Source organism: Lytechinus variegatus, chromosome 4 (genome assembly GCF_018143015.1).
Source record: "Lytechinus variegatus isolate NC3 chromosome 4, Lvar_3.0, whole genome shotgun sequence".
NCBI lineage: Eukaryota > Metazoa > Echinodermata > Echinoidea > Temnopleuroida > Toxopneustidae > Lytechinus > Lytechinus variegatus.
Window position 1 is genome coordinate 9,908,816 of NC_054743.1, and position 144,179 is coordinate 10,052,994.

The window sequence follows — 144,179 nt, forward strand, 5'->3', positions numbered from 1 at the left end:
CATCTGAGTAGGCTCTGTCGTCGTAGGCAAATTCTATATTTTACTTTTAAAAATAAGATCTGAAAATTAAGTGAATATACTCACCCATTTTTGTTACCACTAGCCTTCGATAGCTTTATGCATTATTCCTTTGAAATAAACTCTGCTTGAAGAAGTTCAAGATCAGCTGATGGTAAAATGCTCGATTTAAAATATAACAACAAAAAAATAAAATAACTATGGATGACTTAAATATTTGTTATGTAAAAAAAATATCTGAATAAGTAGTTAACACTTAATGTACATAAGTAGAATTTATTATTTGTAATTATTCTCGATTTTTTTCAGTAGATTTACAGTCTTTTAATTTATTTGATTTTCTTGATTTATCTAGGTTCAATATGCATTTGCGAAAATCCACGTATTGCAAAATATTTTATTCTTCTGTTGAATCAAAGCATGAGCAAGATTGAATAATCACTCATCAGAAAATTTCAGATCACTGTTTTATAAATTTAATTGTTAGGACGAACCAGTCGCGTATAAATGTCAGTACGTACCTATATAATGTACTAAAAACTCCTATGACGCAGGCTAACTAGATCATTGATCTGTAGGCGTCATAGGCCTAAAACATTTCCCATAGACTTGTGTGCTAAAAAATTAATGTGAAATAAGGATAAAATTCGGGGGTCGAATGTTTACTCAGTGGATGTGATATAGATCTTACCATGATGACTATCCAAATCTGACCTGCTCATTTTTAAGATAAATCGGCATTCATTACGAATCCCCTGAGGTATCAAGTTCATCACCTGAAACAGTAAAATAACCCTTATCCTTCCGAGTCAAATAGTTTCAAAGTTCGTGATATTTCTTCCCGATTTGTGAATAGAAAGTTCAGTAATTACCAAAAATAGAATCAGTGTTAGATAGACAGTCATTATTCGTACACTTTGTCAATCAACCATATCAAAATTTAAAAAAAATTGAATAGGTTGGCTCGAATGAGTATCTGCTGCCTTTCCGATGTTAATAGGCCCGTGCGACCTGTATTTTAGTATTCAGATCAGTAGCTGTGCATGGCAGATACCTAATGACACTATACACTCTAAAAAATGAAGTGCTAATTCAGCTCTTAAAGAGCATGTGCAGTCACTATACACGCTCTTTAAGAGCTGAATTAGCACTTCATTTTTTAGAGTGTAGCGTGTAGAATATGTTCGAACTCTGGACTCCTGGTTATACCATCGCTATATACCAAATTCTACGTTTTCCGGCATCCTAACAGAAATCAATATGGGAAACAGCCATCAGGTCATTATAAACTGGGTGAAAAAAAATAAATAAAAACAGACCATATCAACCTTGGCCCACGAAGAGAAACACAGTTATTTCTAGGTGTGCCCCTTCGTGAATATGATTTTAAATGTTAATAAGTGATAAAATGCCGTTCTTATGTAACGCATATTAGATTATCTGATTATGATATAACGCTTAATCTTTGAAAAAAATATTTTTGTCACTTAACAAACAGTTGTTTTACTTAACTGAAATTAATACTGAATGTCATTTTTCATTACAATGTGTCTACCTGTCTCCACCTAAGGCATAAATGTGCTTTTCTAGTTCTAGAATTTCTAGTTAAATATAAAAGGTTATGTGTCTCTTTTGCTTCTATATAAGCCTTCGCCTTGTTTCATAACCAGTGGTCCTTACCAGCCGCGAATATAGGGGCGGGGCTTGGGGACTATGCCCCCCCCAAAAAAAAAAAAAAAAAAAAACTAAGAAAAAAAAATGAAAAGGTGTGAATTATGATACTATTTTCAGAATATTATATCAAAATTTATCCAAGAATTAGATTTTTGTTTAAAATAGGTTTAAAAATCACTCCGTTTTCACTCGAATGATAATGACTTGAAGTTAGAGTAAATTTAAAGTTGACATCGAATACTTCACAAAAATTTGATTTAAAGACTGAATTTCACTCGTAATCTTATAAGTTGTATTCCCTTTGTCAGAGAAGTTTATTATTCTCTCTATTTTTTAAGAGAGTATCCCAATAATAGATGAAAAGTGTAAACAAACTATCATAAAGAGTAGTTCTTACCTTATATGCCGAGTTAAGTTACATGAAATTCAGAAAGGTAGTCGCTTTATTAGTAGAAAATCATATTCCGCAGCTTTAAACAAAAGTCGTACTTTCAAAAAAGTGGTACCAGTCGATCACCAAGAAAAGATGAAAATGTTTATACCTTTTTTTGCCTATAGGCCTACAAGTCGATGAGCAGTCACGATGCCTTCATTAGAATGATGGTGAAAATAATGCGTCCACGTTGATATCTTTAAAATGTTATATAGCGTGACACTGTATACACAGCGCGGTTACAGGAGGTAACTGGTTCAACCTGCAGGTGCTTTTTTTTTTTTGTTTGTTTGGCGTTTTTGGTCAAAAACCCGTCTGAAACGGTCCATACACACGCCCTATTGATACACGTAGTATAATAGGTGGATAAAGTCGATAAAATGATATAAATATTTCTCTGTTATATAGAGTTTATTCCATCGGAACGACGCGTCTCTAGATAAATCATTCCCATGATTACCGTAGTCATCGGACCCTGACATACCCGCACACAATTATGTATGCAATTTCTGCACTCACTGAGTATTCCAGACCAACAGGAGTTCCAAGATTTAATTAAGGAATACTACGTATGCCTTTTTCGCTTCCTTCAAAGAACCCATTTAACTCCTGGGTGGAGAGTGGCAAAGTGTGGATTAATGCCTTGCCAACGGACGCTGGGCTTTGGTGGGATTCGAACACAGGACCCTCCTATTACAGGGAAAGCATCAGATCGATACACACTGACGCGTCCAAGGATTATTCAAACAGGGGCACATAAATCAAATTTTATTAAAAATAAATGACATGCAGTCATTTTCAAGCCCCGTTTAACAGTAATATGTTCAAGTTTGCTTTTAGCGTGTTTTCGGTTTAATAATGATTGTTTTGGAATCATATTAATTTTTCCCACATACGACTACTTTTTTATTCGATAAAATGTAGAATGTTATAATTGACTAGAATATTGTTTTTCATTTCATAAGGTGCCACGTCCACCCCCTGATACACCATTGATCACCTAACTACGGACCTTCCGGAAATATGTTAAATCACTCTATTTTATGTAATAATATAGGACAGGAAATTATTCAAATTCAGCCAAAAAAATTGATTGGTTGAAGTTTGCCCAGCACCGACCTTGCTATGTACAAAAACCAACTATTATTTATCACTATATCTATACAGGTTAATCAATTATTACAGTCTATATTTTTTTAAATGGAATGATTAAATATAAGAGACGCTCATATACCTAAATCTCCTGAGAAATATAATTTTTATCATGATAATGATAATAATTCAATATTTATATAGCGCCTATCAAATTTCTCTTAGCGCTTTACATCACAAAACCTAACTAACTTAATAAACTAAATTAATCGATCAAATTAACTTAACTACGGACATATTAATTGTAAAAAATATAATAATAACGGAAGAGATATATCTTAAGTGCTACTTTAAAGGAACTTATAGAAGAATGGGATCTTAAGCTAAGCGGAAGTGAGTTCCAGAGTGTAAAGTGTTCGGACCTGTTTATAATCCCATAAATTATAGTCTTTTCAACTGGAAACTGTATTTTCTACCTCATTTCATATTCAAACTTGAATTAAATTTCATTTAATCGTAATCATTATCATCATCGTGATCATCATCATCGTCATCATATTAATCCAGTTAACGCAGTCATCTTATGGTCTATTTCCAAAATGTCATATTTTGTCCTCCAAAAGCGGGACATTGGAAAAACGCCCCTGGGGGCTAAAATATTCATATTTTGGGGGTAAAATAGAAAAAATATCAATAGGAGTGTGATAACCTTTTGGGAGACTTTACGTGTCAATCCGTTATCAGTCGCTGCTACCACCACCTCACCATCAACATCATTATCATCATCCTCATCATCATCATTATCACCATCATCAACATGATCACCATCAACATCACCATCATCATCATCATCAACAACATCATCACCATCGTCATCATAAACATCACCATTATCATCATCACCATCATCATTATCATCATCATCATTATCATCATCATTATCACCATCATCATCAACATCACCATCGTCATCATCACCATCATCAACATCACCATCGTCATCATCACCATCATCAACATCACCATTATCATCATCATCATCATTATCATCATTATTATCATCATCATCATCACCATTATCATCATCATCACCATCATCATCAACATCATCATCAACATCACCATCATCATCACCATCATCAACATCACCATTATCATCATCACCATCATCACCATCATCATTAACATCACCATTATCATCATCATCATTATCATCATTATCAACATCAACATCATCAACATGATCACCATCATTATCATCATCATCATCATCACTAAAACATCACTAACATAATCACAATGAAATCCAATCTCACATAGCCTAATTCAATCACAACCATTACCATTCTCCTTTATATCACCCGCAGACCAAACATCATCTTAACTTGTGATGCTGCAAAAATAATGGAAAGATAGCATGAGTATTTCTTTAAAAATATTATGTTCAGAGACATGTTTATTTGAAATAATGTGGCATAGATCTTCTCTTTATCTGATACTGGGTAAAGTCCAAAATTATATAGAGTTCAGAACAAATATTTTTATCATTATTGCTAGAAAGTAACCGGTCATTTCAGTTCGTAATGTCGATAGGCGTCAGGAGTGTCAGAACCTGTCTAATATTCTTCGCCTTCCTCCTCCTCTCCCTCTGCATCGACGGAGTCGGTTCCGACTTCTTCGTAGTCCTTCTCGAGAGCGGCCAAATCCTCACGAGCCTCGGAGAATTCTCCTTCCTCCATACCCTCTCCGACGTACCAATGGACGAAAGCACGCTTGGCGTACATCAGATCGAACTTGTGGTCAAGACGAGCCCATGCCTCGGCGATGGCGGTGGTGTTGCTCAACATGCAGACGGCACGCTGGACCTTGGCAAGATCACCACCGGGAACGACGGTGGGTGGTTGGTAGTTGATACCGACCTTGAAACCAGTTGGACACCAGTCGACGAACTGGATGGTACGCTTGGTCTTGATGGTAGCGATGGCAGCGTTGACATCCTTGGGGACGACATCACCACGGTAAAGGAGACAGCAGGCCATGTACTTGCCGTGACGGGGATCGCACTTCACCATCTGGTTGGCAGGCTCGAAGCAAGCGTTGGTGATCTCGGCAACAGTCAGCTGCTCATGGTAGGCCTTCTCGGCAGAGATGACTGGGGCATAGACTGCAAGAGGGAAATGGATACGTGGGTAGGGCACCAAGTTGGTCTGGAACTCGGTAAGATCGACGTTGAGGGCACCATCGAATCGGAGAGATGCGGTGATGGAGGAGACAATCTGTCCGATGAGACGGTTCAAGTTGGTGTAGGTGGGACGCTCGATGTCAAGGTTGCGACGGCAGATATCGTAGATGGCTTCGTTGTCGACCATGAAGGCACAGTCGGAATGCTCGAGGGTGGTATGGGTGGTCAGGATGGAGTTGTAGGGCTCGACGACAGCGGTGGAGATCTGAGGAGCGGGGTAGATGGCGAACTCGAGCTTGGACTTCTTTCCGTAATCAACAGACAAACGCTCCATGAGAAGGGAGGTGAATCCAGAGCCGGTGCCACCACCGAAGCTGTGGAAGATGAGGAATCCCTGAAGACCTGTGCACTGGTCAGCCAACTTCCTGATCCTGTCGAGGACGATATCGATGAGTTCCTTTCCAACGGTGTAGTGACCACGGGCGTAGTTGTTGGCAGCATCCTCCTTGCCGGTGATCAGCTGCTCGGGGTGGAAGAGCTGACGGTAGGTACCGGTACGGACCTCATCTAAAGTAGAGAAAATATAATAGAAAACAAATCATTATTAAGATGAACTAAAATGCGAACGAGAATTGTACTTTATGTCGTTAAACAATAAACTGAAAAGTAACAGATACAGTTTGAAATATTTTCCTGCTACCATGGTTACTGACGATGAATTAGTCAATATGAGTTTTGTTAACAATATATTTCCATGATAAGCATAATGATAACATGGAAATCTAAAATACTTTACTGAATTGGATCAATACATAAGATCACTACATTTTTTTATATATTAGCATCTTCATCATGTTCATTCTTTTGACGAATGAAAGTTTAATGCTTACCGACTACGGTTGGCTCGAGATCGACGAAGACGGCACGGGGGACGTGCTTGCCAGCCCCAGTCTCACTGAAGAAGGTGTTGAAGGAGTCATCACCACCTCCGATGGTCTTGTCTGAGGGCATCTGACCATCAGGCTGGATGCCGTGCTCAAGGCAGTACAACTCCCAGCAGGCATTACCGATCTGGACTCCGGCTTGGCCGACGTGGATAGAGATACATTCACGCTATAATAATGAGAGAAAGTGAGATTAATTTAGACGTAAGATGATGAAGATTTTTATATTTAAAATTTTATAAAGTATTCTATTATAGACGTTATACAATGTCAAAGATATCAAAGGTGGTTGATAACTGTAAGGCAATAGTTTTTGCCAAAGATAGTAGGCCGCTTTTTGAATATACAATGTCACTATTTTTTTCAAATTCCGTACGGTTTGGGGTATTTCCTTACCAAAGTTGACAAGTTGTTTATACTGATTAAAAAATTTACAAAAAATAGTATCTAGTATTCACATCTATTTAAATTTTGTAGAATAGTAACCAGAACCAGTAAAAAAATATTCATCTAAAAAGAGCAACAGGTTGGCACAATGATCACAATCATTAACCGACGTTAAAAACATAAATGAAATACACATACCATATTGAAGTTCTTGAGTTATGAAGTATTTAACGAAGAAAAAATATTGACTTAAAAGTCGCAAATTCACGAAATGCCTTCGACGTGCGATGTGTCTTGAGCAAAATCTGAATATGGCGGCTTCACTCCCCGACGTTCATTTATACACCTTAGCCGTTGCTATGCGGCTTGACCATAAACAAATAATTGACCAATGGCGATGAGTCGATGAGCTCGAGCGAACACTTTATAACCGTCGGTATTGCCTATAAAGTTCGCATCGTTAGGTTGCCGTTAGTGGTTGCGAATCTAATATCGATGATTGTTTTGTTGTTACCTTGTCTTGTTTGAATAATGGTGCATGGGGGGGGGTCGTCTGTGTTCATATAACCCCCTAGATACTGTTGCCGGGAGCAACATCTAGAGCAAATGAAACCGAACTAATATTGCAAAGACATGCAGTGCTTAATTGATACATTCATAGTCGTGCATTTCTGCGTGATTATGCTAAATTGCTGACTTCAGTGTTTAAAAAGTATAAAACTATTCCTGTTCTTTCTTTTGATAAGACATTTCTATTACAGTCCGCTATCTTGTTTGGAATCAGGTTAAGTTTATTTTGTGTTCTTACATGCATGCGTATATGATATTTCATTATATGGGTACTATTACACTTTCAAAATGGATGATAGGAACAATGATGACGAATTTCATTTACAGGCGTAAAGCGACTTTTAATAAGATACAAAGTGCATTAGATAAAGGGAAAACATCATATCGTGGTTCTATATCAAGATTGTATGAAATATTACACGCTGTTGCATATCTGTGGTCTATATTCTGGTTGTTCCACTTTATATGTTTGTCATTTTGCCTCCAACGAAGATTCTGCTAGGATCAAAAGCTTAGGCCCCTTTTGACTCCATCGGCTCTCTTTTATTAGATAAGCAGTCCTTAGCAGCTTCTTTCTGCCAAATATTATATACATACTACAAACATAGATTGTTTTTTGAGACACTCGCATAGATGAACTTTAGGGAATTATTTTGATGTCGAAGGCACGGTGTTTTATGTATGGCATGTACCACATAATCATTCTGTCCTTTATTTTAAATATCTTTTAAAAACACCTCGTGATCAATTAATTTGATTGACATTCCCCCTCCCATCCAGCTATGTGTACCACCACAGAGTAACAGACTGCTCGTAGTTAAGAAGTGTAAACAGAATTTTCTTGTTGCTACCTGAGATGTTCATTGTTTGATACAATAGGCCTTTTCAAGAATACTTTCCCTCATATCCTCAAAATCGATACTGAACAATATACCTGTAATACCCACTGCTATAATGCAGGGTATAGCCTGATAGGTTTCTTTTTAAAAAAGTACACAACTGATGATTATTACCTGAATCTTATAATGTATATCATTTTGAAACGTTTATGAGCAGTTCTTTAGTACATTGAAGGGTGAAATTCAATGGCGTTAAAGGGAAAGTTCACGCTGACAAAAAATATTGTAGAAATAGCAGAAAAATAATAAAAGATATTGCCGAAGGTTTGAGAAAAATCCATCAAAGAATTAAAAAGTCATTAGAATTTCAATTAGTTACGTCATAATTATGCGAGCAGCATTCCTACATAACGAATGGTAGAAAATCATTGAAATGTGATTTTCTCAGAATATTGAAAATGTTTTTTTTACTGTACAGGTACATACCTTTTACCTATATATCAATAGACAAATCATTTCTCAACCGATCATGAAAATAAAACAAAAAATACTAGTCATCAGGAACCATTAAAAAAATGAAATTCATGCATTTTATATTATGGGGGCAGCCTGCTCGTTTATGACGTTACAAATCCAAAAATTAAAATTCTAATTATTTTCTCAATCTTTAACGGATTTTTCTTAAACCTTCACCAATATTTCTTATTATTTATTTCTGCTATATTATATACAACAAACTTTTCTTCAGCGTGAGCTTCCCCTTTAATATAGCATTTCCCCCATTTCTCTTTATTATGTACCCCCCTATAAAGTTTATCTATATCGATCAACCAATATATCTATCTATCCATCTATCTATCTTTCTATCTATCTATTTATTTATTTATTTATTCATCTATCTATCTATATATCTATCTATTTATCTATCTATCTATTTATTTATCTATTTATGTATCTATCTATCTTTTTTCCTTCGATCTATTTAAAATGTTCAGATGATCATTTATTGTCTCTTTTTCCCCAAATAAATACTTTTTTTAGAGAAAAAAGAGAAAAATTCAACAAGCATAACGCTGAAAATGTCATCAATATCGGATGTAAAATAAAAAAAGTTATGACATTTTTAAGTTTCACTTAATTTCTTAAAAAAGTTATGCACATATCGGTTGGTATGAGGCAACTGATGACATCACTCACTCACTGAAATATTCTATTTTTCCCCATTGTCCTGTGAAATAAAGTTTTATTTCTCACTGATCATGTGGGATTACCATTGTTTAACATTTTATGTTTCAGTCAAGTTGGTTCTTGTTGTCAAATCTGTAAAAATTGAAATATTGTATAATTCAAACAATAAAAAAAAAAAGAAATAGAGAGTGAGGGACATCATTGATTCTCTCATTTGTAAGTGACTAAATTGTGCATATAACTATTTTTTTAAAATAAGGGAAACTTCAAAATGTCATAACTTTCTTATTTTACATTTGATTTTAATGACATTTTTAGCATTATGCTTGTCTGATTTTCTCTATTAATTCAAACCAACATTTCTCTGAGGTGGACATTATTTCGACATGTTATTTAAAATCTAGGAGTGCATAACTTGATTTTTTTTTAATATTACATCGGGTGACTCACAGAAATGACAAAATGCAAATTATGCATAACTTAAGAAAATCAGTTTTCTAAACAGTGCGTATCAAAAAAGTTTACACTTTGAAAAAGCCCTGGGAATTAAAAAATATGCAACATGTGGGTATTTTTTTTAACGTATAATCTTGGGCTTGGGTCACATCTATCCAATGAAAGTAACAATTTTGACAGAATGTTACACTTGAGTGAGCACTGTCCATTTTTGTAAAGCTCGCAGAAATCTGTTTGTGCAGAAATGCTCGTTTTCACGCTGTGTCACGGGCAAAGGACGAAATCAAATTAAACTTACCCTGCGAAAAAAATTCTCATACATTTCCTTTGCACTTTTAGTCTATTGAAATAAAACGGATAAATTCAAGCATTTTGTAACAATTTTGCCAACCACATTGAAATGTCAACACTTAGTAAGCACAACTTTTACCCTTTTTTGTGCCAGCTGGATCTGAGGACTAACAGAACCTGAACAAAAATTTATATCAGACATCTCCAGCATTTTTTTTTCATTTTTCAAGTTTTTATCATTTAAAATGGGTTTACATTTCATTTTCAGTTAATACTTGTTTCTTCACACTTTTTCCAAGCTTGACAATGGTTAACAAAATGAAAATCAAGCCTAAGCCATTTTATGTAAATCACAGCTCAGCGTTACAGCAAATATTGTCACGATGGCCTCGGTGTGTGGGGGAGTGACACTTCGAAGTGTTTTAGGCAAGGAAACAAGTTGAAAAAGGTAAAAATATCTTTAAATCAATTTTACTAGCTAAATTCCATGTGTTCTTCATGATTGGAGGTCTACTTTTATTCGCATAACTATTTCAAAAGTTCTGCGCAAATCATTTTTCACTAACTTTTCAAAAGTAAGTGGTGCTCACTCAAGAGGAAATATTTTTCGAGAGTTATATCGTCATTTGCTTAAATGGATCTGTACCAATGTTAAAATGTGGAAAAATCTTAAGGATATTACAAATGTATAATTTTACAGGATTTTTTATGGGTGTAAACTGTTTTTTGATACACACTGTATAGTGTAATGGGTCTGAGGTGGGGGGCGGTAGGTTGCATGAATGTCATTTTGGGGCCTGATTTTACTTTTATTAATCCCCTTAAAAACTTTACATTAGACGCGGTTTAGCGATCTCGGATATACCCCCTCCCCCACGGAAATCCCTTTATTTCCGTGAACCCCCCCCCCACACACACACACACCCCGCCCTACGCCCTAAACTCCTTGGAGTGTATATTTAGGGACAGAGATCACAAATTTTAAATATTATTTAAGGGCAATCAATGTCATTGTTTTTAATTAATTTAGTTCGTAATAATAACAGATTCTAGATTGATTTTTAATTAAGAGTGATGGGAGCAGGTGATAAGACATGCATGGAAAAGGTGAAATAGGGAAAAAATATAAATAATATTCTTGAAGCTATTATGAGTCGATGACGTCCATGAAATTGATACTGTGAAAAGCCTTTATTATTTTTCAGACGTTTTCTCGATCAATCCGTTCAAGATTTTACAGCTTTTATGAAGCTAATTAACAATCTAATGATTATTTCAAATATGCATTGCTTTTTTTCAAGAATGTAATAAGGTTGCATCAGATCCTTGGGTATAAACATTAAGCTTTTTATGGGAGAGTAATAAAATCATTACAGAAGTTAAAATATCTTCTTCCCCTTTTCGCAGTGCTTCAATGTAGCAGTTCACTGGCAGAAAAAAGTAGACTGCAAAAAGCAATAACAGAATCATTCTGTAAATTCATAAAACAGGATTTTTTTTCTGCAATTTAAAAGAACAAGGGCCCGTTGCAGAAAGAGTTGCAATCATTCGTAGTTCTAAAAATCAAGCGCAACTTGATTTTCAACCATTCAACAGCGCGCATTTGGGACTTGCGATCGATTTTTTGACTTAAAGGACAAGTCCACCCCAACAAAAACTTGATTTGAATAAAAAGAGAAAAATTCAACAAGCATAACACTGAAAATTTCATCAAACTCGGATGTAAAATAAGAAAGTTATGGCATTTTAAAATTTTGCTTATTTTCAACAAAATATTTATATGAACGAGCCAGTTACATCCAAATGAGAGAGTTGATGACATCACTCACCATGCTCACTCACTAGTTTCTTTGTAATTTATTATATGAAATATTTTTATTTTCTCGTCATTGTCATGTGAAATGAAGTTTCATTCCTCCCTGAACACATGGAATTCCATTATTTTAACATTTTGTGCTTCAGGCAAGGAGGTCCTAATCGTCAAATTCGTAAAAATTGAAATATTGTATAATTCAAACAATAAAAAACAAAAGAAATAGTGAGTGAGTGACATCATCGACTCTCTCATTTGGATGTAACTGGCTCGTTCATATTACTATTTTGTTGAAAATAAGCGAAATTTATAACTGTCATAACTTTCTTATTTTACATCAGATTTTGATGAAATTTTCAGCATTGTGCTTGCCTGATTTTTCTCTATTTATTCAAATCAACATTTTTCTGGGGTGGACTTGAACGCAACTCTTTCTGCGACGGATCCCAGGTCTGTTTAAAAAGGGAAAATAAGGAAAATAATGTTTTATTTTAGGAAATTTGTAAGATTCCTCACCAAATACCAATGTCCTGTAAGATTACGCAATCTGGTAAGATTACAGGTGTTCTCGAGACTCTCCTGCTGGAACTTCTTTTATTTTAAGGATACATTTTCTAACAGTGTAGCCCTATATCTTTTCCCTGTGCCAATATTTACGTTTTCAAAAACTGTGGTATCCATTTTCATCAGAGGTAATCAAATACTGAGATCCTTCCATGTACTGGCGAAAGTTGGACCTAGCTGTCCGTTCTGTACTTTGCTTTTATAGTGACTTAAGTTAACCCTAGGCCCTACATTTCTTTTTACAAAATCTCAAACTTTTTTTCCAATTCAGTTCATTTCACTGGACAAAAAATAACTGGCGCATCATTATCTCGTACCGTAAGTGGCGCTACATACGACTTCGTCACTCGCGATCTCAAGAATAATATTCCCGATCCGGCATCATATTTGGAATTAGAAATGGCTTCAAACATGATGAGGGCTTTGCCTCGGAAGCTGGTAAGCTTTTAAAATATTCGTATCGAATAACATCCGATCATTTTTTTTATAACAATGTTTAGAGGGAGTGAGAGAGAGCTGAGATAAATGAGAGGATGGCTGTGGACTTTAATCGCGTGAGCGGTAAGTGCCCAAGAACAGTGCCTGCTGAATGGTGTACCGCTCTGATTCGCGGTCGGGGTTTGAACCAGGGCCGTTATGGTCAAGGGGCGGGGGGGGGGGGGGTCCGCGATCTATTGAAGTTGAGGACCCCATGATGATATGTTTTTATATTTTGACATAATACTTCTTCATCATGGAGCCTTAAACCGCCACCCATGTAACTTATTATAAGAGACATGTGGCATTATCGTGATATTGGGAACCACCGTTCACTTCACTGAACTCTTGACTTCACACAGCAGCGCTTTATTAGGCACGGCCGTAGTCACTAGATGGCGCTGTCGCGGAAGTGCTCAAAATTTGTACGTAAGTTTCGTCCGCTTGTCAATGAGTGAAATCGCATAGCGATGCGATATCGTCAAAATTAAGCCCCTGTCAGCGCGGATGAATATGATATTTTCTCTTTGTGATTGTCCTCCCGTGCGATGAAAAATATGTCATCGTAATGCATAGGACTTTAGCGAGCTACCGAAGTCATTTTCGTGCCCCAAATTCTATGAAATCTTCAAAAAATAACCATGAAAGTGTCGGTAAGTCAAAAGTGTCGTGAGTTGCTCTCAATTCTTACCTTATTTAGTTGTATTTCTTGCAAAATGGGTCTCGAAGTGTTCTGGATTTTCCGTTGATTGTGAAACTTGAATTGATTTCCTTTCTGTGTCTTGCAGTTAAATTGCAGCGCGGGGAATCGCAAGGGCTGTGGAAGCCCTTCTCAGTGAGGTTTACAAGCTGAGCTGCCCTTGAATTTGGTCGAATTTCGAGCCATTTTAATCGCGCGCACGGGATGATTAATTAACATAACAATTAGCAGATTAGAGATCAAGATTACGTCACGTACGTGCGTACGTGTGATACACAGAAATGAAATAGAACTTGAATCACACGGAATCACAGTCAAGAAATGCTTTGTTTTCTTTGTTTGCTAAATGATTTCCTGAATTTAAAATCATGAATAAACACCAGAGTAATGACATGAAGGAGATAATCATGGTCATATGAGGAATAACTAAATATTTTCTGAAAACGAGTGAATATGATGGGGCAATAATGTGCATGCACTGGAAAATGAACATTCACCTCACTGTCAGTGCCGTAGTGTCAGTCACTCAGACACAGTTCTTTACTGCTTTTTACTGGCCTTTTCTTGCACTGCCGCCGCCACTGGTTTTTCTTTTGCCAACTAGATTAAAACTCATTTATTAATATGTTTATTGCAATTTTTGAATAAATGGTAATACAAAGTGGAAAAAAAATGAAGATAAAAATAATTTGGACTAAAAACTTGTCATGCCATCACCCCCCCCCCCCCCCTCTAAAAAATACACACTATCTTGAATGACTCGTTAATTTAATTTGCATTGAAAAAATAAATAATTGTATTTATGCACTTTTTTATTTCTCATTCTTTCTGCCAGAATATCAGATGCCATCATGAATAACCTCACCACCAGATTGAACTCCTAAACATCTTGACAATGACTATCTACTGAGATATCTTGCCTGATTTTACTCTTAATGTGTAGTGTGTATGTGAGACACTGTGTTTGTGTTTATTTTGAGGAGGACCTCCTGTCTCTGTTTTTATTATTTTATTGACTGAATGAATGATCAATACCTAAAAGTGAGAACTGATTTTTGAGGAGAGTACATTAGTGTATGGTTTTGAGTGAATTTGATTTGAGTAACTGTTTTTCTTTATTATTTTTCTCATAATTATTATTTTGCCTTTTATTATATATTTTCAGTTATATATTGTCAGTTTATTTAAAGGGGAATGAAACCTTTGGAACAAATAGGCTTGTGTAGAAACAGAAAAATCAAAGAATAAGAATAAAGAAAGTTTGAGAAAAATCAGACAAATAATGAGAAAGATATGAGCATTTGAATATTGCAATCACTAATGCTATGGATATCCTCCCATTGGCAATGCGACAAGGATGTGTGATGTCACTGATGAACAACTTTCCCTTTGGTGGACTAAAAAATACCCTCAAAATATCTCTTTTTGCTTTTTCTTATGATGATACAAACTCTTTATCCATGATGTATTCTTAAAAAATATGTATTACATGCCCTCGTGTAGAAAGAACACATGATCTATGGATAGATGTGATAAAAGAGGCAATTCAAGTAAAATATATACTAAAGTAATGGGGAGAGTTGTTCACAAGTGACATCACACATCTTTGTCGCTTTGCCAATTTGCTATCTCCATAGCAATAGTGATCGCAATATTCAAATGCTCATAACTTTCTCATTATTTGTCTGATTTTTCTCAAACTTTTGTTGATCTCTTTCTTTGATTTTTCTGTTTTCACACAAGCTATCTTGTTCCAATGGTTTCATTCTCCTTTAACATTAAGTTGAACTTCCAAATTTGATCAAAGTGTTCAATTCTTGGGATAGAATTTTATCAGGTAATAAAACTGAGTTTGATAAATCTAAAAAAAGGACACTGAAAAAATATGAACACTTGGAGATGCTCACTAAGAAGAGGAAAAAACATGAAAGGAAATGGAACTTAAGTGGATGTTATAGCATGCCTTTCGCAGATCTCCAAGCACCAGGAATCATAGGCGGCGGAAGTGGGGGGGGGAAGTATCCCCCTAAATTTGAGGTGGGGAGGGGACGATTCCATCCCCCTCAATTTTTTGTTGATAACCTTATTTTTTAATTTTTTTGGCTTGTCAATTTTCAATTTTGTTTCCTGTGTCCCCCCAAGATATTATTTGGTCACTATCTTTTTTTTGGGGGGGGGGGGTCAAAAGATTTTGGCGGTTCCCCCTAAAATTTTTGGCTTCCCCCACCAATGCCAGGAATGTTGATGTTCAACTGAGAGTTGCTGAAGTGGAATCTCCGTTTGTCTGTGAACTTGTTATAGAGAATGATTATTCCAGGACAAGTTAGATGATATTACCCAGCCCATAGCATACATCCCAACAATGGAATGGAGGCAATATACCCCTGTAATACATGAAGTATATTATCTTTAGGTTGGTTTGGAAAGTAAGTCCTCTAGTCAATATTAATGTCTGCCCAACAAAATGGTACTATCTGGCAATTTGGTGGTTCAATCACAAGCAGAAAAAGTTTAGTAAATTGACACTAGTAAGACAATTAAACAAATATAATACAGCCAAACTGTCTGACCCCTTACTTGACTACTGACTTAACTAATTATTGAAAAATGACAAGGGATGCTTAGGCCCTTTGTAACCATTTCATTGGGCAGACTGAAGCAGATGACTAGAATTCATACTTTCATGAAGATGAAGGAACATCAAAATGATTATTACAATTTAGCAAATATGAATTTATAACACTGTCATGGTTATAAAAAATAATGAATTTCTATCAAGTAAAATGACAATACAATGTAAGACATAAATGCAATAAAGTAATTTCATTTCCAAAAGATATCTTCCATAATTTAATAACCAAATTTCTCAAGATAATATTTCTTCTGCACAAAGTGTATGAAATGCTCAGTGTAAATCATGCTGTTTATAAATCTCTAGGAATTTTTTTTTTTTCAAAATGAAAATACATGTAAACTTAATCAAAACCAGAGGTGGTGGATCCAGGATTTATCCTGGGGGGGGGGCACATTTTCAGGATGAAAATTTGTCAAGCAAAAAAGGGCCTTACGGGGGGGGGGCATTCTTTGATGAAAATTGCATATTTTCATTACATCTTGACTGTAGCTCTCAAAGGGGGGGGGGGGGGTTGAGCTAGATGTGCCCTCCCCCAGATCCACCAGTGATAAAAATCAACATTTATGAAAGATTGCATACCTTATATTCTGAATTGGTAAATTCAATGCATATGTCTACAAAATGAAACTGACATGTTTGGATAAATTGCTTATTTTTGTTTCAAGAAAGAATTCATCAATAACAGCTTAGAGTTATTGAGAAAACATCAAGAAAAAATAATATTCTGATATGCAATAACTATATCTATTGTATATATGCTTTTTTTCCAAAAATTTAATCCTTGACATGGGGGGGGGGGCTGGTTTAGTAGTCAATTTTACCCCCCCCCCCCCCCCCGTTAAGTAAAATGCTTTATCAAAATAAGATTATGCTATCATTTATAAATTACTGCATTTTGGAGCCCATTAAAATTCAAAATGAATCATAGAGGGCAGTGCCACACCTTATTCACTGAAATTAAGGAGGGGCATGCACAGCTGAAAAACTATCAGCAGGGGCAATAATTTTCACTGCAATGTTAGATATCCTAAAAAAATCCTGAAAACACATAATTAAAATGAAATTAAACTCCCAGGAAGTGCCCCTGTATACTATTACAGCCCTTGACCTGTATATTCTCAAGGGGTTCAATAATTCCTTCTCTTCCCTTGTAGAGTCGGTTCGGGTGCGAATGTGTCTGAAAAAAATAAGTAAAAAAAGGATCATTAGTAAAAATTGTAGAGAGAACAGAACATATCATTTTTAAAAAATTTAGCAAGCAAAAACAAAGATTGATCTGGCATTGGAAAATAAAAGGAAATTAATTAACACCGCCCCCCCCCCCCCCCGCTTCAACATTTTTTTGTTGTTTGCTTCTGCTTACAACTTTATAAATTTACCCGATACACGTACCTTTCAAAACTTTTGGCTCCATTATCATGATTATGCCACTGTTCAAGTATTATTTATTTGGAAACCAATGCTAAAACTATAAGGTGAAATGAAATTAATGTATATAAAGAAAAAAATATATATTTCACAAAGTATAAAATCATAATGATGTAGGTCATGTTGAAATTAGACCCTGGACTGGACTCAAAATTAGATCAAGTGTAGTGTAGACCAAATGTAAATTAGACAAAGTGTAGACCAAATGGCAATTAGAATTTTTTTTAAACCAAATGGGTCAAGCCCATTTGGTATATGTATAAAGACTAAAATATATGTATATAAGTTAAAAAAATATAATTAAGTAGCCTAGGTTGTGCTGAAATTAGACCAACTGGACATTTCACAAAATGAGAATTAGACCAAGTGTAGACCAAATGGGTTTAGCCCATTCGGCATTAGACTAAATGAGAAGTGGGCAAATTGCATGTGAACCAAATGAATATACATATTTACAATGTGGAACTGCGTGATATAAAGCCAACTTTATGTACCAGTATTTGACAAAGTAAAAAAATATATAGGCCTAATTATGTAGGTTATGCTGAAATTAGACCAACTGGACATTTCACTAAATGAGAATTAGACCAAGTGTAGACCAAATGGCAATTTAGTAGACCAAATGGGTTTAGCCCATTTGGCATTAGACCAAATGACAAGTGGGCAAACTGCATGTAGACCAAATGAAAATACACCAGAAAACACATTTCACAAGTTGGGACTGATATAGAGAGCCGTAGCAGACGACGGAGATGGGTACATGATCTGCGTCCGCAAAAAACGCGCACGCATCTATGTACTAACATGAAAAACAGCATATGGGACGATCTGACTAAAAATCGCACATGCGGGGCTATTTGAGAGTCACAGCAGAGGACGGCTAGCAGACGCCGACGGGCGCGCGCATTTAGCGAGCACATCGTGATCGTTTAAACTATCGATAGTAAGGACAGTGCATTAACAGTGACCGCGATGTCTATGACTTTTTCGACCCATGTTGGTGCTATGAAATTGCTCTTTTTTGCAGTTTAAATGAATTTTACGTAAGTTTTAAGTGGTTTCACATGACAAATTAGATATTAAGAAATTTTTTGATATCATTCTTGGGGACAACAAACACATTTTGAAATTCTTGTTGTCCTGCCTAGCTTTATTCAGTCACACGCATGGTTCCCTATTTCCACCTCCATTCACTTTGTACACAAGTGCGCGTACACAAATCTACAAGTGGTTCCCGAAACCACGATTTGGCCAGACATGTACACAAAGAAGATGGATTTCCCTAGGAAATCCATCTTTGAAGATAGAAATCAGTTTAACAGGGTGACCAGATTTCACAAAATGAAATACGGGACAATTGACAAACAAAGATCAACAAAGAAGCCGACACAAAGTGTTAGACTTGTGAAAATATCAAGAATTGGAAGGGAAGGTGAACGAAAGAATGAAGGAGAGAAAGAAAAGATATGATTGAGAAGGAAAGAAAATAAAGGAAAACAGAAAAAAATAACAGAAAGTTAGAATAACAGAAGATGAAAGTAATAATAAAAGAGTTTTCAAAAAGTTTTCCTTCATTTGAAATGAATATAGAGAAAAAGAAAGGAAGGAAGGGAAGATGAATAAATGTGTGAAAGAAAAAATAAAGGAGAGAATCAAAGGATAAAAAGGTAAAAAAAAGGAGGAAAGAAATAATGAAGGAAACAAACATGTTTCCTTCATTCTTTGAAAGAAAGAAAGAAGAAAACAGGAATGAAGGAAGGAAGACAAAGAAACAAAAGAAAGAAAGAATAAGAGAAAAAATAAAGAAAGGAAGAAAGAGCGGGAGGGAAGAATGAAGGGAGGAGAGAACGAAAAAAGATAAAAAATTGGAAGGAGATAGTGAAAAGAAACTGGAGAGAAGGAAGCCAAGGTAATTATAAGGAAAGAAAGAATGAAGGAAATTAAAAAGGATACTTGATAAAGAAGCAAAGTAAGAAAAAGAAGGGAAGAAAGAAAAAGGAACAGAGAGAGAAAAAAGAAAATGTTTAGGAAAGAAAGATAGGAAATAAAGATAGATGGAACAAAAAAGGGCAAGCAGAAAGGATATGGTATATAGAAAAAAAAGAAAAAGGGAAAAAGTTCAAACTTCAAGTAAACAAAAAAAATCCAATCATCTACTAAAAATTATAATTTTATTTGGTGTTTTTTTAAATGTACATGTATTTTTAAAATTTAAAAAATAAAATGTTTTAGAAATTTATGAATAAAATTTCAAAGTGAAACATATTGTCAAACTTAAAAGTTAGATGAAACATGGCAGCATCGTACACACCAAGACTCAAAATGAAACAACTATGAAAAGTCAATAACTTGTTCCTCAGATTACATCTCCAAATCATTAATCTAATAATAATCCATAGACAGTACAATTAGAAGAATTTCCCACTGTTTTTTTTTTAATATTTGTGAGATTGTTTGCACCATTGAGAATTTGCTTCGATCCTACATGCCTAGCTAGTAGCCTGCCACACACAGGGAGAAGGCCAGTTTGTTTGCAATGTATTGGGTTAGCAAGAAATCACCGCAGAACTTGCAAAAGTTTACAGTCATCCATTTATTTGTTGTCCCTGCTTCGTCATCTGTTGGTTATTCAATGAAAAGTCGTCACTTTTAAATGTATTAAGTACATTTGTTCAATATTCTGAAATACGGGACAAATGGGTGTCCCGGTAAGGTTTGTCGGGACACTGGGACACAGGAGCAAAATATGGGACAATCCCGGGAAATACAGAACATCTGGTCACCCTGCACGTTAGTGATTTTATACACCTTCATACGCCTAATAATGCGTATAAAGGTTTCAAAAATTGGTCAATAAAAAGGTGAACAATTGAAGGTTTCTTACCAGACTGATCTCCTGTAGATCCCTCGATCTGTTTGTCAACAAAGCAAATACAATAGGTCTGACCCCACTCACACGTATTGCGAGGTTAGTAGTATACTAACCTCGCACCATGAACTGCGTTTGGCAGTGGATATCTAACTAGTGGGTCGCGCGTGCTGGGATCTCACTTCTGGTGTCCACAACACACGGCTTCTAGGGCTTGATTTTTCTGTGCGCGGCGGCATGTAATGAACCCTTAGGTGGTCTGACCCTTGAACCGCTTCGCTATGACGTACCTTCGATTAGCGATGTTACAAAATTTTGAAAAAAGGCTTTTCATTGCCTTTCTCCGGCCTCACGATCATTACGTCATGTTTGTTAGAATCGTGATTCCATCCACGCTTTACTCTGAAAAAAGGGGTTATTTTTTATGCTTTTCAGATTCTGAATTTGATTCTTTTTCAATTGCAGAAAAAAATGACAATGACAATTATTCAGTGCTCAAATAGATGGAAACCTACAACTCGTCTCTAGATTTGTTGCTACATGTATTTCTTTTCTTAGTTCTTCTTGGGCCTAAATTGATATGTCAGGAAAACTTGTTACACATACTCTGAAAGTAGATATAATTCAAAAGCTGTGCCAAATAAGCAAGAAATAAAACATGGTGTAAACTAGTACATGTAATAAGCCTTAAAATTTCATTAATTGAAGCTTGGATAAAAATATATTTATGATATCTGCATGATAGAAGTGAAGAAAATAAAAGGCGTAATAAGAAAGGGGGGAAATCACCCACTTTTTCTGTGTACAATTTTATGGAATTACACTGCTTTTAACACATGATGCCACAGTCTTAAGGCCGGTGAAAACATTTACAAGAAAGTCTTTTTACAAAGCTCAATAATTTAGCTATTCTTAAGCAAAATACTTGGCTGTTTGCGGTAAAAATTCATAAAGCTTGCATTTCTGTATATAAGTATTTTATTAGCTTTCAATTGGTACATGATTTGTCAATTTGATTTTGGGGTCCAGTCTGGGTCTTTAAACTGTGTGACTAATTTCTTCAAAAGTACATCATGAGGCATAGCATCGGATGCCTTGGCAAAGTCTAAAAAAAATCTGCTTTATTGGTAAATAAGTGTAATTTATACAGTAAATCTGCATTAAACCATGGGTACAACCGATGGTTTTAAAAACCACCTTTGTGAATTCGGGCCTATAGGTTCAACTGGGAGTTCACCTGCAGCACTGTGTACAGATGCTAAGTGTGGACCAAACAAAAGTCACCAACCAAAAATGAAATATAATTTTGAATTTTTTTATTCATGTTATACATGCAGGTAAGACAGAGTTGCAGCTTTCGTCACTTTTCAACAGTGAAGGGCCTGAATGTAAGTACTTTATTACTGAAATTCAAATTAACAAAAAATTTCCCTCAAAACCTTGTAACTTAGAAATTGCTATGATACAACTTAGCGGGCCTGAAAACCATTTTTTAAGAAGGGGGGGGGGGGGTTTCAGCACCCCATTATCCCAGGGCCATGACTTAGCTCTAGATAGATTCTCTGTGTATAATAGTTCAGTGTTCTGTATTTAGAAGCACAATTCAGAATGCCTTATTGTGAAGCTCCGACACCCAATGTTGGTTTACAAAAAAATTATTCAATCGTTATTGATCATTCAAACCTCAGTGAAATTCATCTTAGAACCACCTCAAATTTAATTTTGGTTTTGTGGTTAAAGCGCTGGCTCAGATTCAATATCGGAAGTCAACACCAAATCTAAGGAGCATTTCATCAAACAACAAAACATCAAGCAGTAAGTTATTTTCACAGGCCAGTTGTTATAAGCTACTGAAATCCTTGCATCTGATTGGTTCAGAGCAAATTAATCAGTGAAAATAACTGACAGAATGCTTCTTGAAACATTCCTCTGAAATGTGATTTCATTTTCAAGCCTGTGTAATCAGTGTTTAACAAATAAATTAATTCATTCAAAACTCTAAACCAGACCATACCAAATACCCAAATAATAGATATTCAATGTTGTCTTTAAGATTTTGTTTGGTCAAATTTTATTGGGGAATCTGGGTGATGATTACTACTCCATTTAAGTACTTGGGAATGATGAAAAAGAGCCAAAAGGAAATAAACAAGAAGGTCCTATTGTACATTTTACATGTATACATCATTTGTGCGTTTGTTGTTGAAGCTGAGTTATCTTAGATCCTGTGACAAGGTCTCTCAATATTTTCTTTTCTTTTACTATTATTTCTTGACAGGATGTAGTTATTGTAAGCTCAGTGAGGACTCCCATTGGTTCATTCAGGAGTTCACTAGCCTCCCTTCCAGCCCACAGAATGGGTAGCATGGTCATTCAGGCAGCTGTCGAAAAAGCAGGTAAAAATGTACTGTATGTGCACCGGTCGTGTCCAATTTTTTCTTTTCTTTAAAACATGGTTTTATTTAGATTGCACATGCTGTAATCAATGATATATCTGTGGACTTCAGTATAGGTCATTGTTCAGTCTTCTTCTGATTATTCTTCCTCCGCTGAGGTCGGAGACCATCAGCAATTGTGCTGCAGTGCTGGAATGCCAGTTGTACAGTAGTAAGTCAGGAGCACAGGGGGTTTAGGAGTTGGATATTGCTGCATGGCATAAGTGGATTTGAAGAATAAAGTGGAGGTAGAGGAAGCCCGGGGGGGCCACTTCCATTGACGAGTCGATACCATGCGCAATAAAAAAAAACATGTAAAAAGGGTGTCTTTTTCAAGATAGGGCACATTGTGTACGTAACGTGATAAGGGTGTCAAAAACACAATATTCGGGGATGATAAAACAAAAAATGTTTTATAAAGGATGTCCTTTTCGCCCCAACACTGTGTTTAGAGTCCGATTTTCGCGAGGTGTGTAAGGTGGGGCCGTACTAAACATGCTAAATCAAATGATGTGTAACTTAAGGGTAAAACCGACGACCGACGGACCCGTGACATAAAAATAAAATATCGCTGTACTTGTTTAGGGGTATTTTCAGGGAATACTTGCCAAGAGTATCGTTTTGTTTCCAATACTTGTTTAACCCTATATAGCCCGGGGGGGGGCCTAAAAGGCCCCCCCTCGACATTTTTCGCGATAATTTCTAAATGCAAAAAAATAATACGCTGAAATTTCATGACTTTTTTCTTTCACATCTCCCGCACATTTTGAGACCCTGTTTGCGAATATTGGGGGTGTACTTGCGGAGATATAGCACATATTCGTGACCAATGTCACCGAAAATGGCAATTTCCATTGACTTTTGTGTGTACAATGTATGGGTTTTACAAGAAATGTTGTCAGATGAATGTTTTTTCTGTTTTTTTCCTCACATAACTTTCTTTTGGGCTATCACCAACTATTCTAGATTAAAAAAAAACAATAAAAAATAGAGATTTCAGAACAAAGAAATACATAATAAATTAAAAACAAAGAAATACATAAGAATTTGGAAACACGGAAGGAAACAAGAATATTATCGCGAAAAAATTAGCATATGCACATAATTAATTACTATTATAATCTAATAATTATACAATTCCAATACAGTTGAGTGAGCTGTTTTTAGATTACATGACTGGCTACTAACATGCTTGATTCCATTGCATTTTCCCCAAAAATGGGGGGAAAACTACAAAAACTGAAAATTCCTTGAAAAAATTTGAATATTTTCATAATTAATTAGATAAATAAAAAATGATAATAAATATCACAAATTTGACAATGCATTCTTGTAAAATACATAATGAGACACCCACACACCAAATTTGGTCGCAATCGGTCGATCAACGGCCGAGATCTGAGGGGCCCCCCCCCATCCCGGTCTATGCAATTTCAAAATAGCCCGGGCTATATAGGGTTAAGGGTATGGTTTCACACACTAATACTTTTTAAGGGGTGCATTTTCAGAATATGGAAAATATGTGTTTAGGGTGCTTTTTGAGACCCCATGGTCGCGCATGGTATCCACTTGTCAATGTTTGATTATAGTGTATCAGAAATTTTATGAATTATTTTCTCATGCTTTGATTAGGCATCACTCCTGAAGATGTGAATGAAGTCTACATGGGCAATGTCCTTCAGGCTGGTCAAGGTCAAGCACCAACAAGACAAGCAGCTCTAGGAGCAGGTATGTTAATGATAATGAATATTCATTTTAACTAGAGCATTACTCAGGAGAGATCAGTTTAAAGAATTACTGTCAGTTGTGATGATTTTGGATGAACGGTACCTTTTGGAAATGACATTCTTTATCTTGTTTAACTACCTTTTCCTACCAATGATAGTCTAGTGTGATATGAATATTATGAGGCAGAACTTGAGTAATTGAAGGGAGGTCAAATAGGATTGGAGGAAATAGCTATTGAGGCCATATGATATACAGTCTATTTTCTGAAGTGTTTCCAAAGCCACACTAGTTGAATGCAATGTGATAAGATGCATGGTGTGGTTTGTAATACACATTGACTTCAGCTTGCTTAACCCTTTGAACCCGGAATTATTAGGGGCGGCCGTGACTTATACCCTGAATTATTTGCACATAAATGACATATCGACCACATTCACAATCCCCCATGATTTGAGACCCAACGGCATCTTCCCCCCACTAGTACCCGGACCGAGCCGGCTGAAGTTGTTTAGCTTCTCGTAGACCTAGTCTACAAACAGAAATATCAAATTCAGTGCCCGTTTTGGGCTCAAAAAATCACTGTTTTCACCAAAGACAGATATACCAATTGCTTCCCAATAGAAGGCACGATACTCGCCGTGTTTCACACCATATGTTACCGCACATACGACATGAGCAACCACAAAAAAAGTGGCATATTTTGGCCATTTTTGAAGCTGAATCTTTCCCAAATCATCGCCAACTGTGACTGAAATTATCAACTAAATATTCCTACACGTACTAGGAAGATGACGTCATTTTAAAAGATCACCTGACATTTAGAACCCATGTTTTTTAAGTCACACCGGCCTATCGGGTATTTGCGCGTTTACTGGCAGGCCGGTATTCTGGCCTCTCGGGTTCAAAGGGTTAACATGCCTTGGGTCTAAGAAAATGAAGTATGAGAGAAGAAAGTATTGATTCTTGGTAAAGACAAAATGGGAGTTGAGTTAAAGCCTTTTTATCAAACCATGATCATTGTAAAGAAGATATCGATTTACCATATTTGATCAAAGATTAAATTCCTCCGGATGCAGGTCTACCTCTTGGCACACCCTGTACTACTGTCAATAAGGTCTGTGCATCGGGCATGAAAAGTCTTATGTGTGATTATAAAATCCCATTATTATTATCTGATCAAAGTTTTAAATTCCTCCTGTTCAGGTCTACCTCTTGGAACACCCTGTACTACTGTCAATAAGGTCTGTGCGTCAGGAATGAAGAGTATTATGATGGCAGCACAAAGCCTTATGTGTGATCATTAATCCATTTATCTGATCAAAGTTTTAAATTCCTCCTATTTCAGGTCTTCCACTTGGCACACCCTGTACCACCGTCAATAAAGTCTGTGCATCGGGAATGAAAAGCCTTATGTGTGATTATAAAATCCCATTATTATTATCTGATCAAAGTTTTAAATTCCTCCTGTTCAGGTCTTCCTCTTGGCACACCCTGTACTACTGTCAACAAGGTCTGTGCGTCAGGAATGAAGAGTATTATGATGGCAGCACAAATCCTTATGTGTGATCATTAATCCATTTATCTGATCAAAGTTTTAAATTCCTCCTATTTCAGGTCTTCCACTTGGCACACCCTGTACCACCGTCAATAAAGTCTGTGCATCGGGAATGAAAAGCCTTATGTGTGATTATAAAATCCCATTATTATTGTCTGATCAAAGTTTTAAATTCCTCCTGTTCAGGTCTACCTCTTGGCACACCCTGTACTACTGTCAACAAGGTCTGTGCATCGGGAATGAAGAGTATTATGATGGCAGCACAAAGCCTTATGTGTGGACATCAGGTAAGATTTTAGTGATATTTTTTTCACAGCACATACATGTACCTTGCACTCTTCAGAATACTAAGAATAACATAAAATGCGATTTTCTTTGAATATTACGAAACATTTCTTTAAGTCCTTTTTTCACAGACAAAGGGCACCCCTTTATTGGTATGCTTGAAGTAATTTTCACAGTTCATATATTTTTCTTGTAGGATGTAATGGTAGCTGGTGGAATGGAGAGTATGTCTAATGTTCCTCTTCTAATGGCTCGAGGTGATCCTGGATATGGAGGCGCCAAACTAGAGGTAATAGACACGCATCTATTGGGCCTGTTTCATAAAGCTTTTTATAACATATATACAATCACAGTTAAAAGCTACTGAAATCCTTGAATCTAACTGGCTGCTGGTAAACTTGTTATAGAACGTGTGCATTTGTTATTCTGGTGTAACAAATCTTTATGAAACGGGCCCCTGATGATCATAGCATTGATGATTTTCCTCCTGACCACATTAAACACACTACTCCCACACAGAATTGGATGTATGGGACTACACACACATGTTTGACTCAAATCATTTCAGCCGAACTCATAGGTATCATGCATGTGCATGCAAATGTAGAGCTTACCTTTGTAGTAGAATATCTTCCATTTACTATAATATATTTTGCTTTCTTTGTAAATATCCAAGAATTTAAAAAGTTTGTTTTGTTTGACATAGATCTATGTTTTAGAGGGGGCGGGATGGTGTTCAGGGGAGCGTTTCATCAATATTTTCATCCGACAAGTTGTCAGATCTGACATCTTTCCATGATTTTGATTGGCTTAGAGGCATTGTTCCTATGGTAACTGTCGGTTAAAATGAGACATGTCAGATAAAACGTCCGACAAGTCCTTTCATGAAACGCCCCGCAGGTTTAACATAGTACATCACAGCTCATTGCCATTGGGTCAAACCAACTGGTGGGTGTTTCATCAAACTGTTCGTAAGTTAAGAGCGACTTTAAGAACGACTGGTGAACCTTTCTTAGGCACTTAACCATTGACAATGAATACACCATTTACCACAAGAAAGGATCAAAAGTCTTTCTTAAAGTCGCTCTTAACTTATGAACAGCTTTATGAAACACCCACCTAGTTAACCCGCCTTGCCTATAGCAAAAGATCTGTTATTCGCTATTGCCTGCTGTAGACACTGGTGATTGCTGTATAAAGTTATGGGAATTAAAGAAGTCTGTAATCATTTGGTGAATGTAGGTGGGTGTAAGATACGAATGAGTCTACGCATGACTGGTGATCCTTTCTTGTGCTATGGGATATCCCTATATACTTCAGTTATGACTTAAGAACTTGTTCCAGTCGTTCGTAACTTTACGAGCAGCTTTATGAAACACCCACCAGGTTTGTTTTCATTTATTGTATATTGTTGTTTTTTAATTCACTCAGGATGCTATTGTAGGTGATGGACTCACAGATGCATATAACAAGTTTCACATGGGTAACTGTGGAGAGGATACCGCTAGAAAACTTGGAATATCAAGAGAAGAACAAGATGACTTTGCTATCAGCTCCTACCAAAAGAGCCAAGCAGCAGGAGCGGTATGTGTGCTTTGAAGTATGGTGTTGGTGTTAGGAGCACAATTCAGATTGTCTTTCACAGCTCCAACACCAAATCTAAGTTTACAATAATGATCAAAACCAATTAAAGCTTTGCAATGATCATAGAACATTTTTTTACAATCGATTACATTAACTACAATGTACAATCAATCGTGACAATCAAGCGTACGATTTGTCACTAACCTTTGTGTTATGGGACCCTGGTGAGGTTAATCCCAGGAGCATCTTCATTATATAGTTTGGGGCTTTGCTGGTGTAACAATTAGCCCAAACCCCAACAACATAAGGTCAACACTAAACTTGAAATCACCCTCAAAAATTAATATTATGATTGGTGTAATATTAAATAGTGCTGCATACAATCTCTGAGAGGAGATATTATCTGGACCCAATATCACTCAAATTGTGAGGTAGATAAACATGTTTGGTAATGATATTACTGTTTAAAGTGACTGAATTTTATTTTTCCTTATTGATATTTCATTTTATTAGATGATTAACCAGATTTCTTTATTATTTCTTGTCTTTTTCTTCAGAATAAAGTATTTGAAAAGGAGATAGTCCCTGTTGGTGTCCCACAAAAAAGAGGTGGGTTGTGATTTTCATATTTTCAAATTTTCTGTTTTGAAAAGAGTGACCCAAGTGATGTTAACAGTTTGTTTTGTTTTATGTTGCTTAAATATTTTCCCTTCTTTTTTCTATGAATTCTTGTGAAATAAAAACATTTCATTTCTATTTTTGCTGATGATATTTTGATATTGAAACAGTATTAAAAAAATCATTAGAAATCAAATACGTGATTAAATAAGTTCAGAATGTAATTTTGAAAAGTGGAAGAAGCTTTGGAATTCAAAAAAAATCATTAACTTGTCTTTTGAAGAAAAAAAAATCACACCTTGGTATCAGAATGTTTAATGATATATATAAAGTTATATATGACATGTCACTAAACATTGCATCACATGTTTCCCTTACAACAGGAAAACCTGATGTAGTTGTATCAGAAGATGAAGAATATAGCAAGGTCAACTTTGATAAAGTCCGTAGTCTGAAGGCGGTCTTTGAGAAAGATGGTAAGTTATCCTCTTCACATGAGGTACCATCCATACTAAGCATGAATGAGAATTGTACATACATCTCTCCTCTTTTTGTTTGGGGGGGGGTACCCCCATGTATCTCGGGGAAGGGATTGAGGGATTGGTTTTTTTTTTTTTTTTTTTTTTTTTGCCTGTCAGAATATTTTTGAAGAAAAAGTTTACCCCTTCCGGTCAAACTTTAATCTGTTGCTGTGTTCCTCTTAGGTAGCAATGAAATAAATCTATTTGAAATCATTCAAATTCAGATTCGATAGGTTTTGTTTTAGATGAGATGTTGATTGCAATTTGTAGTTAGTTGAAAGACAGGTTTGGATTGAATTTAACTTGTGATTGATAAGTAAGTTTTTTACAAGACCCCTAATACCAGCAGCAATGATGACGATCTATATTTTTTTTTCAATTCAATTCGGTTTATTATGAAAGACATTGTAAAACAGTCCGAAGACTGACACATACAAAGTTAACAGAAAAAAAGTAAAAAATACATTGAATTATATACCTACGAATTAACAAAATATAATAAGAACATAATAGTAAGATTGCACTCAAGGTTCAGAAATATAATTAAGGGGATAATGCTATGTAAGGAGAAAATAGAATGATCGATAAAAACACACAAAAATATTGGGATATGTATTATGTTGATCGATTTCAATGTAAACTGAGGGGGGGGATTGTAAATTATGAAAAAGGAGGTGAAGGGAAGAAAACAATGTCATACTTTTACACACAAATTACATATAGACATTGAGTTCAATGGCATATAAAAGAGGCACATATCACAGAGCAGCATTCAATAATGCTGTGACATGAGGGATAGTTGAGTTCTTGTATCTCTGAGTTCTGCATCGCGGTAAGTCCAGAAGATGTGCATTACGCAGGGCCGAACTGTGTCGCGAAACAGATTGACGTGTGGGGGGTAACATGTCTCGATGGCGGTGAGATTTGAGAAGACCAAGTCCAAAACTCAAGATGAGATCCTTTCTGCGTTCACATAATGAAGAGAGGCCAAAAAGAGTGAGTTGTTGAGAGTATGAAAGAGATGACGGATACAAAATCATACGAAGAGCTTGTTTTTGGAGTCTTTCAATTTCGTCACTTTGTGTTTTAGTGATTGCAGATCCCCAAACCGGAACACCAAACTCCAACAGTGGACGAATGTACACTTTGTAGATATTTACGAGATCATGCTTATCAACACCAAATTTCTTTAGAATGCAGAGGATATACAGTCTTCTTGAAGAGCATGAAATCATGTGTTGGACTTGATCATCCCACTTGAGATCCGAACGAATCATCACACCAAGAAGGGTTAACGAGTTGACACGTTCCAAGTGAACATCCTTGATTGTGATGTCTAGCTGGGGTGGAGGGACCTTCAGGAAGGACACTTGCATGACTTTGCACTTTTCGGGTTTAGGCGTAACGTCATTTGAGATGCACCATTGACTCAGCAAATTAATATGGTCCTGCATGGAGCTTTGCTGGTTCTTTGGTAAAACCTCCACAACGCTTAAGTCGTCTACATACTTCCATCGATACCTTGTACTTATAGCAGCATCATTGACGAGTACAAGGAAGAGGATAGGCCCAAGTTTCGTACCCTGGGGCACTCCGCAAGAGAGATGCAGATGACTAGATGAGTATCCCTGATGTCGAACCATTTGATAACGCTCCGACAAAAAACTACAGACGGTAGGTAAAACAGAAGCATCTACTCCCAGATTGATCAGCTTTTCAATAACCTTGGTGTGATTGACAAGGTCAAAGGCCTTTGTGAAATCAATTGTACAAATGTTGGCGTAACATCCACTGCGTTCCAAACTCCTGTAGATGAGATCCGGCATATCTACAAGATAATGATTGATTGAGCTTCCTTTCATATTGCCATATTGAGAAGGATCAATGTGAGGCCTGAGATCAGTCATCAACCAGTCTGCCAGAAAGCTCTCAAATAATCTCGACAGGACAGAGGTGATCGAGATTGGACGAAGCTGGTCAAGGCAGGTGACTCGTTGAGTTTTAGGAACAGCGCAAACCGATGCACACTTCCATTTCGCAGGGAAATAACCGACTTTCAGGCATTCATTGAATATCTTGGTCAACTGTCCTGAAATTTCCAATGCGAATTCCTTGAATAGACGAGTAGGAACATCATTGGGATGAGGTGCCTTCGATGAGTTGAGGCGTTTAAGACGCTTATAGACCTCATGTTCCTGGATTACCGGCGGGGATGAAGGGGCTGGGAGATACGCTGGGAGGGCTGACAAGTCTAATGGAGGCAACACGTTGCAGACTTGGGAAAAATGAACATTAAGATTCTCTGCTATCTGACGAGGGGATTCATCCTCAGGACCCAGGGAAAATGACGGCTTCTTGGTCATTCCAGTAAGAGACTGTATCTGTCTGTGCCACTTTCCTGGTTCTGATTGTTTCAGATGCTCGACCTTGTTACGGAAGTAGGTTGATTTAGCTCTGCTAATTTCACGTTGAACTTTATTCCTTAGTTGATGGTATCGATCAAAGTTTCTACTTCTATGAGCTAGTTCACGCTGGTTACTCAGACTTCGAATTTTTGCATTGAACCACGGTTTGTCTCTTGCTCTCCGTTTAAAAGATTTCTCAGGAAAGCAACGTTTGTACTGCGTCATGAGCGTACAGTGGAGAGTTTCTACCATTTCGTCAGGATCACAAGTGGCGTTAAGCTCTTCCCAGCTATAGTCGGTGATCCATTGCCCAAACTCCCGAACAGAAGAATCACGAAAGGGTCGTATTTTTAACTTGGAAGTCTTGAGAGGTTGGATACAGTCATGTGGGCGCATAACAACAACTCGGTGGTCACAAGAAGCAATCGGGGCATGTATCACAGGGTCTTCAAACAAGTCAGGGAGGTTAGTCAGGATTTTACCCAAAACTGAATCACCCCTGGTTGGTTCTATAACTACTTGTGTCAAAAGAGCATTCTGTTCAATGACATCTGTGACGAGATCATTAAAATCTCCCATGACTATGATCAAGGCTTACTCTGTAGAGTTGATCAAATCAGTCATTTGGATAATGTGCTCAGTTATTTCCTGGCGATACGGAGAACGAGGCGGAGCATAGACAACACAAGCATAAAAGTTCTTCGCTAGATGAACAGTCGAAGATGAACTCAGTTTTACCCAAATAATTTCCAGGTGTGATGGAACCAAATCATTGTACACCAGACGTGAGTTTATGTCATTTCTACAGTACAACGCGACACCCCCTCCAGTTCGATCCACACGGTCACCTCGATGTAAAGTAAATTCATGTAAGTCAAAGCAAGATGATGGCTTGTCAGGAGTGAACCAAGTTTCAGTTACTGCGATTAAACTGATACCACTGTACTGGGAGACAACAGTTGCCTCAAAATCGTCAAATTTGTTGCACAATGACCTGGCATTTAGAAGTAGTATTGAGAGCAATGCTGACGAACCACCACCAGTCTTAACATGAATTAAAGTTTTTTCTCTTTTAGATTGTGGAAAGAACAGTTGACGAGAATACATATCAAGTACCACGCTTATTTTCCGTCTTGTTTTCTTGCCAGCCCGACATCCTCTTTTTCGGCGTGCAATACCAAGAGTATGTATTGTAGAAAAGACATCGTGTGGTAAACGGGGTACTGGCTGTAAACTATTCCGTAACTTGAAAAGATCATCGCGAGTATAACGCAACAATCCATTATTCGGGGCGATTGCTCCCGTCCGAAGCTATGCAATTAAGCGACATCACGAGTAACAAAGCACCAAGTAACAAAAGCGGTTCGAGTGCGGACGACCAATTGTAACGTCTATAACATTGACGTGACATGTTAGTGTACGGTACTCACTGTGCCATTGAATGAAGAAGTTTAGCAGTAGTAGTCAAATGGGGCAACAAATGAACGCAAAATGTCATTTACTGATTCCACAAAAATATATTGACCGTTGACCAAACCAGTCCATACAATCCAATAAGCACAATCGTACGTCCAAACATTGAAAATCCAAAGTAAAAACATAAATTCTGAGTAAAATAGGAGTTCAAATGAGAGAGTAAATAAAAAACGGTGCTAGCTGTAAAAACGGTGCTAGCTGTAAAAACAGCGCCCTCAAAAGAGAATAGATGAGCTATTCATTGTAATGTTTAATTGATTGCAAGACGTACAATTGATTCAGAAGCTGAAAGTGCGATGGATTGTGATTATTTTGCAAATTCCCCCAATTCTTCTGATAACTATGATGATATTATTTGATAAGTCACATGCTTGCCATGTAATGTAATCAAAGTTCTCAAACATTATAATAAACCTAGGCCATTCAAAAATCCGTCCAGTTTATAATTCATTCATGTACATATTTTTCCTCTCCTATTGTACAGGCACAGTAACAGCAGCGAATGCCAGTACATTAAATGACGGGGCAGCAGCTATGGTTCTAATGACAGCTCAGGCAGCAGAGAAATTAAAGGTCACACCACTGGCTAGGATAGTAGGTAAGGTCTGGGAAGCATTTCATCTACATTTGTTGTCTGATCTCGACATCTTTCCTTGATTTTGATTGGCTAACAAGCACTTCTACTGTGGTAACTGCTGGACAAATCATTTCACGAAACGGTCCCCGGACTGTCAAATTTAATTAATCTCCTCCAATATCACATTTGCAGGTTGTCTGTAAGAGCTGAATACCTGTAATTTCAGCAAACATGGCTTTCACGAGAAAGACTTTAGAATCGAGATTGATTGACAAAACCTTAATACACACAAATGAAATGTGACAAACCAAGTGTGTGTCTCAATAGATTTTATAAATTGAATTAGAAATTGTTTATTAAATGTTGATTCTCAAAACACATACATGTATTTATGGTAGATGTTTATTTTACTTATTTTCCTCTAGTAATAATGATCAAAATGTGTTTTCTTCCTGTGTATTGTTTCTAGGGTTTGCTGATGCAGCGGTTGCTCCTATTGAGTTTCCAATTGCTCCAGCTCATGCCATGCCAAAGGTAATTCCCCCACGATTCCCCTCCCTTGAAATGAATACATTCCAATTTCTCTAACAGACAGAGGAGCTAATCAGGCTGTGTAGTTTTGTAAAGAATTTAATGAAAATAGATTCCCATTTCCTTCTTTTTGACATTTGGCCAAATTCGCTATCAACCAATAAGATACCAAGATCTTAGTAGCTTGTAACTGCTGTTAATATGACATTTGATTGTTTGTTTAATTATTATCTTTTTGTTAAATATAATGAAAATAATTGAGATCAGCTCTAAAAACATAAAAAAGGGTATGTACTGACTGTAAGAGTATGGTTGAGATGCAGCTCTTAGTCCCATAGACTAATACATTTGCTGTTTCCCATGCCATGCAAGACGTAAGAATAATCGTTCGATTCCTCATGATCTATTAAATGAAACAAATACATATTGAAGCTTCTTCATTAGGTTAAGAAGCTTTTGAGCATCCTACTTCACAGATATCGGTTTCAATTCAATAAATTTAAAAATCCTTTGGTATTTTTCAGGTCTTAGAACAAACGGGTGTTAAGAAGGAGGACATTGCAATGTTTGAAATCAACGAGGCCTTCAGTGTGGTTGTCCTTGCCAACGTCAAACTCCTTGACCTTGACCCTACAAAGGTCAACATCAATGGTGGCGCTGTCAGTATTGGTCATCCCATCGGGTGAGATTCTATTGTAGTAAAGTGGAGGTTTATCAAAAGTTCCAAATCCAGATTTCTCCCTGTGCATAACGATAGTTGGATTTATCTTACAGCAGTAACCCTTACTCCCATGTTATTAGATCTAATTTTAAGGGGTTCACTTCAATTATCAATTTTATCCTTACCAACTTTTTTTGCACCAGAATAAATGTCATCAAAGGTTTGTTCAAGAATATTGTTGATTGGAGAAAAAAAGAAAGTTAAAGAGCTTGTTTCCTTTTTCTAACGGTGTAAGATAGTCTTCAAAAGATGAAAGACTTTCATATCTTTTCCTTCTTTTGAGGAGACTACTTTCCACCTGTTGTCATGAGCATTCATGCATCATTTATCTTTGTAGGTTTTGTGATTATGGTAAAGATGTTTTCTGATAACAGTATGTTTAAAGGGGGAGTTAACTGTGTATGGTCTATCATTGACCGTGTGTTATAAAGTAATATACATTTTCAGATATCTACTCATACTACAGAGAATTAATTTACCTATGATTATTTTTGTAAAGAGAAACTAAAATGTTTTGAGAGGAAAAGAATTTTGTTTGCTACTTGGTATCGTAATTATTGTGGTATAAATGTATGAGTAGTTAATTAGCATGTTATCATTCAAGTGGGTCTATATTACAAGATTACACTAGCATTATGAGTCAGGAAACTGGTCAGGTATGAGTAGTTTAAGACTCGCGATGGCGCTATTGGTTCATATTTGCTTTAATAAGTGCTAATTAAATCTGAAATAAGAGATTTTATAGATCTCTAGTCCATATCTTTTTTTATGCCATGTACATGCACATGCCTCAACCAGCAATTTCATTCAAACATGTTGTTTTTCTTGTTTTTTCCCCCAGGATGTCTGGGACAAGGATCACAGGTCACATGGTCCATAACCTCAAACCAGGCGAAAAGGGATTGGCCGGCATTTGTAACGGAGGAGGCGGAGCTTCTGCAATCATCGTTGAAAGATTATAATGCATGTATTTTTATTTGCTTGGAGACGAATTCTGTATTCATGAGTCATGCCGACTTTGAGAGGATTTGGTGGCAGTGGAAATGGGGCCAGTGGAGAAAGTTGGACAATTACTGTGCGAAGAATGCATATTGCATTCATATATTGGACTATTTTTTTTTCAATTGTTATTGGCTGTTATCATGTTTGAGCTGACAATATCATTGGTGAGTGGGTGCATTCAAATTAAGATAAAAATATTTGTTTTGCATGTGTGGAAGTTGTGAATGTGCATTTAAGATGGGTACTGTGAACTTGTAAGGACCCCTTTGTGCTGATACTATGTATAAAAAGATGCTTTTTATTACTTGATACTCCTAAATTAACTTTTGCTCAGACCACATTTGAATGTTTTAATTGATTGGTCCCTATGAGGACACAGGAATATTATGTTCCTTTGTAAATATGAGAATAACATTAAAGGTCAAGTCCACCTCAGAAAAATGTTGATTTGAATCAATAGAGAAAAATCAGACAAGCACAATGCTGAAAATTTCATCAAAATCGGATGTAAAATAAGAAAGTTCTGACATTTCAAAGTTTCGCTTATTTTTAACAAAATAGTTATATGAACGAGCCAGTTACATCCAAATGAGAGAGTCGATGATGTCACTCACTCACTATTTCTTTTGTTTTTTATTGTTTGAATTATACAATATTTCAATTTTTACGAATTTGACAATTATGACCTCCTTGCCTGAAGCACAAAATGTTAAAATAATGGAATTCCACGTGTTTAGGGAGGAATGAAACTTCATTTTACATGACAATGACAAGAAAATCAAAATATTTCATATTTCATATAATAAAATACAAAAGAAATAGTGAGTGATGTCATCAACTCTCTCATTTGGATGTAACTGGCTCGTTCATATAACTATTTTGCTGAAAATAAGCGAAACTTTAAAATGCCATAACTTTCTTATTTTACATCCGATTTTGATAAAATTTTCAGTGTTGTGCTTGTTGAATTTTTCTCTTTTTATTCAAATCAAGTTTTTGTTGGGGTGGACTTGTCCTTTAATAGATTTGATTCATAATGCACTAAGTCCACTCTATAGAGTTCAGTGTGCAAAACGATATGTAGATTTTTTTCCGCAAGTGAAAAAATCTCAGAGTATTATGAATGAATCTGTTGCAATATGAATTCATTCTGTTTTCATTTCTTTACTGTTAAAACAGTCATTTATTTGATGAACTTTATTTATTGAATTATTTGTGTAGCATAATCATTTCACTGAGGCTTCACATTCTTGTATGAAAATATGGATGAATATTTAAAATAATTCTCTTGAACCTCTTTTATTAGGAATGTATCATTTTGAAGTTAAGTATTAAAGACATTTATGGTTTATAGCTAAAAAGCGACTATTTACGACTATTAGGGGCCTTGTGAATTACTTTGAAAAAGTTGGCACTCTCTGCTGAATCATAATCATCAATTTTTGTCATCTAATGGTTAATCAGTTTGGGGCTGTAAACTCTTAGTTTTGTGTTGTTTTTTTTCTATTTTTTTATTAACAAACTTATTGCCTGCAGATTCTATGTTGCGGATATGAAATCTAATTTTAGTGTCTGCTCTGTTGTGGTATTCCGATGTGGAGATAATTTTTTTACATTCTTTGAGATATAAGTCCAAGACGAGACCTACATGGTTGTGCTTTGTAAAATCACTCGTCTTCAGCATGTTTGCCGTTGTGTATTACAAATATTTAAGTAAACACAAACCCTGAAATATTAGATTTTGCTTTACGATGTTAAGAATTAAAAAAATAAAATTGTATGCATAGCCAGAACATAGAGCAAGGTCATAAAGCATTGATGAGGTGATCAATCATTGCTGAAATTAATATTAAGAAGCCTTTCACCAGTTGAGTTTTCAGATAATGTATTTATTTTTATGACTTAAAATAGATTTTAACTATGAATCACCACAGAGTTCACTTTGATTCTGGCCTGGGTCATCGTGATTGTCAGCCTACGGAATGTACCATAGCTGGTTTTAGTGGGTGCATGAAAGCTTATGTACACTGTGAGATTATACCTGAAATGCAAGTATTACATTCGGCAAAGCTAAAGCGGGGGAAGCAATATCTGTAAGTCCACATAATTTACCCTCCACCACACAACTACCCATAAGTTGCAGTTGGAGTTTGCACTTCTTGATATTATTTCCCAGCATTGGCTCTACCAAATACAGAACTTTCTGCATTCAAGAATAACAGTGTGTATGGTGTGAAAAAAAATCATACATTTCTGTATTTTTCCAAAAATTTGTATTATGACGTAGTCGTAGATGGATCAGAGCTGCAGTAAGCATTTCGAGTTAATCATAAAGCTGTATGATGAATGCAGACTCTTACAGATGTTGGCAAAAAGAAGCTGCTGAAAACTGCTGATCTAAAAAAAGAGCCAATGGAGTAAATAAGAGAGTCAAAAGGGGCCTAAGCTTTCGATCCTAGCAGAATCTTCCTTGGAGGCAAAATGACAAACATAAAGTGGAACAACAACATCTTACAGATGTTGCCGGGTCTATCTCTTTAATAACGTTTTAACTCCCCTCCAAAGCTTTATCATTCCCTCGAAGATTATTTTCCCTCAACACTGCACACTTCGGGTAAAATATAATTCCTTGGGGAAAAATATAACTCTGTCAGGGAAATGAAATGTTATATTCAAACTCTAGGTAGGCAATATCTGTATAATATTCCAAGGTCATATATGATCTACAATTTACATTTATCAGGGTTTGGAACGATGTAACCACTCTAATTATGGTGTAATGGCATACTTCTATTACAATTTCTCCGGTCCTAATTTCATCCAAGATGTAGGATTAGGGTTGCAATAGGGTTTTTATGTTCTGTTTAGGGTGGTGTACAGTATTTATCCAGGGTTTGAAGTTAGCAATTCGATTAGTGTTTGGAATTTAGAGTGGAGGAATTGTCATTGGAGCAAATGTTCTGGAATCCTCATAAACTCACAATATGCTTGTATAAGCTTAGTAAGTTGACCAAGTGGTATGAATTATACAGTATTGCAATAAGTGGTGGATTGAAATAAAGTTATATTTTGTGATCATATTGGTCTTCTTGATTGTACCATATTAGAGTTCTTGTACAATTTTGCTTTAGCTCTTTCCTTGGTCTTACCGGTACTTGTAAGCAATTTAAGCTGTATGGAAAGCCAGCAACATTTCGTCTATTTTGTGTTCCACATGTTCTAATCTGAGTTTGTCTACAATCAGTTAAGTCTAAAGTTAGTCATATTTGAGATGAACTGTTTATGAACCAAAGTTTTTATTTGACAAAGCGCAAAATGATAAGAAAATGTGAAAATTGACCATGTGGGCAATAGACATGACAGAGAGAGTAGAGAGAAATGAGAGGAACAGAAGAGGGAGAAGAATGAAGGGGGGGGGGACAATAAGATGAGATGTGCTAAAAAAAATTAAGTAAATGGTGAAAATTGCATTAAGAGCTCATGCTAGGAGTCCACTGGGCCGGCGCCAGTTTGCGCCAATGCAACACGGCTGTGGCACCTAGTGGCTCAAACCCGTCTTCCAACTGTTGTGTAACGGTGCCAGAAATTGAATCTGGCACGACAAAAATTTCAAAATGGGACAAACTGGCACCAGCCCAGTAGACTCCCAGCATAAAGAACACCTTGCATCCAAGTGGAATCTACCATTTTGAAATGCTAGGAACTTTGAATAAAATTGGTTATCAACAGTCAAAAGAAAATTTTACATTTCTGTGATTTCAAATTCTTCGAGATTGATAATGAAAATGTCTAGTTTTACTTTAATACTTTAATTTCTACTTTAATATTTGGGCATGAAAACAACTGAGTAAGAAATGAAACACAAACTAACAATAATTTTACTATAAACTTGTTATTTATTGCTGTAGTCAAAATTTGAATAAATATATAGACTCTTTGGCACTATCATACCACTTCTGTACAAAATTCTATATCAATGAAGAAATATCAGTGTCCAGTTATATCAGATACATCGCTTCTCAAGCAAATATATATATAAACACTGGACAGTCTGACAGTAGAGAAGTACAATACAACCTCTAACCCTTAAATCTTCCAGACTAACTTGCTCTCAAACCAAAAACAACATTTTGAAGGCCCTGTAACATACAGATATTCAATCAAAGACATAATGATCGTTATTTTTGTACAAAGCTATCCATAGACTGTAGCTATGCTTAATTCTACAATCGATTGTATCTCTTCTGTTTCAGGGCCACGCATAAATAAATACCTTTGAAGAAATGAAGTAGAAAAGGTAGCTGCAACTGATGTAAAATACAAAGAGGAAACCAAAATTGAACAAATACTGTAGAAAACTTACACAAGACCATAGACATACACAAGTAATGGAATGTGAATCCAACAAAAGATGACTAAATAAGGATACAAAATCCAACAAATTTACTAACAAGGATACAAACTCTAACAAGGTTTCTTCGCCTGTCCTGTTTCTCCTTCACCAAATACTGATAAAACAAACAAACAAACTGAATACAAAAGAAGCACACACAAAGATACAGAGACTACTCATACATTGTACAGAATGTTGATTTAACACAAGAAAACATTCATCCTTTCTTGGCAGTCAGGATAACAAACAAAAATTATTGATAATATCAAGAGTTAAAGAAAAGTATCAAGTAATCATTAGGAATGTGGTATACTAAAAGACTACATCATAGATTATACAAAAGATATCTCAATTTGAAGAGTACAAATTTCATTCTGAAGTTAAGATGGACAGAACATAAAATTGATTTTACAGTTGATATACATTAATATGTGATACATGTACGTAAGAATCTGATATATCTATTATTATGATAGATGAGGATCATTGTGGCCCACAATCAACAATCATTACTCTGAACACCCCTGGCATTAACTGTCTGGAAGACTACATGTTTTTTAAATTAAATATGATAATATACATTTCTAGATACCTTTTAATTGACAATCATGTCCAATCAAATCAATAAGTGCCTATATTTATATCACAGCATAGTTCTTTCATTCTTTTACAGTAAACCAAACATACGTATATTATATAATTGACAGATCTTCATTCATATCTATGTCATACAATGATTAATGTTATTTGATAATGACTTATCTTCAAAATTTCAACAATATCCTAATTGAATAGATTACTATTTCAAGAAAAGGTATAAGATTTTTTTCTTCTTGAATGATTTATAAATATCTTGGAACATCTTATTCAAATCATTCAAAATAATATTTAATTCAAATCATCCAGATTGAGTTCTGAATAATTTTCATACAAGAAATGCTCTGATTAATTCAACTTCATACGTCTAAAAAGTTGGCCAGAATACCATATTCTTCAAATCTGTGACAAGGATTTTTTGATAGAGATCAAGATTAAATTATTTGAATATTTACTTTACCATATTCTTTCTTTTCATTACAACGTAATTGGTAGTACCAATCAAATATCAATATTTTCATACTATCACACAAAGCTTAATGACTCATCATGTGCTGCACTCAACCCAGGTGAGGTAAATGGGTACCTGGCAGGAATTTATTCCTTGAAACGCAGCACGCGTAACAGCTGCACTGCTAAAGCCAGGGTAATTATGCTGCATATACTGTAAAGCGCTTAGAGACTTCTGACAAAGTAAGTATTAAGCCCTATATAAGCAAGTATAATTATTATTATCATGTGATTAATTTTCACAATTGATTGTAAATTGTCATCAATTCAATCATCATGACAATTTGTTATATAATCAATTGCTAAGCATTCAATTCACTTTTAGTGTAAATATCCCTATACAACTAACTCGTTACAATACAGCCTCTGATAAGCACAACTATAATAATATGCAACATTTATACAGCGCTTAATACAAATGTTTCTAAGCGCTGCATACTATAACCCCGGCTTTAGCACGGCTACCTTGATCGGGCGCATCGAGCATTCCAAGGAATTTCTTCCTACCAGGTACCCATTTACTACACCTGGATCGAGAGTGGCAAATGTAGATAAACGCCTTGCCAAAGGACGCTAGTGCTGCTGTGGGATTTGAACCCCGGTCCTTGTGGTTCACAGTCCGGAGACTTATCCACTGAGCCACAACACCTCTACTATCCTGAGAAATATTGAAAAGTACAAAAGACAAAACAATACAAATCCCAAATATTAAAACACATAAATATACAGATACTCGTACAAGAACAATAAACATGTATTAACAAAGAGCATATGTCCCCAAAACCATGTTTCTAGAAATTTAATAACAAATATAAATATTCAACTCAATCATTTGAATTTAGTGTACGGAAATCATATTTTAGAAATATCACTGAAGGCGATCAATACCCCTGCCCTATCACAACATTCTTATCTGAGGAATGGCAATGCAATACCAAACACATTTCACTCCGATCTCTACGTGAGCCAAGTCTCAAGAGCATTGGTAATAAACTGAGGAAGTAGTTTGATACGCAAGCATTTTTCATGTTTTGTTGACTGCTGTTACCATTGTAATATATTATCTGATGCATTAAATCATGGGTCTTGCACATATTCACTCCAAGAGCAATGTTTGTGACAAGTCTAATGAGCATTCAGCAGATACTAATAAAATAGTTTGATCCACAAGATTCGCAACTGACTGACTGCACCCCCAGAGTATGTTGATTTCTCTAGTCCCCCCTTCAAAGGATGGGGGTGTTAAGAAGAGAAATAATGATTAATATTGAGAAATATGACATAATATTATTTCTAGTAATCTCTGCGATAAATACTGATAACTGTTCATGTACAAATCCATATATTTGCATATATTTCTTAATACTCTAAACTTCTCCAGAATATATTACTATTTCAGTATATATATATATTCAAAGTATGCACACGTGTGGCTTTATACTTAACAAATTAAATGCTTGAAAATGGCCAAGTATAAAAATGGAATTAGGTTAAGACCTAAAGGCATCTGTTTACTTCCCATCATAGAGAATAGGAATATTTACAGTGTCATTTTATATAGGCTGGAATAACTGTAACAATTTAAAGTTACAAGGTGAATAGAGTTTGTGCTTTGTAAAGCAAAGGAAATTACTCTGTACAGTAAACAAAACGGATCATAACGAACCATGTTTTCCAATGACCACCCCCAAGAACAAGAAATAAATAAAAAATGAGTTGGACGATGATTACTTCAGGAAAAACACTCACTGATTTGAAAAAATATGAGATACTTGATACATTTGAAATGCATCCACAAATACAATTCACTATTCAGTTGCATTTAGTACATATTTACAGTAGTACTGTACAGTTAAACAGGGCAATGGAATGATACTTGACAAAGCCTTGCTACAAGCAGACGGTCCAGGGAAACTCTTCACACAGAGTTTTGTCAATGATTTGACCAACAGATGTTGTAAGCTACTGGAATCCATACATCTGATTGGTTATGAGCAAGTTATCAGTAAAAATCACTTGAAAAGAGCTTTCATGAAATGCTCCACAGGAGTTATAACATCGAAGGAAAAGTACCCCTTTTGCATATACGAGTACATCAAAAACACATTTTGAGATGTGAAAATTTCAGAAAGACAATTCAACATTATATAATGTTTTTTATAGTATGTATTTCCAATCTAAAGTTATTCTGTAGTGATTTTACTAAAGAAAAATTGTTCTCAAATAAGAACACATCTTACCATCATACCCTCTCTCTCTCTCTCCTATTCCCCTCCCCTTTTCTCTTTCTCTGTCATTCACTTAGTACTTTTTCTGGTTTCCAATTTTAACCTCTCAAAAATACTTTCCTGACATTTTCATTTTTAATGACACAAGAACATCCTTACATGTACATGCTAGCAAACACTTGTAGGAATGTACCAAATTAATTTCCCTTTGAAAATAAGCAATACCATATGATTTCCACAAAGACACTTACGAATGCATAGACCCTTGTCCTACTTTCCTCATTTCCTCTACTTATCATTTGGAATGCAACTAGGAAATTCTTCTAATCAGGTTGTCATGTACATGTGCGATATTTGTCAGCGCATGGGGGCGCTCATTGCGTATTAAAAGAAGTGTTAAGGTAACTTTACAAATTTTGTCTCTATTTTCGTCTCTTTTCTGTTTTGTATTGTTGATGTAGTTGTTGTGATAGTCGTACCAGGTAGGGTGTTCTCTTAAGCTCCCCTCCCTGATATGACATATGGGGGCTTGTCCGAAATATGATTTTCCAAGCCATTTTCTTGCTCGGGTTGTGTCCGATCTCGCGTTGGTTTTTTGTGGTTGTCCCACGTATCTAATTTGATGTCGGGTTTTTCTCTCTGCTTTGCTATGGCTTTTGCCTCCCAGTCTCTATGGGCTACGTCTGAGCTCTGTGCGTACATGTAGTTACGTAGCGTAGGCGTTATGATCTTGATTTTAGGATTTAGGTCTATTTATTAAATAGCTTGTACTGCAGTCGTTAATGGCTGGTGCTATTTGATATTTTTATTGTGCATTTTTTCCTGCACTTTCTTCTAGGACATTTTTTCGTTGCGATACTGCTCTGTAAGTCTGTTCATTGCCTGGATAAGTTTGGCCGGCAACTGAATAGTCTTCAATTCGTAACGTTGTCTACTTCAATGATTTAGACCTATCCTTCTTTAATCAGGTCCTATGCCATTCTAGAGGAGTTTTTGGTGTGACTTTTTTTTGTCTCTTGTTAGACTGGATCATACTTGGCCTAAGCTAGTTTTGGTTTAGAAACTTCATCACATGACATTTTCATGATTTTTTTCATTTTTTTTTAGACAGTGTAAAAGGTCTCCTAAATATTGCTGGATCTTCTTTCTTTCTTTTTGTTTATATTCCTTCTGTCACTTTACTCGATAGAGAAATATGGCTCAGTTTAACGCAGATACATTTTTGGAGGAAGACCTTACACTCGTTCGCTTGCGTCAGCTGCGTAAAGATGATCTGATAGCGGTTGGACGAAAAATGTCGCTAGATCTTTCGGGTTTGAAGACTAAGGCAGAGCTATTTTCTGCTATTGCGGCCCGCGCAGAATTGATGCCTGAAAGTGTGAGTGGTGATTCTGATGATTGTGATGACAGAACTAAACTTGACAGTGATGGGGTACGGCTTGCACTGGCTCAGATTGAACTAGAAGAAAGAAGAGATAGGCTGAGAGCTGCTGAGCATGAGAGGGAAATGGAAAGGAAGCGACTGGAGTTTGAGATGATGCGTCATAGTGAAATGGTGTCTCAGAGTGGGCAGTTGGGTGAGAGAGAGAAAAGGTCGATGGAAGCTGGGTTCTCTGCCAGGGTAAAGCTTATTCCACAGTATGATGAGACTGATTTAGACTCGTTCTTTCTTTTGTTTGAGAGGGTGGCTAGAAAAATGGAATGGCCTGAAAGTGACTGGGCTTTGCTCATTCAGCAAGTCATTTCAGGCAAGGCACAGTCTGTCGTGTCTGCATTGAGCTATGATCATGCTTTTGATTATTGGAAAATGAAAGATGCCATCCTTCAGGCATTTGAGCTAGTCCCAGAGGCATACCGTCAGATGTTTCGTGATCTCAAGAGGGATCCTGCAGAGACTTGTGTTGAGTTTGCACGTCGCAAAGAGGTTGCATTTGATAGATGGATCCGGTCTCTGAGAATTGAGATGACATATGAATCACTGCGTGAGGTTGTTTTAATTGATGAGTTCACAAGATGCATGTCCCGTGATGTTAAAACATACATGAATGATCATGCTGTTGTTAGTGTCAGAAATGCAGCAATGTTGGCAGATGGGTATGAATTGTCACATAGAAGTAGCGCGTCGCAGCTTCAACCTCCTAGTCCGTTAGCGAGTGGTTTTGGTTGGAGTAGGTCCGAGACATTACATAAGGACGTGGAGAGGTCAAAGTCACCAAAGAGTAAGTTGAGTGGTGGTAGCCAGTCTAATGGTTTTAGACCAGAGGGCAGGTTGTTTTGTGCATACTGTAAGAAGGATGGGCACCTTATTTCTCACTGTCAGAAACTAAAGGACAAGAATACTGGTCAGAATAAAGTCCAGGCCAGCGGTTTTGTTCGGCCGGCTACGGTTTGTGTGGGAGACCCTGTGTGTGTTGATGGGGTGAAGCACAAGTTTCATGATGGGGTGGATGAAGGATACAAGGAATTTATTTCTGATGGCACGGTGAAGTTCACTGTTGATGGTGAAGAATTTCCTGTTGTGATTTTGAGAGATACTGGCTCTGTTCAGACGTTATTAATTGCTGATGAGTCATCCTTGGAATCTTGTTTCACGGGCATGAGAACTCTGATCCAAGATGTGAATGAAGGTTTCAAATCTGTTCCTCTGTATGATGTAGAACTTTGTAGTGGGCTGGTTTCTGGGAGAGTGACAGTTGGCATTGTTTCTCGATTGCCTATGAAGGGAATCACAATGCTGCTTGGCAATGATTTGGCTGGAGGTAAGGTGCAGCCATCTACTGTTTTGAGTGACGTGCCGGTAGTGGATTCCAAGACAGAGGCTTTGAAAACAGCTATCCCGGGTATTTTTCCATCTTGTGCGGTTACCAGGGCACAGGCTATGGCAGGGCGAGATGAGAGAGAGGTTGAACATGGTGGTGACATAGATTTAGGGGATACAGTTTTTAGAGATCTGAGTGAGAGTATGAATAGTCAGTCTGGTGATGATAGGACTATTTTCAGCCAGCCTGCCTTGATTGCAGCCCAACAGTCAGCTGCGGACTTGAAAGGTTTGTATCGTGTTGCTCTGACAGCAGGAGAGGCAGAGAAGGTCTCACAGTGTTATTACATTAAGTCTGGTGTGTTGATGCGGAAATGGTGTCCTCCTGGTCGCCCAGCTGATGAAGATTGGGTGGCCGTGGATCAGGTTGTTGTCCCGCCTCAGTATCGAGCAGAGATTCTAAGGTTAGCTCATGATATTCCCCTTGCTGGACACCTAGGTGTGAGGAAGACAGTGGCCAGGATTAGGGCCCATTTCTACTGGCCTGGGCTTAGGAAGTGTGTGTCTGAGTATTGTAAGTCATGTCATGTCTGTCAGGTGGTGGGCAAGCCACAACATCACATCAAGCCAGCCCCACTTATTCCAATTCCTGTTTTTCCTGAACCATTTAGCCGTGTATTGATAGATTGTGTTGGCCCATTGCCAAAAACCAAGGCAGGTTATCAGTACTTGCTTACTGTCATGGATTCAACCACACGCTTTCCAGAAGCTTTTCCATTGAGGAACATTAAGGCTAAGACAGTTATTGATGCCCTCTTGGTGTTTTTCACACGCTATGGACTCCCTCAAGACATCCAGTCGGATAGGGGTTCTAATTTCACATCTAGTGTATTCCAGGAAGTGATGCATCAATTAGGAATCAAGCAGGTGAACTCATCACCTTACCACCCACAGTCGCAGGGTGCCCTTGAGAGATACCATCAGACCTTAAAGACAATGATCAAGTCTTACTGCTCTGAGAACACTGGAGACTGGGAAAAGGGTATTCCTTTCCTCTTATTTGCTTCTCGTGATACTCCTAATGAATCTACAGGATTCACCCCATTTGAGCTTGTGTTTGGCCATGAGCCAAGAGGTCCTCTCAAGGTAGTGAAGGAGCACATGTTGTCAGAGTCTGAGGTGGAGAGTGGGAATGTGCTAGATTATGTGTCACAATTTCGCGAAAGACTCTTGAGGGCGTGTGAACTCGCGGGGGAACATTTGAGGTCGTCTCAAAGGGTAATGATGGCCCGTGCAGATAAGAAGGCAGAACCTCGCTCATTCGAGCCTGGTAGCAAAGTCCTTGTGTTACTGCCCATTCAGGGTGAACCTCTCAGAGCTAAGTTCAGTGGGCCATATGTGGTAGAGAAGAACTTGGGTAAGGAAACCTATCTTGTGAGTACTCCAGACAGGAGAAAAACAAAGAGGGTTTGCCACATTAATATGCTGAAGAAGTATTATGATCGTGACGAGGTGGCGACAGTTGCTGTTGTTTGTGAAAAGGCAGCAGAACATATTCCTGGAGAACTTGAAATCCCAGTGGAAGCGGAGATTGGTGAAGGGATGTCTGGAAAGGTGAATAATTCACATGTGATGGCTAATCCCTCAAAGATATTGGGTCATCTATCAGATTTTGAACAGCAGGATGTAGTACAAATACTTCTTGATTACCCTGAAGTATGTGGAGATAAGTTGGGATATACCGGAGAGGCTATTCATGATGTTGATGTAGGCGATCATCTGCCTATTAAACAACATCCCTACCGTTTGAATCCAAGAAAGAAGAGCCAAGTGCGGAAGGAACTTGAGTATATGCTTGCATGTGGTGTCATTGAGCCTAGTCAGAGCTGTTGGAGCTCACCTGTAGTTCTTGTTCCAAAACCAGATGGGAGTCAGCGTTTTTGCATTGACTACAGGAAAGTTAATGCTGTAACAAAACCTGACTCGTTTCCGCTACCTCGTATTGAGGATTGCATTGATCAGATTGGCAATGCAAGGTATATCACAAAGCTGGATCTGATGAAAGGTTATTGGCAGGTGCCATTAACAGAGAGGGCAAGGGAAATCTCTGCATTTGTTACCCCGCAGGGGTTATTCCAGTGTCGGGTTATGCCCTTTGGCATGCGGAATGCTCCAGCGACATTTCAACGGCTCATGAATTGTGTAATTGCAGGACTTGACAATGTTGTAGTATATCTTGATGATATTCTAGTAGTTAGTGATACCTGGTCAGATCATCTAACTTGCTTGAGAGATGTGTTTGTCAGATTGACCAAGGCGGGACTTGTTGTGAATTTGTCAAAGTGTGAATTTGCGCAGGCGACAGTTACTTACTTGGGTCATGTAGTAGGGCATGGATGCGTTGCCCCACGAGAGGCAAAGGTCCAAGCTATTGTGGATTTCCCTGCCCCTTCCACAAAGAAGGAGGTGATGAGGTTTCTGGGCATGTGTGGATTTTACCGCAAGTTTGTTCCTAATTTCAGTGACATTGTTGTTCCTCTTACAGATCTTCTCAAGAAGGGGACTAAGTTTGATTGGACCAAACCCTGTGAGATTGCCTTTCAGAAATTGAAAGCTGTTCTGATCTCAAAGCCTGTGTTGCAGGCTCCTAATTTTGAGCATCCGTTCCTACTGGCCACTGATGCAAGTGAGGTAGGAGTTGGTGCAGTTCTCCTTCAGTTGGATGAAGAGGGTTTCATGAAACCTGTGAGCTACTTTTCGAAGAAGCTTGATGTACACCAGCAAAGATACTCTACGGTAGAGAAGGAGTGCCTAGGTCTGGTGCTGGCAGTTCAACACTTTGATGTGTATTTGAGTAGCTGCCCCGATGTGACCGTTTTCACGGATCACAATCCACTAACCTTCCTCGAAAGGTTTAGGAACAAGAATCAGAGACTGTTCCGTTGGAGTCTGTTTCTTCAGCCTTATGGGCTGAACGTGACTCATATCAAAGGAAATGACAATGTTATTGCGGATACGCTTTCTAGAGTTTAGACAAATCTACAGTCAATTGCCAAATAACCTCCTTAGAAACAACAAACAAAACAATAATAATAATAAAAAAAAAAAACCGACAAAAAAAACCAGAAAGCTGCAAACCGGTCGTTAACTAGTATTCACATAATAAAAAAAATAACACTAACAATAATAATTTTAAAAGAAAAGTGATTTTCTTTTTTTTACTCCATTATCCAGGTGGTCAAGCAATGTTTTGAGATGGATGTCTATAATAGTTTATTAATAACTATCTTTTAATGACAAAAAAAATATATATCAATTACATGGAACAATTCATTATGTTCTAACAAGTCTACATATTCTAACTCTTGTTCTCTTCATTTATTTATTTTTTCTCTCTTCAGGTTCTGCATTTGTAAACATGAAGCTGGATCAAAGTTCTTGCATTGAAGGACTTAATTTCATTTTTTATGTTGCTATGGAAAGGTTATATATATATATATATATGTATATAAAAAGACAAAAAAGTCTTGCAGAGTTAAGTCACCTTGTTGTATTGGCATATGTTTTTTTTCGCGTGATATTAGAATTCCAAAGGTAAAACCAGCTTGTTATTGACTGAAGTTTTCTGCATCTCTTTTTGTAAAGGTTTATAATGATACGTCTTGACTACACACTTGGATGGATTGTGTTTGTTTTCATATTACTCGTTCTTCTGAGTGTTATAATGTTATTTCAACATGCTTCTTTAAATGAAGGAAAGTTAAATTGCTATAACTTTCTTCTTTTAAGGGGGGAGGTATGTCATGTACATGTGCGATATTTGTCAGCGCATGGGGGCGCTCATTGCGTATTAAAAGAAGTGTTAAGGTAACTTTACAAATTTTGTCTCTATTTTCGTCTCTTTTCTGTTTTGTATTGTTGATGTAGTTGTTGTGATAGTCGTACCAGGTAGGGTGTTCTCTTAAGCTCCCCTCCCTGATATGACAAGGGTTCCCACATAAATTTGAAAGCAGAATTCCATGACTTTTCCATGACTAAATTGTTGCTTTCCATGACTTCCCATGACATCCCGGGAGTTGGGATGTCACAAAACTGGGAAAAATGGAATGCAAGAACATCAATTATAATAGAAGAGTATGATCACAGAGTATGGGAGTTGCGAGACACGACAAACTGGAAAGCTGCCATAGCCAAGAGGTAAATAGAGGCAGAGTCATTTCATGACTTTTCTATGACTTTTCACAAATTTTCCAAATTCCCTGACTTTCCATGACCACAAATTTTCCTGGATTTTCCATGACTGTGAGAACCCTGTTATTGTCCAACATTTGGAGGAATAATTGCTGATGTGGTTTACGGTACACCATGTGGAGTGTTATAGAAACAGTGGATAGAAGAGAAGAAGTGGATAGGCGAGAAAGTGGAGATTTGAGAGTAGAGTATTCTTTCTCTACTACTCATCATCTCTACTCGCCGACTCAAGCCAGCATCTCCTCATCAGCTCTACTACTCAAGCTGTTCTCACTCAACATTCCTTCTGGTTTACAGTCCTTTTCAGGACTATTTTCAAGAAAGAATACTCTACTCTCAAATCTCCACTTTCTCTCCTATCCACTTCTCTTCTTCTATCCACTGTTTCTATAACACTCCACATGGTGTACCGTAAACCACATCAGCAATTGTACATGCCACCATGCAAACCTCCAAACAACATCTGATTTGGAGGAATGTACCATATTTGTTCCACATCAAAAAGAGAATATATCACACAATCTCTAACAGGAGACCAATTATAATGCATATACTTTTTGTCATGTTTTCCTCATTTGACTTTGCTTTTTACGTCGATTACAAAATACGACCCGCAAGGGATGAGTAGAACATCCCCTTGGTTCAGGGAAAGTCAAGGAAAAAATCAAAATCGTATCCTCTCATTCGCCAACATTTCTAGGACTGTTCCATCTTTTTTCCCAATCAAAAACACCACACAATTTCCAAAAAGAAGGGCAATTAGAACGGATAGACCCTTGTCTCCTGTTCTTCATTGTGTGATGCACTGACATCTTCTGCTGATCTCTATCTGCTTCTTATTCAAAATGCAATTCTCGGAATGTACCAACTTTGTTCCATATCAAAAACACCACATAGTCTCCTCACAGAATACAAATTAGAATGCATAGACTCCAATTAAATCCCGTTAAGGAATCATTTGAAGAAAAAAAATCAGCCAAGTACTTTAGTCCTGTTTTCGTCATTGCGTGATGCAGCTTGCACCGACGTCCTCTGCGTATCTATCTGAGATGAGGCTTCGTATGAGATCAATGTCACCCCTTAGCTTATGGACCTGTGTCAGCATGGCTCGGATCATGTCCTCACTGCCAGCCTTTTCATCGTCGTCGACATCGAAGGACATCGCTGAAGATGCTGAGTTTCAAGTGAGAATGGGAAAAAATAAAAAAGATGGGAAATGTTAGGCACCATGTCAAAAGTCTCTGCCATGTCTTTTAGCAGAAATCTAATTATTAAGATGCTAGAAGTCTTTCCATAAAGGCTCTCACCCATTCACCATTGTACGTCTATGATGCAAGTGAGAATTAGTAACAAAAAAGCGCTTGCAAGTTCTCTGCAGGAAAGATGTGGCACTAACATTTTGGCATATCTTATAGATGGAGTTACATACAGAGATGGTTAAATGTATTCATCAAAGTGCTTATATTTCTGAAAGGATTATAGAATTGAAGGTCCCTCCTTTATATAAAGGTAATCAAATCCATTTGCACTATTTTTCAAACCTGCTTGAAGCTTGAAGGTATAAAAAAAGCTTATAATAATAACAAACAAAGCATTTATCATGCGCCATCTATCTAGTAAACTATTCCGAGGAGCAGAGGGATGGAGGGATTACAGGAAAAAAAAATTACATTAACATATTTAACAAAAATAAGAAGACTTGCAAGTAACCATTCAGACTATTTTCAACAATTGAATACAGGACCCTGGAATATAATCTTGAAGGCATCACTGTAAAATAGGTGTCCATTCAACCACAATGTATATGGATTCATTGTAGAATAAAGGGTATAAGGGTCCAAGTCATGCACTGATTCTACAGAGCGTGTGTACATACTTGACTGGCAGGTGTCCTAAAGCACAAGAGACCAAGATTGGGCCTGTTTCATAAAGCCATTTGATTACGGGAAGTTTTCCATTATGGTAACTACAATGAAAACCTAGATTGTGATTGGCTGCTGAGTCATGTTACTGCAGCAGTTACCATAATAGAAAGTCATTTATGAAACGGAGGCCCCTGGGGGCCGTTACATAAAGCTGTTCGTAAGTTAAGAGTGACTATAAGAATGACTGGTGATCCTTTCTTATGGTAAATGATGTTGACCATAAAATGTTTATTTGTGATTATTGAGCGCGTAAGAAAGTTTACCAGTCGTTCATCAAGTCGATCTTAACTTACGATCAGCTTTATGAATGCCCCTCCCCCTCCTGGAATATGCAACTACAGACAAGGTTCAACTTACGTCTAAATCCCAGAAGTAGTGAGACATTTGGTTCCTGGCCCTCTGCCCGTTGGTTTATCAGTTCTACCAATCTCTGTAGCTCTTGTACACATTGACTAAGCTCCTTGACCAACTGACTGGTACACCGAGCCTTGTCTGAAGAGACTTGCTTCTCAAGGCTCTGGACGCTCTCCTGAAGGGAAAGGTTGTGGCCGTAGAGCTCCTGGCTTTGTGATGCAAGCTGCAAGAACAGATAACACATGAAACTTTAATGATCTTTGAAGGCATGTAGGGTGGTATCTACATTATAACATAGAAGAGGTTCTGAGAGAATTTTTCATCAACATTTGTTGTCCAACTAATTGTCATATCTGAAAACTATCCTTGATTTTGATTGGCTGAGTAGCACAGTTCCTATGGAAACTGTCAGATAACTCATACTTTGTCAGATGAAACACCAGACAAATCCTTTCATGAAATGTTCCGCTGATAATGATGGGCTCCTCTTCTCAGCTACTACTTTCCTGTTCCAAGTCATCACAGCTCATCTGGTTTGCAGTCAGTATAAAGGAGTTCAACCTACCTCACACAAATTCCACTCTGTCGAACCAAACATTTTCTCACCTATAAATGCCAACTAAATCTCCTCATTTTTCATTTCTTATCAACTTCTGTCCATTCCATAATAAAAATAATAGGCATTTATATAGCGCCATCTATCTAGAAATATTCTATTCCGAGGAGCGATGTTATATTTATTATTATTACCCAGGCTATAACTCGAGCTGCCTTTCAGCGCTCATGCATTCAAGGAATTAATCCTGCCGGGTACCCATTCACCTCACCAGGGTTGAGTGCAGCACAAGGTGGATAAATTTCTTGCTAATCCCAAGAGTCCTTATAAAGACTTATACTTATAAAGATCCTCCTCTATGTTATATAAACCTTATCATCCCATCCAATCCTATTTAATCTAATCTAATCAGTAATCAATCTAATTTTTTAGATCTTTTTCAAGAAACCTGGGAATTTCCTGAAAAATATACGAGACAAGAACAACCTCCAAGTAAAACATTTATTATTGGTAATGAAAGGAAGCTTACCTCTTTCATAGACCTGGTCATGTCTTGAATAGAAGAATCTTTATTCTTGAGTTCAACTCTGAGAGCTGTGATGACACCTTCCTCCTGCATCAGACGTGATTCCATCTCATCTAGCGCCCTCTGGTGTTCTTTCTGAACTTTCTGGAGATGATGATGTTTGCTGTCTATCACCTGGGGGGGATGTAACACAAAGTAATATGATTTATATTTAAAAATCAATATTGTAATTGTTTTCACATGGCTTGCCATATACTTAAAGCTATGCTTTTTTAATGCATACCTTACCTTACATGGATATGCCCATATTCTGAAATTTAGAAAGGCGATGTCAAAAGACAATGCTAGAATTATGGGAAGCCCAAAATATAAATTCCTGGTTCACAATTTTCATGTTTACAGTACTCCTTCACCACATGAAACCGGGGAAGAAAACTGATTTAGCTTTTGATTGCATGAGGATATAGAAGCACAAACCTTCTTCAAATGATCAACACTAGAAGAATGTCTCCTGTTCTCTTCCCTAAGTTGTTCAATATCTTCCCTACTGCACAGCTCAAGATCAGTTGGGTTACCAGTCTCTTTGGATCCTAATGCTTTCTGCAGCTTAGACATCTCCTTCTTCATCCTGCACAACAGGAAGAAAATGTCCGATGTTGTAATCAATTCAAATAAAAATGACATACCAGTATTCTTTAAAATACATCACCTTTATAACATACCTACCGGTAATACTTTAGTTGTAGGTGCAATTGTGCTGTTGCTTCAGCTGCCTTCATGATGCTCTAGAACTTAAATTTGATAGCCCCACAAATACGAGAATTGATAAAAAGCTTGCAAAACAGTAAATTATTCATTATACTAAAATAATAGACCAAATGGGTTTAGCCATTGTGATAATGGACTATCTAAGAAGTAGACCATTTGCATGTAAACCAAGTTCTTATAAACCCATAAAACAGAGATACATGTACATGTAGCAATTGTTATGGGGTCATATTCCTTGGAACCAATTATATCAAATAAACTTCCAGCACATTCCACAGACTTTGCTGTAGCATATCTTTGAACTGAATACTTGCAACAGTTCCATGAAACTGACCCCTAGAGACCCGTATAGAATAAATACCTTTCTATCTCCATCTGTTGACTTAGATTCTTCTCCTCAAGGTCTGATGATTCCTGTTTGCTCCTGTGAGTTTTCTGTTTAGCCTTAGAGAGAGATGCTTCCAGACTGACAATGCGTTCCCTTAGCAACTCTTCTTCCTCTCGTAAATCCCGGATGTGCATCAAAGATTTTGTCAAGGAATGTTTGAATTTTTGCATGGAAAAACTGTTTTTGCTATAGACATAAGGCATCACCTCTTATTCATATAATTTATTCATGTAATGTGGATGAGGGTAATTTTGCCCCCCCCAAAAAAAATGATGGTGATGATGATGGTGATGATGATGATAATGATGATGATGATTATTATTATGATGATGATGATGAAGATGATGATGATAACAATAAAAAAAAAAAAAAATAGATTAATAAAAATACACCCATAAATTACTAGTGGGTTCAATACGAAAGGTAATTTGGAATAAACACAGGCGGGAAGCATATCTGCCATCCCCACCCCTCCCCCTCCTACAGAAAATATAGATCTCCTTGTCAAAGGATATAGTATCACAGCTCTCTTTGTACTCCTCAGCTGTTGGAAGGTTCTGCATATATTTCTCAATCTTACTTAGTTTCTTCTTCAGCTTCTCATAGTCCTTCTTGCTATGCAACAGTTGACCTTTGACCTCCTGTAACTCTGCTTCCTTCAGCTTCAACTGGAGGATTTGAAAATATGGAGAAAAAAATGTCATCGATAAAATATATGCATGTACTTGTAGACAGCAATATTTTTGAAGTGCAAAATTTACTATGATTATATTTTTGATGTGTCAGTATTACTTCAATTAGCAGAAACCACCAAATATGAAACACAATAAACTGTAAAGAAAAAAAATAAAGAAAATAAGGATAAACTTGCATTAATTTCCTTCCTCACACTACTCTTGAATATAAAACTAGTGAAAACCTCATTTTTAAATGACAGAAAATGGGAAAATATATATATAAAAGAGAAGAAAGTTGGCTAGGATAAAACACAAACTACATCAATGAAGGCTTGATAGCTCCTTTGCTAGAGCAGTACTCCCAGGATTGATATATCAATGCTCTACGTTTAAAAAGGCATATTGCTCATTACTACGTCCCTTGGAGAGGACCTTCAGCTGTTGGTCCTTTGGGTAGCTTAATACCAACAAGCATTTATGCTTCTCAGCAATCAGCATAAAAAATTATCAGATCCTCGCTAATAACCAACACATAATGTAAACATGTTCCCCACTCCTTGGGAGCATTAAGAAACCTTAAATAAATTACATACCTTTGTTTTGAGGTCATTGATGGTCATTTCATTAGTGACTTGTGACTCCTCTACCTCCCTTTGGAAGAAGAGAAAGAAAATTCAATCATTGAGATGGGGCTTTTATTCACGTACATGCAGTCTACTAGCATATATGTTGTAATTGTATATTAAACACCATCATGATTACATAGTGGATGTAATCCTTCTTTTTCTACTATTAACTTGGTCTAATAATAAGGCAAAAAGCTACAATGAAACTATAATTCTCTTTAAAGACCGAGGTACAATACCTAAAAAAGCAATTAGCATTCTACTTCTCACAAATCTGGATGAGATGATGCAGGGCAATTCCATATTAAAATGATCAACCTTTTTGTACGTCCGACCCCCATTTTTCTCAAGTCTTACCTCACTTCATAAACTGACCAAGTCATGACCCTTTGAGAACATTACAGAGCCAGAAATCAGAGACTGAAAATTACATGAAGGTCCCATATATAGGGGGTCGGACGTACATATTTTATGGAATTGCCCTGCAGGGCCTAAATACTAGGAAAACATGTCATATAAGAGAAGGCACACAGGATGACAGGAAGGTTCTGTCAATGAATTTTTTTATGACAGTGCTATATTGCATCTTATCGTTCTTCTGCAGTTTTTAATATGAATTTACTTTATGTTGCACATTTCAATATATGGGGGATTTTACTGAAATATTGGCAGAACTTTGCTAACCCTAATTTTCTGCTTAGTTGCTCTCCTTCAGCCAGTTTAGCAGTAGATATCTCAGCCAGAGAACATTACAGACTGACAAAAGAGCCAGAAATCAGAGACAGAAAATTTCATGAAGGTCCCACATATAAGGGGTTGGACGTACATATTTCATTGAATTGCCCTACAGGGCCTAAATACTAGGAAAACACATCATATAAGAGAAGGCACACAGGATGACAGGAAGGTTCTGTCAATGAATTTTTTTATGACAGTGCTATATTGCATCTTATCGTTCTTCTGCAGTTTTTAATATGAATTTACTTTATGTTGCACATTTCAATATATGGGGGATTTTACTGAAAAATTGGCAGAACTTTGCTAACCCTAATTTTCTGCTCAATTGCTCTCCTTCAGCCAGTTTAGCAGTAGATATCTCAGCCAGCTGAGCTCTCAATGATGCTATCTCATACTGGTACTCCTGGGTAGAGAGAGATAATGACAGAAAAATGACAATGAATTCAAATATTATTTATAAAGCTTGTATCTTACACTGACAATTTCCAATAATTGTCGGAAAACCAGCACCCTTGCCTGTATTCTTGTTGCTGGTGTTGGGTTGGTTCTTTGTTCTTTCTTATGCCATTTTTATCTAAACTCACTGTAATCTGTTTCCTAATTCTACATTTGATTGCATGATATTATGCATTTTATTGAATAGATGTTATTTTAGTTTGTAAGAGGGATGTCAGTTGGAATTGCTCAGAGGGCCTGAAAATCACCTAAAATACAATATTTTGTACACAAAAATGCTAAAACTATGGCCTGAAAACCCGGGGGGGCCACTTACATTGACGAGTGGATACCATGCGCGACCAAAAAAACACGTAAAAAGGATGTCCTTTTCACGATAGGGCACGTTACGTACGTAACGTGAAAAGGGTGTCAAAAACACAAAAATAATGGAAAAAGGGTATCTATTTCGCTAGTAAAATTACGTGTTTAGGGTCGAATTTGCGGGGATGATAAAACAAAATTAAAATGTTTTATAAAGGATGTCCTTTTTGCCCCAACACTACGTGTTTAGAGTCCTATTTGCGCGAGGTGTAGAAGGTGGGGTCGTACTAAATTAAATAAGTTAAAGCCGACAACCAAAGGACCAGTAACAATAAAACATTGCTGTACTTGTTTAGGGGTTCATTTCAGGGAATATTTGCCAAGAGTATCGTTTTGTTTCCAGTACTTGTTAAGGGTAGGGTTTCACACGCCAATACTTGTTAAGGGGTGCATTTTCAGAATATGGAAATTACGTGTTTAGGGTGCTTTTCGAGACCCCATGGTCGCGCATGGTATCCACTCGTGAATGGAAGTGGCCCCCCCGGGACTGAAAATAAATTGCCAGAGCCTGAATTCAGGCTTTTGCTTGAAAACTGGCATCCCTGAATATAAGTTTGTAAATTTGCTGGGCTAAATCAAGGGTAACAATATTCAAGACCCTTTGGAAGTGCCTACAGATGTTAAATAGTACAAGAACTGAATATAATGAATACCAAATCCAAAAACTTTCAAACATATTTCTATAGCTTTCTCCTCTCAATAGAATTTAGATGTAAATATTCCAACCTGCATCTTCAGAAAGAGCATATCTCCTTCATCCCTTGATCTTGTATAGATGCGTTGCCTAGCAATGTTCTCTTGTTCATTATTCTGTTTCCTCAGGTGTGCAATCTCTAACTTTTGCCTGCAAACGGATGATATACATTTGTAACAGGAAGTCTCAGAGTCAAGAAAGTCATGAAAAACACATCCCCATGTACTAATAATGGATTTTCTAGCAGGGTAAAATTAGTTTGTGACTGTTCCAATCAATTGTAAACACATCTTAAAGTCAAGAAAGTCACTAAACCCCATTCACCAAGAACTAATATTGTATCTTCTAATTTTTGTATCATAATGAAATACTTAAATAATTCATAATAAACAAAATAAAGGGGGTAGTCTCCACTTTTGGGATAGACAGACAGAAAGATATATAGACATCAAACAACATTGCCACTGAGGCTGATTTTGATGTAATGGCATTGACATTTGACCGTGTTGCTTTTATATCTAAGACCAGTGTGTTGGCTCAGTTGGTAGAGCGTCCGTCTCACAACCGGCAGGTCGGGGGTTCAAACCCCGGCCGCATCAGACCACAAGACATTAAAAGATGGGAGTTGCTGCTACCCTGTTTGGCATTCAACGATTAAAGGGATAGAGCCTCGTCGATCTGGCGCTGCACAGTGGCTGCCGGGCCCACGATCAATTTGGCAAAGCAAATTTTTGGAGTATATCATTTCATGTCTATTTCGAAAAATAAAATAAATTATGGAAATAAATAACAGAATTGTATGAATATTTTATATACAATCTTTTTCTGCAGAAAAAAAGTAAATTACAATTAACATTTCATGTTTACTAGCTGTTGTTGGGTGCTCAATCAGATTCTCTATTTAATTCATCAATTACTACTTCGAACTTTTCTAGGACTTACAAACTATATATTCTCACCTCTCAATAATGATATTTCTCTCATGAAGCATATTTTCCTTGGCTCGAATCAGTCCCTCCAAATTCGTTGACTCTGAACCCCTCACAGGCCCAAAACTAAAATTGGAATCCCCCACAGGATACCCCATCCCAGCACCATGTACATGCATATCATGGCCTGTTCCACTCCTACCAGAGGGGTGGTAACCAGTATTGAGTTGGAGGTGCTGCATCTGTTGCTGGAGACCGAAATGAGAGTCTAAATTCTGCTGCCACTGAGTCAAGTTCATTTTGGTGTGGAACGGAACTGGGTTTCCAGCACTCCTGGAACCAAGACCCAAATCCGAAGATCCAGGATACGCGGTATAGTCCGGGGGGCCGTAGCCGATATCTCCAAACGCACCGTGCTGACGAGGGCTCTTGTTTAACGGATGGTGAGAAACCTTGGAGTACGAGGAGAGTTGAGAATGAGATTTCGGCGAGCGGTGAGAAGGGTTTACTTCCTTTAAAGTGGTATCAGCAACCATGTTAGACTCATTCAGAGTGTAGTCCCAGTCCAATGGATGGAACATGTTGTCTTGATCCTGATTAGATATATTAAGATCGTTATCAACGAGGGCAGGATCGTATCCGTCTGTCATGGTTGTGACGTCTTCACTCCCATCACCTATGCGAGCTCTTGGACTCATCAGCCTTTCCCCCTCTGGTGATCTGATGTGGTTCCCTGTTCACATAGGAATTAAAAAAATAAATGTGAATCATAGTTACCTGTTCAATTTGAAATTTCAAATCAGAATCTAAATCACTTTATTTTGTAGATTTTTAACTTGTAGCTTCATTAAAATTCTTGGTGTTTAACAAGCATTTCAGAGCTGCCAACCTGAAAAAGAACATTTCAGTATGTTTAAAGTTGAAAATCAGTATTTCGGTGAGTAAATCATTATTTTCGAAAAATACCATAGGACAACACGTAAAGCTGAAATTTTAGAAATCAGTATTTTACATCAAACTATCAGTATTTTTCTCACTTTTCAGTACTCAATACTGAAAATCAGTACTACTTGGCCGCTCTGGCATTTGAATGGAAAAATTTATTACAAGTCAAAATTTGATAAAGGTTAGATCAGTCTTACTTTGATAACACTCCATAGAAGATTGAGGCATCTCCTTTCACACAAATACACATTCCAGTGATTATGTTCAAAGCAGTTTTACAGAATGGTCCCCAGTGTTCAAACATACTTCTAATTAAAAAAATTATGTAAAGCATTTCCCTTTACAATCTGATCTGCTGGTGGATACAGTATTTAGATTAAACTGTTCCATGAGATGAATTTAGCAGGTGGTCTGAATGTTAAACATTTCACATCATATTACATGTATATGAGCAGACATGAACAACCAATGTAAACGATTTGATTACATAATACAGAGGAAATGTGTGAGTATGTACCATATCTACCAGCATGTCCATTAGATCCCAGAGAGTGAGGGTTGGGCTTGTCTAGCTGGTTGTTATTGGGCAGGACCTGGGCTACCTTCAGCTGGCGGGTTGGTTCTGTAAAGGGGGAAGAAGGGGTGGCACAGGGGGGTGGTAGAGGGAGAAGGGGGTGGGGAGTGAGAGGAAGTAGAGACAGGTGGAAGAAGGTATAGAAAAAATTGGCGTAGAGAGGGGGAGGGAAACATGTAGGGACAGGCACGGGAGTGAGGAAAGGGAGGCAGAGGGCATGGGGCAGAGGGGTGGGGCAGAAAGGGGGCAGACAGGAGGGTGATGGGGCAGAAAAGAAGAGTATTAAAATGTGACATTAAGCGAAAGGGGAGAGAGAGGGAGTGGAAAGAGGGATAGAGTGGAAAATGGGGGAAAATAAGTTAACATCAAAATTAGATTTAGAAGGAAAATCAGGATCACATGAGTCTTCTCATAATTTATAAATTGACAGTATACAATTATTTCCAATAACACATTTGGAAGAAAACACTAATATAACAAGTAAATACCTTTTGCATAAATTGATGACGCTCTATGCATTCTTTCAACAAGAGTTTCCTGACAACCAATTGTACAATCATGTTCATACGACAGCACTACTCTTCATTATTATTATCAAGCCCATCCGTATCCTGATTCCTGACAATTATGATAGATCACTCACTGACTCAAGTTATCATTATGCTGGCGGTAGAACAACCATGGGATTGTCATTATACTTCTAAGAAACCCCATGAGTAAGACCTCTGTTACATCTGAAAGTTTCCTACCCGAGACCCGACCGAGTCCACTTGCAACCTTGACTGGATTATTGGTGGATTAGCTTCGCGAACGGACCGAGTCCGAAATGTGGTCTGTTTACATCAGTGTTCATTCCTTCCCTTTCGCCCTATCTGTACTGTTTCGAGCGGCATCCGATTGCTGACACCTTTAAAAGGCGCTCTCGATTTAGGCTCCGAATAATTCGCGCGCGTTAATTGAAGTTACCCGAGATTCTGAAAGAATGCTGATGATCCCAGCAGTCGTTGAAGATATGATCGACTTGAAAAGGATACGTTTAAAATGCTTCTTTTCACTCAAATCAAAGACTTTAATCACAATTCACATGTCGCAAAAACATTCGAAGAACGACGGGGCTGGGGAGGGGATAGCGCGCGCTATGACGTAATTTGACAGCTGGCGAACGGACCGAGATAGGTTCGAAAGCTTGTGTGTGTTTACATCTACGAATCGGTGGACCGGGGCCGGCCCGATACCTACCCGAGACTACCTCTGGATGTGGTCTCGGGTAGGTTCGCTAAAAGGTGGCCCGAGGTAGGTTTGGGATGTTTACATCTGATTTCTTTCCGACCCGAGGTAGGCCCCGGGCCGGCCCGAGGTAGGGAATCTCTCAGATGTAACAGGCGTCTAATTGTACTACCAAGTATTATTCATTGAAATATACAGTATGAATAATACTTCATGATTATATAGGTGGGTGGAAATCATGGAATTATGATCTCTGAATTGTGCAATATCACAGCAATGAAAACAAAATACCTGTTGAAATCCAAATAATTTAATCAGCTACATAATATCTATCAGTGTTCCATATTGCACAATTCTATGAAGAAATAGAAATTACTGCAAACAGGCAGATCAACAACATATTTCTCTGTGTGCCTGTGTAGCCCCCACCCCTATCCATCTCTCACTCACACACTCCCTTTCTCTCTCCCTCTTTCTCTTCTATAGTTCTCTTCATCCCTTGCCCTCTCATCTGCCACACTAGTATTGATTGCCTGTATTTTTAATTCATATTCCAACCAGATGTTTGTAGGCTTAATTACACCTACACAAAACAGACTTTAAAAAATACTACACAAGGATGTGAAAATTCCCATGTGAATTGAGCAATATACAACATGTACACAAAGTTTAATATAAATTTTCTATCTTGGTAGTATCCTAGTATTGAATACATGTGCAATTGCTACGTTATAGATGAGGTCATGCGTCATGAGGTCGCCCCCTTTTGCGTTACATGGTGATTTTTGCTTTCGCAACGCACTTTCAACTTTAAAAACATTTATCTGACAAAGTATACACCCTATGATAGCAAAAGTATACATTTTCTGAAAGGAAATTGCACAAGGAATCCAAATCTGCACTCAAAAATAGCATTAGGTGTAAGGCAACAGTTTTACATGGACTTGAATAGGGAAATTCTGATATTTCTTTTAATCTCATGGTTTTTGTCATAAAATTTTGTGTAGTACCCCTATGACAAAAATAATGCTATATTATGACAGAACACATTCAGACCTTTCTAACAATATATAATTGTGTAGGGTTCATGTTCAATTAATGATCTGAAAATTGACCCCGACTTTAGCCCCCAAAAATCATGCGTTTCAGGAATCATATACTATACATCAGGTGTTATAATGCTTGCAATACCAACATTTGTTGGGTTTTCTTTGACTTGTACATCAGAATTTATAAGTTATTAACATTTTAAAATGAATTGAAGGTACATGTAGGTACATAAACAATTCAAAGGAAAAGTAACAATTGAAATGTAAGTTACACAATTTGCTTAATACCGAGGCTCTTATTACAATGATCTGCCAAGTGATGATGACATGCAAGAGACAATGTCTATAGGTTCAGGAGTAAAGACTGAAACAAGTTTGCAGATGCTGTATGTACAAACATACATAAATTTATATGACTACTGCAGCTTCATGAAAGAAGTTTCTAAAGTGCAATTGCACGTATTATATCCACATAGTCTGTGTTTGATAGTTTAAAGCCATGGCGGGTTTTGATGAGTTCAAAGCCAAAATATAGTACAGTCCATTTGACCATTTCACACAGACACTTATTGTTTAATGTCAGTGTGTGTATTTAGTGAAATATGTATACATGAATGTGTAATAAGACATCAGTGAAGATGTACAAACTTGGTGCTTTTAAGAAAACAATGCTAAACTTTCTAAAATTCATAACACATTTTCTGAATGCTTGAAGGTCATTGACCTTTGTCAGTTAATAATTTGGATGATTTGCCTTAATACTGACCAGTATTTTCATCCCCTCAGAATTGTAGGAAGTTGTTTTTTTTGTAATTGATGCAAGTTTAGTGCTAACAATAACTGTCATTCAAATATGTGTCAATCTGGAAAAAATGTCAAAATTAAGACATTGCAAATTTATCAGATTTTTATGTTTCAACCTAATCACACAGGTCTATGACATGGAAAAACATACTTTTCAATCATTAGACAGTAAAGTAGAGTATGTTAGCTTCAATTTGATACCAAGTTTGTAGGTTTAGGCCAAGTTTTGACAAAAATATTGATGCTTTCCCAAAAATTGCACCAAAAATTGCGTTTTCCCATTGACTTTGTACAGGCGGCGCCGCTTCCGGGAGCGCCGCTTCCGGCACCACCCCTCATCACCTCTGGTGTCCTGACTTTTGAGAGCTATAACTCAAGTTCTATAAAGTCTACAGCAATGAAACTTTCCAGGCTATTGCATTATTAATTCAGCTTTAAAATGATACTAAATATGTTGGAATAGCTTCTATGGTTTTGAAAATAATTAAGAATTACTATAGCACGAAGCGAAAATGTGTAACAGCACCACCCTTTTTGGGGGGCGAGCTCATGAGTCATGACCACGAGTTACATGTTGTCTCAGACAGAGTATAAATTGAAGTCCTCATTTCTCTACTGTACAATACATGTATGTCTAATGAGTCAAAGAAATCAATTATTTTCCTTTTTAATCATTACATTCCCTTGTAAATGTACATGGTCATTACAAAAGCAGATTTCCTTTCAAATACTGAAATATACAAGTGTCTATACTCTTTCAGCAAAAAAATGTAGAAAAAAGGTTTTAATATCATCAAGTGTTTTGCATTTTGAATTTTGAGATTCTAAACAATGAACATTCAAGATTCTTCACTGGGTTGAAAGTCTGATTACATGTACTACAGGTTGTGTTTTGACTATCTTTCAATGTCAACATTCATTGAATAATCCTGACATGAATCAAAGGTCAGTAGTATTGACATTGAAGTCTGAATAAATAAACTATGGCTGGTATTATCTGATCATCATATTTAAGATATATACTACTTCTTTTGGATAAAATGTAAACAGTGCAGTGATTAACAAACAAAGATATGCATGGTTCTTGCACATGAGGAGATGCAAACAAATGTTGCCATGGTATTGCTCATAGCGTCTGTGATTTTTTTTAAAAGAAATCATGTCATAATCATGTGGACTTTGCATTTATAAATGCTTATCTCAGTATTATATACACTGTAGCTGTTTCGGATCAATGCAAACTTTGCAGCCATACTTTACATTGGCATCAAATCACAATATGATGGAATCTTAATTGCTCATAAAGTTGTTTACTAAAATTGCAATAATGAGATTACATGTAGGTTTCCATTAAAGTCTAAAGTAACATCCCAATGAACTCACAAAAGGAGAGCATATCAACTTGTACAAAAAAAAAATAAACAAACAAAACATTCTTTGAAATTACCTGCAAACTGTTGGTCATAATCACTCCCTTCATTGTCTGTGACCGTTGTAGCCGTTAATGGAAGCGAAATAACCGATTCATTGTCCAATTCCACCTCACCATCATCATCTAAACAGTACAAATCATCCAGGTTCTGAAGTGACCGACTCAGGTATTTTTGGAAAAACCCTTTATTTTCACCGCGATCAATGTCTCTACGATGGTCGTCTTCGAGAAAGACATCCGAGTCATCTCTGTGTTTCCTCCTCGCTATTTTTCTCTTTATTGCACTCATGTTGTAGTTCGATTTATATATAATGCTGAATCCCTTATTCACATTGTTGATACCGTGATTATTAAATCTGCTCACTGTGTGAAGTTATCCCAATGCTGCTGCCAGTTTAAATACACTGTAGTGCTCTATTCTCGGATTAAATATTCCAATTCCTATGATTTGCAAATAAATTCTTCATCATGTCACTTTATAAAAAAAAAGTCCATTGAAAATCTATCTATCTAATTTAGATGATGTCATCAGCCTAAAAATCATGTACCAACATGCCATACATGTAGGACATAATAACATACAGGGTTCTTTCATGAAGTACCCTGTGACTGACAAATCTGCCCTAAACCAATCAGATACAAGGATTTCAGTAGCTTACAACAGTTTCAGTGAAAAAAAATCACCGATAAAATTGTGAAAACACTCCCCAATTCTGAATGGGTCAGAGATATTAACAGGCAGCCTAAATCAAAGAAATGCATGTACGTCACAGGAAGAGTTGAAATAAAAAAAAAACAGTTCCTGAAAACACTTCTAGGAAGTAAAGGAAGTATACTGATCTCTACAACAATATCAAGATACTAGCAACAACATCATGTACTGTATGTACATACTACAATGTATGTTCATTTATGCCTGTAACAGATCTTATCAACCCTAATGCTACTTACAGCCACACCAACAAAATATACCCCAAACTGTCAAATGGAATGTCGTTCAAAATAATGTAAAACGCAATACAAACTGCGACTTGTTAAGGTCTTTTAATGAAACAGGAACATAACACTTGATGAGGTAAGAGATACCAAGATCTGGGATATATATATTCCTGTTGCACTAGCAACCAGATGATGTCAGGCCCTGAGCACATTCAACCATTTCCACGGAACAGTATTAGACATGACAATACAGCTCGGCACAGCTCAAACAAAAATGTAGACCTTGATATTTCATCAATTTCCAGAGAGGCACATAGGACATGATGAGTTGTTGACATTAATCACACAGAGTGATGGATTAGATAATTACCTGATGCCCCTAAAAGGTATAAAGATGGGCACTGAAAATATTTCATCCTGTTCTCCCAGACAGAGTATCTGAAAGTGGAAATGCATTCAATGCAATTTATCTTCCAACCAACAAAGAATATAATTTTTTAAAGAAAAGGAAAACAGGTGGATTATCATGAATAGATAAAACTTTTGACCATGAAGACTCCGGACACTTTCCAATAAATCGCCAATAGAATCAGTCAAGCAAGATATGAAAATCTACTGAAAATTAAGGAAATAAGTACTCTTTCTATATTTCAATTTTGACTGTATTACTTACAGGTGAAAACGTTTTTAATCAAATTATTTTCAGAAAAGCAAAATTAAATAAAGTCTGTTAATTACCTGATTATATTCATGTGCATACTGTATATATTAATCAAGTATTATTTTTCAGCATTTTCCATGCAAATTTTCAGTTGCAGAACATTTCAAAATACAGAACGAAAGTACATCAACAGTAAAGAAATGTGGTTCTTCTGGGAAAATTACATTTTATATTTAAATTACAGATTGCTGGGGGAAATAAATCCTTCAAAATTTTGTAGCTATCTACAAACTCAATAGTGCTTGATATATTGACAAATTTAAGGTCTTCTATTCCTCTTTTTTGTGTGCAAAATGCAGACCTCCCAGCCTTTCTAATTGACAACTCGGTATGATTTTTTTCAAAGATATGAAATGAATCACATTTTCCATCTATTGGAACAGACAGTAAAAATATTTTTTAAAAGGAAATCAGATGTACATGTATATGTAAACAAGCGCTTTGAATGTAAGAAATCAGGATTCTTTACTCCAAATTCAGTATGGTTCATGCAGTCTTTAAACCTACAATGTCATCAAAGATATTTGTCAATCAAACAAACAGCTGATCAAAATCCTCTACATCATAAATTCAATCCATGAAATCTAACCTGGCTTGCCCGATGTACAAAGTCACATAAAGCACAGAATGAACAAAAAAATCCATGCAATATTTTGATGCATCCTCTTTGGCTTTGAGTCCTTTCATTTCTGCACCACCAGCATCAAGCAATTTTGATCACACAATTTTATTTCCATGACAAATAAATGCATGTTTACAGTTACAAGCTGACAATTACTATCCTATCAAGTCTGTGTGATTTTAATCAAGCTCTCTTAATTAACAAACCAGCGACTGTGTACAATGTATTAGAGTGAAGGAGAGGAGATTCTATCTCTGAGTCTGACTAGCCAGTCTTCGAAACCAGCTAATTAAAAAACTGCATACCGATCAATATATTTTATCTAGCCTGTTACTCCAGAGCTAGCCAAAAGAGAATGGGACAATAAAAAAACAGTCAAGCAGGTTGAGTATACACTTGTATTGGAATGATTTTTTTAATGTTATCAAAATATAGTATCGACTCCATACTAAGAAAACTGCATACAGTATACTGTACATGAAGTGGGAAAAGGGGAGAAAAATTTCATGAATTATAAAAATTTGATTTTTCCATCAAATGTCTGACTCATGTTGACAAATGATGAATCACAGGAAACTTTATGCAAATACAATTATGTAAAGTATCCCTTACCTTTTAGAGCTAATATTCGAGATTCAGTGCATGGACGCTGCAGAGCACTTTGACGATTAAGAAGAAGAATATCAAAGAAATCCAGTTTTCTTCTAGAAATCATGGTAACATTAGAACTGTATCATGCAGACATCTCCTCAAACCTTCTCCAAAATAATATGCCCACAGTAACAAACTCGATCAGGTTTATTCAAACAAACAGACATTCTCAACACACAAGAGCTAAAAAACCAAAGCAACTATTCCTCGAAAGTTATATCAGAAAAGTCTTTCCTTTTATTATTTATAGTTAGACCTCAGAACACATAATCACAATAAAATGGACAACACATTTTATCATGGTAGGGTGCCCTCAAGAACACTACATTGAAAAGGATTTCAACATAATCATCAACAACATCTCAGCTATATGTTAAAAGCTTGGAAGTCATTAAATTAATCAAACAGGGTCCAATAAAATCCAACATACATGTATCACAAACACATTTACAGTTTCTTCATACATGAAGAATTCTACCCCCACCCCCCTGTTAAAAAAAGCTCTTCACACTTGACAGCTACCAGAAACATCAGTATGCTAAAAACATGCTACATGTAAGAGCATGGAGCTACATGTATAAAAAACAGATAGCCCCAATAAAGAGTAACCTTCTTGAATAAGCAAACCAAATCTGCTTTGATGCTTGAAGGATGATAATCGTTACACCATAAAGGAAAAAACAAATAAAGTAAAAAAAAAAAACTTTTCCTGGATACTATTCCATCATGAACCATCATGCACATAGTGCAGAAATCTCAGTTTACTGTGCATTAAATTACAAGAAGCGAGCAGATTACTGGATGGTTCAGCTTTTATAATTGATGAATCTTTCCATTCTCCAAGTTCAGAATTATAGAGAACAAAATATCCAAGAGCAAAATCAGCAAATATAAGTTGCATCTAAAAGACAAACAACAACAAGAAGCAACTGATTCAGTATCCAAACTTAGATGAGTTCCTTCTCACAATTTCTTACAGCAGTATCAACTATCAAAGGCATGCGTAGCATCTGCAATCAGAGGTGATTTCGTTTCCTCACTTCATTCCAAACAAGATTCTAAAAATTACTTGTCAATTGTGATCATTGATTACCAAACAATACAAGTTCTGTAATAACCATGACCAATGCAAAAGTGAAGGGTAATATTGATTGTTGGTTTCTAACAATTCACTTGAGCTGAAAATAGAATTGTGGTTTGACCAATCTAAGAAGAACAAAAAGGACCTGTACAATGACTATAGATATTCAATATTGGGTGCACTTGGTTAGGTCTACGAATATTGTCAATCAATTAGCAGCGCCACATATTGTGAAGATTTCATTTTTATAATAAAAAAGAATACAGAGGAAGTCTGGAAATATCCTAGATTCCCTGCAAAAATATAATAAAAATTGACATTTTTAAATAAGAAAATACTTCTTCTCTTGTGTACTTCTTGTCTTTATTAATATGACACATTGATATTCACATCATAAAAATACAACCAATTGATGCCATTTTGTCTCTGTCAAGTTTGTTTATTTTCTGTAAATTTCTGTAAAATTGTTGATTTGTTGTAAATTCTATAAAAACCCTTGAAAACTCACATATCATCAGTAGGCTATTAAAGACTCATTCTCAAACTATCAGAAGGGTTGATTTTAAAATGCCAACACATGATATGAAATCTTTAGCACAATTCTTACAAGTTTATTGAATTGGTTGTATTGACTACAATAAAACCAGGGATATGATAAAACCAATCTTGTATACACCCAGCCATAAAGAAAGATTAACTTTTCTCTGCAAGTCTTCAATGAAAACAAAAATTGATACAAGACTAACTGTACAACCTTCAGGTCATTGAAGCAGCTTTCACCTGAAAGCAAGTCTTTATCAGATGACAGCTTTATACTTCAAAGAATTTTGAAGGATCAAACCATTGACCTGAAAAGAGGCTGGGGGATAATCCCTTCTCTCATTTATTATATCTCATCCATTGGAAAGGGACTCTCTGGGATTAATCAATTTAAATCAGACCAGGTATCACTTATCCCTCTTAATCCATCTTATTCTTGATCATCAATAGGCGGTTTCAAACCGCCTCGATCACAAGAATCCCCGTTAAATTACGAGAACTTTTTAAGGCTAAAAAATACCCGTTAATTATTCCTGCATTCACACCGCCCCGAAACACATCCTTCGGGATAAGTTCCCGAAGTTACGAGCATGCGCAGTGTGGTCTGATAAGCAGGCAAGGCGGGAGATTCAAAATCTCTAGCCCAGCAGCCACCCACGCCGCCGCGCCCAACGACACGCTGGGATAAAAGTTCCCGTAATTTGCTTTCACATCGCCAAAATACCTGCGACCTTGGAAAAATCCCCACGAAAGTTCTCGTAATTTCGCCAAGTACCTACTATTTAGCGGGTATTTTCTTTCGGGGAGATTACGCGTAGTTTGCTTTCACATTACCAAAATACCTGGTATTTTCTGATCGGGGTAAATTTCCCGATCAGAGAATACCTGGAACTGGCGAACTTCGAGGCGGTCTGAAACCACCTAATGAATTCGCTTTTCAAAGGCTTCTCCTTTCTGCTATTGTAATAGTTTTTATAAAAAACAGTTACACAATTATCCTGGATCTGGAAGAGTACCTTTCCTGTATTAAATACGAGGTAGAGCTATCAGAGCTGAGCTAAACCCTGACAACCATGAAATAAGAAATGTGGGACAAGTGCAAAGACAGAGCTGAAAATACAGTGTAAAACAAAACAAAAAAAACCCAAAATCAGTCCAATCAAATTTGAAGCTCTCACTGTGTTAACGGTTAAAAATCTGCATCCAATTTAACTCTAAATCCAAATGATTCACAAGGAATGACATCTCGGATCTCTAGTATATTAGTACACATACAGGTGACACTTGTCACTTGTGAAGATTATCAAACAATTCATACCACTTGTTATTATTATTATTATTTGTTTGGCGTCACCTGTGCCTGGGAGGCGAAAAGCGAACTGAATCACTATGACCCGCAGGTCTCTCCTCCCGATATAACTGATTGGGGGGGAATGCAGGTGGACCACTACACCGGGGTTTCCCCCTACTCTTATACAAATAGTGCAGTGGGTTCTTAACGTGCAAAGATGGTGACTCTCCTCTACACGGGGCCTCCATTTAACGTCCTATCCGAGGGACGGAGTGTTTTCCATTGTAACATAGCCTGCATCTATGAAACATGGGAGAGACGTTTACACACAACGCACTGGCTTCAGTCATCCACCCAGGGTGGACTCGAACCCACGATCTTTGGTTCGACGGGCAGACGCGTTACCGACTGAGCCAACACCGGGCTCCGCTTGTCTCATATTCATGCAATAGAAGGTTCCAAAATGCATTTCTGCACATCCAATCCACAAATGAATTTGTGTATCCTGTTTTCCTCAAAATGAAATTCACATCTACAAATGGTGCTTTAAAATGAATCCATATCAAACCATCTCAGACAATAAAAAAATAAATCATCAGATAATTCAAATTGCGCTTCTACTGTCCTGCATCCAATTCACAAGAGAAAACATTTTCATAAACAGTTATTTTCCATGTACATTAAGCTTAAAACGATTGATATGATACATTGAAGATGATGAACACATGTCATACAGATCCAGAGTATTGCATGTACAACAATCATCATAAGACTGATGTGTTGCTGTATGAAAACATATTGCTTTGTGGGATATTATTACATTGCACAAGGGAGATGTCTCACGGTCAGAATTTGAGCAGCTGTTTCTAATGGAGAGCCTGCAGGGAAAGCTGGATATAATTGATTTTCAACCCTCAAAATTCCATAACCATATTTCTAATGCAACAATAGTACTGTATCTAAGGATTCTGTTTTATTTTCCCAATGTCATAATCTAAACCATATGGTTGTTGTGTATAGTGTACATGTATATTTTTTCATCGCAAAGCGAACAATTCAAATAAAAGAGCCATTATATAGCTATTCATGTATGTACATACATGTATAACCAGGTATTCAAGACAAAAGAAAGGAGAAAATTAAGCAATCAATACCAATTGTCTAATGAGAAAACATATAAAAAAAATTGAAAATTTAATCTAAATCTAATAAAATAAAATATGTACAAATAGATGAGATAAAGTGCTGAATCATAATTCAATTCAAATCAATATATAAAATCGGAATGAATTTCACTCTAGTCTAAATTATTATGCATTTTTATATATCAAAGTAAAAATATCCCTTTAATACCATCTTGTCTAGTATTAAAATGACAAATCATGTATCAAGGATTTTAGTGTTTCTTTTTCTTGTATATAAGATGAGTCATACGATTGATGGTTAAACCAGCCAGTTTATGGAATATTCATAAATAAGATAAGCTACACTGCAGATGGTATGCACATGTTCCCTAACAAAATTGGCCTTTAATAACTCTGAAATTTATAGACTCCCTGAAAACGATGCATGCAGCAAACTCTTGTTGCTAAGCAACGGAGTGATACAATTATCGCAAAGTCCCCATAGAGGCTAGAGATAATTGCTTTTCAGTTTCAGCATAGATCAAATTAGGCAGTAATGAGTTGCTAATGTACACAGGGGCTCCAAATAAATATAATAAAATGTAAAATTTTCATTATCTAAATGGATCATCAAAATATCTCAATTAATTCACAAATATCAGACTACATGTAGGTATGATGTATTGACATTCAAGTCAGGAAATGGGGTAACGTTGTAAATATCAGTACAGTTTTTTCACACTTTGACTTTAATATCTTGAAGTGTTACCCATCAAATCTGAATGAGGTATGTAGTATCTTACAGCATGTTTTCACCAAAATATCTTAAATTTAACAACTTGGAATCATGTAAACTACTGATATTGATATCAGTAAGATATAAATGCACCACAAGCAGAATTCAAAATTAAATTTACTGATCATCCTGGTGAAAAACAAATCACTCAGAGTAGTTACAGGGTTACCAGCTTTTCAAGAAAACAAAATTCCCTGATTTTCCCTAATGACAATTAAAATTCCTTGATAATTATTCAAACCCATTCCCAGTTTCACATGTTTTCAAAGTTGTCGCAGTGAATTACATGAATTTTCAGTATAAAAACAATAATGTAAAACTAATTAGTACCACCATAACCATTCATTCAGTGGTTGTTCTTTTGATACTTATGCAACGAAATGTAACATTCTGACAAAATATAACAGTCTGACCAATCAAAAATCCTTAATTTTTCCGTCATTTGAGGCATTTTTCTCTCATTTGAGGTATTCCCTGATTTTTCCCTGACTGGAAAAAAGTAAAATAATTTTCCCTGATTTCCCTGATGGGCTGGGAACCCTGAGTAAAGAAACTGAGAGACAGACTGAGTCTCTCTTTTAAATTACCACCAGATATTAAAAGCTTAAGAACAAAATATATTCTGACAATCTCATCTTTAAATAGAATCCCACTTTCAATCTGTATCCTCCTTGGTATAAATACATATTCCATTCATAACAAACTACAATATCCAAAACTTAAATATAAAAATGTACTGCATACATGTACCCTCTTCCACACAATATTAATCCAAAATTATCATCAAGGTACATAATAATTTCCTATATTCTGAAATCATACGTTGCTCCATCCATATCGCATTTGCTGTGGTTTCTTTCCATCTCAAAGCAAACCGTAATCCAATCCAAAACTTTACAAATCATATCCTCTTCAACACAGCTCTGGACGCAATAATGATCCAAACACTTATCCACAATGCAGTAACATCCAGGTTAATAATTTCCAGTTTTATTGCCTATTATTAGATCAGTACACAACAAATAAAGGTAGACCTGAGGACAAAATTTGAGACAACCTGCACTGGTCAACGCAAAAACAATTACAAAGTGGACACTTGACTGCATGCCATCCTTTATGAAGTAAGAAATCTAGGTGAATGGCATCTACAAACATGACTCACGCTCTCTCATCTACGCACCAATGCATCACCGGATAAACTAATGGAAACAGATGAACATGGAGCAATGATACGCCTAAAAGCATGCTCTAAACTCGATCGGGGAGAAAATAAGTTGGATATTAATGAAATATAGATTGCGAAAAGGAGTGAAGAGGATGAGATCACTGATCCCACTGGGGGCGGGAGGAGAGACAACACCCCTGAATGTGTCATTGGTACTATAAAAGAGAGTACCATCCAAGATGGGTGACTCAAGGGTTATACTGTAGTACTCCCACTCATTGCCACATCATAACAAGTGACTTGGTAAATTGGAAAAAAAACCTTTATTAATTTTGACTGTAATATTCTCCAGAGATCAACTTTTTTTCTCAAATAGATTAGCCTACACTGTAGCAATGTAGGTACTCAATAAAAAGGACAACTTTATAATTTATGTGACAGAATGATATAAATTAAAAAATGGTATTTAATTCTGCTAAGAAGAACAAAAGCATATATATTTTGCAAATTAACTACACAGGCTAAAATTCTTCAAGACATTTATATTACACATACTGTATCTTGAAATATGCAAATTCATTAAAGAAAAACACAGAGAGAGGAACAAAGGAGGGGAATAATAGAAGAGGGGAAAAATAGAAGACCAAAGGCAAAATAACCAGTAAATATTGGTACTGGTAGATTGAAATATTTTCAAACACCACTTTCTTTAAAAACAATCAAATGTTCATCAAAACCTATGATCAAAATCAAATATTTGGATTTGTAGAAACGAGCCCTGATACCAATGGAAGATGACCGAGTATGTAAACAAAGTCTAATATCACAGGATATATTCCTCAAACATTAAAAAAAAAATGGTTTCAGCAATGAAATATGCAAATTAAAGATTTCAGTCAGGATGCTCCAGTGAGGACAAGACATACATGTACACAGTACCACGTCTCCAATGTACACTGTACATGTTTGTAACCCCTATCGAATGAAAATCCAATTACTAGTAAAAAGCTAATATTCCCGAAGCTAATCCAATACAAGTCAGTATCAAATTTGAATTTTAAGAAGTACTGTAGACCCACTGTGGAATTCTCCCGATAATCAATCCTGTCACCGATCCAACCATCACAACTTTCTGGAAAGATCATCTTTTAGCTTTGATATTCCTCAGTATATATCCAATCTCTATTGCAGATGAAAATCACTGGCCTTGCGTGACTAGAGAGAGGGAGACACAAGCTCTAATTGAACCATGAAAGCACCAGTAAAAAAGAGCGGACTTAGCTGTCTATGCTATTTGCATAACAGAGATAGCTTAGTGTGTTCAAGAGTGTAAAGAAAAGATTGCACATTTACACCTGCCAGATCAGAAAAATTAATGGTGTTTTCATAGTCAGTGTCAAAGCAAAGCACTAAGGTGCTACCCAGATAAATTAAACCCCAAAACAGCAGGTATTCTGTCAGTGTAAAATCATGTTGTTTTTCTTTAATATCCTAACAAATAAATACCTGTAAATTAGAAGATGATTTTCAGTATTATCAGAGCTTTCCAAAAGATTTATTTATCCAAGGTCACAGAGATGTACATGTATGCAGAGTGAAGGCAAAATTACAAAACAATATAAGAAATGAAGTATTTTGTGCACCCTTTGCAATAATAGACAAAAGAGAAATAGAAGTCAGCTTAAACAACAAGAACTTTACCCAGTTCAGGCTGGCACATGCATATTTCTTAAAAAGGCAAAAATTCCTAATCATATTCTAAATGTCCAGTGGACCTAGATCTTCCTCAAAAGACATGTATGTACCGATTTCATTTCATGATTGTGATGCATTTATTGCCATTTATTCAATATTTTTCTATTAGGGTGGGTGTAAATGTGAATATTTCGAGTAAAGCCCCATCCATGCACTAGCTTAAAAAGTTTAGTCGGAGAGCAAACATTTAATAACCAAACTCTTCAAGAACACTCAACAACACAGCGCTATATGATTATAACTGTTCATCAGTTCCTTGCTGATCAAACAATGGAGACATTGCATAACCTGGTTCTTATAGCAGGTTTGAGGTGAAGGGGTCTTTGTTTGGATGTGCTCGTCAAGAACAGGGGATCTTGCATCAAGAGTTTTTAATTGTTTGAAATGTCCACTTGTTGCACTTTGATAAAGGTAGTGAAGCCCGATAACCTCATAGTCCCAGGACTTTTAGCTTGAAATAATTAATCACTTGTGTCAAATTAATACTTGGTGCTCTGATGCAGGATGCTATTAAAAGCCCATCTTTAGTTTGGTAAATCCCCCCAATTTACATGTCTCTTTTATGGTGTGAAGGATATAAACTAGTTCAGTCTAATTCAATTTATATCAATCATAAAATATGTAGTAACATGAAACAATCAAGATATAAACTGATGATGAAATAGGAAACTAAAATGAAAGTTACCGTAAAAAAAATATTTTGACATACCTCTAAATAGAGTTACCACTGACCTACATCATGAATGGGGGGGGGGGTGGTGGGTGTCAGGACATTTTAAAATTTTAAAGCTTTTATGTTTTGTCTATAGATTATACTAAAAATATGAACTCAATAGTTGTAACATCTTCTATATGTATATTGTTCTCTATAAAATGTTGCCTAACTGTTTATAGGCTAACACTTTGTACTAGAAATTAAAAGAGAATTTTCTTGTCAATTTTTCCAAATGGCTGTTAATGATTGATTGTCCGGACACACAACAACTGGGTATACTGTACATTTATTTTTCACATCATTAAACTTTTCTAGTTCACAGTATAAATTGTTTTATTCTGATTAAATTTTGATTTTCCGAAATTTTGGAGAGGTCTCAGCCTTAATGTAGAAATTAAACATCTCTTTTTAATTCCTGCTCAACCATAGGATACCATTGCTCTTTTATACCCCTTTCATATTGCGATTTTCACCGGCGAAGTTCGCCAGTGAAGGGGAAAGTGTCCAGTATGAAAGGTACACAGGAGAACTTCACCAGTGAAGTTCGCCGGCGAACTTCTCCACCCCTAGAGGTGGAGAACTTCGCCAGTGAAACTGTTTCACCGGTGAAGTTCGCCTGTAAAAAGCCAGTATGAAAGCAAACCGGAGAACTTCTCCTCTTTAATGACATCAGAGGTCAATTTTTTCTCTCCCGAAGTCTCCTGTACCGAGATTCCGTGCACGATAGTTGCAAGCTCAGCTGGATACTATGGCCAAGTTTATACCCTCTAAAATATATTTTTTTTACTAACAATATTTATTAGGAAGCAATTTTTAAATGCATAAAATGCGCTAAATATAAAAACAAGGTGATATTGTTTGTTTTTCTCGTAATACTTCCAAAATACATTGTAATTACTTTTGTTATACCTTTTGTAAAAGGTAAGAAGTAATGTTAACAATTTTCTTTTGTTTGTTCTGCAATCGCCCGTTGACTTTTGCTGGGGAAGAAATGTCAGTGCGAAAGGGTTTTTGTTCTTCGCCGGTGAAGTGAGGAATGCGAGGCGGAGAACTTCGCCGGCCAACTTCGCCGGTGAAAACTAAAGAGGGCAGTATAAAAGGAATATTTAGTTTGTATCTTTTCCCATCTCATCCATCGGCCCTCACCCTTCAGATTATATTGAAACATGATAAACACATTTGCAAAATTGCAAGCATCAATATTAGAAATGATATGTACTTGTTCAGAACATGTAGCATTTATCTTTCTATATTTAAACCTTCATTGTTCTCCTCTATGCCTCTTTTAAAAATGATGAAAACAAATACCTTACATTATACTTGATAAATGTACACATTCATCCTTGCTTTGATATTTTACTCAATGAACAATATACAGTTAAAAAATTAAGGTTGCAGAGTATTCATTTATATAATTTACATAAGAAAATTTATTTTTTGTTTTCTTTTTATTTTCATCATGAGTGCAGCAGGGTGCTACATAAGCACTTGCCCGATTGCCCGAGCAAGTAAAAGTTAGAGTTGGGCAAGTGTTTTGAAGTAAAGACCAAAACTACTTGCTCAAATTGAGCAAACAAACTTCTCACTGTAGAATGACTAAAATCGGGGTCAATATGATATACTGACCCTATTTTTGGTCATGGTAGGCAAGATAAAATCACTTTGGAAAAAGAAATGCAATATCAAAGTAGGTAAATTTATAAAACCGCAAAACTTTCTTTTGAAGAGGGAAAACTGTTTTTTTCAATGATTTTTTTTCAGGCAAGTGAAATAGATTTTTGAGAAAGTATATTCCAACTATTTGAAATTTACTTGCCCAACTGGGCAAGTGCTTCTAAGAAGTTATGCAGCACTCTGGTGCAGTTACAAAGCTCTTGGTCTAATAACCACTGCACATCTAACAATCAAATTATCAAATATATTTAATTTTACATACTGCCCTCTTGTGTCAAAGACAATACAGTCATGTTCAGAGAAGAAATTGCAATAATCTGTGAGGCTACAGAAACTCCTCATTTTACAGATTGATATTTTACAATGGAAATCTGCATTGCCAGGCAATTCTAAATCGTTAATTCAATATGAGATGCTAAATAAAGGCAAATCAATGGAACATAAAGAGGAAAATCGATACATACATACATATCAAGTTTTTATTACAAGTATGATAATGATAGGTCAAACAATTTTACCTTCTTTTGGAAATACAGCCTTTCTATCATTCCTACGAGGGCTCCCTCTGGAGGCACGGGATTGGAAGGACATCTCCTTGGACCCTGATATACATTCACCTGTAAAGACATATAAAGCAATATTCAAACAAACTTCAAATTGCAATAAAGTGTTTAATAAAAAGCCTTGTCATTTAAAGTACAGAACATGTTCATTTGCCTGGGGGGATGTACACTGTATATTTGGCATGTTTTTCTGCCATTGTTGTTGTTATTGTGTGACTCTCATTTTGATTATCTCATCATCATCACTTTCATCATACATTTAATTAACATCATACCACCCACCATCATCATAACCAACATCAAGGGTGGAAATCTCTCCTAAAATGTAGGGGGGACCAGGAACTGGAAAATTTGACAAGCAAAAAAAAAAAAAAAAAAAAAAAAAAAGGTTATCAACCTAAATGTAAGGTTACGACCAAAATAAATTTAACAAGCAAAAAAAAAGGTTATCACCCAAAATGTAAGGAAGTTGCGACCAAAATACATGTTTTATTTATATTTTGAATGATGTATTTCTTTCCATCATAAAAGACCCAAAAATAGTAGGGGGGACATTTGATATTCTGTCCCCCTACTATTTTGGGTAGGGGGACAGAATATCAAATGTCCCCCCCCCCCCCGACTGTACAAGCTGTAATCAACACCATAAACACCGGCATTACTACTATCAACATCTCCGTCATATATGAACATATCTACCACCACTAACACCATCATCATATCCACCACCATCCTCCTCAACATCATCACTATCATCTTCATCACCACCAATCCACCACCATCATCATCATCGTCTACACCCATTTACAACTCATATCACGATCCAGAATATCAAAGCAGACAGTGCTTTGATATGAACGCTTGTAATTTTTTTTTTTTTAAATATACAATGCATTCTTGCATGAACACCTGACAAGGGTAGCAGTGCTAAAGTCATGGTATGCAGCATATAGAAATATTATATTGAGGATTATATGAATGTCGCTTCAATGCATATTATTATAATTGGCATTTATATAGCGCTTTATCAATCTACGACTGTTCAAAGCGCTTCACAATTATTATTACCCGGTCACAGCATTCCAAGCAGCCCGTTAGGTGCAAACTTGCTCAACCAACCATAATGACGGTTGTTTCCTAGCGGTTCCCAATTAGCACCTGGGTGAGAGTAGCAAAGTGTGGATTGACGCCTTGCCAAAGGACGCTAGGCCATGGTGGGATTCGAACACACGACCCTCTGATTACAAGGCGAGAGTCAGAACCACTACACCACGGCACTTCTACGAAAAAAAAAATTTACCTGGTAAGTTAGTCTGCTGACTCCTTCTCATTATCTGTCTATTGAGGTCATCTAGCAATGTGTATAGATCTTCACAAGACTAAATATTCTGCCATGTATGATCTATTGAAGAAAAAGGGGATCATACGAGTTCCCAGATTAGTATTTCAAGATCAAATAATAAATAAAGTTGAGTTTGCATATATCAGCCTTCTACAAGTCAAATAATGAATTGAATTGAAATATTGCCTTCATAGTTGAAGTAATTATCATAAAGTGTAGATGCAAAGCAATTATTTGTATTCTATTAAATTAAAATCTGGTTCCAAAGGATTTAACTTTGAAGATACACAGTCACCTGTCGGCTCCACTCCAATTCACTACTGCTACACTACGCTCCACCTCCCCGAACTTCGAGACCATGAACTCGATCTGATATTCCGAGTGACAAAGTGGGATTTTATGGGGGGAAAATATAAAATTCATGCAACATCACAATCTTTAAAAACAATTACAACTAATATACTTACTTAACACAAAGTTTCACTTCTTTTCCATGCTTCTATCAGTCTCAAAATCAGTGATTTAGAGCCAACATGAAGTTCTTCACACATATAAATAATTTGCTGCCGATTTCAAAACATCGCATGCGCGAGGGTACGAGCTCGTACTGGACCCGGTACCTCGTGCATATCACATGTTTTGAAATCGGCAGCGAATTATTTATATGTGTGAGGAACTTCATGTTGGCTCTAAATCACCAATTTTGAGACTGATAGAAGCATGGAAAAGAATAACGTTAGACAGGAATAACCGTCGTTTCTGGGGATTTATTCAACAATTTCTGACATTTTACTGTAATCCTCATACACCGACAGTAGAGTGTTCGTGTGAGCTGGCATGTGTTATCACGCCCTCCCTTTTGTCAATCCACAGTCCACAGTTTGATGTAATTTTACACATAGAATTTACACTCTAAGGATTTTTAAACTACAAACTTTCAATACTTGATATTCCATGATTAAAATACTTTAAACGATATAGATGAAAATAATACTTTACCAATGTTTACTTGTCCAAGACACAGGAAAAACAATCAAAATGGCAGCCAAACTATGAAATATTTACAAACAAACGGAGAGGGCAAATTATTCAACAAAAAACCCCAACATGGCCAAAGTTCATTGACCTTACATGACCTTTGACCTTGATCATGTGACCTGAAACTCTAACAGGATGTTCAGTGATACTTGCGTTGCATAAACAATGTTAAACAATGTCGCCTGGGTCTAACCGGCCATGTAGACGATTAATAGCCCTTCACTCACCTCCGTGCATGAATGAACATTACGCACGGTGCGCCCGCAATACCCCCAAAATTACCCCCGATGATCAGTCAGTGTCAAGGTTAACCAGTGAGAGTTCTGTGTCTGGATAAATGAAGGTCAAGTCAAGTACGTGTTCAGCCGCAACAAACAGGACCTCTAGACTTTCGCTGGACACCACGTACTATCGAGGGATATTATACACCTTGGAGCTCAGGGGCATTTATTCAGTAAGTGCCTCAATCATACTTAATTAATACATTAATGGCGTTGCGAGTAGGATCCAGCATTTTGGTGATCAAATGTTAAACACTGCTCACCATTTTGAACCCGTTTAAGGAACACGTTTTCTGCACGGGATACCGGATAGAATTAAAACTTGTGTTAGGAACTTAGGAGTTAGGTAGGATCTAATATAAATACGGTACGTTAGAAGTAGGCCAATAATAATTAGTTTGTGTACATATTAAATAGTTATTGCTGTCACTGGCTAGGTATAGGGCGTAAATTGCTTAAACTAGCTATTTATCTAAACGCAAAACATTCCGCCCTAACGTAGCTGCCGCCATTACGTGTGGCTGCCTTTGTCTTTTGTGAATAGCCTATTGAATTCGGGCGTGACTCACATGATTCGAATTTCGCGCCAGCGGTAAAAAACGCGGCTCGAATGATAATTGTTGCCAATTTACAATTGGAGGCAAAGTAAATCTGTTAAATAAATTTTTCCCTTTCTCATATTGGCATCCTTTTAAATAAAATTTAATATTGGTCGAGTTAATTTAAATATAACTTTCCCTTACTGTTCTCTAAAAGTAAATATAAAAGGAAAACCTGTAGTTTAAATTAATTCTTTATGCTTATTTAGGTACTCTGCTATCACAGGCGGTCTCATTTAGCATTTAATGTAGATTTAATTGTTCTCTTTTTGCAATTAAATTTTGTGACCCGATTATTGTTTCCATTTACCATTTAATGATATTTGCTCTTATTTTTGGAATCAATATTGTTTCCTGATACTTCTAAATCGGAAACATTGGCAGTGGTAAAGATCAATTTATCACACTGCACCAGAAAGATTACAATAAATAAGTTGATGAATGATAGGAAATTTGCAATTAATTATTGTTATTTTGTCATTCTCTAAAATAAGAAATAATTGCAGATAATTTTTAACTGGAAAATCCGCTCTATTGTCACCAATTATTTGATGTTAACTTCATAACTTGCAAATAATTGATAATATAATTGGATGTAATTTTCTATTTGTATTTGCAATAGTTGAATGAATGCTTACAGCTTCAATTTGCAAATAATTGATTAACTGTTAAATTGCAAATCATTTGAATTTGCGATTGGTTTGCTGAATTAAGTGGATAAATTTTAAATGATTATTGCTGAATGTAATTGATGTATTTCTCCACTATTTTCTAGCGAATATTCATCAATTGTCTTTGAATTAATTTTATTTGCGGATTTTAATTTTAATTTTCTTCGCAATGGATAAGATCCGTATTAATTCTTGTGATAGGGATGACTTGTTACGAGTACCAGGCATTGGCTCTGCCACTGCCGATCGCATTCTTGCGTTACGCGAAGCTACCGAAAACATCACTCCCGAATTATTAGCTTCGGTCCCGCATATTCGTAACTTAAACGAAGTGATAGATGCTTTTGATTTTACACCTGCTGGTGCAGATGCACTCGCGCATATTTCACCGGTGCCTCAGGCACGGAGGAGAACTCCTCCACCGCCTATTGCCCCGTATCCTTATGATCGTTTTCCGGCACCAGGACATCCTAGGGCTGCATCCCTCCCGATAAGACTCTCTGACTCTACTGTGTCATATGGTCAGCAGGGACAATCCCTACCTCTTGACATCGGTAGACCTCAAGCTACTAGGCCCATTGCGACACCGCGGGCCACAATAGCTAAACAATTACAGGGTGCTCAGCAAGGAGCCTCCACACCCCAGAATAAGGTTGAACAGCCCTTAATGGGAGAGGGGGGAAGGCAAACCCAGGGCGTGCCGAGAGATCATCTTGAAACAATCCCCGATTGCGGGGTACAGCAGCATATGTATGGCGAGCCAAGTGGTCCCATGGACGAGCCACTGCATTCATATGGCGAGCCAATTGGTCCATCTGCCTTCCAGACTGTAAAACAGTCTCGCCTTCCAAGGGAGCACTCCATCCAGGAGGCTTCACATCTTTTGAGAGAGTTACTTTCTCTGTTTCAGATGGAAGTGCCCCCAAGGCAGCTGAAAGAGGATCAATTTAATGGGTCGTTTCCCCGAAGACCAAGGGATGATCTCTATTATGATCGATGTACTCATATTCGTGATCGATATCTCCCTGACGATCGTGATTGTTATCATACTCGTCAGACTTACGATCGGACCCCAACTCATGCTCTAAGGGATGATGATTTTTATCCCAATCAGGGTGGAAACCAGAGGGGATATTCAGTAAAGGTGTCGCCGCCACCTGTTCGCCGGCTCTCACCACTGCCTCATCCCGAACTGAATCAGCCTCCTAAGCCGGCTCCTAGGTCCAATCAATTTAAGCTGGGTTCTGGACCTACCCGACAGAAGAATGTCTCTTCCGTTACAGTTCCAAAGTTCAACCAGCCAGAGCCAAGGCCTTCACCCAAACTTCAGGGCCATAGTTCAAACCGGCCCGAGATAGTTCCCCCCACCATTTCCTCAGGAAATTCAAGAATGCCTCCCAAGCCCGCTCCCAGGACATATTTACCTAGAACAATTGTTTTTAATGGTTCAGGGAGCTGGCACGCATTTTTTGCCAAGTTTACATCATTTGCCAATGATAGTAATTGGGATGAACAACATAGGCAAAACCAACTGTGTTGGGCATTAGATGGGAAAGCCAGCGAGTACTACGCCTCACTGATTAGACGTGAACCGGCCATAAGCTACTATGATGTAGTTCTGAAGTTGGAGAAACGATTTGCTCCACAGGAACTCCCGGAAGTCGCCCAGGTGCATTTTAATTATGCAAGGCAAACTTCCGAAGAATCATGTGTAGAGTGGGCCGAGCGACTACAGGCTTTAGCATCTCAGGCATTCCCCAATCTGCCCGATAGTTACGTGCAGAAGCAGCTTGTGCTGCGCTTCTGTCAGGGATCGACTGATCGCGAAGCGGGGCAGCACACACTAAATCATCAACCCCTAAATCTTGATGATGCCTTACGAGTTTCCCGAATGTTCCAGCATGCCAGACAGGCCATGCAAGGTAAACCTCGGAAGGACATCAGACAGTTATCTACCTGTGTAGACCCCTTTGAGAAGAAAGTGCGGAAGATGGAAATACCTGTCCCATCTTCACTTACTTCTCACTGTTCCGATCTTAGCCTCGAAACTCGAGTCTCCCGACTAGAACAGAAATTTGATTCGTTTCAGAACTCTGTCAAAGGACAGCTAGACTCAGTCGAAGCAAAGGTGGGAACACTTCACTCTATGGTGCAAGGGCTCATCACAACCCTTCAAATGAGGAGTGATCCTCCTAAACCCAGATCGTCCCCAGGAAGGACGTCCCCGGCCAGAGGAAAACTGAGGTCACCGGGCCCAGACAATCCTTGCTTCAAATGTGGCAAATCCGGCCATTTTAAACGGGACTGTCCAGAAGTTGAACAGTTGAAGACTGTTTTATTTGTTGGTGACGAACCGGGAAACGAGTTGGGATCGGAGGAACTAGCCCGACCCCGATCCACATAGCCCAGGGCACTAGTCAGAATTCTTCGCAGGTTCATACACTAGTCCAGAAAGATGGAGTGCCCCCATTCCCTGCCTTACATAAAGTGACTGACGCAACTGTTGAATATAAGTCGGTAGTGTGCCCCACCTCTACTTCACCTACTCTTGCTTCCTCAGCAAAGGTAACTGAAGAGTCGAGGAGTAATACTGGTGCAGACTTCCGAGGACATACTCAGTTGCAGTCTACCCTGGTAGAAAGGAAGGGACAGCCTTCATCTAGTATAACCTGCCCATGGGTGCTACCTCCATGGCCCCCACCAGCTGAACCAAAATCTGATCACAGTTAATGAAACAGCAGGAGCCATTGAACTTTTTGTATTTAATGCCACTGGCCGAAACCTAAGTTGGAAATCAGGCATGGTAATTGGGGAAGCCTTAGGAGCTACCGCCATTAAACCACACTTGGATCCACCAAATCCACCAACCTAGGACAGTAAGCAAGTGCGGGGTGTCGGTTTATCTTCGCCGACTCCAATCCCTGCTCACTTACAGGGTCTTTGGGAACAGTCTATCGAACTCTCAAGGAATTACTGTTATAATTCTTTGCCAGAGATAAATTTGACCTCGGGAAATTTACCGAAATAGAACATTACATTAACACGGGAAACGTAGCGCCAATCAAACAAAGAATGAGGCGCAACCTTATCACACCTTATCGGCCATCTGCTAACCGACAAGCTGGGCGGTTTAACCAAAATCTCATGCAGGCTATAAGGTGTTCCATTGGAAAGTCAATTGGAAAGTAAGTCTTTCAAATAGCAAAGCCTATCACATCCACCCCAAACATGTTCATGCTTGGCCGAAAGACGAGCTAGCCATCCGTCCGCAGCAGAATCAGGCTCAACGGAGGAGTTTGTTTTTCAGCTCAAACAGACTCTTATCCAAGCCCATGAAACTGCAAGGACTAAGCTCCGGACAACCCAGGAGCGCTTAAAAAGAGAATAAGATGTCAGAGTTTATTGTCGTGAATTCCAAAAGGGGGACCGAGTTTAATTACTCGACACGGCCACTCAAAAAGGGGAAGACAAAGAAACTATCTCCTCCCTGGAAAGGCCTATACCGACCAGGCTTATAAAACTCCCTCCCTACCTCTATTGCAACTCATATAGGAATTCCACGTCCGTTGTTAATCATGACAGGCTAAAGAAATGCCATAAGTAAACAAACGGACAATTGGATATTGATAATTAGTCCGATTGATCATAACAGGGGAAATCATGAGTAATTTACAGGTATTTCCACCTAATTTTTATCCATCTCAGGGAAACTGAGGAGGAAGTCATTGTTTGTAAATATTGTATATAAAAGCATTGAACTTTGTTTTTGTTTACAATTGGGGATTATGTTCATTTGTTTGATTTGGTTTGTTTTTATTCGATTTTATGTTTAGAGATTGGCAATTTAGAATTCACAATTTCAAAATATTTGCCAATCTATAGGGCCGGGGGGTGTGTTGCATAAAGGGTCGTTAAACAATGTCGCCTGGGTCTAACCGGCCATATAGACGATTAATAGCCCTTCACTCACCTCCGTGCATGAATGAACATTACGCACGGTGCGCCCGCAATACCCCCAAAATTACCCCCGATGATCAGTCAGTGTCAAGGTTAACCAGTGAGAGTTCTGTGTCTGGAGAATGAAGGTCAAGTCAAGTACGTGTTCAGCCGCAACAAACAGGACCTCTAGACTTTCGCTGGACACCACGTACTATCGAGGGATATTATACACCTTGGAGCTCAGGGGCATTTATTCAGTAAGTGCCTCAATCATACTTAATTAATACATTACTTGATTACTCTTATGTACAAGTTTCATGAATCAGATCCATAAACTTTCAAAGTTATGATGGTAATTCAACAGATACCCCTGATTTGGCCAAAGTTCATTGACCCTAAATGGCCTTTGACCTTCATCATGAGACCTGAAACTTGCACAAAATTTTCAGTAATGCTTGATTACTATTATGTCCAAGTTTCACGAATCAGATCAATAAACTTTTAAAGTTATGATGGGAATTCAACAGATATCCCCAATTCGGCCAAAGTTCATTGACCCTAAATGACCTTTGACCTTGGTCATGTGACGTGAAACTCATGCAGGATGTTCAGTGATACTTGATTAACCTTATGTCCAAGTTTCCTGAACTAGGTCCATATATTTTCTAAGTTATGATGACATTTCAAAAACTTAACCTCAGGTTAAGATTTCGATGTTGATTCCTCCAACATGGTCTAAGTTCATTGACCCTAAATGACCTTTGACCTTGGTCATGTGACATGAAACTCTAATAGGATGTTCAGTAATACTTGATTAAGCTTATGGCCAAGTTTTATTAACTAGGTCCATATACTTTCTAAGTTATGACGTCATTTCAAAAACTTAATCTCAGGTTAAGATTTGATGTTGACGCCGCCGCCGCCGTCGGAAAAGCGGCGCCTATAGTCTCACTTTGCTTCGCAGGTGAGACAAAAATCATTTACTGACGTAGGCTTACTCTCAATGAAGCCAGCTAGGTGACATAGAGTTAGACTGCAAGAGCCAAGCATGCCAAGAGTTAGACCAAAAGCTTCAGTCTCTGTGTTTTGGTTGTTCCGCTGAACTACGTTGGCTCCACTCACCATACATAGACTGAAGAGTCTATGTATGTAGATCGCGATTTAAAACTGTTTTTTGAGCGAAATTTCTAGTTTAATTATCAGGGAAATATAAATTGCATACCTTGGACCGGAGTTATTGAAAAAAAATCCACTGGATGATTGATAAATCTGTCATCTAAGACATTTTCTCCTGACCTGACGCTTTTTCTTGCAAGTTGCCATCTTGAATGACGTCATTATCGTTAATGTCTCGATATATCGCGATGATAACTTTTATCGTTTGTCTTCGTGTAGTGTATCGTATCGTATTATTGCCTTGGAGGTCTGCTGGTGGAATGCAATATCGATATCACATTCGTAAATTGTTGACGCCCTCTCCGTTCATTTGTAAATATTTCATAGTTTGGCTGCCTTAATTTGGATCGATTTAGCTGTGCTTTTCCCAACTAAACATCGGTAAAGTATAATTTTCATGCATTTTCATCTATATCGTTTAAAGTATTTTAAAATTGAATAATTAAATATTTTTAATTTGTAGTTTACATATCCTTAGATTGTAACCTCGATGTGTTATATATTATAACCCCAAACTTTGGACTCTGGTCGGACAAAAGTGCTGGTGTTATAACAAATGGGAGCCCACACGGACACTTTACCGTCGGTGAATGGGGATTACAGGAAAATGTCAGAAATTGTTGAATAAATCCCCAGAAACGACGGTTATTCCTGTCTAGCCAAGCTATTGAAAAGCGTTACCAATAGCAGGCCTCTACAAAAAAATTTTTCATCACTTGCCCTGTTGGGCAAGTGATGAAAAAATTTGCTTGCCCGATAGAAAAAACTGCTTGCCCAATTTTTTAAATAATTTTTTCATTATGACGGCACTACTCTTATTTTTATTAAGGTATACAAAATAACAATTGAGAATCATGTCCAGAATAAAAGAACACACATTGAAAAGGATATTTTCAGCAACGTAGGCCTAAGTCTTTACGTTTATTTTGGAGAAAAAAATTGATGTTTTATTTAAGGTTTTAAAAAACCCTTCAACAAAAGTTGCTAAAATTTCATATTTTGCATCTTTAAATCCATGAAATGGCTTCCTGCGTACCATATTTCCTTAGAATTGCTTTCATTTACCGTAGTTGGAAAAGTAAGAAAGCCAGTGAAAAATGTTCAGCTCTTTATTGACTCGGAAAAAATTATTTTATCATCAAAAGTGGAGTGGCTAAAATTTCACATTTTGCATCTTTAAATCCATAAAATGGTAATTTATTTTCCATATTTCCTTGATTTAAAAAAAAAAATTAGTTGGAAACCATCAAGTCTTTTCTTCATCATTTTATGATGTTCCACTCGGTTAATAATTTTATCTACATGTTTTCACATGCTACTTTTTTTTTATTTTGAGGAATACCTGTTCACTTATTAATGAATTATTACTAACATTGTTTAATATTGTATGATTTTTAAGTAATTTTTTTCACTATGCTTAGAATCTTGGGTGTGTGTGTGTGTGGGTGGGTGTTTGTGTGGGTGTGACTGTGAGTTGAACTTTGATATAAATGAATTCAATATCTAATTTCTACTTCGCCTATTCCAGTACAATAACCTGTACTCGGCCATGTAATAAAGGCCCACATACCCTAACTTTTCCTGAAGTTCTTTGAAAACGCAGACTTCTACGAAAATTGCATTTCTCTATTGGGAAGTCTAAATTTGGTGAGAATGTATTCATTAATAACTTAAATATACATGACAATGAAGAAATCATCAAACTTTATTGGAAGTTTTGAATAATATACCCGAAATGTAAACTCTGTCTGAAACAGAAAATCACCATCATTGAGGCCTTTACTGAGCGAATTGTCCCCCAGAGCTCTGGCAGAGAGACAGAGCTCAGACTGGCTAGCTATAGTATGCGCACGTGTGTGAGCCTCCCGCCGGCCTTGTAAAATAGATGGAGCTTTGTTTGATGATTTATTGTCTGATATTTACCTCATCCCCTCAAAAAGGGAAACAAATGAATTTTAAGTTATAAATAACAAATACGGCAAGTTATTTTGGATGTTAATAGGCCGTTTTGAAAAGCAAAGCCGAATGACAACTCACCAATGCGTGGTTACTAGACTGTGATTTATTTCCTGTGTAATTCTAATTATTTTATCACAGAATTGTGTTATCGGAAGGGGGAAAATGTGCATTAGAAATTGCACATGGTGGTAGTCATAATGGACCCCTATACTACATTCAACTGTTTCCCGGCCATTGCGTTGATTTTTTTCATACCTGGTACCGGTACCATGTATGGAAATACGTGGTACAGAAAAAATAACGCAATTTCGGAATTTGAAACTGCGCTATTCGCTATTTTTTAAGGCTTATTCATGATTTTGAGTGTGGATTTTTGATGATTTATGGAAAAGCGAGGTACGGTACAGAAAAAAAGACGCAACAACCACTTGCCCGATCGGGCAATTGACTTAGAGAAGTGCTTGCCCGCACGTCATTTTCACTTGCCCCGGGCAAGCGGGCAAGCGGGTTTGTCGCGCCCTGCATAGTACGGCCATCCTGTATTTTAGGGGTCTAAAATATTTTAGGTTGCTAACTTCAGGCAACAGCTCCAACTTCCAAGACCGTTGTTAACGGTAGTTGATAGTGCATACGTACGTGCCGGGTATGGCGGGCCGTTAATGCCATTATTTAGTATACAGCTACACGCCATCGCCAGTCGCCTATGTACTGTAGTAAAGTTGTATTTACCAGTGGGGTATCATGCGATATATAGGGGCCAGGGAGTGGTCACCCATGGGTTCATATCGTCTCGCGAGTGAAGGATTATCAGTCATACGCACGCGACACACCACTACACTTCGAAAATACAGTGGGCTTTTGCCCACATAAAATATTTTGTTTAAATAAACATTCCACATCCTGCTATGACACTTACCGAATCATTTAGATCCTTCCGTGACTTCTCCTTGAAGTTTCTTTCTGAAAATATGTATATTTTCTTGATCTTTAGTGAAGATTTTACGGAGATAGAAATCAGTCAGCGTTGATATCAATTTTCTCCTGAAGAGGGCGCGCGATTTATATTCATATCAAAGACACGACAAGGGAAAGAATAGGCACCTACACTATTTTACACGCATATCGACGCAAGGCATTACGCAAAGTCCGTGAAGTGTCCAATCTTTTCATTGTATAGACTTTGGTACACCGTATACGTATTATTGACGTTCGTCAAAGCTTGTACTGCTGGTTTCTTTCCAGGCACGTATATTATTTTCATTTTTTTTTTATCAGTCATCTTTTTAAATTAATGCAAATGAGTGTTATCATCACCAATAATAATCATTAATTATGTTTTTTGAAGGCATTTCATTAATTGGTGCCCATAATTAGTAAATTAATCATGAGGATTGCGCATTCAAAGAATTTAGATACAGTTATAAAATTACCGAGGAGCTGAATCAAGGTTGTGAAATTATTAGCGCCACCAACGGGCTTCCTTGTATTTCCGTGGAAGAGACAAGCGAAGTCACTTTCGAGGCCGAGGTAAGCAAAATGTGCTTTTTTTTATCGGATTATTATTTTATTATTATTTTATATTAAAAAAACTCTTGCTACTTACCGGCAAGAGCCCCGGTGCGTAGCGAGAAGGAGCTTCGGCAAATATTACTTCAGCAATGAAGCGATGTTTGCCGACTACTTCGAAATCCAGGGTCAAACACAGTCTATTGTACGAGGTTAGTACATACTAACCTCGTACAATGTGTGAGTGGGGGGTGGTATAGAATAATGGTATACCTAAGGCTAAAGCCGTCGGGTGTCACGTGACCCGGGACCAGTCATGCATGTCCGGGCCGGGGGCACTCACACAACATGCGAGGTTAGTAATACTAACCTCGCACAACGCATGTGGTTTCATAGTGGACTTTGACGTTTTCATTCATCACACGAATGTGAGGGAATTAGAAACGCCAAACGTTTCAGTATTTCTCCACTATCGTAATCTCATTTTTTTATTTATGTTTTTATTAAAAATAAGTTAGAAATTGTTTATAAAAGTGTTTTTATCGCTTACCTCCAAGTCTCAACCAGGATACTCTGTTCGATCCGTCCTTGATACTGCGGTGGAAAGTACGCAAACAACAATCGAAAAGCAATTTTTCGTATCGAACATTCTCAATTCAAGTCGTCAGCGCATAATAGAAAATTGTACCAAAAATCAACAGGTTGCATCTCATGTATATACTTATTGGTAAAGTACGCCATCTTTTGACAAGATGATGATGAAAGTGGATTGAACGAGCAGGATGTCTTGCGAGTTCAGTCGGGAAAGTGGGATGATGAGGCAAGTTTATCGGGGTGCAGACATAGGCGGGAGAGGGGGGGGGGGGTCGTTTCCCCTTCATTTGAGGCGGGGGACGTTCCCCCTAAATTGTTGATAACCCTTATTTTGCTTGTCAAAATATTTAGTGGTCCTTCCCTAAATTGTTTTTTGCTTCTCAATTTTTTTTCCTGCGTCCCCCAAAAAAATTCAGGCGCCCCCCCCCCCTAAAATTTGTGTGGTCCCGCCCTAAAATTTTGGTTGATAACTAATTTTTTTTGCTCTCTAAAAAAAAAATTTGGTGGGCCCCTAATTTTTTTTTGCTTTCCGCCGCCTGTAACCAATCCCTTTTTCTTAATTGCATAAAATTTAATTTGAAAATATCCTTCATTTGTTAATGAAGGAAGACATGTTTTAATCGTTGTCTATTTTCTATACATAAATACATACTTTGGGAAATGATTTTGTTATGGTTTGTCTCCATTTTCAAAAACCATTAATCAGCTTGCAATAATTTAGAGCCTTCCGTAGTTTGCGCAAGATCAAAGTTGGCACGAATAACACAAAGCTTAGCGATAAGTAGCAAATATGACAGAACGAGCCTTTTCAACCAAATGTGCCTAAAATACAGATCTTGCATGATTGAAGTTTCTAATGATTTGTAATAAATCCAGATCGGCTGTGAATAGGGATCAGCTGAATATTAGATTTAGATTTAAATTTTGTTGATTGAAATATATTTTTGAGATTTAAAAGCTAATCCTTAAGATTATAAATAAATTCCATATTCGGCTGGTCACTATTCACAGCCGATCTAGAATAATTTCTAATCGTTTTAAGTATATCTACTTAGCGATTGATCCGATTGAATCAATAAACTTCAATAAACTTCACCAATGTAATTTTATGTACAGGTGTTTAAATTCTCAAATTCCAGAAAATTTTCGTAATTTCTTTACGCATGTATCAAATATACATCATTTTGATACCCGAACAAATAACCAAATATATATTCCTGAACACAAAAAGATTATCTTTCAACACATCATCCGTTATTCTGGCCCGAAAATGTGGAATGATCTTCCAGACTACATAAAAAAATCCTTGTCAGCAACTAGCTTAAAATTTAAGATTAAAAAATCAATTTTATCATCCTATGCTTGAATATCCTAATACCTTACATTCCTATTGATCTTAAGTTAACATGAATAATGTGCAAATGTTGCGGCATTATTATTTTTATCTCTCCCTCTCTCCATCATACATTGTTGTACGCTCTACTTGCGAGGTACTCGGTAACTCATGCCCGCCCGCCTTCCTGCTCACTTCTCCCTCTCTCGTTTTCTTCCCGTTTTCTTTTCTACTTCTCTTCTCCTTTCCTCGCCCTTCTTATCTTTGTATTGTATTTTGTGTATTGTATATATTTGTCCACAGGCGTATCCCGCCACAAGCATTATGCTTCTAGGGACATACGCCTTCCTCTTTACACATTAAGTTGTTTATATTTATATTCTTTATAGAAATTGATTTGAAGTGTATTCTTGTGAACAATAATGAATGTAACTTTGTAAAATGGAGGAAAATAAATGTTTATTTGAATTGAAAAAAAAAATAATTAAAAAGAGTGTTACGGAACCCAGTATTTAGAGGGAAAAGCGGACAAGAAGTATGTTGCCGGTTTGTAAGATTACACACACCAAATACCAATTTCCTGTAAGATTATGCAATCTGGTAAGATTACAGGTGTTCTCGAGACCCCTCTGCAGGAACTTCTTTTAGTTTAAGGATATTTTCTAACAGTGTACACACACACACACACACACACACATATATATATATATATATATATATATATATATATATATATATATATATATATATATAATATATATATATTTATATATATATATATATATATATATATATATATATATATATATATATATATATATATATATATATGTATATATCGGCTGGTATTATATACATGTATATATGTATAAGATATATATAGGTCTCCTCATCATGGTTATAAAAAGTGCTAAGAATGTTTTATTTTCAAGTCCTGTTGATTTATTTACTTGAACAATAAAATGTCCAGCTTTTAGAACAGATCTAAAAAAAAAGTTTTCACCTTTGATCATAGATGAGGAAGAAGAAAAAAAATTGAAACTAACTAACGAATTACGCGAAACAATTTTTCTTCATTTCAAGGCGACTTTTTACATTTCATCATCGCTGATGGCGCTACAACAGAATACACCACATGACGGCAAAAAAAAACAGAAAGAGGAAAATAATGCTGGGCGCCTAGAATGCAACTAGCAGTACAACTTGCAAATCGTAAACAAACCGGCTTGTGAATAACAAGGCCCTATATAAACAAGGTTGCGACACCGGAAGTTGCCGTCATTTTCTCATGGAGCTTTTCAATAGTTCCAAACTCACCGAAGTTTGTGTACAAAGTCTATGAGGGAGATTTTTCGACAGCAAATTTCAGGTAATTACAATTGTTATTAAGAAAAACAAAATGATAGTTTTTAACGAGAATTTTATTTGCTTCATTTTGATATGATTGGTTTGCAATAATTTTGACTTTTAACATGCTTTTTTACTAATTTTTAATAGTTCCAAGGCGTAAACATGACAGTAAAGATACGGTATGGGACTGGCAACCGTAGCCGGCAGTGCGGGTGGCTCAGTAGCCTGATATACGCTGTGGTTGTGTTTCCTGACGGGTTGGGTGTCCGGACTCCTGACATCTCCTTTCAGTTTTGAAAAGTTTACAAGCAATGTCTTTGATTTTTTTTTAGCACAGAATGTAAGAAAATATTATAAAGAAGAAATAATGATGATTATAAGCATTATTCAAGCTATATTTTTTGCTTTATTTTCCTGAGAATTGAGATAAAAAAAAAACAAGTGAGATAAACAACAACAGCAAGCCTAGACTTCTACAAATACAAGGCTTCATTTTTCAGTGTCCGGACACCAAACCCCTCATTGATGTTCCACAGATCCAAAACAAATTTTCCTGAAAATAAATCCCAAATTTTCTGAAATTCATAGACAATTCCTGGAATTTTCCATTTTGATTTTTAATGAAAATCTGGCAATAATAATTAATAGAGTGAGCCTAAATTTGGTCCAAGAAGTGACCAAATCAAGAAATTAAACATTTTTTGTTCATCATGTCCTCTTGAAAAATAGGAAAAAGATTACGAAATGACGAGCGCAGAAAATTTTGAGCTTCGACGACGGAGCCTATGTCTGGATCCGGAGGAAGATCTAATGTTAGATCTAAATCTTTGTAAACTATTACATGAATATTAAGTTGCTACTGTAAATTGTCATTTAATTGTAATCATGGGCGGATCCAGGATTTTCCAAAAGGGGAGGCACATTTTCGTGAGGAAAAAATTGACATGCAACAATAAAAGGGACTTCACTTTCAAAGGGGGGGATAGGGGCACACTTCTGCATTTCTACATTACAATTTTTAATTTTGCTTCTCAAGGGGCCCCCCTTGTAATTTTTGGATTTTCCTGGAATTTTTTTCATTTTTGGAACCTTTCCTGGAAAAAGTAAAAATTTCTTGAATTTCGGGAAGAGTGGAAGCACCCCATCCACTTGCACCCTCCAACCACTCTTTCTGTCTTGAGTCTATGCAACATTCATGTACAATGCACACTCAAAAATTCAGATCCATTCAGTTATTTGTTTTCATTCTAGACTTAGAAATCTTTTTTTATTCACAGGAGTGCTCAAAAACTTTTAATTTTGAGCATATTTTTGTGAGGCCCTCTGTGACTGATGCAGATCTTCATCTCCACAGACTCTCTTTTTAATCTGTTTTTAATTAGAAAAAAATTATAAATTTCAAGAATTCAATTTAGTTTTGTGCCAAGGCATTTTTTTTATGATGATGAATTCACTGTATATTCAAAATTGACTGTTCCAAAATATCAAGTATTCATCCAGTCTAGATCAAGAGAAAATTGACACAGGTTACTAACTGCAGACAAGGTTATCACAACCTTGTGATAAAAGTGGTGTTAGCTTAGCACTGCATTTTTTAAAAGTGGTGTTAGACCACATGGATGTTTTTATATCACAACCTTGTAGTATTGGACAAGTGCCCCATCATACCACTAGTTGCATGTCCGGACAGGTTGGGTATCTAGACCAAAAATTTCTTCGACTAGGCCAAGTAATTTGAAATGGTTTGGAATTAAAATCAATTCTTTGTAGTTTTTCAAAGAAAATTTAAAGGCCTAATTTAGCCTACATGTACATGTAGACCTCTACTCTGTTGATATGTATGGTGTGCAGCGCTACCAAGTCTCACGCATTATGCGTGAGACTCAAGCATTTTTTACTCTTGTTCATCCCCTCAAATCTCTGTCTCACGCAACTATCACAGCCTATCCCCATATACATTGTACACAATGTCTGTGATCTCACTCAGATTCACAGAAAATCTCACGCATAGCTGGTCTTTGAACTTGGCATCTCTGGGTGTGATGAGTAATTACAAAAGCCAATGATAATACATGCTTAGTTGACAAGATATGGTAATCATTGATGCACCAAACTTATCTAAGTTAGATCTAAATGTAGATTTTTTTCTCAATTTGATTGTGGACAATAAAATAGGCCCTAATTGCTGCAGATTGTTCTGTTTTGGATGAGAGGAACTACTGGATAAGCCTGTAAGCTGTGTAAGTATGATTGTTTGATTTCCATCATGATAGTAATAAGATGTGATTATATTACATACATGTAGGGCTACATTGTGCAATCAATCTTTCTTGTTTCCTTGAAATCTTCTCCTTTAAATCTTGCATCATGTATCGTTCCGCCTGTCTTCTGACCGCATTTTGTGCAATGTTGGATGAGTTCGACTCTCATGAAGTTCCAAATTTAAATTCAGAACTTTCATTGGTGGCAACAGCATAAAATGAGGGTCAATCTCTCACTCTCTACCTCTTGTTTCTTTTATTTCATATTTAGTGTACATGTAATGATAATATAGTTGGATCATGCATTAATTTAGATAGTTGTAAAGAGATTTATTAAGCAAATACATTTTCATGCCAATATGAACTTTATATGGCATTGGATGGGTGAGGAAGTGTCATGGCCGCATTAGTCTGCAGGCACAGACCGAATGAAACTTGTTCTAAGTGTGGCTCCACGTAAAGACTAGCACATACAAAACTTGCTGTCTGAGCGAGGGCTTTCAGTACACAGGGCATGAGTAGGACGACAAGAACACTTGTCGAAACGTCAAGATTGGGTGGTCCTTTTCAGGACCAACATTTGCCCAAGAAAGATATGACCGTGAAACCTACTACACTATCTCAGATGTTTTTTGCTACACTATAATCTATTCTTCTTCGCCATGGAAACTTCCAGAAGTTACAACATCTGAGATGGTGAAGAGATTGAAGATTTTTCGTCTAGGCCCCTAGAAGATGTACAAAGTATTGGCAGTGCAGAAATGAAAGTAATATTTAAAAAAAAAAGGAAGCTACATGCAAACCAACTGGATTACTTAACTCATTTGTCCATGTACTGACACCATGAAAGCATTTAGGGTTATCACTGGTCAGTGATGTTCGAATATGCCTCGTGAGAATTGAACTCACCCAGTACACAACAAAGAGTTTATAGCCAAATTGGTACTAGGCTAGACAGAAATAACCATTTCTGGGGAATTATTTAACAATTTCTGACACTTTACTAAGTGAGAGAAGCCAACGCAGTTCAGCAAAACAACCAAATACAGATACTAATGCTTTTGGTCTAGTATTGTACTAGGCCTACTTGGGTATTTCACTTTCCTTTGGAATAGTTTTACATCACAGTGGCAACTATAAGGATAACCCTGGCCTGTATCATATATGAAAATAAAATAAAGCATGTTGATCTCGAGAGCACCGAGGTACATGTATGTAAGGCATTGAAGTGGTATAAAATCCAAAGAACACCATGAACACCATGAAATGAATAAGTATTTATTTACTTTCTTTTTTATGTTCTTTTGATCTAAACTGGATAAAGCACTTCATTATTTGGTACAGTCCTGGTTGCAAATTCATTTATGCATTGGCCCCAAAATAAATTGAATTCTTGAAATTAATTTTGTTCTTATTAAAAAAAAGGTTAGTGGAATTGAATATCTGCATTCTGCACAGCACTTATCTCACTTTCCATCAATTAATAGGCAATATATGTTTCATCTTCAAAATCTAAATTCACAAGTTTGATTCAAATTGTCAAATTTGATTTTAATATTAAATGAACATAATTCCCAATTAAGGATACTAATGATCTTTCTCATAACATGTTTGCATAAATTTTTTGCCTGTACATTTTGCCATGTTTATTTTAACTCACTGCATGTAGATCTAGATCTATTGAACGTTAGATCTATTTGGTATTATTAATAGATCTAGTATAGTAACATTTTTGCTGTTCTTTTCTGTTAATAGGGCCACATTGAAACCACCAATTTGATGATATGTGCCGCCCTGTGGCCTATTTAAATATCAGAAATCAAAAATAAATAAATAAATAATTAAGGGCCCACTCGTTCGTAGGACGTAGGATGAGTGTCAAACTCAAACTAAAATCTAAATAAAGACAAGCACAAGATATGCTCAAATCATTCAAGTTTTTGAGTGCTCTGGTAAAAAAAAATCAAATTCAGCTAAATTTATAACGGTGCAACATCTACAATAAGAATTTAGGATATGAAACTAGTATTTATGGCACCACATGACATACCGGTACATCTCACCTCTCGCTCTCCAAACGACCCGTGGGGGACCAGCGGAACCTTACATCCAGCCGCCCCGACAGTTCCGGGGCCAAATTAGTGCAGCGTCCCGCTCGCTACAGCACCAGTGAGCATTTACGGCGTGCGACGAACTCGGTTGCCATTTTTCAAATAAACGATATTTCACGTATTTTGTTATAAGATCGTACAAATTTGATAAATTTAGGTGGTCGCTAATATATTGATATGAATGTGCGGCGTTAAAATAAATTTCTAACGTCAATTTCCGATATATTTATAAAAAATGATTCAAAATTTTGCACGCATTTCCAATGGTAGCAGTCGACAAAAAGGCCCGGTTGGAACTATTCGAGATCCTTCAAATTTGACCTTTGACCCCTGTTGTCGCAACCTTGTTTATATAGGGCCTTGGTGAATAATATCGCGCGCCCTCTTTAGGCAAAAATTGATATCCACGCTGAGCAGGAGAAATCTACGTGAAGATCACGAAAAATGCTCTTATTTTATTAAACAAAACAGGAAAGAGAGTTCAACAAACGATCCATATGGTTCGGTAAGTGTTATAGAATAAATGTAATGCTTAGCTACGATGTAAAGTCATAGTTGTTTTAGTAAAAAGGGTGTGAAAGATTCGCGTGCACCAGGTGCATATGAATCCTTCACACACGAGACGATTTGAAACCATGAGTGGGCCGGGGGGGGGTATGCAATGAAGAAATAATAAACGGCCCGCCATACCCGGCACACACTACTGAACTACCATTAACAACGGTCTTGGAGCTGTTGCCTGAACTGAAGTTAGCAACCTAAAATAATTTAGACCCCTAAAATACAGGATTGCCAATAATAGTTAGACTTACCGGTACATGAATTTATAGGCATGGGACCACAACAACTTTTTTTCTCACTCTCTCATCTGCGAAGATCTAGAATTACTGAGAAATATGTCAATTAATTAATATTAAAGACATTAAGTGAAAACATCAACAATTAAAACACACATTCATAATGTACATACCTATACAGGGATATCTCAGATACAATGAAAAAAGTTCAACTTTCTGTAAATAGACTTCCTCAATTTGAAAAGCTGCTGCAAAGACGTGTCGCCGAAACGTCAAATAGAAAGAGAAAAAAAATCAAGGTATGGGTACATAATGGTTTTTTTTTTACGGAATCCCAAAATGCACATTGATGAAAATACAGATTATATCATCATACCAATTTTTTTTCTTTTTATGATGGCAGAAAATAAGGGGCGTCGATCCTGGGGGGGGGGGGGCAGGGGCGATCACCCCACCAACGAAAATATTGGGGGCAAGCATAGCATTTTGCCATTTTGCCCCCCCCAAGAAAAAAAGAAAGAAAATAAAACAAAGATATTGGAAAAATAACCAAATACAGAGTACAATTTGTTTTTTTACATCTATAGTATAATACAAAAATATTATTTTCCATGCGCTCCAGGCAGGAAATGATTCCATACGGAACTTTTGTACAGGTATATTTACGCAGGAATTTCAATATATTGAATTTTTTTGCCAATGAATAAACAAGAAAATGCAAATACTTTTTTATTGGCAGATCCAGGTGAGTTATGTATACCTCTAAGTTGTTTTAAAAAAACTACTAAAATTTCATTACAGTTTTATCATAAATTTCAGCTTGCTGCGATTTGCGCTCGCATTGTTAAATAATTATATGAACCAAATTAATGCATCCTATTCAATTCATAATTTAAAAAAGTTCTTAAAGAACAAGTCCACCCCAACAAAAATATTTGAATAAAAAGAGAAAAATCCAACAAATTCCATCAAAAAATAGCATCTCGCCCCTTGTGCTTGCATTATTTTGTTTTCCTTTTCCATTACTGCATGTTTATATATATATATATCATATAATTAAAAACATGCTTAAAATATTTCATTCTCACTCTCCATTATCGATATGAAAAGTGTTCAGCTAGCGCTTCGCGCTCGTATTAATTGTTTAGTTAGATAACATCTTAGTTAGATGTCCGGTTTTAAGGTCTGAATCCCCCCCCAAAAAAAAACAAAAATGAATAAAAAAAATTAGCTCGACTTTCGAGCTCCCATTTATTTTTAAGTGAGAAAATAGACTAGATTTTCCCCGAGATGTTCCCCCTACATCTGTTAAAAAAAATGTTTTAATAAAAAGAGAAAAATCCATAGATAACATCTTAGATGTCCGGTTTTAAGGTCTGAATCCCCCCCCCAAAAAAAATGAATAAATAAAATTAGCTCGACTATCGAGCTCCCATTAATTTTTAAGTGAGAAATAGACTAGATGTTCCCCCTACATCTGGTTTTTTTTTCTGCCACTTCCACCGGAACCACTCATTCTGCGAACCTGCAAAATTCATATTTTCCATCTTTCAATATTTGGCTCATTTGAAGACAGCATACGCTAGCTGACGATCACAAGACTATTTAGTAGTAAAGAGCAAAAGGGAGTAAACTTAACAATTTGTTCGTAACTCTTCGCATATATCTAAATTCTAGTGATGCTCAATCTGATATAAGGTAGGCAAATCATCATCAAATTTCTGCAATAACATAAGGATTCACGGTTTCAGAAAAACACATATTGGCAATTCGCCTTTTAAGGCTTCATGAGCACCGAGCAGTGATTGTGTGGGCGATGCGAGCACCACGGCCTTGCCCATCCCATGCCCATGCCATGGCCTGGGCATGGTGCGAGACAGTCGGTCAACCGACGGCCGACCGCTGCTGGCTCCCGGGTCGGGATCTCTGTTCTGTACTATTTGGTTGTTCCGCTGAACTGCGTTGTCTCCTAGTCTTGAGGACGCAATGATGATGATTTTTTTTTAGATGTCATATATACTTCATCATTGACGTCTTGACACTCTCTCCATAGACTCTTCAGCGAACGACCAAAACAAAGATGGATTCCCCCAAAAAATCCATCTTTTTAAACCGAAGTTACTAGAAGTTTGTTAATTTTATTAATTCTTACACCTTCCTACGCCTAATGCGTAGGAAGGTTTTAAATATTACTTTTAAAAATGTAAAAAAATGAAGATTTCTTACCTAACTGATGCCGCGTAGACCCCTCGTTCCACATGTAAACAACAGGGGCCGATTGCACGAAAGGGTCTTTGCAAGGACCGTCTTTCGTGTCGCCCATCTTTTATGATGCGCCATGTGAAACGCATTTTAAATAAATCATCTCCAAACATATTTAATTCGTCCGTTGAAATTAACAAAATATTTGTTTAAAAAATGATATGATATATGATGAAATTGTATAAAAATTTGATTTAAAAGCAAGCTAACGAATCTTATTCTTTATCATAAATTTCAGAAACACCCCGCTTATAGCGTATCATAAAAGATGGGCGACACGAAAGACGGTCCTTGGAAAGACCCTTTCGTGCAATCGGCCCCCTAAATACAATAGCGTCGACCCTTGAACCGCTTATGTATGACGTACTTCCGGAAAGCAATGCCGGCTTAACGAACAATTTAGAGATAAAAAATCTTATTTAACAAATATTAAAATTTATTTGTGATCATAAATAATTTATATATATTAATATGAATTATTTATGATCACAAAATAAATTTTGATATTTGTTAAATAAGATTTTTTATCTCTAAATTGTTCGTTAAGGCGGCATTGCTTTCCGGAAGTACGTCATACATAAGCGGTTCAAGGGTCGACGCTATTGTATTTCTGTTGTTTACATGTGGAACGAGGGGTCTACGCGGCATCAGTTAGGTAAGAAATCTTCATTTTTTTACATTTTTAAAAGTAATATTTAAAACCTTCCTACGCATTAGGCGTAGGAAGGTGTAAGAATTAATAAAATTAACAAACTTCTAGTAACTTCGGTTTAAAAAGATGGATTTTTTGGGGGAATCCATCTTTGTTTTGGTCGTTCGCTGAAGAGTCTATGGAGAGAGTGTCAAGACGTCAATGATGAAGTATATATGACATCTAAAAAAAAATCATCATCATTGCGTCCTCAAGACTAGTTGTCTCCGCTAATGGGGATGATAGTAAAATGTCAGAAATTGTTAAATAAATCCCCAGAAAGGACGGTTATTCCTGTCTATCTTTCTAGGCCTGGGCGTTGGTACGGGCATATTAATATCAAGGACAGGGTGGGCGGATTCAGAACCAATTTCTATTCCTTTCGGCAGCCTTCAAGGACAGGCCCAGGTAAACAAGTTCGAACTTCAAACAGAGTTGACAAGTAGTTGAGTGTGTGACATTGATAATGTTAATTAATATCATGATATTTGATGTTGGCTAGTTGCGGAGTGTGACAAGGGCATGGGTTGGTTGGTTGGTGTTGGAGTTAAGTCGGCGCTCTTCAATCTGATAATCTGCACCAGGTCGTTTTTTTCGAGTTAGAATCTAGTTGCTTAATTCCTGCTTCATTGTCCTCGGCGTTAATAGACTAGTCTGACCTGTCAATATAGCAAGGTGCAATATATTATAATTAAGATTAGTTACCTCCACCATTAAATTGTGCATTTTTGTACTTCATACTATGCAAACTTTTATGAGAAGCTAGGTCAATTTTAGTATTCTAAGAATTAACATCACTAATCATCAGAACAAACATGACAAAAAGAAGAGAGATCAGTGGAATATACTTATTCGAAAATCTTTTTTTTTCACATAATTCAGGATGACTTTATAATCTGCATTTCTTCCCAATAATGTCGCTAGGTCTGATATTAGCTTGTTTAATTTCAGGCTTCTTTGCATAGTTCTTTCTCTTTCATATTTCTTACATTGTAGTAAAAAATATTTTATGGGCCATGGCTGCCATGGCCATGATGATGGGAAGGGGTAAATCTGAAAATTAAATTTAAAAGTAGGATCTTGTCCCGTTTGATAAAATTTCTGTTTGCTTGTAACTGATTGGGAGATAAAGCATTTTTATTGCAGTGATTACAATATTTGTTTTTAATTGTCATGCTGAGGACAAGTACGGTAGCTTTTCTGTATTAAAGTTAAAATTCTACAAATAAAATTCCATTGACAGGATGATGGAGTGCACAAATGCTTGTTTACCTTCAATTGGATGACTTCCCCTCTCCTTTTATGCTCTTTTCCACTCTATTTTTTGTTCTCTTTAAAGTTTAAATTTGAAGTGTTTTTTTTTATCATCATCATCCGTTAAAGTACAGTCCACAAGGCTGGTGTATCAAAATATATGAAAAAAAAGAAAAAATACAGGCAATCCGTCAAAATAGATATTCCTGTAAGATTATAAATTACATGTTTCATATCACGTTCACAGTAATGACATTAATAATCATGTGTGAACAGGTACAGTGACAAACAAAGGGGATTTATCAAAACGAGGAATTGACTTTAGTTTAAAGTAGAAAAAAAGAATAAGAAAATCTTACATGTACATCGGGATAGACAAGCAATATTTAAGAAAATTTTAGCTTTATAAGGAGAAAGGGAGTGAGAGAGAGAAGGTGACTTGATTTTTTTTTGCTGTGTCATTGTGCCAGATATAAGCAAGTTTATGATACATGTATAATGATTCAGCACTTTAGCTAAGTGTGTAAGTGTAATAAGGGGATGAACACAAACACTGACACTACAGGCCTACTACTTTTACAAAAGAAGGTAAAATTCATTTTGTTTTCATCAGTTTGGGTTTTTTGTGTATTTGTAATGGGAGACATTTTCATTAACCCCTAAATTGCCTGAGCTGTTATAAAGCACATAGTCTGTGGATGAGGGGGGAGGGGGCTTATTTGGCCTCTCCCTCAGATCTCTGCTATTGATCATATGATCCTGATGAAAGTTATACAATATAATCTACTGAGTTGTGTAGCTAATTGCTAAAATTATTCAAATTTTGATTTATGTATCTGTGAATTTGGCTGTCAATCATTAAATAAAGCTCTGAACTTAAAGGGATGCTTCAGGCTGAAGATGTTGGAGAAAAATTCACAGAGCAAAATGCTGAAAATTTAATCAAAATCGGATAACAAATAAAAATTGAATTTTAAAGATTTGTATTATTCCGGTAAAACAGTTCTAGGCATATCTTCAAGAATATTCACTGGGTAAGCTGATGATGTCATATCCCCCTCGTTCTTTTGTATCGTATTATATGAAATTAAGTTTATTCAAAATTTTCCTTCCAATAACTTAAAAACAATTTGATTAACAACTGATGTGCATGTACTGCAACTAATTTCATTATAATGGAGACACATCATGTGACAGAAATGAAACAATTATGATTTCATGTAATAACATTAGAAAAAGGAAAGTGGGATGTGACATCATCAGCCAACCTAATGAATATTCATTATGTGCATGTAATTATTTTCACAAAATATTGCTACATGTAAACTCAAAAGTTCAATAACTTTTTATTTTTACAAATTTGATGAAATTTTGATTTTCAACATTTTGCACTGTGAATTTCATTCTATTTATTTAGATATGAATATTGTCAGCATGGAGTATCCATTTAATACTGACTTTTTATAGGCACTCGATAGGATTTACAGAAAATGCACTTTAAAGATTTGTCTTATTGTATCTTAGTTGTTTTTCAATATCTTATACTATTTCTTTGTCTTACTTTTTATTACAAATTTTTTCCAGTGGAAATTGCGAGAAGCACTATTTTGATCATACTTGTATTGTGATACATGTAGGAATTCTGTTTTTTTTTAAATCAGGAACTAAAAGTAGAAATAATGATACTTTTATGAATTTTGTGTAGATAACAAATTTGCATTCAAGTTGAAGTTTATTTATTCAAAACCAAAAGCGCCACATTACAATAAAAATAAATATATAAATTCAATGTAAAATGAGTTCATAAAGATCAACTTATATGTATAATAGATTATAGCAAGGCTTGCGAGCGGGGCCCTGGAATACTTAACATGACTAATAACATAAAATATATATAGGCCTACTAATCTATAAAATACAAAAAGATAAAAAGATTTATATAAGGTTAAGATGCTAAACTAGAATGGAAAACTATTTTATAAACACACATATATACGCACACACCCACATCAACCCACACATGTACATACTGAGTACAATGTTGCCTATTGGTCATCAACTTAAATGCAAAAAAAGTAAAATAAGTTTTGGATAACCTTTTGAACATGGAAAGAGTTACTATTTTTCATATCAATAGGTAAACTGTTCCACCTTTTAATGCAGGATATATGAAAGGTGGTCAGAGTGACATTTATTCTTGCAAATGGCTGACGAACAAGATCCCTTTGACGTGTATTATACTTATAAAGAAATAAATAAAAATAAGCATTGATTACAACAGACACAATAATAATTTAGATGTTTTAATTGGGATAGTTATGTTGGATCTTATAAATTGCATTTTTCACAAGAGAGCTCTTTTAACATTTGAAAAACCAAAACTTAAACTAAAGAGGCTTTAAAGTTTGATATTGGAGCCAAGTTTACTGTTCATCAGTGCACCATTATTTGATACATTTATAGAGGACATTGACCTTTGTTCATCCCATTTGCATAATTTGTATCAAATTGTCCTGACTCCTCAGTACACAAATAGTGTGTACATGTAGATGTACACAGTATGTTGAAATATTCTGTTTGTTTTTCCTCAGGCAGGGAAGTAGCCTATAAAACTACTCTTCAAATTCAAAAACACTGATAATCTGAATCTTCAATGTCCCTAATGCTTTGTTCCCACTGTTATGCTATCCATTATGAACACCACAATTTGCTTTCCGTATTTGATAATGAGAATTTGTGAACTGTTAACCAAAATATCAGTATGTTTGCAATGACTGATCTGATACGATCACTATGATTATAACATGATTAAGATACCTTGATTAAGATCACAGTTTCAGTTGTGGGGGGAATCATGGAAGTGGGAACTAGGTATTAGATTTTCATTAGTCCTTTATTTTTCCAGTAATGTATTAGAATCAATCATTGCAGTTAGAATTTTCTCTTCATACACTTATCCCTGACAATTATATCAATTTCATATCCTTGAATGTTTCACAGCATCCAGTCATTCTCTATTCAGTTGGTTGCATCTGAACTGAAGTAGCTTACACTGTATATGATGCAACTTACAGAAAGATTGGCATAAAAAATATCTTTGCGTATTGACAAAATAAAGCAGAGAGAGTGAGGAGGGATACCATAGTGGGAGCAGGGGAGAGAAAGAGAAATCTGTAGAAGACTACTATCTGTCTATAAAGAATTGGGTGTTGTGGCGTGCGCCTGTAATCCAAGCTGTGGGGAAGTTACAAATTGACGCAGAGGTTCGAGCCCTGGTCACGTCTTTCGGATGGTGACGTTAAAGGTCAGTCCCAGATGTGAATAATCATATCTGATTGATACATGTCTGACAAAACTCAAATACACACACACAGAATGCTTTTCCCTCCCGAGTCACACAGGGACCTGTCTATATTCACTGCCTGCTGATAATTTATACCATCTACCTGGCTAGTTGTAAGCATTTTCTAGAGCAGTCCCTCCACGTGACATTATTTTAATTCACATTCATCCAAAGATTTTTTAAAAGTTTCATTTGAACTCTATCCATACCAGGGGAGCGTTTCATCAATATTTTCGTCCGACAAGTTGTCAGATCTGACATCTTTTCTTGATTCTGATTGGTTGAGAAGCACTGTTACTATAGTAACTGTCGGATAACATAGGACTTGTCGGATAAAACATCTGACAAGTCCTTTCATGAAACGCTCCCCTGGTTATCTTTAATGCCTCTGCCCAATGAAGGTGATTGCAGTAGACATAAACTTTCATTAATATATCTAAAGGATATTTTCCCCTTTGGAATATCTTTGACACTCTTCAATGTAATACTTTGCAACAAGTACAGTGTAGAGAGAGATATGTTTTGAATGGGAGAGGGTGATTGAGGGGGGTTTGAAGTGTACTGGAAACAAAAATAACTCTGAATTAAACCATACAACTTCTAATTCTCTGTATGTACAGGTAATATACATTTACAGCGGATAAAAAAATCTGTTTCATATGCTATATGTACCAGTTCCAGCCCTCTCGGCATGCCAGATTCTAAATACATTTTATTTAACCAAGGCTTTGTACTTAAAGAGAAATTCCAGTAGTTGCAGTAAACACTGATTTCATGAGAAAGTCTATAAAACAAGGCTTAATTGTCAGTATATCATCGAGGATCTAGATCTGGTACAGTTAAATTAACTGAATTTTGTGAAATCTACGCTGAAACATGTTCACACCAAAGATCCCCAACACAGATAAGCGCACGTGGGACAATGTATAATTATTGCTTAGGGCATCGGGCCCGACGCTCTCCGGATGCTCTCCCCGAATCCTGTGCTTATTTGCTGATTTCTCAGCAATTACGCAATTTCTTCCAGAATCCTTTGGCACATGCGTTTTATTTATACAAACACACTTTGGTGGTCATTTCATTGGATTCTGTAAGAACTCATTTTGATATCGTTACCAAAACTAGCATTTACCTTTAACTTTATTGATCAAATCTTAGGAATTGCTCTATCATGATTTGCAAGTGTTTATCATGTACACTTTACAAAATATTATTCATTTCCTTGTTGACAGAATCCTGCACTTGATCTCCTGAGACAATGGGAAATGTACGCTCCCGTCCACGTCCTCGATCCCATCTTCCTGGGAGTGAAACCGGCAACGTTAGCAACCGAGGATCATACTATGCCACTGACCTATCTGGGGGTCTGGAACAGCCGATAGAGAACAAGGAGAAAGGCAGCAGGGAATCAGATAGGAAGGATGAGATTGAAAAGAGGGATAGTGCTTGCAACGGGTCTGCAGAAGAGAGGGGAAAGGCTGTAGAAGGGGATGGTGAGAAGTTGAAGGAGAAGGAAGTTAAGGAGGTAAAGGAAGCACAAAGGACTCTTGACGATACCTCAAAGGCATATGAATCTGACAAGGAAATTGCAGTTGGACCAAAGGGTGATGCAGGAGAGATGAAAGAAGGGGAAAAAGAAAGAGAAGATCTGAATGATGAGGGGATAGATTTGAAAGAGGAGGCTAGTGAGAAGGAGACAAGAACAGCTAAAGAAAAGGAAAAGGATGAGGATGTTGTCATCGGAGAAAAACAGGATCCAATAAGCAAGGAAAAAGATAATGATGCCTCTGCAAAGCAGACTGGAGGAATCAGCCATGGGGCACAGGGTAAGTTTCTAATGACCCTGGGGCCGATTGCTCGAAAGGGTCTTTGCAAGAACCGTCTTTCGTGTCGCCCATTTATTATGATGCGCCATGTGAAACGCATTTTAGATAAACTACCTGCAAACATATTTTCTTCATCCGTTGAAGTAAACAAAATATTCATTTATAACATGATGTGATATATCATGAAATCATATACAAATTGAATTAAATGCTAGCTATTGAATTTTATTTGTTTATCATACATTTCAGAATTACCCTGCATACAGCCTTTCATAAAAGATGGGCGACACGAAAGACGGTCCTTGCAAAGACCCTTTCGTGCAATCGGCCCCTGGTAATCTGTAAAGTGCGTAGATACACTGTATTGCTATGATAATGGCAGATATGAAAATGGAACCTTAAAAGTTATTCTTGTTAAGTTTGAATGCCAGTATTGTAACTCAAATATTGCAGTATAGAAAAAGCGAAGTTGGAATGTTGTAGAGTTACATTATAATTTTGCTACGCATTTTACATGTATTTTTTTCCTATATGATTGTGACGCAAAATATCCTTTGTATTGCATTTCACAATAGTTTTGCCAGCTACATGTAAGTTTTTATAAATCTTTTTCCCAATGTCCCAAACTGCTAACTTTTACAATCAGAATTATTTCTTTATTACCATGATCATTATTGATTCCATTCATTTTATCATGGTGCAGACAATTAGCCTCCCCCTTCTCACCCCTAGGTAAAAGAAGACAAAAAATAATAAATAATGAATAAAGTTGGTTTATTTCCTCTACTTCATTTGTACATGGACATTATTATTATTTTTCTTTAATTCCATTCAGTATCTCACGGTGCGCACAATCAGCCTCCCCCATCTCACCCTACCCCAACCAAATGGCCGTGGCCCACCAACGCAACCACCGTCAATGAGGTGGTGGATGAGGTTTGGAGTGAGATCGATGACCAATGTCTGCTCTATCCATTGTCTCACACCAATCTAACCCAGACACTGACCGGATGGAAGGTTGTTAGACTCTTTGTGTCTTCAACTTTTCATGATTTTCAGAATGAGAGAGAAATATTGGTCAAGAAGGTAAATTTATCTTTATTTCTATTTTAGAGAGAGAGAGAAAGAGATGCAGAAAGAAATGTCAATAGCAGAATGTACTATATTTACCCGGGGGGGGGGGGGGCACTTTTACATTGACGAGTGGCTACCATGCACGACCAAAAAAATACGTAAAAAGGATATCTTTTTCACGATAGGGCACGTTACGTACGTAACGTGATAAGGGTATAAAAAACACAAAAAAGGTATCTATTTCGCTAGGAAAATTACATGCTTAGAGTCGAATTTGCAAGGATGATAAAACAAAATTAAATGTTTTATTTTTTAGGATGTCCTTTTTGCCCCAGCACTTCGTGTTTAGAGTCCGATTTGCGCGAGGTGTAGAAGGTGGGGTCGTATTAAACCAAATAAGGTAATGCCGACGAAGAAGGACCCGTAACAATAAAACATTCCTGTACTTGTTTAGGGGTTCATTTCAGGGAATATTTACCAAGAGTATCATTTTGTTTCCAATATTTGTTCAGGGTAGGGTTTCACACGCCAATATTTGTTAAGGGGTACATTTTCAGAATATGGAAATTACGTGTTTAGGGTGCTTTTGGAGACCCCATGGTCGTACATGGTATCCACTCTTGAATGGAAGTGGCCCCCTCCCCCCGGGTCTATTTATAATAAATAATGGTTCTGAATATGATCCTGGTATTTGCCTTAAACTGTGAAGGTACATGTACTGTAGCTATTTTGTTTACTTTTACAGCAAAAAATTATTTGTGAATGGTATGCAAACATTTCTTTGGAATGACTATGCAAATAAATAATATCCTTTATCTGTTTACAAAGAGATGGTTACATGCGTACCTTTGAATCCACATCCACAATTTCCCCATCCAAACTTATGGATAACATGCCGACCTACATAAATGTATACTATGTAAATTTTCATGATTCCAACTAGAAAGATACACGTATATACATGCACAAATGAATCAAATGGAAAGTGGCTCTTGAATTAATTCTTTCAATGGTTGAATGATATTTTATATTTTCTACTTAAAGTGAGAAAGTAAGGATCTTAACTGTATGACCAGTATACTTAGTAGAGCTGCTACCTTAATGATAGCAACAACACTAGTTGAATTTCTTTAAAGGTCATGTCCACCCCAGGAAAATGTTGATTTGAATAAATAGAGAAAAATAAAAATAGCATTTCACTGAAAATTTCATCAAAATCGGATGTAAAATAAAAAAGTTAAATGGCATTTTAAAGTTTCGCTTTTTTTTCTCAACACAGTGATATGCAAATGAGTCAGTCCATGATGTCCATCACTCAATATTTCTTTTGTTTTTATTGCTTGAATTATACAATATTTCATTTTTTAAAGATTTGACAATAAGGACCAACTTGACTGAACCATATACATGTAGTATTACAAAATGCTATTTTTCTTCATGTTCAGAATTGTTGTTTCACTTGACATTAGGAGAAAATTAGCATATTTCATGTAATAAAATACAAAATAAATAGTGAGTGGATGACGTCATCAGTCTCCTCATTTGCATACTGATCAGGATGTGCATATAACTGTTTTGTGAAATAAAGCAAACTTCAAAATATAACTTTCTTACTTTACATGTACTGTACATCCGATTTTGATGAAATTTTCAGTGTTATGCTTACAAGTTGGATTTTTCTCTTTTTATTCAAATCAACTTTTTGTTGTGGTGGACTTGTCATTCAATATCATGTTTTAGTAGAATTTTCTAGTATACAATTGAATACATGTACATGTATATGTTGACCAGACAAGACAACAACAGCACCAACAATGAAACAGGAGAATAAAAAAAGATGCAGGCAAGATATACTTTTGCAGCAGATACTACATGTACCTGTACAAATTTTCTAATTTGTTTGTTTCAGTTTTGCATCGCAGTATTTTGCTAGTGAATAGGGACAATGCAGATCAAGGACATATATTATGCATTGTATTTTGATATTTTAGTCCTCACCTGTGTATTCAATTCATTCATGAAAGTGTAAAAATTGCTTAAAACTTGCAAGGAAATCTATCTCTCTGTTGTTAACAATTGCTGTGCAAAGCAATAATATAGGCCTACTGCAGTTATTTCTCTATTCATTGATATGACACATTTCAAGGCCTTGTAGGATAACTGTCTTTTTTTATACAATCAGTGTTTGGAATGGTATAAAGTGGGTGCTGGGATAAAAATAAAGGATATATTGAGTGGGTTTGGATAAATAATTGGTTAAAATGTACAATGTCCTTGTACAGGTAAATACATGAAAATGAATCATACATACACTGTACAGCATGCCTTGTTTTAATGCTTTGATAATAATATACATTGTAGCATTTAGAGTGTGCCTTCTCTCCAGTTTCCTATTCAGAGGTGCAGAGGGAATTATCACACAGAAAGGGGGGGGGGGGTGTTATTTGAAATATGATGAGAACAGATACATGTCTTTAGGTTGGCTTAGAATGACTCTATAGAATAGACTTCAGCATTGTGTATGCTTGAATGTACATGTACTTGAATAATTTAGATGATGGAGATGATGCACTTTTCACATTTACATTGTGATACTGATTGCATGTAGAACCAAAGTATCAAGCAATATATAAATCTAACTGTTGTAATTATGTTGTGAAATTGATATTATTTTATGTCATTATTTAAATTGATATCATTTTGTTGTCATCATTTTTAATTACTATTTTTTATACTAATATTACTTTGATTATGGTGATGATAATCATTATTGATATCATTACCTTTGTAAGTTTGTTATTACTTTTGTTGTTGCATATTTCAGTTTTATTGCCATCATTTTCCATCATTTTTTTTATATACCACCAGGTGTTTCCTGAGCTACGCGAGTGGTGTGAGAAACGGCGGATCCATTTTATCGAGTGTGACTTACGATGGGGCGTGCCGCGAGACTCGACGACGCGGACAGTCCTCTGCACCTGCATGGAGGAGATTGACCGATGCCATGAAGATACGGAGGGAGAACCATTCTTCCTTAACATGCTTGGTGAAAGGTCAGGAACAGCTCATGATAATAATAGCTATTTTTTTTTATATAGTGCTTTTCCCACAATGGCCCAAAGCGCTTTATAGCATATTATTACCCTGGTCATCGGATCCTTGCATGCCCGCATACAATGTATACACCTTCTCCACTCCCCGGGGAGCATTCCAACAAGAGTTCAAGACTCAATTGCTAGGCATACTACATAGGCTTCCACATTCTACCTGGTAGCCATTTAACACCTGGGTGGAGAGTGGCAAAGTGTGGATTAACGCCTTGTCAAAGGACGCTAGACCACGGTGGGATTCGAGCACATGACCCTCTGATTTCAATGGGTATGAAATTGAGGCTGTTACATGTATGTTACATGTTACATTTCATACGTGTATGAAATTGATGCCATCCTATTCATAGGGTTTTTTGTGGGGGTTTTATCTGTATTCATTTAGCTTATTTTTAAGATCACTGAGTACATTGTAGAAATTCTGCAAAACAGGAGCTTTGTCTTGAAGCCAAACAGGATGTACATGCATGTGAGTCAATAAGGTGAAAACAATAACGAAAACGGCAAGTTTTATGACTTCCTGAATCCTTGTTCAGATGCGTTCTTACAAATGGCCCACTTATGAATTACATGGTTCAGGTCTCAACAGATCTTCCAAAGATAGCATAATGATGCCATAATGATTAAATTACAATTTCTTCCAAGCACCTGTCCATGATATCATAATGATTTCATTACGGTATCACAGGTTATTTGAATTGGTGTGATGAGTTAGTCCAGGCATCCTTGGACAAAATTTGCGATGACTTTATAGAAATTTGTCACCATGCAACAAGAGATATCTTCTACCTCTATAGAATTCTTGGATGCCTCACTCTCCCATTGACCATGAACACAAACATGATGCCTATGCTCTGACATTGTGCCTCGGTATCAAGCTTTGATTTTTCATGTCATGTCTGAACAATCCTAAAATTCTGGCTGAAAGTAGTAGTTTGGATGAAATGTTATAAATCCGGTATCCTTTTTCCCTTTCCTGTTGACTTCCTGTCTGTAGATATGGCTGGGTTCCTACCAAAGACGATGTCCCCGAAGACATAGCTAAGAAGTATGACTGGGTCGGCAACAGCTCTATCACCCACATGGAGATCCTCCACGGGGCTTACCGATTCTGCAACCGCAACGCTGCCTTTTTCCTGAGAGAGGTGGAAGACATGCCGGATGATGTGAAGGCAAGGTTTGCAGACCCCACTGATCTTGGCCTTCGACAGATTGATGTAAGATTCCATTCCGAATGGAGGATAATTACTGAGCGATTATAAGATGACATTGAAATGGCAGTAAAATAGTTTTATTTCCATAATGAAATTTCTCCTGTCCATTATGTGGATGCTTTCCTTTTTTTTACCATTTCTTTCATTTATTGTAGGATTCAACCTTGTAATTTCATTTAATAACAACCAGTGACATTATTAGAGAGATACATGTTTTGGCTGAAAGTTACAATGTTAGCTGAAATGTTAGTTCCATATATTATTTTTTCTAGAAATCATTTTATTTTCCTTTGATTGACAGAGATTGAGGACAAAGTTAGCCTCAAGATTTCCAGAGCAAGCACACAATTACACCTGTCAGTATGACCCATCAGATACGAGTTGTGTAAGTATACTTTAAGAAGACTTCTCTTGGCTTTAAGTGTGTTTTTTTTGGGGGGGACTTAAAGTGTAATGTCTATGACTTTAAGTTTAGTTTTTTATAACTTTAAGTATAATTATCTAGGTATGTAGATCGGTCCCCAAGCAATCTTGTAATGTATGTTTCTAAAAAATTTTCATCATTTTTGTCTCACCTGCATAGGTCTTCTAGGTCAATGAACTTTGGTCATGTTGGGGGTATAGTTTGTTGAATTGGCATCACAACTTAAAAAGTTTATGGATCTAGTACATGAAACATAGACATAAGGGTAATCAAGTATAAATGATTACATGATCATGGTCAAAGATCATTTTGGGTCAATGGACAGTATTTTATTATCATATTAATGTTTCTTTTGTGAATAATTATTCAGTAGCTGTTTTCAAAGTCAGGACTGCTGCTGCTTTATCAAATCTTGTTATGCAGGCGAGACTGCCACAGGCATTCCACTTGTTTTGTAAACATTCATATCTTCATTTATATTTCAGATTAAACTTGTTGGATTGGAAAAATTTGGGCAGGGGGTCCTTGAATACTTCAAGTTTGTTATCGATCGTAAATACCCCAAGGAAGCTGTGGAACTCACACCAGAAGAGCAAGGTGAGGACAATATTAAAGTGATGATAATGATGGTGGTGGTCATGTTAGTGATGGTGGGGGTGCTGCTGCTGCTGATGATGATGATGACGATAGTAATGATGGGGATTATATTAGTGATGATAATGTTGATGATGGTGATATGATGGTGATGATGATGGAGATGATGATGATGATGATGTTGATGGTGATGATGATGATGATGATGATGATAGTGATGGTGATGGTGGTGATGATGATTATGATGATGATGATGAAGATGATGATGATGATGGTGATGATGATAATGTCGTTGAAAGTGCTGGTGGTGGTGGTGGTGATGATAATGAGAATAAAAACTACAAAAATGATGATGATGCTGCTGATGATAAGCCATTCTTGTAGATGAATGATAGCAGCTTGAGTGTACCTTCAATTTTGAATATTGCTATTAGTTCCAATCAAGTATTTATTCTCTGCATTTCTATTTCATTCCAAACAGAAAATGATCGTCAGACTCTGTATCTTGGTCACAAGGGTCAGTTGATCTATGGCCGGGAAAGAGAAATCAAATATCTGCAAGACTATGTGACAGGTGCCGGAGATTACTCCAAAGAAAGTCTGGCAGATCAGTGGCAGACTAGATTCTATCCTGAAAAATGCAAACAAGTCCTTTGTGAGTAAAATTTATCACTCTATGTTTCTAAACCATAATCTATCTAGAGTTACAGTGATTTATGACTATTTTCATTAATTGGCAGATTTTATGTAACAGATTATTAAAATGTGTCATTTGTTGTACCTCTACTTGTAAACATGAACATTCCAGCTGTTTGTCTGTTTTTCATGTACATGTACAATGATCACTCTCTGAATTGTATATGTATTATATAGATGCTGTAGTTGAGATGGAATGGAATTGAATTTAATCTTTTTATTAATCACTTGCACATTCATACCTGTGTACCCACCATTCATTAGGCTAATACTGGGAAATTATTCAACTGTATTAAAGTACCAACGGGAAATAGATCACAACTGAATAATTCCAATCCAGATATTCTATTACAGACTTTACCAAATTAAATATATGTTGGAGATGACTTTAGTTGTGAAAGTTAAGGGAGTCTAGTTGCCTACATGCTTTTTTTCATTTCTTTTTCATTGTTTTATTCTTCAAGGTGAAGCAGAAGAGAAGAATGAACCGGAAAGTAATGAAAAGAAGGATGAAGAGGAGAGTGAAAAAGAGAACAAGACTCGGCATTTTCCCATTGCCGTGGTAGCCCAGTCCGGCCAGGGAAAATCCTCCTTGATGGCTAGATTCATCATGGAAGCTAAACAGGTGAAGAAAATCATCTTGATTCTAAATGTCTTTAGCCAGCATAGGAGAGATCACTGTTATCTTGGATTGAGGATGGTATTGAGATTCCAAATGTCTTTAGCCAGAATAAGAGAGATCACTGTTATCTTGGATTGAGGATGGTATTGAGATTCCAAATGTCTTTAGCCAGAATAAGAGAGATCCCTGTTATCTTGGATTAAGGATGTTACTGGAGAGATAGGGTAGGGATGGAGGGAAGGGAAGGTGGAAGAGAAGGAAGTGGAGGGGGGAAGGAAAAGGGGAATGGGGAGGGTGAATGGGAATGGATAGGGGTGATGTTTGTGGTGATGGTATTGGAGATGGAAGGTAGCAGACCTGCCAACCAGTACGTTTTTGGCGTATTTAGTATGTTTTTGCAACCAAAATACGGCAGTACGTTTTTTCTTTTAAAAGTACGTTTTTGTAAAAAAAAGTTTTTAAAAATATAATTTCAGGTAACTTGGTTTTTTTTTCAATCATTTTGTTAAAACCAGGGTGAGATATACTCATGTTTATTTTTTTTCATCTGCAAGAGCAGTGCGCATGCAGCTTGAGTGCCGCGATGAGCGAGTGAGCCACACATTTTATTATGAATACACTTTCTTTGGGAAAAATACAGTTTCTCATTCCCAGAGGTTGGCAGGTCTGTGGTAAGGAAGAGGGTGGAAGGCGAGGGATAGAGAACGGAAGGGGAAATGGGGAAGGTGAGGGGCGGAAGAGGGTGATGAGAATGGGAATGGGGAAAGGATGCAAGGATTAAGGTGAAGGGATGAAGAGGAAGGTGAATAAAGATAAAGGAAGGGGAGGTTGAGTGGATTATGTGAGTACTAATCAAACCTAGTTTAGTAACCTCATGAAACCTCTTGATATAAAAACTGTTTTACCCTTTCCCCTTCCATTTCCCACGACAGGCTGGTCTGAATGTATTCTTCCACCTTATCGGTTGCAGTGGGGACAGTCTTAGCCTGACCAAGATGCTTGCAAGGTTGTGTCACTATCTGGCGCCCTCTGAAGGTGAGGTGTCTCCCAGTCAGTGAGTGATCAGTTGCATGACTTTGCATGATCATCTTTTATTTCCTGAAGAACTGAAAATAAATGTGTTTGCATTCGCACAGTTAAAAGCTTCAGACACAAAAAAGCTTAATGGAGCATACTCTTATTGAAACTTTGTTCAACAAGTGGGTTTTCACACAAGACTAGCACATATAAAACTTTCTCAGACCACCTGAGTAAAGGGTTTGCACAGCAGACTAGTCACAAACTGTTTATAACAGAAGCACAGACAAAATGTGCATAATGTGGAGATCAATTCTATTGTCAATTTTAAGATACCGTATTTTTCGGAATATAAACCGCTGATGTGTATTAACCGCACCCCCAAAATCGGGAGGCTCTAAAAAAAAAAGGCAAACCGAGATTAGTATTTATTTGGATTAGCAAATTTTACTAACAATCCTTGACAGACCCAAAGATATATTACTAATTTTTGTATTTAAAAAATGGTTACTTTATTCTTTAACTTTATTTTTCAAAGAATATAATTTTTTTTTGTAGAATAAAGAAAAAAAGACCATAAAATGGCAGTATTGTATATCAGACTTATAGTCTAAAAACGGAAAAAGAAAACAAAAATGTTGAGAGAAAGTGAGGGGAAAAAATTAATGGAGGACATTTTTTCATTGCCTATTTTCTAACCGATTATGATTACATGCCTATTGTAAAGCATTTTCAATGCACTTTTTAGGTGTAAAAAATAAGTTTTCATTACAAAAAAACAGGGTTTTTTTAAGGAAAAGGTGACCATAAAAAAGCATTTTTAATATCAACATTATGGTATAAAAATGGAAAGTTTTTTTTTTATTATTGAGAGAAAAACGAGAGAAATAAAGAATAAAGGACATTATTTATTGCCTTTTTAATAACCGATTATGATCGATTACGATTGCATGCCTATTGAAGAGCATTTCCCATGCAATTTTAGTTGAAAAAATTTTTTTTATCACAAAACAATTAGGTTTTTTTTCTTAAATATTTTTTTTTTAAATTGATAGTAGTTTAATAAATAATATAAACCAATCTTTACAAAGAAGATTTTTCAAAGAAAACTCGCAAAATATACTCCCTATTTTCAGTAACCAACAAATAATTATACATTAAATATTCTATATAATTGTTGGTTCTAATCCAATTTTACAGACAAAACATGGTCAATTTTCCGACGAAATTTTGTTGTTTCTGTGTATAAACCGCACCCAATATTTCAAGATTATAAAGTGGCCGGAAAAAACGGGCGGTTTATACACCGGAAAATACGGTGATTAAGTCATTTTTATTCACTGTAAATCAGTGAGATATAGATTTAGTTATTAAAATCTAATACTGATTACTTTGGTGTTGTTAATGCAATACAAACCTTAGCATTACAGGGACCCATTTCATTTAGAGTTACAACTGTTGTCACTTTGCCATGATGGCGACTACCATGGTAACCTTGATTTTGATTGGCTGTTACGCCCTGTTACCATGGTAGTTGCCATAATGACAAAGTTACAACAGTTGTAAGTCCTTTTTTAAATGGGCCCCAGGTAATTTCTATAAAAGTCAGTTTAATACAGATCAGTTCCAATCATTTAGGGTTTTGATAGTTCTTGGTTCAATGGAGCTCATTGCAACATAAATTAGTTCTGTATAGACCCATTGGATTCATCTGTCAAGTGTATATCACATTGATCAATTAGGTGCAATCATGGGGATCAGCGCAGAGGATTATCCTTCGTTCATGGGGGGGGCAACATATTGGTGCTTCCCTCCTCAAACACAAAAGATAATCATTTGCACCCATGCCCATGGGTGCAACGTTGATCAGTTCAACAACTGTGATGCAAGTTAGTTCAAATTAGTTGCCTTTTTCGTCCTTTAGATGAGAGAATATCTAATTTGAAAGACATGTCGACAGAGAATGTGGTCAAGTTGAGTAGAACTCTTCTCAAAGAATACACGGATGAAGGAAAACAGCTTGTCATCGTCATTGATGATTTAACTCAGGTAAATCAAATTTACATTTGTAGTCAAATTTACCCTTTTCCAACGGAGAAGATAATAGCATTACATTAATACTTGCTCAAAACTTTATGAAGCTTGATAACTACACAAAGTATGTGCAGTTGCCAGTATTAAACGTAATCTAATGTGCCGTAGTATTGATCACTTGATAAGTTCTGTAGTTAATGTTTGAGCATTCATGTCTCCTTTTACTGCTATGATAAACTAAATTCTATCATCCTTTTAATTTCCCTTTCTGTCTATGGACCAGGGGTGTGAGAGTTCAGATTTTTATCTGATTTCAGATTTTTTTGTTTTGATTTTCAGCTGAATTTCAGCTTATGTTTGGCTTTCCTCTGTACAAAAAATATGGGAGCTCTTTCTCTTTCAGACCTTTTCAACACTCTTCAGCTTTTTTCAGATCTTTTTATTTGTGACCACTCACACCCCTGCTATGGAGTTATGTGAAAAGTTTACATAAATGGAATACAGTATATGCTGATTGATTGGTACACCACCAGGCAATGGAATGATATAAGATGAAAGAAAGAAAAAGGAAGTTTGAAGAAATGTGCAGTCAATTTGGTTATGGAACCTGACTGAAAAGTGCTAATTACATAAAAGTTTTACTAATAGTCTACCGTATACATGTACAATGTAATGTATATTTGTCAAAAGATACATTGGAAAAAAGAGGAAAATGATGTTACTCTGATATCCCTTCCTCAATAAGAAAAGCATTATCTATTACCTTGTCCAAAACTAAGCACCTACCTTGTCAAGGGAGTTTTTAAAAAATCTCTTTTTGTTATATAATTTGTAGAGACAGTAGACTTCCCTTTTCCAGTAATTATAACTTTATCATACTTTTGTATACTTATCTTGTGAACTATTTCACCTTTTAAGTATTGTAATGCACAATTGAGTATGTACGTGTACATATAGAAATTATGCAATCATGTACAATTATTCTTATTTCTTTATTAAACAATACAATTATTGATCTCCAATCTCAAACCTTTCTAGTTGCAACTTGATGATGCTAGTTGGTCAGACTGGATTCCTGATTCTCTAGAGGGTGATGTCTACATGGTATTCAGTCTCGTCCAAGAGGAACATAAAATGAAGGAAATTAAAGCCAAGGTACCCTCTATTCAGTACCTTGAGCTTGGTCATCTTGACCATTGTGCTCGAGTGACCATTGTAGAGAACTTCTTTGACCAGTACAACAAGGTGAGTGTTATAGTTTACCTGCTAATGCTTCTAAACACTTAAAGATATGACTTGATAATGATATTCTGCTTTTATATAGCACTTTGTACAGCAGAACATTGTCTCTCAGTGCTTTAGAGATATATTATTACCCCTTTCTTTGGTTCCTGACTTGCCCGCACACAATCTATGCACTATCTCAGAGGCGCGATAGCTCAGTCTGCAGAGTGGGGGATTCGGATTCCGGTGACCCGGGTTCGATAACCACTTAGTGCGCTAATGCCCTTAGGTAAGGCATTTATCCTCATTAGCAGGTCTCTCAGAGAAGACCATAAGCTGTTCGTTCTCTTGTTGCTTGTAAGCATTCATGCTTTCTTAGCAATTTGGTAAAAAATCACCACCATTTATTTCTCCTTTCTCTGGGGAACATTCCAACAAGATTTTCAAACTGGATTGATAGGCATAGGCTTTTGCATCCTACCAGGTACCCATTTAACACCTGGGTGAAGAGTGGCAAAGTGGATTGACGGCTTGCCAAAGGACACAAGGCTGTGCTGGGATAAGAACACATAATCCTCTCAGTGCAAGATGAAAGTCAGAACTTCTACACCACAATGATCCATGACATATCGGGTCAGCCTGTCATACATTTTGAACATTGATATCAATTTTGTTATTGCAAAATTGAAAAAGTTCTGTCAATTTCATCAGGTCTTTTTTCTCCCTTCTTTGACCTTCAGAAACTTGATCCAGAGCAGTTGGAAATCTTGACACGCTCTCCCGGAGCTGAGAATGCTCTGTGGCTAGCTCTAGCCTGTGAAGAACTGAGAGTATTTGGGGCATTTGAAGCGTTGACTGCACTGATCAGGGATCTACCAGATAGCCTAGAAGGTTTGGTGCGTGACATCCTGCAAAGATTGAGATCAGAAGATGAGACAGGTTTAGTTGAGAAGGTAAAGAATATCTTTAAGTGTGTAGGTACCTGTGAAGAGTTGTGTTTTTTAGTTGTTGATTTATACCATTCTTGGATCTTGGAATGACATGTTAGATACCCTACAGATATCGAGAACATAAAAATAACCGGGTTAATTAAGGTCAGATCTAGAGAAAGGCTTCATCGCAGTTATCGCCTTTGGTTAATGCAAGACCTGAAAGAGTCAGTGATTGTAATTAGTATTCAATATTAACTTCTTTTGTCTTCCTCTTGTCCAGACTCTTTGCTTCCTGGAGTGCTGCATGAAAGGTCTCACAGAACAGGAGTTAGAGTGTCTCCTAGGGGACATGGAGACCAAGACACCCATACCTAAGCTACACCTTGCCATGGTACGAAGAACCCTCAAACCATTCCTCAGGAGAATCAGCGGTATGTGCAAGGTGGAATGCATCACATTCTTCCATCATGCTATTGGATGGGTAAGATCTTGTCTTAGCATAGGACATACATGAAGGCGATTTTTCTGTGATGACAGCTCAAATTGCCCCTAACCCCCCCCCCCCATATACTTTGGGGCAGCCATTCTTTGTAGAGTTGCCTCAAGATCTGTTCCAAACAATTTTCAAGACGTTTTAGAAAATCAATGTTCTAACTGCGGCAGAAGAATGATATTTACTTTTACTGCACAATTACTTTTACCCCTAATAATAGCCCTTCAAACGAAAGAAATAGCTCCGAAAATTCTGAGAAAAATAGCTCCTAAAAATAGAAATAATTTCCGACCCTGTGTTGGCTGTTCATACCCTCAACGCAATTGTATGGTGAAAAGTTTAAATCTTGGTCCTAGACAATCTTTATTCTTTTCAAATGTACATATATAGAGCATTTATGAGATGCAGATTACCTGGTTATCAGCTAATAAAATGCAGTGATATATGAAACAAATAATTGTGTATTTTATAGATTTTATAAAGTATCTTGTGAATGAAATGGATTGTTTTATCTGATAAAAGTAGAAATATGATAGTTTAATTGTATTTATAAATTTTGAGATGCAACATTATTTCAGTGGATTCTTTGAGCAATTAGTTGGGGGGCCTTACATGACCTTACAATAGGTTCCATAACTTCGGAACCCCTTAACTTTGGCATCCTGAATTTGGTTTATATGGTTTTATGAGACTTAAAAAGTCATGAAACATCAAGGTGATTTTTTTCTTTATGGTCTAGAGTTTCTGAAATATGTCAGGGGACCAAACAAGCATATGCAAACATGCCCCTTCCCTGTGGGCTGATAAATCCTTGCACATCAAAATTTAAATATTTTTATGACAGCTCAGAATAAGCTAGATTTTAGAGTTATAACATTGGTAGCAACCTTCTTTTGCCTTGGAAGAGTTCTTCACAGGTATCAGGAGACTGTCTTCAGACAATATGAGACTGCCACCATTGCTATATTTTTAAAAGACAGCCTTTTCTATGCTGCACTCAAAATCTTTGAATTTTGATATACAAGGTTTTGTCAGCCCCACAACAAATTGCTCTTATGTTTCAATGTTTTACTCACGTCGTTACCAGGTTGTGAGAATGACTTTGCTTGCCGATGCTGCCGAGCTTGCAAAATACAATCTTCACATGGCAGAGTACTACCTGAACTGGTATGAATACAGTGATGCTCTAGCAGCTAAGAATGCAGCCTTCCATCTCAGTAAGTCCAATGACAAGGACCGCTTGGTGAACTTCCTCACTAAGGACAAACGCAGCAGGTTCTTGGGACCAACCCTCAAATCTGGCTACCTCAAGGTGAGATTTAGTAGTAGCGATATACTCCATTGTAGTAGAAGAATTAGTGGTGGTGCTGATGGCGGTGTAGATGTAGATGGTTATGGTGGTAGTGGTGGGGATACATAGCAAGTAGTGGTATGCCTAGTAGTATTGTGGAAGCGCCGTGGTGTAGCGGTTCTGACTCTTGCCTTGTAATCAGAGGGTCGTGTGTTCGAATCCCACCATGGCCTAGGGCCCTTTGGCAAGGCATCAATCCACACTTTGCCACTCTCACCCAAGTGCTAATTGGGCACTGGTAGGAAACAACCGTCATTGTGGTTGGTTTAGCAAGTTTGTGCCGAACATGCTGCTTGGAATGCTCTGAATCCAGTGACCGGGTAATAATATTGTGAAGTGCTTTGAACAGTCGTAGATTGATAAAGCGCTATATAAATGCCAATTATTATTATTGATTATTGTCATAGAAGTCATGGTGATGGTGTGGTATTAGTAGCAGCAGCAGTTGTAATAGTAGTAACAGTGGTCAAAGCTGGAGAAGTGGGAGAAGAACTAGTCATGGTCGCCAAGTTAGTTCTCCGAAGCCTAATCTTTTTTAAACATCAATTCACTTCAGGTTTCGACTAAAGACATACCCATTCTAGACTTGTTATTCTCTTGAAGACAATGTTTTCAAGTTTTTTTTCTGTCTCACCAGCACATGTGATAAGCTTTAGGTCAAGATGATATTGCAATTGATTAGCTCAACTTTTGATTTCAACTTCTCTTGATCAATTTTTAACAACGTAAATTATACAATTTATTTTGAATTCTAGCATTGTCGCTGTCGAGCGATGATCAATACAAAGGGACCATTCCAGACCCAACTCTTTCTCTGTAATTTCTGTGGTCCTCAACGTAATGCCTTTGGCAACGAAGTCTGGCGCAATGCAGAGAGCTGTGTACTTTGTGGCCATTTTGTTGACCAAACGTTCAGGACAGACAGCAATAAAGGTAAGCACGATTTGAAATAGAAGTTGGGCTGTGGAGGATATGCAGCACCAAATGATTATGATATTATACAGGGGTTTAAGTGCCTAATTAATGTATGCCAGGTTTATTTTTTTTTTTTTTTCAGATTTATTACTTTTATAATTGATCAGGAATATGTTTTTGAATTATAACATCTTGGAGGTCATGGTCTAGTGGTTATGACTCTTGTCTTTCAATCTGAAGGACGTGGGTTCAATTCCCAGCCAAGGCATGTTTCCTTCGGCAAGAAATTTGCCCACGTTATGCTGGACTCAACCCAGGTGAGGTGAATGGGTGCCTAGTAGGAAGAAATACCTCGAATGCCAGGGCGCCTGTAGGCAGCACGGCCATAGCCGGGGGTAATAATGATAACATTATTGTAATGCTCAATTGAGTTTATACATGTATGAATTGTGCAATACAAATGCTCAATTATTATAATTACCTCCAATGTTATGTTGTTTCTTAATCTTACAGCCTACCGATGTCAGCAGCATCCTCTGAAAGGACCTCGCTTTCCAAACGCTAAGACCTGCATGCTATGCAAACGCACCATCATGGCGGGGCAAGAGAAGCCAGCCTACCTCTGTCAGTTCTGCCACATGGGAGGGTTTGTTACATGCTGTAATCTGAACACTGATAGCAGATAGTGTTGCTTATGTCGAGGACACTTCATTTTGTCACCAACATATGTCACAACGGAACTTCAGAAACGGTGTTTTGATAATCTAGTTCTGCATAAATCTGCAATATGGAAATGTGTGCCACTGAATACTCATGGGAGATGGTGTTGCTTGTTTCTTGTACACTTCTTTTGGACACCAACATCTATGACAGAGGAACTTCAGAAGCAGTCTGGCCAGTTCTGTAATTATGGGAGGGTTCACCACATGCTGTAATCTGAATCCCGATAGCAGATAATGATGTCGCAGTGTTGAAAGCTTTTTTTGGACACTGATATGTATCATGGATGAGCTTTGGAGTCAGCCTTTGGACCAGTTCTGCAATATAGGAGTTTGTCACATGCTTGAACATGAATGCTAATGGGAGACTGTGTTGCTGGTGTCTGGAATACTACTTTTGCAGACCTGCTAACCAGTACGTTTTTGCAACCAAAATACGGCAGTGTGTTTTTACTTTTAAGAATATGTTTTTTGTAAGAATTTTTTTTTTTTTACGAAATCGCAATTTATTGAGAAATATCATCTCTACATGTCTCTATTTCATAAAACCTACTCATATATGGTTATTAAATCAATGTAATTTCAGGTAACTTGTTTTTTTTTCAATCATTTCGTTAAAACAGGGTGAAGATATACAAATTTTTCAATGTTTTTTTTCATCTGCAAGAGAAGTGCGCATTTTAGCTTGCATGCAGCTTGAGCGTCGCGATGAGCAAATGCGCCAAGCATTTTATTATGAAATACACTTTTTGGGGAAAAATACAGTTTTTTTTATTACAAAATACAGTTTTTCATTTGCAGAGGTCGGCAGGTCTGCTCTTTGGCACCAATGTGTATTATGAAGAGACTTGAAAAATTTCCCAGTGTCGGCTTTTCTATTTGGCTTAATTTGTCATGTGCTAAACTTGCCATTCTTTAGCCATGTTCTTTCCCTGTTTATAGCCCTTTTGTATTCTCTTTGAAAACGGCAACAGAACGGTGAATTGTGTCCATTTTCCACAGATTTGCTCTCAGTGGAAACTTGAGTACTAATGGGAGATAATGTTATGCTGCCCTCTCTTGGACACCTATGCAGATATGTTTGTTTTCATTAGCACAGACATGGGAAGACTTCATTGATAATTGTTCTTACGAGGAAAGAGGAGTTTTGTAGAATGGGAGTCTTTAATCTCAGGAAGTAGCAGTGGGGAATTCCCAGGAAAGGACTTGGAAGACGTTTTATCTCACAAGTCCAATTTCATCTGGCAGTTACCATAGTATCATTGCTTCTCAGCCAATCAAATTGAAGCAAAGTTGTCAGACAAACATGTTGATGATATGCTCCCAGCATTATAATTTCTTTACATTATAATTGCTGCAAATAAAAATGACACTAGAATCATGAAAATGATAGATAGCCAAGTTTTCAAATTACCTGAAATTATGTCTGCATGCTAAAATATTGATTAAACATGAAGTTTGACATGTAGTCTGGTGTATATGCTCATATAAAATTCCAATCAAATATTGTTTGCCTGTTTCAAAATATACAGTCACTCTAGACTGGAAAATTTGCAGATAGTTAAGAACAAATTTTGAGGTAGACTCCCCATTATGAATACCAAAACTGATTTCACCTCACTCATGTTTGTATTGATGAAACTCCATGAATAAAATGACAGAAACAGACATAGATGAAACTATTAAAGTCATTCCTTATTTTTAAGTTATTACACCAAAGATATAAATATTTATAACTCCAGTACTCCCTTTTATCTTCTTGATAAGCCTTAGATCACTTTGTAAGCTATTATTACTAATTTATGTGAATAGAAACCATGCAGCTATCGGAAAATGCTTTCTTTGGTTACAGAAATAATAGCAGCAAATTAGGATTGAATTAATATTACTACTACTATTGTGAAACCCACTTGAGTGGTTTTAACCCTATCTAGGCTGGGGGGGGAGCCTCCCCCCTCAACAATTTGTGCAATATTTTCGATGCGCGAAATTTCTTTAACACGCAGCTAGCAGACTTTTTACTTTCAAGTCTTGTGCATCTTTTGAGACCAAATTTGCGACAACCAGGTACGCAGTTCTGAAATTACGCAACATTTTGTAAGCAAGACCAAAAATTGCTAAAAAACATGATTTCATGTTCAAAGTCAATGCAAATTGTTTTTCAACCTGGAATCATAATTGTATGATTATTTTTAGTGTAGCTAGTCTAAATGGATTTATTTCATGCTGTTTATGATCTTAAGTGTTCATAGAAAAAGGTAAAAAAAACAAAAAAATACATAAGAAATTGCAAAAAATGGTATAATACATAAGAAATTATTCTGATATTACAATTTTTTAAACTTTCATTTGCTGAGAACACCACAAATAGTTTCTACACCAAAAATTAGAATATTGGAGCATTATTTAGGGAATTAGAGGAAAAAGTAGGGTTTTGCATACTATTACGCATAAATTGGCATAATTAATTAATAGCGATTCGCATGAAATTAAATCAATACAGAATTTTGTAGATAATGATCCAGGCGAGCTATGTGCCAATTTTCGGCGCGATCGTGCGATCGATGACCGAGATCTCAAGGGGGCGGTTGCTAATTCAGTTTTTTACTCCTTTAATTCTCATCAGGCAAAATTGAAATTTACGGTAATCATTTTGATTGAACTATCAGTTGTGAACAAAAAATCTGAAATTATGAAAAGTAAAACATTTCTCAAAATGTGAATATGATATTAGGGATTGCACTCCCAATATGTTAACCCATTGTAGCCTGTATATTGGTTGGTTGGAGTTTATGGAAAACATGTGTTATAACAAGATCATTCTGTCTCTTATGGGTTATTAAACAGGAAACGTTATCTTGCTTAGTTCAAGAGAAGGTCACCAGCTGTGTGTAATGTAATGATTAATTTGATTACATGCATGAACATGTTGGATGTCTAGAAGAGAAAAATAAAATTGTCAAGAATTGCTCAGGTTATACCAATTGCTATATCATTCCAGATTAACTTACATGGATGTGGCACTAAAATCAATTTCTAAATTGGGGTTTCATAGATAGTTTTTATGAGACATTAACTTATGAATACATGTATATTTAGATTTATTTATTTTCCACAATCTGATTAAAATTCAGGTTCAATAACATAACAAATACATTAAAAATGCATTCAAACATGAATACAAAAGGGTACATTATAAATAGAGTAAATAAGAGAAAGTGGTGGAATTAACAATAGACCGCAAGACCTTTCAAAGGTCAATCCCTATACAGTGCGTATCAAAAAAAAGTTTACACTTTGAAAAAGCCCTGGGAATTATACAACATGTGGGTAATTTTTTACATCTATATCTTGGGTTTGGGTCTCATCTATCCAATGAAAGTAAAAGTTTTGACAGAATGTTACACTTGAGTGAGCACTGTCCATTTTTGTAAAGCTCGCAGAAATCTGTTTGCGCAGAAATACTCGTGATCACGCTGTGTCAAGGGAAAGGGCGAAATCAAACTTACTCTGCGAAACACTTCTCATAAATTTCCCAATGCACTTTTTGTCAACTGTAATAAATTAATACATTCAAGCATTTTGTAACAATTTTTACCACCCAAATTGAAATTTCAACACTTAGTAAGCACAACCTTTACCCTTTTTGTGCCAGCTGGATCTGAGGACATAAGTAAATCTAAACAAAAGTTTATATCAGACATCTCAAGCATTTTTTCACTAAGTTTTTATCATTTAAAGTGGGTTTACATTTCATTTTTCATTTAATACTTGTTTCTCCACACTTTTTCCAAGCTTGACAATGATTAACAAAAATGAAAATCAAGCCCAAGCCATTTCATGTAAATCACAGCTCAGTGTAAAGCAAATATTGTCACAATGGCCTCTGTGTGTTTGGGAGTGGGGTGGGGCACAATGCACTCTTCAAAATGTTTTGGGAAGGAAACAAGTTAAAAAGGTAAAAGTTATCTTCAAATCAATTTTACTAGCTAAATTCACCGTGTTCTTCATGATTGAGGTATACTTTAATTCGCATAACTATTTCAAAGTTCTGCGCAAATCATTTTTCACAAACTTTTCAAAAGTAAGTGGTGCTCACTCAAGCAGAGATATTTTTCGACAGTTACAACAACATTTGCTTAAATGGATCTGTACCAATGTTTAAATGTGGAAAAATCTTCAGGATGTTATAAATGTTTAATTTTACATGATTTTTTCAAAGTGTAATTTTTTTTTTGATACGCACTGTATATATGCAAACAGTTCTACACCTGTGAATGAAATGGATAACTATGAGTGTTAAGCATGGATTATAAGAATTATTATTCAAATACAAAGATGCAATTTTTAGTAACCCAATTTAGAAATCAACACATTCAAGTTTATCTCGTAAGAACAAAAAAATGAAATGAATACTAACAGTACTGTGTATGGAACATTTAGTCTTTCATCTTAATAAGATTTGTGTCTAACATTATGATCTCTTTTTAAGATCTGCCTTTTATAAATCAGATAAAATCTACTTTTGATCTTCTGCTTTTCTATACAGTGATATATTTTTGTCATATGCCATATTTTGACATGTAAATTCTTCTCTTAGTATGTACAGTGTATAATGCAGGCAGTTAAACTAGCAAATAAAAGGCAATAATTTTTTGTTGATAATGAAATATATTATGATAGATTAATTTTATCAATTTCCTCTTGTGTTTAGATTTACAAGCAGTTCTTTCAGTTCCCATTCATGCTACATGTATGAACTAACAGTAAGTTAGGTTTTTGTTTTATGAATATTTTGAATATGTATGTTTGATTAAAAGACTCTTGAAAGTTTTATATTTGATTTATTTATTGTTTATGTATTTTGTACAGTTTTGTGGAATATGTTTGAATTTTTACAACTCAGCTCAACTATTTTTGATACTCAAATCATCTTGTTAATGTCATTAATCTGTAAAGGATAGCCAAATCTTTGTATTTATGATTTTCAGCTTAAAAATTCTTGATATTTTTTTTTCAATCTGCCAATGTATGGTTTATTTATTGTATCTAATATTTTACAAGTAGGGAAAAGTTTGTGCTGTAGAATATTTGTAAAACTTGTCGGAGTAGTACATTTATGTGTGAATGTATGTGTCTTTATCAACAGTATCTATTTGATTATATTGTATGAAAATAGTATATTTTTCATCTCTAGCTTTTCTTCTTTTATATTTGATGTGAAGTAAACTAAAGTTTGGTTAATGATCATTAGGAAAATGCAATGAAGAACTTTAATTTATAAAACAATGTGCAAATCATGTGATGAAATTATGTAGAGTATAAAGTTAGTGAAATAAAAAAATCATATTCAGTAATGATCAGTGACATTTTTTGTGTATTTTGTTAGCTTTAATTGGCATTCCCTCCTCAGTTTGGGATTGATGCTTGCTTAATTCAGATTTCATGACAGATTTATTTTTCTCCCTCTTTCATGATAGGTATTTTCAGCTCTGAATTAAATTTTCTAGTAAGAATATAATGTGTACAATGTAGAATACTCTTTTTATCGTTTATTCTTGTTATGGTTATCAATTATTGAGGGCAATCGACTGTAGGGCCTTCTTGACCACATGTTTTCAAAACCACCCTGAAATACATTTTGATTGGTCAACTTGATACACTATTCATGTGTATATCTTATGCCATTAAGTGGATTCTGTTTACTTTTGAATGTAATTATATTTTTTACCATCTGAGATAGACCTCATTCTCATTATACTTTCTAAAACTAGTTTACTGGAAACCAGTTTGGAAGATCGCTTTGCTTTTGTTCCCATTTGATCACCCGAAAGTGGTTTTCAAGACCACTTCACGTAAAGCGATCTAGTTGCTATGGGAACACTCAGTGGGGTAACACGTTCGAGCAAAATTTTAAACCAGCGCGGAGGCATTCTTCACACAAGTGTGTGGAGAAGCACACTTAAATGCACAAAGATCGCTTCCCGAAGAAAGGTTTTGTCCTCACTTTTGTTAAAAAGAGATGTTTTACACTACCTCATGAGATGATTCTGAACTGGTTTGGAAATTGGTTCAGACGTTCTCATTACATGTTTAACTAGTTTCCAGTAAACTAGTTTTAGGATGGTAATGAGAATAGTGTTTTAATATCATGCTGGAAAATACCCCTTTTGCAGTTGTTCATTAGTGACACTCTAAACAATTGTTAACCTCCATAAAATATGCAATAATGAAACTTGAAACATCTTCTGATTCTTGTGCGTCATAGCACAATTTCAAGGTATACAACAATGTTTACGTTATTGATTGCATTGTACTACGATACCATTGTTGCACTAAATTCCAGATAAGTATGGAAACGCTTCATGTGGGATTTTAGAATCCAGAAATATATATCCCCTCAAGTTTGAAAACATTGATTCATAAACATCCTAGATGCATCGCACACATTGTTCAAGTTGGGCTAAAACTATAAAAAAAATTGTGGTTGTACATCTTTACATTGATATAAAGTTATTTTTCTTGCCAATAGATCCATACCTGGTTGTAGTCCATGGGCAGTAATTCATCTTTTAATATCATGAAATATGTCATTTTCCTAGTGAAGATTTTGTGTTTGTGATGATAATCATTAAGTGCATTCAAAAAAAAAATCACCAAAATCAGGTGAATGATGGTCATGATGATGACAAAAAATGGCGATGGTGAAGATGATGATGAAGATGTTGAAGAAGATGATGATGAGGAGGACAAATAATGTTGACAATGACTAATGATGGTGAGAGTGATGATGATGATGGTGGTGAAGATGATGATTTACTTCAATAACTCCATACATCTACTTGATTTGCTAGTTCAGCCCTCTGGACTGCCATACCCGAATAGAACTCCCAAGGATTTAAAAAGCGCGAGCGCGCCCTCTCCCGTTCAGGCTTACTACCCATGATCACCGCGCAATTAGCGTCCATCTTCCTCTTTTGCTTTCGGCAAGCCACCTGTCAAGACGTGCTCAGATAAGTCTCCTAAGAGCTCAAATCTTTTTGAGCTTTGGTATATTATTTTCGCTTATCTGTGGTGCATTCTCCCTTTTAATTTCAATCTTTCCATTTGTGTGTAAGATTGTGTTCAGAATTTACACTTGGCGTGACTTTTTAGACGTGTTTTTGGTGACACTTAAATTGTTTTTCTAACGTTTGAGTTCTCGTCGCGCCGCATCGCTAGCGCGTTCGCGAGGCACCGGGCTTGGCCTGCCTACGTGGCAGCAAGCCTTCACCACCTGTCATGGTTATTGTTCTTCACGTTCAAAGCGTGGTGGCTTTTGGTGCCGTTTTTGAATTAAATTCTAGACAGCCTCTACACTTTGTTGTCGAGGGTGTTATTGTTATTTCTTTTTGCAGGTTGGGATCTTCAACTCTGTTCCTTCCTTGCTTTCTGGAATTGATTTATTAAGATTTTCGATTGATTATTGATTGATTAATTCTTCAATTCTCTTTCCTTTCTGTTCTGAATAAATTTCTTAATTGATATTTTATTCACAGGCGGATCTTAAAGCTCAATTCGTTTTTCCTTCTGTTCTGAATAAATTTCTTGATTGATATTTTATTCACAGGCGGATCTTAAAGCTCAATTCCTTTTCCTTCTGTTCTGAATAAATTTCTTGATTGATATTTTATTCACAGGCGCATCCTAAAGCTCAATTCCTTTTCCTTTCTGTTCTGAATAAAATTCTTGATTAATATTTTATTCACAGACGCTTCGGGGATTGTTTAATTCGGCTTACGCAATTATACCTGATGATTGTTTGGTTATTCAATCCCCCCTAAAAAAAAAAAAAAAAAAAAAAAAAAAAATTTTGTTCTTTACAGGTGGGGTCTCCTTCCTGTTAGAAATTTTTTTTTGACCTGTCCCGGAATTGTTTTCTTCGTTCAATTCCCTCTTCCCTCCTAGTCTTATATATTTTTTTATTTCGACAGGCGGGCTCTACGATTCCCTTTGAGGATTTACTGTGTCGTTCTTCCTCTTGGAATCGTTACTAGAGACGTTCCTCCTTCCTCCTGTTCTGAATTTCTTTACCTTTCCACAGGAGGTTACTTTTTTTTTTTCCTCTTGGAAATTATCGTAAAATTTCTCTTATCTGGAATTATTTGTCTCTCAATCCCTTTTCTTCCTGCTCTGAAATGCTTGTTTTTGTGTTTCTTCGCAGGTGGAAAGTTCGTTCTCTTCTGAACTTGCATTCAATTTTGAATTTTTGTTTCGAATTTTTCCTTCGGGCACAAAAAAGAGAATATAGTAGGGGAACCTTGTAGGAGTTTCTTTTTTCAAAGTCTCCGACCTCCTTTTTATTTTCTTACAGGCAGATACCTAAACTATTCTTAGTTTTTTCTTCCTCCCTACCCCTCCCCTCTTGTTTTGTTCTGTTTGCTCAAACAAACTCCTTTTAGGAGGAGGGAAAGACCACTCCGGTCTCCACCTTTAATCTACGAGATCTTTGTAAAAAAAAAAAAAAGAAAAAGAAAAATTCTTGTTTTTCCTTTTTCAGGGTAGAGAGAGGTATCTTTGAATGGGACTAACACAGCCCCAGAGGACCTGGTGCCCTCCACGGGGACCGTCCCGATTGCAAGTTACAGAAGTCGGCCGCCTCCAGGCGAGCAGGAAGGACGCCGCGGTGAGCGCCCAGCGGCGGTGAGTATGAGGGTGCGTCGATCAGCATTCCGAATTTGCGGTCGGATGCTAAGAGAAGGAAGGCCGAGACTGTGGTGCCACGGTCTCGGACAAAGGAAAAAGTGGTAGCCAAGGCTTCCAAGCCTAAACTAGGTCCTGCCGCCGCAGCACCCATAGGGCTATGCGACCCACCGGCTACCGGGTCACCAGAAGTCCGGAGGGAGAGTGCGGTTCTCTCCCCCCGGCACAGGTCAGGATCTCTGCCGTATAAGTCGTCCTCCGTTGACAGCATCGGGAGAGATCGCCCAGCCCCTGACCGCGAGAGGCGTCACACAGACTGTAACCACAATCTGATCGTGACCACAATCTGACCCCGTCAGATTCGGGTGAAGTTTCGTTGTTGGCGGCCGCCCTGCCAGGGGCGGCAAATCGTAAGAGATCACCCGTGCCTCTTGTGCCTTCTTCTGCTCCGGCCACGCCGGCGGAGCCCGCAAAATAAGAAGAAGAAGAAGAGGTCGAAGGAGAGGTCGGCCAGCCCTGTTGCCATGGGCATTCCTCCTTCAGACCCTCTTATCGGTGGCCAGATGTTACAGTCATACATGTTATGCTGCTATATTCTGCTACCGCGAGAGGCGTCACACATCGGGCTGTGACCACAATCTGACCCCGTCAGATTCGGGTGAATTTTCATTGTCGGCGGCCGCCCTGCCAGGGGCGGCAAATCGTAAGAAATCACCCGTGCCTCTCATGCCTTCTTCTGCCCCGGCCACGCCGGCGGAGCCCGCAGAAAGAGAAGAAGAAGAAGAGGTCGAAGGAGAGGTTGGCCAGCCCTGCTGCCATGGGCGTTCCTCCTTCAGACCCTTGTGTCGGTGGTCAGATGTTACAGCTATTCATGCTGCTACATTCTGCTACCGCGAGAGGCGTCACACATCAGACTGTGACCACAATCTGACCCCGTCAGATTCGGGTGAAGTTTCGTTGTTGACGGCCGCCCTGCCAGGGGCGGCAAATCGTAAGAAATCACCCGTGCCTCTTGTGCCTTCTTCTGCCCCGGCCACACCGGCGAAGGCCGCGAAGAAGAAGAGGTCGAAGGTGAGGTCGGCCAGCCCTGTTGCCATGGGCGTCCCTCCTTCAGACCCTTGTGTCGGTGGTCAGATGTTACAGCTATTCATGCTGCTACATTCTGCTTTCGAGTAGTGCGGGTTCACCCCACCCTCGACGTCTACTCACCCCGCTGATGCCCCTGAGCATCAAGCGAGACAAGTGGGCAATAACCACCAGACACCCGGGAAATCCTCGAGCGATTCTGTTAAATCGCCAGCCAGTGCACCGACTAACCGGGTGCCCCAAGATCGCGTGTGCTTTCCAGCATTTTCGTCGATCTCAGAGCACGTGTCCCAGCCGACACGCGGGGCCACCCCGGCGCTTACTGGACAACCCCCCGGTTCAGTCCATAGAGCGAGACTCCCTTTACGAGGACAACACCTATCCCGCGGTCGACTTTTCAGTAAGCGCTCAGGCGCTGCTTGACAAGTATCTACCTCACATCTACCCTCCGAGTGGGGGTATTGATGAAGCAAGGGAGTCCATATTTTCTCGCCCCGCCTCTTCAGGCGCTCCGAGCTCAATCGGCCGAATTGGGGGTCTCGGAGAGTGACGGGGTCGCTCTAGACGAGGCGGCTCCTACGACGAGGAAGCCGCCAGCTCCGTGGGTGTAAACCCACCCCCGCTCTGCTGCTGCCCGGAAGCGCCAGGCTCCGGCGCCGCCGTCTCGAAATTTTCAAGCCTCTCGAGGCTAGCGAGAAGGCAGAGGCAGGGGGGGGGGCGATTATTATGCAGGTTCTCCCGAATTCGCCCTCTACGTCAAGCTCACATACGGCGACGACTCCTTCAGCGGTAACTCTCTCCATTCTTCCCCCTAAGCGGGCCCGTAGATTGGAGGTATGAATCTCTTACATACCGCATGCCGCACTTCTCTCGTGAGAATGTTTGGCTGCTTTGAGAGGACAACCTATCACGTCCGCGGACCGTCCGCCCAGGCGACGGGACCGTCGCTTTTCTGGCCTGAACCTCACTTTCTATTCGAAAGTAAGGGTGCCCTGTCTTACTTAGCTCCTACCCTTGCAACGCCAGAGTCAGGGCTAGTACAGACATCCGTTCTCCAGCGATCGCCGCTGAAGAGAGGGCGACTCTGATATGAGCACCATCACCGCTCAGCGGTATGTCTCACTATCTCATAGCTCTCCGAGCTTATGAGTATGTATATCGGATCTGAATGTCACGGCGATTAAAAGTTCTCCTGTGCTTAATAATCGCTATGCCTTCACCACCCGGTGCATTATGGTTATGTTAACCTATTTGTCTCGTATTCGGGCGGCTCGTACGAACCCTGCCCGAGCTGCCATCACCGGTCGTCCCCCCGGACACCGCCGGCAGCACCCGCACCGAATACGTGGAAGGAATCAGCTTTTCATATGCTAGATATCCCTCCTGTTGACATTCACAGCTGTTCCCCGAGTCTTTCCCGGTTGGGTAAACATCATCTCGGAGGAAAGTAACCGCCGTATATCTCATGAGATTGTTGGCTATGTACGCGCGTTCAAACTTGTTTAAAGCCCCAGGATTCTCTGTCGGCATTCTATGCCTACTTTCTGGGCACACCCACCGTACCGGGTCGGCGAGTTCACACCAAACTGTACACCGCCAGACCATCGGTCGAGCTCTAACTGTCTATCTTATAGACTGCCCTCTATGTGGGTCAATCTTGCGGGCGTCTCCGCCGCTCCCTCCTTGTGCGGAGTGGTCTACGGTGGATGTCTTTACCGTGCCCGTTAGTCGAATCGGCTTCTTTCTTAGAAATTTTTTCACGGCACACTCGAGTCGCCCCGCATGCTGCTTTCATCCTCCTTCCATGCAAGGCATGTGGCCAGGGTCACCGCACGACCGAGGATGATGTAACAGTGGATGGATGTATGCTTATGCCTTCCTAACCACGATCACTACGACCCGCCTTCTCTCGGGCCGACTGTGGATGAGCCTCTCCATGTAAGTGATTTACTTCACTGGAGTTCTTCTTTTAGAAATTTAGATTCTCATCCCCCGCTGCTTAGGGCGTCATTTTTGCCGCCCCCCGCAGCTTTTTGGAGCTCCTTACCTTACCGATATCGGACTGTTCCACGCTGCCGCAACCGGCGCCGGCGGTGCTCGCTCTTACGATCACCTGAGAAACAGGCCTTGTGACTGTTTTCATAAACAACTGGTTCTCACCGCAGACTGATGGAAATTTTGTGATTACTTCCTCAAGTCTCCTTCGCTTGTTTCTTCAAGCGAGGACTTCGACACTCTTAGCCAGTTTCCGTCCCTAACTTGATAGGACAGGGCCGTTGCTACCTCATTCGATTCCGTTGGGAATGTAACGGTTGAGGTATCATATCTGGCGATGTCTGTTCGTTTAGAGCATCTCTTGATGGTCGTTTACACGTAATATCGTGACAGATTTTTTTTCGCCAGCTCCCTCTGGCGTACACTTGCTGCTGCTAGGGATTCCCCCGCCCAGCGGTCAGCCATCGCAGCCTAGCCTCACGGGCTCTCTCGGCGATGGTGGCTTGAGCCAAGCCACCTCTTCCACCGCGGGCACTGCACCCTCAGATGGGTGCTTCAATCAGTATGGGAGAAAGGGGATCCTGAGTTCTCTCTCGATCACTCGGTCTAACACACTTTTGTCGTGATGTGTACCGCGCTGTATCCCTGACACGCCCGGTTGAGCTGTTTTGACCAGACTGCTCTATTCTACATAGGCAACATGTCCGCGGCATTCCTTTTTAACAGGATGGCACTCAGTCGCTTTCTCGACCCTTGTCTGCCTTACGAGTGGTTTTCTTCCTAAATCCCTACTCTCCGTCGTTCCTGGTCCCCTTCGGACCGCTAGTAACTTTTTACCACAGCTCTCTATCAGAATTCTGCAGATTTCTGCCCTCACGCATTTGAGACAGATATCGAATTCTGGGCGCTTTCTCCCACGCGGAGGCTTCCCCTACAGAAATTTCCAAGCTTGCGGGAAGCGTGCGACTAGCTTACGCAAGCTTGCGGCATGCTAGTAACTAGCATGCGGTTAGCTTAATAAGCGTGTGATATGCGTGCAGAGTAATAGTTAAGCGATCTTTTAGCGAGCAGGGACTGTTCGCTAGCATGCACTCGCTTATTAAGCGAGTGCCCTGCTAGTCGCATGCTAGTTACTAGCAAGCGGCACGCTTAAATTTCGGTAGGGGTTCTGAGATATCTCGCCTTCTCAGATTGGTCGATTGATCACTTACTGAGCCTTAAAAGCTTCAGTTTTCCGATCACGATTCTTGTTGAAATTTTCAACAAATTTCGATTCTTACGCTCTAGTCAGCAGGTGATGTTGTTCTCCTGACACTAGGCCGAGGGCCCATGATACTTAGTATTCCTGAGTATACAGGGCATTCCTCTCGAGGACATTTTTGAGGGCCGCCTTTTGGCGCTCAACTAACTCCTTCACTTCTTTCTACTTGAAGGACATTCCGTCCAGCGAGGCGAGATTTGCTGCTTCGGCGCTTAAAGCAGCTGCGGCTTTTTCCCCCTCTCCCTAAATTTCGTTGTTTTTGTTTTTTTCTTTTAAATTTTCTTAGGCTTACAATTGAAAACATGCCTCCCTACGATTTGAGTCCGTGCTGGTCTAGCAAATCAAGTAGATGTATGGAGTTATTGAAGTAAATCATGAAAATACTTACCTGATTTTCTTATTTACGAGATAACTCATACATCTACTTGATACCCTCCCACCGACCCTCCGCCTTGCGTAGCAACATGTTTCAACGTATGGGCTTGCGAAAGGTGAGGAAGATGGACGCTAATTGCGCGGTGATCATGGGTAGTAAGCCTGAACGGGAGAGGGCGCGCTCGCGCTTTTTAAATCCTTGGGAGTTCTATTCGGGTATGGCAGTCCAGAGGGCTGAACTAGCAAATCAAGTAGATGTATGAGTTATCTCGTAAATAAGAAAATCAGGTAAGTATTTTCATGATGGTGGTGATGATGATGGTGAAGGTGATGATGATGGTGGAGGTGATGATGATGATGGTGGTGGTGATGATGATGATGGTGGTGATGATGAAGATAATGATGGTGGTGATGATGGTGGCGGTGGTGATGATGATGGTGATGATGATAATGATGATGGTGGTGATGATGATGGTGATATGATGATGATGGTAGTGATGATGATGATGGTGGTGGTGGTGATGATGATGGTGATGATGGTGGTGATGATGATGGTGGTGATGATGGTGGTGATGATGATGATGGTGATGGTGATGATGATGATGGTGATGATGATGATGTGATGATGGTGGTGATGATGATGATTATGATTTTGGTGGATTTTTCTTTCTTTGTTCCTTTAACTTATTTTCCTTTCTCTTTCCTTTTTCTCCTTTTTTTCCTCTTAACCGTTTTCTTAATTTCTTCCGACGACAGATCAAGCGACGATATCTAGAGTAGGGGGATAATAATAATAATAATGCAGTTCTATTATAGCGCATTTCAGACCTGGAAGGACTCTCAATGCACTTTACAAAAATACAAATTATACAACATAAGGAATTACTTAGAATAACAACATCAATATTAATCAGTATGGCATAAGTACTGGGAAAGGTCTATTTGAATGCTTCATTAAAAAGAAATGTGATTTGAAAAGCCCAGGATTATTTTGTGATCGGAGAGTACTGGGGAGGGAATTCTAAAGGGTTGGGACACTAAAAACTTTTATAAGAAAATACACTCTTGGGGCAAAATGGACTATAAACATGAGGGACAAAATGGAACCTGTATTTTGCTCAAAGTATGTTCCATTTTGCCCCAAATGAAAATTACATTTTTTTTATCACGCGCTTTGAGATTAATTGCATCGATTGTGGCAAAGATACTACAAGAGGAAGAGCGGACACTTCGGTAATTTTTGGAAACGCTCGATAAATGGGGAAGGACGCCTACTAGCGTTGAGTAAAGTAAACCATATAAATTTATATATGACCATCACACCCCAGGCATCACACACAGGCACGCTACAGTGTATAGGGATTTTGAAGAGGGCACATGGGCGGCGCATGGGAATAATTCCACTTTTTATTACCCGCAAACCTTTCATCTCAAATTTAAGGGGAAGAAATTGAAGAAAAAAATCTGAAAATGTAAAAGTCGTATATTCCTTCTCCCCTTTACCCCCGGCCTTTACCATTTCTCTCATATGTTTCGTATACAACCATACTAATATCGCGATACGTAAAGGTAAAAAAGGGTCGTTTCCTTACTGTGGGGGCGCTCTTCCCGAGCATTTTCGGCCTATGTACTGCCCAACCTTCCCCTTGAAGCTTAGATTCCGACTTTGATTGTGGTAATTGGATAACCTCAGATATAGCGTTTTTGTGTATTGTTGCATGTCGTTATAGAGATGGACAGGAACTACAAGCGGAATATGACAAAAACAGACATGGGATAAACATGATAATGAGGTAATGAAAATGTGCCATAAATAAGGGGGTGGACATTTTGCTCCAGTGGTGGAGAAAACAATATTTTGTAAAAATAATTTTGAGTTTCTTTGAAATTTACACCTGGAGATTCATGAGTTGTCGTTGATATATATATATATTTTAAAAAGTACATGACCGACCTTCCCCTCCAGCAAGCATTCGTTTCGGTATGTTAGCTGACCTAGTTTCCTCGGGTTCACCAAAGTGAGCCAGTGGTACAGCACATACCCACACGCCCTTGGCCAAAACATAGACATTAATCGTCTCTTCATCGTACGAGAAAGGTAAAAAAATGTCATCTTCTCACTTAAAACCTTTGACAGAGGATCATAAACGTTACCAAGATACCTTTAACACTGCATTCAACAAGATCGCTGAGAGAGATGTGGTTTTTGAAAAGGTGACTCAATTTTTTGACAAGAAAGTGATGAAGACACTCACTGATGTCTTTGACCGTGATGATGAGTTCAGTATCCTCGGCATAGGAGTTGGCGAGGGTATGAGTTCTTTGTAAATTCAACGTAATGATTTAATTGATTAAGTATTATTGTTGCTTTTATAGGTATAACAGATAATCGAGATATCAATGGGCGGGTTCTCTAGCGAAGTTTGTTTCAACGGCAGTAGTATAGTCTTTTTCAGTTAATCAAGAAATCATTCTTCCATCGATTAATCATCAGCAATATTATAACTCCACCATAATCCATCAGTATCTCCAGGGCCTTCATCTTCACAATTGTCACCTTTATTCTCATCCATATTATCAACATCTTCATTATTCAAATTATGAACGAATATTACCATTATGCTTTATAAATGTATCAATCAATTCAATGAGTTTTAATCCATGGTTTTGATCTTTATTTTAAAGCAATCTGCTTAATTGTTATAATCCTTCTCCTGCATATTGTGAATGTTATGGTAATTTGGTACCATATTTGTGTAGAATGATATTTTATACCATTTTTTCTCTACGATTCAGGCCATAAATCAGTAAACACTTTAATTTATGAAAAATTTATTATTTTTAATGCATAAGAAAATAATAATATGAAAAAAAATCAAAATAAAAGTCGAAGATAGACTTTAAAAAAAAAATCACTATTATTTTCTTGAAAGCTTGTGAGGATTAAGTGAATACCGTGATTGCAATTTAGTACTTCACTCGTCAGTATGATTATTAAAAACAGGGTAGAAATTTAATTTTGCGGCAGAATTATTGTATATTGTAATTGGTATGAACATATATTTTATTACCGGTATCGTATACAGTATCAGAAACAGAGGCACAAGTAATCATGATCAGCAGAAATGTGATAAATATAAAGCGAGAAAGAGAGAGAGAGAAAGGGATGATTATTTTAAACTTAAATAAAAAAAGCACTGTAAATTATGGAAGTTTAAAAGTGCCACTGAGATGTAGAGATAATTATCTTGGGAAGTCGACATCATGATAGCAAAAGATCAGATGACGAGAGCCGGATCTCATCATGTCTACATCTTTCAGAAGAGATGATCAGATGACAAGATGTCGACATGATGAGATCCGGGATCTTGTCATCTGATCTGATCAGATGACAAGATCCCGGATCTCATCATGTCGACATCTTGATCATCTCTTCTGAAAGATGCAGACATGATGAGATCCGGGATCTCGTCATCTGGTCTTTTCGCTTGCAAGATGTCGACTTCCCAAGATAATTATCTCAACATCTGGGTGGCACTCTTCCATAGTAAATCATCAAATCTATCATGCATTGTAATTACACTGAATAACTTGATGTAATGATTCCATGGTATTTTGGTTGATTCACTCTAGTCTAATGTATTCTGCTTTACTTCACATACATTGAATTGCTATAATGCTGAGTTATGAGCAATTTTGCATAACTAAAACGGCCTATACCCTGCAGTATTAAGAAAATAAATAAATAATAGATAATGCAAACAGCGGTCATATCCACAGACATGACAGAGCTTTTAAAATAAAGATTCTGGACCCTATTGAATTAAAGGATGTGTCATTTGGCTGTAGTAGTTGGCAATACTTTTCAGTTATTTATCGTTTTGTCGTTCATATATAGGCTCATACGAATGTCGCTATTTGAAGAGTATTGAAACATTCTTCTCGTCCGTATGCATCTCTGCAGTGGACCCGAATGAGTTCATGCTCTCCAGGTTTGAGGAGAGGATTGGTGCATTGAAATCCAACGGCAAGTCTGCTGCCTCATGCCACTTGGTCAATGGTCCAATCTCTCAATTCTTTGCTGAAGATGGTTTGTCGAAAAACAAGTACAATCTCGTCAGCTCTGTACATTCAATATACTACCTAGGTGACTTTGAGACGACCTTTACCAAAATGGCATCCATGGTCAAAGACAATGGTTTCATCATCATTTTTTGTTCAAAAGGTAGGAATAAGATATTGTATCATGCAACAAAATTGTCTCCATGCTTTCATACGAACGTAAAGAGTGCCGCATGTCTTACTAAGACTCGATTGTGGAATGTTTTGCATTAAGATGACAGTTAAAGTGAAATCATTTCTCTGAATGTTGTTTTCTTTCTTTCTTGGCTTCAAAATGCTTGTTTCATAACATGTAAATAAGAAAGCCAAACATGGTGTTTGCAACAACAAATTTCTTCCCCTACTTTCCCTTCCCTTTATTTCCTCACCTTCCCTTCCATTCCTTTCCCTTCCCCTCCTTTCCTTTCCCTTCCCCTCGTTTCCCTTCCCTTCCCCTCCTCTCCTTTTCTCTCCCTTCCCCTCATTTCCTTTCCCTTCACTTCCTTTCCCTTCCCCTCCTTTCCCTT

At 37.2% G+C, this 144,179-nt stretch overlaps 6 protein-coding genes and 1 long non-coding RNA gene across 7 annotated transcripts in view; 4 read left to right on the top strand and 3 right to left on the bottom strand.

The window, feature by feature from the left end:
- Positions 1-4,641: 4,641 nt before the first annotated feature.
- On the bottom strand, positions 4,642-7,058 carry LOC121413337 (tubulin alpha-1 chain-like). The gene is made up of 3 exons (XM_041606122.1): positions 6,929-7,058; positions 6,290-6,512; positions 4,642-5,966 (listed from the first exon to the last, which is right to left on the bottom strand). The coding sequence occupies exons 1-3, from the start codon at positions 6,929-6,931 to the stop codon at positions 4,834-4,836; spliced, it is 1,359 nt and encodes a 452-aa protein (XP_041462056.1). The 5' UTR covers positions 6,932-7,058; the 3' UTR covers positions 4,642-4,833.
- A 5,712-nt stretch (positions 7,059-12,770) lies between these two features.
- LOC121413338 (acetyl-CoA acetyltransferase, mitochondrial-like) lies at positions 12,771-36,483 on the top strand. The gene is made up of 13 exons (XM_041606123.1): positions 12,771-12,889; positions 21,898-21,948; positions 22,839-22,956; positions 24,628-24,723; positions 26,465-26,565; positions 26,760-26,852; positions 27,995-28,147; positions 28,705-28,756; positions 29,149-29,241; positions 33,652-33,765; positions 34,214-34,278; positions 34,800-34,957; positions 35,838-36,483. Exons 1-13 carry the CDS (start codon positions 12,851-12,853, stop codon positions 35,956-35,958), a joined length of 1,254 nt encoding a protein of 417 aa, XP_041462057.1. The 5' UTR covers positions 12,771-12,850; the 3' UTR covers positions 35,959-36,483.
- A 4,738-nt stretch (positions 36,484-41,221) lies between these two features.
- LOC121412539 lies at positions 41,222-42,065 on the bottom strand. The gene is made up of 2 exons (XR_005969631.1): positions 42,026-42,065; positions 41,222-41,574 (listed from the first exon to the last, which is right to left on the bottom strand). It is a non-coding gene; the product is annotated as an uncharacterized LOC121412539 (long non-coding RNA).
- Positions 42,066-44,921: 2,856 nt separating this feature from the next.
- LOC121412478 lies at positions 44,922-49,517 on the top strand. Its single transcript, XM_041605291.1, has one exon. The coding sequence runs from the start codon at positions 44,922-44,924 to the stop codon at positions 49,515-49,517; it is 4,596 nt and encodes a 1,531-aa protein (XP_041461225.1).
- Positions 49,518-51,295: 1,778 nt separating this feature from the next.
- LOC121413339 (centrosomal protein of 85 kDa-like) lies at positions 51,296-77,148 on the bottom strand. The gene is made up of 13 exons (XM_041606124.1): positions 75,776-77,148; positions 65,782-66,207; positions 61,198-61,302; positions 59,766-60,468; positions 58,839-58,956; positions 57,602-57,696; positions 56,523-56,580; positions 55,768-55,920; positions 55,226-55,380; positions 54,574-54,724; positions 54,100-54,270; positions 53,018-53,237; positions 51,296-51,908 (listed from the first exon to the last, which is right to left on the bottom strand). The coding sequence occupies exons 2-13, from the start codon at positions 66,053-66,055 to the stop codon at positions 51,736-51,738; spliced, it is 2,376 nt and encodes a 791-aa protein (XP_041462058.1). The 5' UTR covers positions 66,056-66,207; positions 75,776-77,148; the 3' UTR covers positions 51,296-51,735.
- A 24,813-nt stretch (positions 77,149-101,961) lies between these two features.
- Positions 101,962-126,849, top strand: LOC121413340. Its single transcript, XM_041606125.1, has 17 exons — positions 101,962-102,058; positions 109,143-109,736; positions 110,572-110,822; positions 113,679-113,863; positions 114,915-115,134; positions 115,433-115,516; positions 116,041-116,152; positions 116,631-116,804; positions 117,310-117,470; positions 118,400-118,502; positions 120,409-120,533; positions 121,557-121,763; positions 122,483-122,695; positions 122,955-123,155; positions 124,255-124,479; positions 125,274-125,451; positions 125,947-126,849. The coding sequence occupies exons 2-17, from the start codon at positions 109,169-109,171 to the stop codon at positions 126,117-126,119; spliced, it is 3,180 nt and encodes a 1,059-aa protein (XP_041462059.1). The 5' UTR covers positions 101,962-102,058; positions 109,143-109,168; the 3' UTR covers positions 126,120-126,849.
- A 14,658-nt stretch (positions 126,850-141,507) lies between these two features.
- Positions 141,508-144,179, top strand: part of LOC121412540 (histamine N-methyltransferase B-like) — a 5,864-nt gene continuing 3,192 nt past the window's right edge. Inside the window, exons 1-2 of the mRNA XM_041605331.1 lie at positions 141,508-141,862; positions 143,450-143,776. Of these exons, the coding sequence (XP_041461265.1) occupies positions 141,658-141,862; positions 143,450-143,776 (532 nt within the window). The 5' untranslated portion in view covers positions 141,508-141,657. The remainder of the gene's footprint in view (positions 141,863-143,449; positions 143,777-144,179) is intronic.

Coding starts and splice junctions, on each gene's coding strand:
- LOC121413337 (XM_041606122.1), bottom strand. Junction 5,967..6,289: donor TCTCGAGCCAACCGTAGTCG/GTAAGCATTAAA, acceptor TCTCTACTTTAG/ATGAGGTCCGTACCGGTACC.
- LOC121413338 (XM_041606123.1), top strand. CDS start 12,851: ATGGCTTCAAACATGATGAGGGCTTTGCCTCGGAAGCTG. Junction 21,949..22,838: donor CAACAGTGAAGGGCCTGAAT/GTAAGTACTTTA, acceptor ATTTCTTGACAG/GATGTAGTTATTGTAAGCTC. Junction 29,242..33,651: donor GGCGGTCTTTGAGAAAGATG/GTAAGTTATCCT, acceptor CCTATTGTACAG/GCACAGTAACAGCAGCGAAT.
- LOC121412478 (XM_041605291.1), top strand. CDS start 44,922: ATGGCTCAGTTTAACGCAGATACATTTTTGGAGGAAGACCTTACACTC.
- LOC121413339 (XM_041606124.1), bottom strand. CDS start 66,055: ATGAGTGCAATAAAGAGAAAAATAGCGAGGAGGAAACACAGAGATGAC. Junction 60,469..61,197: donor TGGACATGCTGGTAGATATG/GTACATACTCAC, acceptor CTATGTGAACAG/GGAACCACATCAGATCACCA. Junction 54,725..55,225: donor CAACAGATGGAGATAGAAAG/GTATTTATTCTA, acceptor CCTGTTGTGCAG/GATGAAGAAGGAGATGTCTA.
- LOC121413340 (XM_041606125.1), top strand. CDS start 109,169: ATGGGAAATGTACGCTCCCGTCCACGTCCTCGATCCCATCTTCCTGGG. Junction 110,823..113,678: donor GAGAAATATTGGTCAAGAAG/GTAAATTTATCT, acceptor ATATACCACCAG/GTGTTTCCTGAGCTACGCGA. Junction 125,452..125,946: donor CAGGACAGACAGCAATAAAG/GTAAGCACGATT, acceptor TTAATCTTACAG/CCTACCGATGTCAGCAGCAT.